At 39.4% G+C, this 121896-nt stretch overlaps 4 protein-coding genes across 4 annotated transcripts; 2 read left to right on the top strand and 2 right to left on the bottom strand.

Moving 5' to 3' along the window:
- Positions 1–7070: 7070 nt before the first annotated feature.
- GABPA (GA binding protein transcription factor subunit alpha) lies at positions 7071–27098 on the bottom strand. Its single transcript, XM_010214755.2, has 9 exons — positions 26977–27098; positions 23617–23761; positions 21968–22052; positions 15399–15644; positions 13864–14058; positions 13036–13092; positions 11780–11920; positions 10259–10451; positions 7071–7312 (listed from the first exon to the last, which is right to left on the bottom strand). The coding sequence occupies exons 1-9, from the start codon at positions 27051–27053 to the stop codon at positions 7084–7086; spliced, it is 1368 nt and encodes a 455-aa protein (XP_010213057.2). The 5' UTR covers positions 27054–27098; the 3' UTR covers positions 7071–7083.
- A 2676-nt stretch (positions 27099–29774) lies between these two features.
- ATP5PF (ATP synthase peripheral stalk subunit F6) lies at positions 29775–32635 on the top strand. Its single transcript, XM_088529799.1, has 3 exons — positions 29775–29974; positions 31516–31640; positions 32501–32635. The coding sequence occupies exons 1-3, from the start codon at positions 29805–29807 to the stop codon at positions 32527–32529; spliced, it is 324 nt and encodes a 107-aa protein (XP_088385925.1). The 5' UTR covers positions 29775–29804; the 3' UTR covers positions 32530–32635.
- An 861-nt stretch (positions 32636–33496) lies between these two features.
- On the bottom strand, positions 33497–62163 carry JAM2 (junctional adhesion molecule 2). The gene is made up of 10 exons (XM_088529806.1): positions 62018–62163; positions 44656–44721; positions 41549–41662; positions 40178–40330; positions 38954–39159; positions 38129–38231; positions 36314–36421; positions 35497–35512; positions 34658–34691; positions 33497–33689 (listed from the first exon to the last, which is right to left on the bottom strand). The coding sequence occupies exons 1-10, from the start codon at positions 62070–62072 to the stop codon at positions 33657–33659; spliced, it is 888 nt and encodes a 295-aa protein (XP_088385932.1). The 5' UTR covers positions 62073–62163; the 3' UTR covers positions 33497–33656.
- A 6449-nt stretch (positions 62164–68612) lies between these two features.
- Positions 68613–78188, top strand: MRPL39 (mitochondrial ribosomal protein L39). Its single transcript, XM_088529804.1, has 10 exons — positions 68613–68664; positions 69117–69323; positions 69679–69818; positions 70278–70377; positions 72093–72160; positions 73488–73600; positions 74757–74822; positions 75779–75932; positions 76750–76797; positions 78058–78188. The coding sequence occupies exons 1-10, from the start codon at positions 68613–68615 to the stop codon at positions 78148–78150; spliced, it is 1041 nt and encodes a 346-aa protein (XP_088385930.1). The 3' UTR covers positions 78151–78188.
- The last annotated feature ends 43708 nt before the right edge of the window (positions 78189–121896 follow it).

Raw genomic sequence — 121896 nt, 5'->3', positions numbered from 1 at the left:
TAAACTATCTGTCCAGGCTTTCATTTTAGTGCTGGTTGAAATAAAATTATGGCAAGTAGCTCAAGCAGTGGAAAACTGCAGGGAAAGTAGAGAGCATCCTACCACCCTGCTCTTCAGGAAGTGTCCCCTACAACCACCAGGCTGAATACAATTTAAAAATGGAACACAATTCTCCTATAGCTAGAGGCTTTGGAAAGGGAGGCTCTCAATGCTCCCTCTAAAACACTGCAGTAAAAAATGCTCTAACACCTCATTCTGCTTGCGAGCTCCCTCTGGGCCAAGGGGATTAGTCACACACTGGACACACCTGTTAGCTGATGTTTAAAATGATGGTCAAAGTTTAAGCAAACTGCTTTCTTTCCCAAAACCCTTCACTGAAGCCTAGGAAAATTAGAGAAAGAGATATTTCTAGGTGTGCATCGTAGAAAACGCGCATTCACGCGGTTACTCATCCATGCCCAAGGGCATAATCAATTTTTGGTTGTTTGAGTTAGCAGATAGCAGTGATATAATCAAGAGCTACTTTAATACCATCTGGTTTATTTACAGGCTTGCTAAGACAGGGATCCAGCAGGAGACAGGCTCTTGGCTCGCAGTGCAAGGCTGCTTCCTGCCAGCAGTCAGCACCAACAGCGCCTACTGCTTTGACAGCTGAATCGGGAGTTTCTTTGCTTCCTTGCTTTTTATTTTTCACAGTGATGATTTCTCAGTTTCTTTTTTTTTCCTCCCTTCATGCTTGCATTCACCTTCAGTCAATACCAGCGCTCAGCCTGTATCTCTTTTCAGGCTATTATGCAATGCTTTCATCCGCACAGTTGATATTTTTGAGGGGCTTTGCACCTCTCAGGAAAGAGATTTTATTTCTTCCCTCCAGTTTGATCTCTCTGGCCAGGTCTCTTCCTAAAATTCATGAATAAAAGCACTCCTTGGAGTAAGCTTTGTCTACTGCATGGTGAGGTCTAAAGAGCATAACACTATCTAACTAAGCACAGATGAGGGGAAAAAAGCACAAAAAAAAAAAAAAAAAGGGAAAGATACAACTTAAGCATTTATAGGTTCACATAGCGCTTTTCTGTTGTGTTGTTCCCTCCACGGATGGTCTTACTGCGCTCTATAAGCGCTTTTCATGGCTCTGGCAAGAACCTGTTGCCCTCCTTCTCCCTGCTGGCCTTCATATAGCTTCATTTTCATGTAGAAAAAAAGAAGTTATTTGCAGTTTAGTGTCAAAAATGATCTGTCTGTGTGGTACTGCACTCCATTTGGTGACTGCCTCCCTCAGAAGATCTGTCCTCCCCTTGGCGCAGTATTTCATGAGCAATGCACCTGACGAAGCCCGCTTCCCCAAACACACGAGGCCTTTCCCTTCAGTACCTGTGAATCAGCTCTCTGACATTTTCCCCATCTTTCCAGTTGAGATAAATCAAGGAACAGGCTGGTCTGGGAATGCAGTGTTTGCACAACGGCTGAATTGGACTTTATCTCCCTGCCCAGGCAAGATAATGTGGGAGCTCCCCATTACTCAGCTGCTGTGTTTCACAGAACTTGCAAAAATTTACTCTTTTAGAGCCTGTTAGAAGTGCCCTGGGTTGAGAAGTCATTGGAGGGGGACAGACACCCCTCACACACCTCTCCCCACAACAAAACCTACATTGCAAGTGCCACATAGTTGATCTCCCTTCCTTCTCACACAGCTCACAGCGGGTCTAGCAAATTACTCCTAAGGGCCACGTTCAGGCTCCTCTTAGAGCTTCTTGTTGGATAAAGTTCAAGTCATCTTATTGATCAGTTGACAGTTCCAGAGTTTGTTGGCCAAACTGTCTCCCTCAGTTGTTTTTCCATGGACAACAGCCAGAAAGGACTTGAGTTACAGGACGAATTTCATAGCCCTGGAGAACATCTTTAGCCTCCTTTTGACGATCCTCATTAGTGAATCTCAGTCCGGGCCCTTAGGAGACAGGTAGTTTATTTCTCTTTGGGAAGAGCTTCTGAAATTAAACATTATGGCATTCCACTTTCATGGAAAACGAAAAGAAGTTACATGTGACTTTGTTATTTTATGTCTTAATCCTGAACTTAAAGCAGAACTGCGTCCTATGGACATCTTACCACTTATTTATCCCTTGCATTTCCGTCCTTTAAGACCGAGTTTTTTCTGGAGCATAGCTTGCAGTTTACTCTCGCACAGACGCTTCTCACTGTCTTCTCTAGCTGAAGCTTTTTGCTAACCCAGGTCCCATGAAGCAGTTTCTGCAGACTCCTTGAAAATGGGATTTTCACAAATCTAAGCTTAATGGGAAGAGCAGGGAACAGTTACCTGACATTTTCACTGAAAAATAAGCAGCAGTTTATTCAGCGGTGTCTGTTTGCTTGCATTATAATTTAGAAAATTACTGCCTTTTGCCTTCTGATATGGAGACATTACACTTTGATTAGTTAATCCCAAAATGTAGCTCCTGTAAAATTAGAAATACAGTTCCTAAACACTAATATCTCCATTTAGGCTGAAATGCAAGTTGCAAAGGCAGGGAAGTACACGTCATACACGATGTGATCTGTTACTGATGGTGCTACTTATTTCTCGGCTATGGACTATCCCATTTAGATCATTAGCACTAAAAACCTGAAGGAATTAAGTAGAGAATTTTTTCCCCCACAAGTTTTCACACAGGAGCTGCCCTTAATGAAACAAGCATGTTTCAGTCCTGTTCAATTTATTCATCAATGACCTGGATGAAGGCACAGAGGGCTCCCTCAGCAAGTTTGCTGATGATACCAAACTGGGAGGAGTAGCTGATACCCCAGAGGGCTGAGCTGCCATCCAGAGGGACCTGGACAGACTGGAGAACTGGGTGGTGAAAAACCTCATGCAATTCAACAAGGCCAAGTGCAAGGTCCTGCACCTGGGGAGGAATAACCCCAGACACCAGTACAGGCTGGGGACCGACCTTCTGGAGAGCAGCTCTGCGGAGAAAGACCTGGGTGTCATGGTGGACGACAAGTTTACCATGAGGCAGCAGTGTACCCTCGAGGCCAAGAAGGCCAATGGGATCCTGGGGTGCGTTAAGAAGAGCATCTCCAGCAGGTCGAGGGAGGTGATCCTGCCCCTCTACTCAGCCCTGGTGAGGCCGCACCTGGAGTATTGTGTCCAGTTCTGGGCCTCACAGTACAAGAGGGATGTGGAGCTGCTGGAGAGAGTCCAGTGCAGGGCCACAAGGATGATCAGGGGCCTGGAACATCTGCCCTATGAGGAGAGGCTGAGGGAACTGGGCCTGTTCAGCCTGGAGAAGAGAAGGCTGAGAGGGGATCTAACTAGTGTCTATAATTACCTCAAGGGAGGCAGTGAGGAGGATGGTGCTGGCCTCTTTTCACTGGTGGCCACCGACAGAACTAGAGGCCACCAAACTGAAACACCTAAAGTTCCACAGGAACTTAAGAAATTTTTTCCTTACCAGTGAGGGTGACAGAGCCCTGGAACAGGCTGCCCAGAGAGGTTGTAGAGTCTCCTTCTCTGGAGATCTTCAAAACCCGCTTGGACGCAGTCCTGTGCCACGTGCTCTAGGTGACCCCATGTGTGCAGGGGGGTTGGACTAGATGATTTCTAGAGGTCCCTTCCAACCTTAACGATTCTACGATTTTGTTTTGTTTCTAAGCCCTTTTAGTAGTGGCAATCTGAAAGTGTCTACAAAAACTAGACCAAGTTTTTCTCTTAGTATCTTCTGTTCAACAGTTGTTTTACAATTCAAGAAGTTAGACAAGTCAAAAATGATAAAGTTTTACCTCTGCAATTTTACCTGGTTTTGATAACAAAGACAGCTGTTTACACAAGGAATCCAACTGGTTCCCATAAATAATAACCCTCCAGCTGCGTTCATTTTTCTTAAGCAATTACATTAATGAAGTTGCTTACAAATATAATCAATAATTATCTTCACATTTTCCCTTTCCCACCATAAACAGTTATGGTAGACCACCTACGAAAAGAACATAACTGAACGTTAAGCACAAAACATAATCGATTTCTCCATTCATCAACGTGAGACAAAAATAATTTATAGGAGGCATTATTTTGTTATACTGTGAAGTCAGTACTTTGAAGCACAGTTCTGAGATTCTAAGAATCTCTAATTCTAAGGTTCTAAAGAAAGCAGTTTTGGAGATGAAGCTCCAGTTTAAAAATAAAAACACACAGCCAAGCATTGAGACAAAGAAGATGCATCTTCAGAAAAAAGATAAATATTCTGCTTTCTTCCTGTGAACAGCCTGTGTTCTTAAAAGTAATAAAAATGAAGTGTATGCATTAATAAACATAAATGGTTTATGCTTGAAAGCAATGACAGACAGCTTTCTGAAAAATTAATAAATGAATAGGCATAAGCTGTATAACATTTTTATTTTACTATATTGACATTTTATGCACAAATATTTTATCAGAGTAAAAATAGAAAATAATTGTTTCATGTAAAATTACCAAAAAAATGCAAAACACAAAAGAAATACATAATTATTAGCAGAGTATAAGTGTCTTTATTTAAAGAGTAAAAAGTATGCAAAAATCCTTCTGTTTACAAAAAAATTGGGAATATTCTTTCTATGTTTTCCTTCTGGCAGCAACAGAACAGCTCTTGACAATATATTCTACATCTTTTATTTTTCTGAAGACATCAAGTTAGTCACAGATTTCTCCCTCAACTGCAGAAAACGTGACAGTAATTTTATATTGTGTGAAAGATTCTTTTGTTACTGAAGAGAACAAGATAGAAAAGCAGATGATCTCACAACAAAGAATTCAAAGAACTACCACAGCTACTGAAAAAATTGAAAATAATCATCAAATACATTTACAAATAAAGCATGATATTAGATTCCTCTCCCTTGTGGGCTTATGGTGTAAAGAAAATATTCAAGGGGATGAAGTAGTGATATTACCTTTACATTTTGCTGTTAGCTTATCCTACCAGAGCCCCTTCTGATTTGGAAAGCCTGTATTTTAAGATCTTTTCTTTCTGTGCTGTATTTGACTAAAAATGTTTTCATGAACTAAACATAACTAGCGACTTGCACTGGACCTTCTGCCTACCAGTGGAGTGGTGTCACATAACCAGTTGTTGCCACTGAACCAGCAGCTTCATTTTGCTCCTAGTAAGCAAATCTGCGTTTGTGTAAGTCACCTCAAACGCTCGGCAGCCGGTGGAGTCAGACTGCTGCAACAGCAACGGTGGGTTGAGGCTTGACCTCCTCTCACAGACGCACTGGCACCTTTTCCGCACGGCGTCAAAGATTTACATGGAAAAAAGAAGCATGCTCAGTAGATGGAGTGCTCTAGAGGCTCCAGAATGAAGACCATATTTAGAGTTAGTGAAAGAATCTAGCAGGAAAAAGTGTAATGGGTGGTGATGAAAAAGCGGAGTGCTGGAGAAGCACACGCGAGGTTTCTAGTCAACCAAAAATATCTGCAGGTGAACATCCCCCTCAAAACAAACTGCTCTGTCCTCAAAGTATCTTTAAAATAAAAATAAAGTATCTCTGTCCTATGACGGCAAGGATGACCATTCCTTTTTAGGTGAAGGGCAACAGCCCAGTGCTCCCACTACTCAGTATAATCGTATTTTATGGTTAGAGTCTCACTGTACAAGTACTTTTGATCTACATTTTAAAAGTACCTCAATCCCTCACAGAAAAGAAGGCTTTCCCTTATCCACTTGCATTTTAACTAATTGTCAACTGTTACCAGAGGGATTTTAAAAAATGTTATTTATAAAAGTTAGAAAATATGCACAGTGACATAACATTTACGCTATTTAAGAACACAAAGGAGCAAAAGCAAAAACACTCTTTTCAGACATCAAAAGAAAGAGTCTAATGGGCATCAGTACAGAAGCTCAGAAATTGCAGCCTGTTTTTTACTGCGTGTCTAAGTTTGCATGAAGCACTCTCAATATCAGTGTCTCTCAATTCAAAATACCTTCCAATTGTTTCTATGAAACCTCCAGAATTTAAACTGCACCTGGCTCTAGAGTATGCATTTGGTTTATAAGGCCTCAAACTCTGAAGTTCAGAGAGAAATTAACTTTAAATAAAAAATTACATATCTTCATACTCAAATGTCAGACTCTATAATAATTTGTAAGTCGAACTTCAGTTCTCTAAAACTTTTTTAACTTGCATTTTGTTTCTAAACAGGAAGAGACTGCTGACTGTGATTAACTTAAGTCTTCAGTTACTAAGGCTGACTACCACAGGTATAAGCACCTTGGCAAAGAGGGAATTAAAAAATCCCACCAGAATAACCTACTCTTTGGGCAAGGGGTATATTTTTGTAAGTTTTCAAATCACCCTGGCTTGGGATGGGATGGATTTTGTCTGGTTTTGTTTCATTTTATCCTTTTGTTAAATAGCTAGTATTAACAAAACAGGTTAAGTACTTGCCCTCATATATGCATATTATCTACATATAACCATGAAATACTCATAATTGGCTTCTCACCTAAGCCAGATTTAAACCTGGATCTCCTTCTTCAGCACTGATCTTCAGTTGGGTCAAGTTTTAGTTTCCTCTGCTTATACACACAGAAGTTATGGAGAACCTGATGCTTTGTGACGCTGACCGTGCCTTTCTCCCAACTCTGCCTGATTACACGAGAATAAGGAGCACGTTTAACTCTGAAAGCATCAAACCCATCTGGTAGTTCAGCAGAGAGCAAAAGAGTGGCAAGAATCGAATTCAGACAACCGATCGCCCTGCTTCCTGTAAGTACTTAATTTTTCTTAAAAGCACTGCAAAAATGACCTTGTAGAGCTATGGACACACAACACCGACCAGCTGAGCCCTCCTCGCCAATTCAAGATCGCCTACCACACAGACCCAGCCTCAAAGCTGCACAGGTTGTGGTAATCCCTTAACTTACACTGAAATATATGCTGTTAAAAGATCCAAATTCACAGCAGTCCCCTTTCTTGGTAGAAAATCATGCATCATACTGTACTGTCAAGAAAGAAAAGAAACTTCCAATTGCGGTAAAGGTAAGAGCAGCAAGTGCTGCACTCCTACACGAAGGCCTGCGGCTCCCCGTCCCGTCCTGGCGCTCAGTTGTCCTTCTCTGCCTGCAGGGAGGCCGTGGCCAGCGCCACGGCCGTGACGGGCTGCGCGATGCCGTGCAGCTGCATCTTGGCCAGCTTCTTCTGCTCGCACTCCGTGACCAGCCGGTTCAGCTCCGCCGCGCTGTACCCGATCAGGGTCTTCAGGTCACACACAAACTTGTACACAAACCTCTTGCCTTGCACTTTGCAGATCATGTCTCCATCGTAGTAATATCTGCAAAATGGGGGAGGAAAAATCAATGTAAGTTTTCAGCATCTGTAACTTCGATACGCGGTCGCTTGCCTAAGAACACGCCAAGGCCAAAAACTGATCTTTTCCTCATCAAGATTCTCATGTAATTTCATATATCAAGATAAGAAAATGTTGTCTTCCCCTTGTTGTTGTCATTTGCCTTCTTTACTCTTCTCCCTGCTTTTCCAAGAATAAAAAAAAAATCACGTAGATAACAGTTTGCAGATAAACTCTGTTCTCTATGCTACTGAAAACAATAGGAAGGGAACAATTGCTCTAAAGATAGTACAACTGTAAAAACACATTCTGCTTTCTCTTTTATGTACTTCAAGTACTGACACAACTACATCCTTTGCCTTTTAATTGCAAGTAAAGTGACTTTTCTTTACCTACAAATGCATTTTGTATTATGCTACTGGAAAGTTATCACACTTAACAGAGACACAGTAGAGATACAGCCTAGATGCTCAACTTCACTCCACAGACATTACAAATCCTTAGGTAATACTAATGAGAACAAACGTAGTTGGCATTTTACAGTTTTATTGTTCTTGTTTCACTGCAGGCACTAATAAAATGCGGATTACATTTCTCATTAAGAAAATGCAAGATGGACATAACTTGTATTTGATAATCATAGCAAGCTCGTGATAAATTTGGAAAAAAAAAAATCCTAATTTGTCTTCCTCAAAATCAACAGCTCAGAGCCAGTCCAGGAGCCAGTCCTCTGAAGGACCTGCTTGTAAAACAAAGAGGTTCCTTGCTCCAAGCTAGGTTAAATGGAAGGCTGGCTTTTGTCTCCTAGCTCTCGTGGAGAGTAAATAAGTAAGAACCTACCAAATTTCTTCAGACTCTTTGAAATCAGAAGTTCCCCTGGCAGAACACCTGGCCACGGGTGGGGACACCCGCTCTGCCCAGCACCCTGCCCTGCTCCCTGCCTCCTCGCTCCGCTCTTCCCACCTTCCCCTGCATCCCATTCTGCCTCCCCTTAGCTGCTACCCCTCTTCCATGCTGCACTTTCCCCACATCAGCCCCATTTCCAGACCTTCTTGTCACCTGCCCTGCCAACAAGCGACTTGCTGTGACCTGCTCTGCATCGTGTCCATCACATCTGGCCTCCCAGTGAAGCACAGACCCGTTTACAACGCTTACACCAACTCTATAACCTAGAGGGTTGGATCTTGCTCAATAATGTCAACTTTATTTTCTATATTAATCAAAAATTAACATAGTAACTTCAGAACATTGGGTGAAGAAACATCTACACTACTGTTCTTGTTTTGCTAAAAGTTTAGGTTGACAGCAGTGCTTTTCTCAGTAGTAGAAAGCGGCAATGAGTATCTCCTCAGACACTGAAGTGTTAGAAAATATGTCAATATTGATGCAGCTGCCAAAAGAGCACGACTTTGAAGAACGTGACTTCTGTGATTCTGTGACTAAAACATAAATGCAGAACTTCTAATAGAGATTTATGCAAATTACTGTGCAGGCATCTGTTTAGCACCCAGCGATCAGAATGTTACTCCTCAGTTCTTCAGCTGCCTTTGAAATCTTCTGCAGAGTTGTTGACAAAAACCAAGAGGACGTTACAAAGCCACTCACGCGATTTTGACGTTGCAGAGGTTTTGCACATGGCGCCTTCAGCAAACCCCTGCAGAGATGCAGCCAAACACAGCAATACGGGAATGGCTTCGCAGGCCCCCGGGCCGGGAAGCGGCGCTGGGGTCCGGCCCTGCAGCCCGATGGCCACGAGGCAGGAGAAGCCCTGGCCCTGGCGGGGCCCTCCCGCGCCCCCGTGGGAAGGAGGGATTGGATCGTCCCCCTCTCCTTGGCACTCACCTGAACAGAGCGTAATTCCTCTTGGAAAATAACATGAGCAGAACCGAGACCACTAAAACTAAAGCTTTTATCTCAGACTTAAGCTAGTATGCAAGTTTACTCCTATGAAAAGTTTTAAAACTGCTTAAATATTTGCAGCATGAGGTACTAAAAACCTGTCTTCCCAACCAATGAACAGAATAGATATAACCATATGAGAATAAGAAAGTTCAGTCTCTGAACGATTTCAGAGAACTTGGAAGAATTTCCAAATTCTTCCAGAGGCCAAAACATTCAGAAGAGAAGTCTAACATTCAGGTACTTGCATTTTGTTCCCCAGGCACGTCCTCTACATCGATGCGCATCTACACTGATAGCACAGTTTCCTTTTATCAAAGTATGAGAGCAAGATCACAGAATTAAGATGGTCTGAAACACTGCAAATTGTTCAAACAGAGAAGCTCACTATATGGGAATAACAACAACGGTTGAGACTTATCTGTTTATCAACCATATTTTGGAATTGAACATCTATACTGTGAGAATAACAGAGTAACTCAGTGAAAGTGTAAACTCAAATTTTGTTCTATATAGAGAAAAATGATACACATAGGGAAAAAATATTTAAATAATCACAGAAGAATGTCTTTGTTATACTGCAACAGAAGCCAGAGGTGCATACATAACCTGCAAAATATAAAACAAATCAGAGCATTCATACATTTCTGTTTCTTTCACCGCTAACAAAACATGTTCGGCACATTACTGAAAACATAAATGCTGAAGACACTGAATTTGCTCTTTTTTTTTTTTCTTTGAAAAAGGGACCTACACAAGTTACTCATGTTCATGATGTCACTAGTTCAAGTTCAATAACCTAAAATATATTTTGAAATATTCAATCATTATTGTATTATTCCCCTCACTTTTTAAAAATAGAGTTATTTCTAATGCTATTGAGATCAGATGAAGAAAGTAGCTTGAGAACTCTATTTAGTAAAGCTTTTACTAAAAAACATGCAAGTCTCACATTATGACAGCCAAAAATAAAATAGCCTGTTAGGTGGAAGCTAAACACTTCATACATGGTCAGTTTTCAAAGTTTCTTACCGCAGGGCCCGACTAAGCTTCTCATAGTTCATGGTGGGTTTGTTTTTGCGCTGTCCCCATTTCTGAGCAACCAGTTCAGGTTGATTCAGTTTAAACTCTCCTTCGTCACCAACCCAAGAAATACAGTCCCGAGCATCTTTGTCAGTAAGAAGCTCTAATAAAAACTGCCATAATTGGATCTGGCCATTGTTTCCTGTTGAAATAGGAATAAGATATCCATTTTAAGCAGTGCTTTTTATGTTCTCATCATGGCTAAAAATTCTCAGCTATCACATTAAACAAACTAGCACAGAATGTGCTCAGAAAAACAAACAACCCCTCCCCCAAAACCCTTGAGCTTACTTAATTATTCCTACTTTACAAATGAATCATATTTTTCAAGTTAATAAATATTGATTCAAAAAACCCAAGGAATATAGCAAATTAAGATTTCTCATATACTCATTTTAAACTTAAGAAGAAATCTATATAATGTTAAACATGATGATTCAGATGCATATCTACCACTGAAAGAGAACAGATTTAGTGAAAGCCAGTTATTCCTTTTCTGATATAAATACATATAATAATTTTTGTTTAAAATATATTAATCTGTAGGTTTCTACTTGCAGTACTAGTCATACCGAAAAATTCATTTTACAACATTGACCACATCACTAAAATTCCTTGTTTACTTGAGTAATTGAAGTTAAATACCTAAATTCTCAATGAGATGTACAGCAGACCCGACATTTGAAGGGAGAAACCTGTAACGTCTTTCCCATTGACACCAGTTCATAAAGTCTGGGCCAAACAACCTAATTTCAGCACCACAGACTTTATAAGAGAATTAAAAGGAAAAAGGGAAAAAAGTTGGGGGGGGGAGGTGGGCAGAGGAAGGGAATTAACACTACAGTTCACAGGAGAAGAGAGAACCTGAGGGGAAGTGACAGTGAGAAAGCAATGTAATAAGTTATTAATGAATCAAAGAGCATGTAGGAATAACAAGAACTCTGAAAATAACCTGCAAATTCAGTGTGCTGTTCTCCAGAAAGTGCATTAATTTAACAACAAAACAGGAATCTGAAACCTGCTAAATTCTGAGGATGCCAGCAGGAAAAGACAAAAAGGAAAAAGAAAGAAAAAGCAAGGCAGATGGAGTCAGCAGGATTCTGCAGCACACAGTTCCTCTTCCCACTGCCTGTGAACAAAAGTGGAAAGATGCTACGAGCTTGAGCGATGTGGTAGAGGGGCTTGAGAGGACAGACTGTTTAATGACAGGAAGAGATGGACAATTTCTGCATCTCATCTACTGTACAGCACTTGGGCCGCTGCCTCCACCCGCTGCAAGAAGCTGTGGGATGGCCTTAGTGTAGTGCTTAGGTGAGCCACCCACCTTGGCAGGTTTGCACGTGCCCGTGCTATGTTCTGTGAATTTCTTCTACAACCACCATACTCAAAGTGACAGATATGTGTCCTGCAAAACTGTAACTCAGATTAAGTGCCTACTATCTCTGCATTTTTAAATAATGGAGACAGTACCTGTTCTATTGCCAGGGGAACTTCTGTCTTCCCCAGAGATCCTCGGAGCTCTCTGTACTTTAGCTGCCTTTGCGCTGCTGTTGATTACTTTAATGGTGGTTGGGGTAGCAGGCTGTACAGATGCTGGAATAATTTGCACAGCTGTAAAGCAGAAAACATTGCAAAACATCAATTATAAATTGCTGGCAGAGAAACATCAGATGCACAGGCATATATTATTTATTATTTGTATTATCATAATATCTAGCTGTTTTTTTCCTTTGCTAAAGAAGAGACATGCAGTATTAATAAGTCACCATGCCAAGAATAATTTAAAGAGTTTTTACCTCTTAGAGTGGAAACAGTGGTTTTAAAGCTGTAGGAGATACTGAATTATAGGTAAGGCATTAGCTTCTGTCTATTTTCATGAGTATTACGCATTTCTGTGAAAGAAATCTCATGCCTGTATTTCAGCTTCAAGCTGTTCCCATACAATCTGTCCTAATGCTTTTCTTTTCTGTAGTCACTGAACAACCCTCCAAATCTGATATTCAAGCAGCAGTGAAATATCCTTCCACTGCAGTGGTGTCAGAGGTGGCCCATAAAGTCCACACTCTAAATGACTTTAGCTACACACATACCAAGGATGTAATAAATGGCTTATCTATACTGTACATAAGTTGCTTACAAAGCGATTCATTTTCTTAATGGATGATAATGTATGGCAACTAGAAGAATGAGTTGCTGGTAACTTGAAAACTTTCATGTACCAATTCTAAACAAGCCCTCTCTTCCACATCTCCTTTTATTTTCGGAGAATTTTTTTTTCCTCAACTCAAAACATTTTAAAATAGCTATTCATTAACCTAATGCATAACATTAAAAAAAGAAAGTCCTTGAGTTTAAGATATATATCCTAGAACTCTTTTGTAGAAATTAATACACATTCACTCACATATGAGCACACAAATAAATAAATAAATGTAAACATAGCAACTTCAGTTGTTGAGAACTAACAGTTTTCATCACAATTACATAGCAGAGGGGAAAACCTGTAATACAAAATGAAGATGACAAGCTTTCCTAGTCAGGTTATTTGGAATCTTTCAGCAAGGAACAAAATACCCCAAACACAAAGATTTTATTTAAAGCTTAAAATGCACTTCTCCCCACAAAAGCAAACTACTCTCTCTAGTGTGTTTGTAAATCTTCTATCATCAGTGTTGAAAACAAGGGTCCTGCTAACAATTAATTGTGTAAATCAACAAACTACTCACGCTGATCAATAGTTACAGTTGCTATTTCTCCAGAGTGCTCCTGGCTAGCCAACACATCTGAAAATTAAAAGAAAAAAAAAATGTTACATTTTTGTTCAACCCATAAACTTCAGGTCAGCTGAATACCTCTGTACTTCAGAGAAAGTTAAATAAGCTGAAGTGCGATAAATATTTGCAAGTGACAAGCACCACCCATTATTTTATGGCTAGAGATAACTAATATTTGTCATTTTTTAGAAATACATTTGTTGATGGTGAATTACAAAGCATCGTTTTGATTTTTAATCCTCTAAAATCTTTAGAGATATAATATAAATTAATAGCAAGACTCAAGATGGAAATTGTTTTTAGCCTGCCTAACTACAGCCAAGCAAAGTAGATCTAAAAGCGTATTTATAGACACCCAATGCATTACTCATCAGCTGTGCTGTACACAGTCTAAGGACTTCATTACATATGCTTAATACTATTCATATCTATTTAGACAGAGGTGTACATTAAACAACTGAAAAGTCAATATGTAATTAAAAAACTGTCAAAAAGAGAAGATGCACAAACTAAGGATCTTTATTAGAAGGAAAGACTGAGTCATAAGTCACTGTTTCCTCCCTATTAGTTATAAAATTTGATGAAAGATGGGCAAACAATGTTTAATATAAAGACAAGCTTCATAACAGCAGTCATTCTCACTAATATCTCCTGTACCTAGTGCCCTAATTTTTACTGCTAACATGAACTGGAACCTGTCACCCTGAAGAAGAAAGGAAAAAAGGAAAGCAAGGAGAAGGGTGGAGGGAGTAAAATCGGTCTCAGAAACATCTCCCGTACACTTCCGAAGCAGCTCCAAATGGCTCCAGAGAATCTCTCCCCGTGGGACTCTCTGGAAGAAGTCCTCCTGGCTGAGGCTGCAGAGCTCGCGCCCGGGGATGCTAAGCGCATTGAGGTCTATGTCAGTCATGCTGAACTCCTTCATCACCCACACCACCCAGTGCAGCACCTGGTCTGTCGACCACTGTATGGGATCTGCGGGAAAAGAAAGCAGAAATGCCAACGTGCCCGTTGCACACGTAGCTGCTCCTTGCTGGAGCTGGCAATGACAAGCAAAGGCAAGCGGCTGCCATCTCCCGGAGTTAACTTCCCAGGGATTTCTCACTGCATCCCAATACTGAACACAGTGGTGCCCCACTTCAGCACGAGTCCTTGCAATAGACAGTGCAGTGCACTTTTCGGGTATCAAGTGAGGCTTATGGTCACAGAGATCTTTGTCACAACAAGCGAGCATCATTTTCCTAGAAAATCTGCACTCCTGTGACAAAGACAACATTAAATGTCTAAAGCCACAAGTGTGTTTTTTTTTTTTTTTTTTTTTTTTTTTTTTTTTTAAGGCCAGGCAACAAAATTAGTAAAACTTATTCACAGTATCAAGGTCTTAATAATACAGGCTTAAATAATTTTCTTCTGCCCACAAGCTCACTCATTAATGCAAGATTTCAAGGATGAGTGGTAGGGTAAGACAACTCTGAATGCACTCTGCATCACATCCTTAACTAACAGACATGATAAAAGCTATTTTGGAAATGTTTGTCAATAACACAAAAGCATCAAAAAATCTTTAAAATCTTTAACTATCAGAAATAATGTGTAAACATTTTTAACCTATGACTTCACTGGCATATTTTTATAACTTCAAAATATCCCTTTGGCCGAATATACTTTGATTCTGCAAATCTGCTCATGTACTATAGCTTCATGTGCAGAACATAACTGTACATTTCAAAGAGTCACAAAAGCACAAATGCATAAGCTGAATATCATATAGGTCTAAAACTGGAATTGCAGCTCAATCTTCAACATAGAAAAAGTGCCTTTTAAGTGTAAGATAACAAGAAATGAGTAACCTGCTCAGTGCTAACAACACTAGCTCAAAAGAGATTATCGTTTACTTTACGTTAGGTAAAGATACAGGTATCTTTACATTCAGTTCTGAATCATGTTTTTCCACCGCATTTAAGCCAACATTTTGCATTCCATACAAAATCCCAATTTACAACGTACTTAACTTCCTGCAGCCTGTTGAGTACCTTGTTACGATATCTTTAGATTAGACTCCTTCCCTCCCCAACTCCTGATTGCTGTTCAAATAGTCACGAAGAAAATCAATTTCTAAAAACTCTTTAGCTCTCTCTTTTGCAGAAATACGTGCATTGCTTTCTCCCATACCACAAAACCCTTCTTGGAGGTACCAGAACACTTTGAATTGTAAATCCAATGTTAAGTTACAGTTTATTAAAAAAATGCTAACTTCCAAAGGAACAAAATAGCATCCCCTCCCTACCACACGCCCACAGTCACGTGCTAAGTACCGTAGGGAATTCCAAGGCGCTCCTGCTCCTTTCGATAGCCTTCCAGTGCTGCAGCCCATCGTGTCACTTGTTCAGAGGTCTCATCTGAAATCGTTGTTATATGTTTTGTTCCATCCAAGGTTATCACTTGAGCTTCTTCAACAAGGTGAGCTTCAGCCTCACCATGATGAGCATCTGGATCAATCACTACTTCCACAGTCTCCACAGGCTTCACAATCTCAAGGATGTTTAACTTGGGCTCTATCCCTAGGCACAGGAATACCAAAAGTTAAAGATAATGCAAAATGATAGATAAATGCTGTTTTAACTGACTGATTAAAACATGTTAGCAAACATTAGAGAGATATATGACAAAGGAACATCATCTAGTTTCTGCAAAGTGTCCATACTTACCACAGTACCAACTTTCAAGTACACCCTTTACAAATGAACGCAAAACTGTCCCTCTTCCCTTCCCCAGTCTTCTAGTTTTATTATAGATAGGTGATTCTTTCCACCTATATTGAACAAGATGCTCTGTATGCCCCTCTGCTGAACAAAAAAAACCCCTTGATCTTTAGAAAAAAAAACAGTGCACCAAGAGAAAAATAATAAAAAAACCTGCTTGCCTCTCTTCAATAAACAGGTGTTACTTTCAATCTTTACAGTATTTCTCCACTTTCTCTGGCATCTACACAGTCAGGTTAACACTGTTGTTCTGCAGGAGGCAGCATACTTAACAGCACACACTTGAGATCGATTTTACATTTAACTTTATTAGATATTTGTTTTGTGGTTTTATGTCAGTCCCTGAAGGCACCTTCCACCCCTGTTGCATACGCCTGTTGCTGCACTGTGCAGCAGGAAGAAAGCAGCCCATACTGACACTGATGCTCTAGAAAACCACAGAGGTGGTAGTGATGTACGAGGGCATTCTGCCCTACCTGCACCACAACCAGCCTGACTTTGCTTAGAAGGCTTTTCCAGACACGTGACAAACACCTCCTCTCTGTCACCTCCCCAGCAACAAAGCTGGTATAATACACTAAAAAGAAATAATTTCTTTCCATTTTTGTGCTCATATCATTTTCATTACAGTACCAAGAACAACTGTACTTCACCAGACCTCTGTCAAACATACAGGCACCTTCCCTCAACACCTCTGCTGAAAATCCTTGAAAAGAATGTGTCATCTTTGCTCAAAACCCAACCCCAACCTGCTGTGGTTGACACCACTTGAACAGGGTCAAGACAACTTCCAGAGATGCCTTCTAACCTCTGCTATTCTGTGAAAATCCATAAAAATCTTTAAATCCAACATGACTTTGAAAACCTTGACTTGACATTCATTTGGCAAGATTTGCAGGACATCACACCACCAAAACAGTTGCAGTTCGATACTTTGCATGGAACACTGCTTCACATCCCAGTTGTCCAATCTACATTGAAGTTTAGCACAAGGTTAGTTCTGGAGCTTATACTGCCATAAAAAGCTAAAAGCCCAATCTATTCACCTTTTAGGTGGAAAAAATAGAAGCAGCACTTTCATAAGAACAAATTAAGTTTTTTTTCATACAAGAACTCCTGTTGATTTTAAATGGATTCAACTGGAGAAAAATGACAAAGAGAATTTATTCAGCCTTGAACTTTCTACTTGCAAGACAAATGGAGAAAAAAAAAAAAAAAAAAAAAAGGAAAAACACAACCCTGGTACTACACCACCAGTGGTGGAAAAGCCACTATTTTGCCGTTATAGCTATTGTTTGGTGTTTAATTCTGGTCATGAATGTTTAGGTCCACTGTATTTCTCTCTCCTACAGTGTGTTTTTAGATTTGAAATCAACTAATGTGAGAAGATGTCAGTTAGAAAACACCAAGTGACTGCAAACACTGCGACTCAATAGAAAGTTTGTTCTTCTCATTGATCAGTTATCTCCTGTAGATGCAAAACAAATACAAAAAAAAAAAAAAAAGAAGAAAATATCACAGCACATCTGGAATCCATCCCATTCATGCCATTTTAATTCAGAAAGACAGAGATGTATTCCAAATAACCTTGAAACACAGCAGCCACCCTGCTACCATACAACCTTCCTGAACAAGAAATACAGACGAGCAGAGGCAAACTGTGGGCTAGTGCTCCCACTCACTTGGCTTCATTTCATATCAATGTTCGATGCGTCTGGCACAACAGCACACCAGCAAGCACAACATTACCAAAACTAACAAAAGAAATCAAAAGCAAGAGGAGCGCCATTTTTGATCTTCCAAAGATCTTGCACAACTTGACATCTTAGGAAACAATACCAAGCCAACAGAAATGAAGAGTTTTGGGGTTTTTTTTGTTTTTAATTAAACATGTAAGAGGACATGAACTTTTTTTTTTTTTTTTTTTTAATTACATTAACATCTGGGCTCCAGACCATACTCTGATTCTTTGTGCATTACACAAATAAAAACTCTATCCTTACCCAAGAATAGTTATTCTTCTTACCAAGAACCACAGAATCACAGACTGGTTGAGGTTGGAAGGCACCTCTAGAGATCATCTAGCCCAACCCCCCTGCTCCAGCAGGGACACCCAGAGCACGTGGCACAGGACTGCATCCAGGTGGGTTTGGAAGATCTCCAGAGAAGGAGACTCCACAACCTTTCTGGGCAGCCTGTGCCAGGGGAATCATGGAGAAAAGGAAAACAACAACAACAAAACAAAACAAAAACAAACAAACAAACAAAACCATCAAATAAGCTGGATCATAACGAAGCAGCTCCAACTCACTGCCTGCTTAGCCATGCTTCGGGGAAGCTGCCAAGAGGCCTCACAAATGTACGTCTCATTACTGGACCGAAGAAAAAGGTAAGGCAATGACTTCAGATATTTGCTACACATGAAGAGAATGAAAAGGTATTTAAGGGAGCAAAAGACTAAAGAGATGAAGGTATATACGATTATCAGAATGAGGCATAAATGGGCACTTTTCACCAACAATGTGCATATAGCTGATAAAAATCACATGGTATAGGACACACAATGTGCTGTCTGAAAGGAATGAAAATGTGCTCTCTGTAGCAAATTGTGGATAACAGTAGCAGCACTGAAGTAAACTAGCATCCAGTTTACCAGACATAATAGAATGGGCAAAATCAGGTCATCTTATTTTGGTCATCTGCTCATATCTCCACGGATCTATCATATTCTGGAAAACTTGACAATCACCCTGCTGAGAAGCACACTGCCTGTCCACTCTCTGATATGTGGCCAAACAGGTCTTATTTTTACAGGGTTCCCAATTCAGCACTTTTTCAAGTTCTAGATCAGTTCAAGTAAAAGTCTCCCTAAGTATACAAAAACCTTCTGGTTTTACCCTCTGAAATTTAAAAAGGGCATAATCTCTGCTCAAGAATTCTATTTCTTATTTAAAGAAATCCATTTGAAGTGCATTTGAAACATAGCTCCACATTCTGAACACTCTACCCCGAAGTGACAATCAAGTATGAGACTTCTAAGGCTCCCTATTATATTTACTACTGAAACAAAACATAAAAGGAGCATGCGATTTTGAAACAACTTATATCGACCTAGTTCTAATCCTGATTACCAGCCTGCAAATATTGGAGCGGCTCTGATCAGACATCGATGCAACAGAATTCAAACAAGAAGTTCTGCGTTCAGAGAGCAGAAAAAAATAAAAGGGACTGTATATGGTAATATGAAATTAAAGATGCGAAAATAGGTAAAGGCAACCAATAAGTGATTGACTAGAGGAACAAACAGACATAAGTATAAAGCACACAAGTAAGAACACTTGCACAAAACAGCAATTGTTTTTACTAGGCCATTAACTTATGAAGCAAAGATTGGTTTTAAATTCAGGTAAGAATAGATATGGGCAAACACTATAAGAGTTAAAGTTCTATTTTTTGATTCCCAAAGAATAAGCAAAGAAAGTAACCAGAAAATGCTTTTAGAAATAATTTGTTTGCTAAAGCTCCAAAACAACTCACTGTCTGTCAAATAACTACATGCCAAAACAACTGTGAATCTACTGCTTTATCCATAATGCAAACAAGGAGATCAAAGTGATGAGTCTCTGCAGAGGGATCAGCTTGTAAGTAAAAATCTTGCGAAGTAACAGTCTGCCACCTACCTCACTGCAGTGCTGGATTAAAATAAATTCACCGATTTAGCTGCATCTCGTCTCAAACTCCTACCTACTTTATAAGAAAATAGAGGACCACTTCTAGCCTTTGCCTGGAAACAAACGCTGTTTTTTGTTTCAGGTTACAGTCTAAAGATTCCAGGGAAATATTATGTTTCACGCAAGTCTCGAAGCAAGTTAGATTTTGTATCTTCTGCAGCTTTATTTCTGATGCTTTTCAGCCAAATGTTACAAATTTTCATATAAAGCTTTTATAAATTATTTCTCAATATAACTTTACAGCCATTCCCCTTGGCCAGCACACAAATTTGCGGAACTCCGTGTCTCAGTCTCACATGCATCAGAAGTACAAATAGGTCCAAAAAGGACAAAAAATGCAAGGCAACTGGCCATCAAGATTCCTAGATGCAGCCTCCAGCACAAGTCCCTTCACTGCAAATTGTCTGAAGCTAGAAAATATACTACAGAACACACTGATCTATGGGCACCCTGGTTTTGCTCTCTAAATACACAATAATGACCACAGCTAGAGACAGGACATTAGTCAAAACACACTTCTAATCTAAACCAATGTGGTCCAGTATGCTGATAAATCCTTCCTTTACATACTAAAAATTAAAGCCTAGATATTGAAAAAAAAAACAAAAACAAAAAACAAAACACTCCTTAGAAACCATATACAAATAAGGAGTTACACAGTTAAAACAGGACTCTAACTTCAGATGCCCATATCCAAAGAATATCTCCTGCTTCACCACTGCTTGACCCTGAGATCTCTGTAATTACCTACAGCACAGCTGGGCACACATGCTCAGAAATTCTCAGCAAAAATGGCTGATACTAAACTCTTGCCTTAGACAAGTAAGTGGAACTGCATCTATCCAGGAACATGTTAATCCTGTGGAAATGCTTTGGAAAGCATATGAGAAGTATCCTCATCACGGTTCCACATCTTGTAACAACAAGACAAAAAATGCCTTTTTAAAGGGACACTGCATTCAGAGTAACATGGTAGTGATCCATTTAATAGTTTATTTATATCTATGTCATTTGTTTTGTGATCTTCTGCCTTGCCACATTTCACTCAATTTGAAGTCACAATTCTTATGAGCTGCTTAAAGGTTCAGTATCAGTGCCTGAGAAATATCACTGAGGATTGCTCTGAAGTTATACAAAGGTATTAAGGTATTTAATATTTAGGTGCTTACTTTGAAGTGGAAGAAATAAAATAATTAATTAAATAAATAAATAAATAAAGGAGCTTTTTAGGCTACTTGGTCGTGCATCCCAGTTTTGCATTAAAAATTGAAAACATTGGAGAAAATGGAGGATATTATTGAAAGATCCTTATCATCACCTGCATCCTTCTGAAAATGGAAGTCTGAATGCTGCACATTACAAACTACTGGACAGGAATTAAGAGCAGTTGCATATGAGGAATTTAGAATTCCACTCAGTACTTGTTACTTGACAGGATTAAATGCAAATCTTTAGTCCTACTGAACACTGTTAATACAAAACATAAAGGCTTTCTCCAGCCTAATCTGTGCTGAAACCACAAGAAAAACAGATGTTCTTCCCAAATTTTGATAATATGCTTAGTTTACATTACTCAGAACAGAAAAATCAAAGATACTCTATTCCAATAGGAACTTGTTGCCACTGTTAATTTCAAGTGCTACCAACAGTAGCACTTATAGGTGTTTCCAGAGCCCAATACACACAGTTGCTCAATGAGTCCTTTCACATAGACATACGGAGGGGGCAAAGCAGATGAACGGGGCACAAAGCAATAAGCAGAGCTATTAAATGCTAAGCATTTGACAAGATGAAATCCTGGTGCTCCTGACACTGCAAACAAATAAAGACTATGTATCAACAAACACCTGCCCACCTGGTTGGTGCTCATCTGTCACACTGGTTTAGTCCAAATTTTCATCCAAGGAAAACAGGTAACAGCTGCTGAACCCAACCTTTCATACCAGTTTTCAGGTAGGGGTGTACAGGCTTTTAAGCCAGGTTTTCAGCAGTGCACAAGCTCACACTCCTCACCAAGACAGGACTGCCACACAGTTAAAATCTTTTGCCTGCCTAAACCCTTGGTCTGATGTGAAGAACTACCCATCCTTAATGAAAGGCTAATACTTTAGGCAACTACCACAATTTGACTCTCTTTTTTTTCCTTAACAGTGAAATTTATATGAAGTTATTGTAAGAGGAAAAAGACATTTTAGACAGCATCAGTTAATCATATATATTTAAATTACTACTACACATTACCTTGGAATACAATGGAAAAGACATTCTGAATGTATGTGACAGTTCAGTTATTTTCTTAGTATTACTACTAGAAAGAGCAGAGGATTTATTTTGATCACAATATTACTGTGCCTGTACAACAGACAAAATTAAACAAAATTAACTACTTACCTTGCCTAGATATTACTTGCACACTGAGTTGTACTGTTCCATCTGTTTTTACTCCTTGATCGAAGAGGCTGCGGTCTGGATCCAGCTTGATAAAAATCAAGAAAAAAAGAAAAAAAACACATTAGTCTCACAAACGCATTAGTTACAAGAAATATTTACTTTCCTTTGAAGTTTATAAATACTTAGTGTCTAGAACGAATTTTCTAAAGAAGGGTGCAAATATTTTGTAACTAAGTAGATATAGTACCCAACACCAAGAACTTCATCAGAATTTGATATTTGTCATCTTGTTCTGATTAAGATAGCATTTCACTTGCAGTGAAACAGTTTTTAGCCCAATTAGTATAGAAATGCCCAAAAGTATCATTACTTTGTGGGGGGGAAAAAAAAAAAAAAAAGAGATCCTATTTTCATTTTTTAACATTGCAATAAATATTCTTCTCTTAAAAGCAGTATTCTTCCTGTTGTTTCTTTGAACACAGATTAAATGGTTCTTCTGTTTAACACATGATGATGCCTGTAAAGAGTGTGACAAGGGTGAGGTGGAGGAGTAAAAGAAAGAAAACTCCACTGTGAGGAAACCAGCATCCTTGCTGCAATCCTTACAGCACATGCTAATATAATCCCAATTGGCTTTCAATCAGTCTCTCTCTTTTTTTTTTTTTTTTGGTAAGCATGTATTCGGAAAAATCCAGGACCTAAATCCAGGACCATCCTTTTTGCTTTGTTAAATGCTATTACATTGGTTGTGAGAGTTTACTGTAATACTAACTTTCTGAATATTTAGAATGAACTGCTATGCAATATGAGAGCAATTACAATGATAACACTAAGATAATTTCCCAGGTTTTGCTTCGCCAAAACTCACTACAAATCAGGCAGTTTCCCTATTAAGAACTTTAAATCTTTCTCACTATTATCCAAATCAGGAAAACGTCAATGTTGTGCTAAATACGCCACTGATTTTTCTGGCTCTCCAGAGAACTGTGAAGGACCAGTAAGCACAGTAGTACAATACAGAAGATTACCAAGCTTTTAACTATGGCAGCTCTTAAAACTTTAAATCAATTATCACAAATTTACTGAAATTAAACATCAATCAGGGAACTGCACACCACTTCTTTTAGGTTTTCATCTGTCCAAGAACACATCATTATGGAAAGTTTATTGTGCAATGCTTCACTATCTATACACCTGAAAACTATAAAACACAAACTTTCTTTATTCGGAGATTCAAAGCAAGAACAGACTCTGAGAAGTTCAAGCAGCAATAAATGATATGAGCTACCTTAAGAGTTTTTACTTAAATAATATTGTCATTGCCTTCATACTCCTGAAATGCAATGATATTTTTTACATGGAAGGGTGTTTTTGTGTTTGGGTTCTCCCTCCACTCTCCCCTGCATCTCCCATGAACCTCTTTGATCTCACATGATCCATGAAGTCTTCTGGTTTTAATTGTACTGAACTAGTACATACATATTAAATAGTAGAAGATGAGGAAGCTAACAGAATTATAGTCTTAATTAACTGCAACTTATATACCAAGTGAAGAAGGAGTTACATGAATGGAAGAAAGAGACTAGATTTGTAAAATGCTTCTTAAAAAAAAATCCTTGAAAATATTTTTCCACAATCATTCAATTTACCTGGATATCTTGCAGACAGATTTCATGTGCATCCAGGGAGCACTGCAGTCTGGGTTCCAGTAACTTCTTAAGATTTCCAACCGGCTCATTGATGTCAATAGCTTGACTCACAAACTCTGCTGTGGTGTAGGTCTGCTCAACAATGCTTGAACACCAAATGAACACAACAGATCATGAGCAGACAGCACTGACACCAGTCACTGCTTGGAGGCAACTGAATTCCCCCTCCACTGTGCTTACTTCTGCATCAAAGTGCACTGCTTCATGAAATGCATGCAGTTGAGCTCAAATAAAGGATGCCTTTATCCAGCAGTTACATCAGCAAGCAGTATAAGCAGTTGCTTATATATATACACTTACATATGTGCTTATATATACTAACTAAATTTCTATGTAACATGACAGTTGTGTTGGATAAAATTGGTGTTAAAGCTTTCTAGTTTCATTCAAAGCCCCTGCAGATTACAAAGATGTAGGGACAGGAGTCTCTTCAAACACTCCAGTATCACTTAAAACTTTGTATCTCACTGAAATAAGCTTTCATTAATTACTTACTCAAATGTTCTAATATTTATTATCTTGCCTAAACTAGAAATGATTTAGTGACTAATTATAAAGATTCAATACAGCTATCGGAACTTGGTGTAAAAATTAGACTAATTGTAAAAAAAGAGAAAAGCTGTACCTTTAATCCATATGGCATCATACATATCTGTTATGTTTTCTATTCATTCTAAAATGTTAGTATCTCCTCTTAGAATACAACCATATATTGTTAAGATGTGCTTTTTACTAAACATATTCAAGCCTTTTCCAGATTTTTACTGACATTCAGAGCTCCAGATGAATGCAGCATTTCTACCACTAGGTAAAATGCTGCACTTGCTCACTGTAACTTTGTACAGAGTCACAGAATGGCTGAGGTTGGAAGGGACCTGTAGGGATCATCTAGTCCAACCCCCTGCTCCAGCAGGGATACCTAGAGCATGTGGCACAGGGTGGCATCCGGGTGTGAAGATCTCCAGAGAAAGAGACTCCACAGCCTCTTGATTCCCAATTACCTACCCTTACTAGGCCCCTCCACAGCTGATCTGTTATGATTTTGGCTAACTTATACTACATTTGCATCATTTACAACCTCTACTGCCGCCTTGTCTTTTGCCACTGAACAGGCACAGACTGGCTTTCTAGCAGGTAACTGAAGAACAGACTAAGCAATTCACTAAGCAGAAAGCTTGGGACGGATCTGAAAACAGAAAATTCTCCAAGGTGAACATATCCACACACAGTAACCCTCTGAATACACCTTTCTCCTCCCTCCCTCCTGAAGTCTCTGTAGTTAGGCCAAACACTGCAGAATAACCTTTATTCAGCTCTGCAGTTTGCTTCCAAGATCAGGTTCTGGGACTGCAATAAGTGAGCCAGAGAGATTACTAAGAGTACACATAATCACCAGGAACACACAAGATTACCTGAAAGCTGGAGATTTTAGGACTAATACCTCACTTGGGCTTTTAGTCCCAAGGGAGTCTTTAAGTGCTGCATAATATTTTCATTAAGTGATTAAATTGATCTAGGTACTGTGGTGCTAGTGAAATCCTCAGCGAAGGAAGAAATGCACTGTATGAGATAAATTTTTTTGTGTGTTAAAAATAGAAAATTTTACACAGAAAAGAGGTAGAACATTTGAATAGGGAGTTTCTGTGACACTTGGAAAGACTTGTGGGGGTGTGGAAGACACTGCTAAAAGCAGAACCTCTTGAGAAAGCAATGGGATAAATTAAGACAAGAATAAAAACAACAGTGAACTCTGGCTCAAGAAAGTTCAAAGACAAAAACCCAAAAGCTGGGAGGGATTGGAACAATGGAGAAGTACAGTCAAAAGGCACAAGTGATGTCATTGTCTCTGTGCCAAAAGAAAAGGCTTAAACTGCTCTTCACTTTCGCATTTCAAATCCTTGCCAGCAAGATATTAATTTGTTTTGATGCAAGTTAAATGGGCTTCAGGAGAAGCCACACAGCTATTAACAAGGAGTAACCATTAGAGATGTGGAATACAGAGCAAGAGAAACATAGCAAAGCCACCTCCCAGCCCTGATGCAAGTGAAGGAGGGAGATTTTTCAAGTAACGAAACTAGTCACCTACTGAGTTAGTGACTGACCGATGAATGATGACTGCAGAGTAGGGAACAAAGTGGGGAGAAAATTCAGAATGCAGAAAAAATTGCAGAATAATCATCCACATCTTCTAACCAGTCAGCACGAACTTATGCATACAAGTGACAACCAGATGGAACTACAGCAACTTGCATTCTTGCAAGCGGCATGCTGGGCCTCTCCTGTATTAAAATGACTACAATAGTGGCAAGGGCATTCAGAAACCTCTATTTTATGGGATTCATATCCCAAGACCATTCATGAGAGATGGCCTCTTTCAGTTTACCCAGATTGAAACTAGAAAGTCAGTTAGTAAGAATTAAAAAAATACATAAGGAGTTCAGGACATAGAGAAACTTTAAATGGCTCAGAATCAGTTTACAAAACAAATTTTTAAAGAATTGGTCATCTACAACCTCAGCAATCTCTGCTGAATGTAGTAACTGCCTCTCTGAGTTTTCAAAAATAGTGTGAGATTTAGGAAGAAAGCATTAGGAATTAAAAAAAGATAGGTAAAGGTGAATAAGGCAGAGCAGATCAGACTTTGGTGACTACAGTTTTAATGGAGCTAATAATCTCCTGTATAGAGAGAATATCATTTCTACTGTACTGAAGAAAAAAAAAAAAAAAGACCTTGGGTAAGTAAGAATAAAACAACTGACTGGATAAGCTGAAAAGTTCATTTTGCTCACAGAAGAACATGGTGGAGCTGTAAGGTCCCAGCAAGTACATGTAGATACATTCCTATAGAAATTAAAAGTAGGGGAAAGAGAGCTATAAAGAAGGTAACAAATCAAGTGGTTGGGGAGTCAAGCAATTAAGATGAAGGCAGTGTCCTATATTGCCCTATACTGGCTACACCCCTACTTCAAGACAAGCATCATTTAATTAGATAAGGAGGAAATGTGGAACAGGGCCCACAAAACTGAGAATGTTGTTTCCACATTTTTTCAGCTTTCCTGACAGATAAAATCAAAGGCAGGAGTGTGGACGTAATACTGACCCAGTTGCTTTCGCTAAGATAGAGTTATTTTCTCCTACCTATAAAACACTTATACTTATTTCTTCACTATACTGCAGAAATAAATCTGAAAAACTGAACTTCATGTGTACAGTCATAAATTTGAAATCAATTAGGAAAATAAAAGACAAAACAACGAATGGTTACAACATAAAGACCCTCAAAACAAAGACAGTACATACCTTTCTTCCGTGCATTCTTGTTTCTCAGTTCCATCAATTTCTATTTCTATCAGCTCCTCTGCATCCCTCTTAGTCATGGCTAAAATGTCTTAAGAACACAGCTATGAACAGAAAAGAATTTTAGGAAGTTACAGTTAGGAAGTTACAGTGTCCCATCAGACTTTATATAACCAAGTAATTGGACAGTATTTTAACTCTAAGAATTCAGCTTAAAAGTATCTAAAGCTAATGCAGACTTCCAAAATCAGATGATGATACCTGTTCCTTAAATGAAGGGAAATTTGGGATTATAAACAGAAATAGAGCTTGTTTTACTTGGAGGCATTCATATTTATTGGATACAATTGAAATGAGTCAGCTACAAACTTTAATGGCAAAGAACTTTTGAAAGCTCTTTGAAAATGTTTAAATGTTGCTGTCTAGATTCTGGTACATATCATCCCCCTAGAAAGGCTGAACTTAAAAGCAGCATCTTACAAACAGCACTTGGAAGAGATGGGCTAATTTTTTGCTCCCTGGCACATTGTAAGTAACCATAAAAAGGGATATGCACAGAGGCACAATTCACTGATGACACAAGACTACTGACAAAACTGAAGATTCACAAAAAAACAAACAAACAAAAAAAACACACTCATGATCTTGAGTGAGTGACATGCAGGAGAAATTTAACAGTGGTAAATGCAGAGTGACACGCAGTGAGTAGCTATTGTAAGAACACAGTAATGCAAGTGTAGAGAACTAGGCAAGACTTTCTGGAGTTCCCTGTGGATGGGACTCTAAGTGGGCATGGGGCTTAGTGACTATTCACTCTATTAAGATACAATGGTTTGTCTTTTTAACCAATGAGTTTGTGGGCAAGACAGAGGAACACAAGAAAGCACCCATTAACGTGGTACTGTGTAAGCACTCCCACGCTTGCATCCTGCAGAGCCCTTTACCCTGCGGAGCCGGCAGGGCAGGCAGCAAGCAACAGAGAAAAGGAAAGGATGCTTCAATACAGGAAAAGTGCAAGAAAGGGAGATGACAGGAGTGGAAAAACGAAAAATCATATTGTGAAAACATGTAGAGTCACTGACATTCTGGAGAAGGCTAACAGGGAGGATTATTCACTCTATCTTGCACTTGAAATGAAAAAATCTTGACAACATGATCAGACAGCAAGTTTAAAACAAATATCAGTATGGCACACAGAGTCTAATGAAACTTGTTGCTACAGGATGCTGCAGAGACCCATGTGCAGGTGAATTCCCCAGGAGTTACTAAATAAAATGAACAGGGAGAACATCACCCCAAGTGTCAGCTCTCAGACTCTCCACAAGAAAGATGCCTGACTGGACCAAGCACAGCAGCTGTCTGAAACTAGCTAAATAAGTAAGTAATCACAAGCAATCACCAAACCCACAAGAACTAGCTCTGGCATTTGCTTTCTTCCTCAGAGCACTGAGGTCACACATTGACCTTATTAAGGTCAGTGCTCAAGCAGCCTGTAAGGAGCGTTATGCAGTGGCAAAACTGCACCAGCTGCATTTCTCTGGAGCAAAGCTGTGCTGGAACTGTGCGCATTAAAGCCTGACAGCTTCTCTTTCTTATTTGCTCCACCATACAGCCCCTGAGACTCACCCGGTGTCCAGCACAGACCATAACCACGAGACAAAGCAGGGACTTCCCCTACGGCACGAGCGGGCACGCGTTACCGGGGCCCTTCATGACAGCCCGCTGCTACGCCGGGATCTCCGCGCGCCTCCTCTCGCCGCCACCCCCCAGGCGCGCACCGAAGCCTCCGCTTTCCCCCCGGGACCGCACGGGTCTATCTGGGCAGCGGGCGCCCCCCTGCAGCGCCCGGACACTCGCGCCCCCCGCCCGGTCGCGCGGGGGGGACCGGGCCCCATGGCCCCTGCCCCGGCACCGCGGCGCAGGCCCCGGGAGGAGCGCAGGTCGCGGCACCTCGTAGCTGTTTGAACCCGAAACGGAAATGAGAAGCGCGGCGCCGCCAGAAACGGAAACAAAACACGGGCCGGGCCGCCGCGCCGCGCTCACCCGCTGCCGCCGCCGCCGCCTCCTGCGCGGCGCCGGGCCGGGCCCCGCGCACGGCCGCCCGGCTCCGCGCACTGCTCCGCTCCGCTGCCTCCCCGCGGGGTCGCCGCGCAGGGGGCCGCGAGGCCGCGCGCGGTCGGGACGGGCCCGGCGAGACGGGACGGGACTGGGCGGGAGGTGCGCGCCGCGGCCTCCCGCGCCGCCCGGGACTACAGCTCCCAGCAGCCCCCGCGCCGCGACGGACAACCAATCGGCGTCCCCCGGCGCCCGCCCTGCCCTTCCCCGCTTATGCCGCCTGTCCCGCCGGGCCGCTCACCCGGAAGCGCTTCGCCTCCTTCCGGCGGCGGCGGCGGCGGGACCCAGTGCTGCGCTCCGCCGTGCCCGGCGGGGGGCGCGGGGCGGCGCGGGGGAAGGGGGCGCGGGAGCTGCGCGGCCCCAGGGTGCTTTGCGCGCGGGGGGGCGGGGAGGGGAGCGGGGCTTCCCGGCGGGCTGTGCGCGCGGGGCGGGGCCGGCGGGAGGCGGCGGCACCAAGGTGACCGTGCGGGCCCTGCCGTCGTTGCTATTGTTATTACTGTTATTATTGTTGGTTTTGTTGTTATTAGTTAATTGAATCCGCCCCGTTGTCCGCACCGGTGGCGGCCCCTGCCCAGCGGCAGCGTGTCCGGCGGGGCTGCCCGAGGGCTCCTCGTGCGGGGGTTGAGTGTCCGGTCTGCTCTGAAGGGCGTTTGGGAACGTGCTCGGTCCGTGCTTTGCCATTTATTCCTTGTGTCTCTGTGCCCAGCGTGTTCACCATGATCCTGCAGCAGATCCTGCGTCTCTCCTCCGTGCTGCGCGCCGCCGTCTCCGTGCACTTGCGCAGGAATATCGGCCTCTCGGCTGTCGCCTTTAACAGGGCCAAGGAGCTCGACCCGGTACAGAAGCTGTTCTTGGACAAGATCCGGGAGTACAACACGAAGAGCAAGTGAGTAGATAGCGGTGTCCCCAAGCGAACGGGACACCCGTTTGTAGCTTTTCCCAGGCCTAGAAGAATTGCTGGCTGTGGCAAGCATCCAGATGCGTTAGTTGTGCAGCCTTGGCTCTGGATGCTGTGAGGCTTGCTCCTGCATCAGCGGGAGAGTCTCCGTTAACTGCCGGGGTCACCAAGCAGGAGACACGTGTTCTTTCAAAAAGGCATTTAGCTGTTTTCAGTATCACACTGATGAACTTGTCTCTCTCTACTGTACCTCCTACTGAGGTAAAGGAGAAAGAACAGTCTCTTGAGCCTATTTTCACTGGAGCAGCCTCTCTGTGAGTGCCTGTGTAAAGCTGTATAAAAGTGTTTTGACTAAATATTCCAGCCTTTAAAAACGAGTGAAGGTTGTCATGGTTGTTTGTCCTTCTTGGAGCAATGTGGCACTCTGATGCGGCTCTCACTGGGGACTCCGTGGACAGAACGGTACTAAAGCAGAACGTAGCCCGGTTTGGAAACAAAACAAGGAGCAAGGATGTGAATCTCTTGCACCCTCGAAAGCTGCTCAGAGCACCCCCTCAAAGGCTAGCCCGAACGTGGGGTGTTTCTTCGCTTGGTGCTGGCATACATTGCTGTCGAATGCATCGAGGGAGAAGGTAGCTGTGGCAGCGTTGCAAATGGAGAACGCAGCTCTTTTCCCTCTGGTTCAGAAGAAGCTGCCACGTTAACCAGTGCATTGGCTGTTCTGAAATAGGTTTCTGGCTTATGCGTGCTCATGCGCACAAAAGAGCAAGTCTTATTCAAAATAAGTTCAATTCCATTCATGTGGAATCATAAGCTCTTGTAGTGAACTACTTATCAGGAAGCTAAGGTTATAGACATTTCGTGTAATGCTCAGGTTGTTGAGGCTGAATGTGATAATATGAAGTAGCTGTCTTGGGAAGGATGGGAGCTGCCTGGAAGAAAACATGGATTTCCACAGCTTCGGAATAGCCTGCTCAGAGGAAGCGTGATTCCTGCCTCCTTGCCAGCCATAACTGGTACCAGGGCGGGTGCTGCACAGTATGACTAATCTGTAAAGTTACTGTCTTATGTTTGTATTTTAAGAAATTCCTGTCTGACTGTATCTCAATGCAAGGTGCCATTTTGCTTCATTTTCTTTTGTTGCTTTTTTGTTTAGTATTCAAATCATGTTATCTTTGCAAGAATAAAGTTAGTCAGGAATAGCAGCAGTTCAAATCACAATTTTGTGCAGAAAATCCACCTGGAACAAATGAAAAGTCCAGTCCAATCCTGGATACTTGTTTTATGTCTCAAATTGCTGCCCTGAGGGCTTAGATATTCATCAGTCCTTGCAGAAAGCCCTGGGAACATTGTTTATCTGTGTGGTAAACAGGCCTTATGGCATGCCTCATTTTGACTCTTGCGAACATTTTTGTTTGCTTTAGTTGTTTTTGGAAGTGATTTTTAATTCATAAATGGGTATGAGAATGTAAAACTTCCCTCTGACCTTTGAGAACTGAACTATTAACTGGAACTTTTTACTTTTTCAGACAGGCTGGGGGGCCTATTGATGTGGGCCCTGAGTTTCAGAAAGACATGAATGAATCCCTTGCTAGACTTCAGCGGATGTATGGTGAGGGAGATCTAACCAAGTTTCCAGAATTCAAATTTGAGGGTGAGTAAACACTCTTCCTTAACTTCTAAATACAAGTAAGGACATACATGTTCATTACCAAGTCCTCTAAGTTAATTTCTGTTTAGTTTTAATAAGGATAATAATCTCAGATAAAAAGCCACCAGTGAATATCCTTGTCAACATCCGACAGCCTTTTTCAATTAGGTATTAGTTAGCTGAATTAAGCATCAGAGTAGGTTATCATCTTAATTGCTCTGCACAGACCCCACAGAAACAACCCTCTGAGGCACCGCTCTTGCTTTTTTTTTATTCCCCAGAAGAGGTCAGCAACGTGTCACTTCAAAAGCCAGTTTTCTCAAGATTACAGTTTGCAAATTCTGTAAGCTCATCAGGAAAGCCAGTGATTAGTGGATGAACAGAACTTAACTTTCTCCTCATGAATACTTGTGATTAAATTATGTGAAATGGACTGTTTTCCAGTTAGCTGGAGGTCATGTAATGGATCTAACTTTGCATGTTTTGTATTATCTAGATTGATTGTGACATGTTTGTTCTGATATGTTTTTCTAGAATGCGAAGGGACTGAACCAAATCTGTCTGCCTTATAGGCAAAATTACCTACTTAAAGGCAGGGTTATTTCTTTAGTTCTTCAAGTTCTTCAGCTTCCCTAGTGCTGTGGCTTTGCCAACCATAAGTGACACCAGTGTTGGTATTACAAAGTATGCCGAATCTAGACAGTTATGTGACTGAGTGAGTGGAGTTGTACACTACAGCAACACCTCATTTTAGCTCCCCAGCTTAATTCTTTTCCTTTCAGTAGCATATGAATGGGGTGTTTGAGGCTGGAGTAAGAAGAAACTAATGTGGCTTTTCTTCTCTTTCCCTATCTTACCCTTAGAGCCCAACTTTGAAGAGACACCCAAGTGATTGCTGCAGGTTGTGAAATAGCAGTGTACTTCAGTGGAGGTGCTGAACATGACAATGGTTGTAACTCAATAAATGTGCTTCAGGTTGATTTCTGAAGTGTGAATAAGTTCTTAAGTGTATGGTGATTTTTGTCATCTATCATAGTCATCATGCTTCAGTAATTGAAAGAGTTCACTGAGAAACTGTTTTAGCAAGTTACTCTTTAGTACAGATACAAGGTTAACATGGATAATGAGGCACCTAGAGCAGTTTTGAAGTTACTTCTTTTCTTCATGATTACACTGGAAGAGTTTCTACAGAATGAATCTAAACCCTGCATCTGGGCCATAGGTTTGTGGAAGATCTGCAGAGCCAAATGTGTAAGTACAAACGCAGTCATTTTACACTTGGAGAAGCAACTAGAGTCTTAAGTTTGTGGGCTTTGCATTTCACTCACTGAACTCTTGCCACCAGCCTTTCAGGAACTATTTATTTGCAACACTTCAGCAGTCGAGGTCCAGATACCAGAGCTTGGTTTTGCTGGCATTTTTTCTGTACTTCATTACAGATGCAGTCTGCAGAAACACAGCTCTGTACTTCCTTGCAGCAGAGGCAGCTGCTATAGGCATTTCACATTAGACAATACTACAATACGGGAGCCTCAATTCCTGGAAGCTCTGTTCTATCAGAATAGCAAGGTAAAAGCTGCTTAAGTGCTCAAGTAGTAAGGGCTGGTTTTGTTGCCTTTAAAGCAACATCAAGGCACTAATAAAATGGGAGTTAGGATTGCAGGAGAGTTTGAACTCTTGACAGTTGGTGAAAGCACTTTCAGCAATGACTTTTAGAGAACTTCTTACTATTTGTATTTGGAAAGAGTGTCTCAAGCTGTAAAAATTAATCCAATATTGCTGAGTTGGTATATGAACAAAAAGAGGTCTTCAAACAAACTGATTTTTATAGTCTTTTTATTTCTAACTTTTAAGTTAAAAAAAAATGCAACTAATGCACTATGGGTTACTAAACAGTAGCAGTTTCTATTTTCAGTGTGTAATACATGGAAACTATTTACAGAATGGAAGTCAAAAGATCCCTTTAATATTTTGTATAACAAGTAGTCATTTGCTGTCCCTCACAGAGGCTGAAATCTTCTAAATAACAAAGGATTTGGTATGCTTGAAATCCTAAATCAAGTAAGAAAGGTGACGTAAGTAACATTTCCAAGACTGTACGCAGATTAACATTCATTGTACATTTCAGAGGAAACTAAGACATACAGGTCAAAAAGAGGAAGTTTGCCCGAAGCAGTGTCTGTATCAGTTAATATGTTTGCCTTTCTGGAAAGGGAAATTTGCAGAATTCACCTCTTGCACAGAAGAGAAGTGGGACTCTATTAAAACTATTAAAGAAGAAAAAAAAACTTGCACGGAACACTCGATGGAAAGCTGTTTAATGCTTTAGTTGCTGGAAGTGAAGCATTCACTAAATTGTGAGTTTAGAGTGAAGGGCTTCAGTTAAGATGAGCAAACCAGACACCATTCAGAGCTACTAGCCCATCTCAGTAATTTTCTTCTATGCATCTAGTATGCATAAGGAAGTAAACTTACGCTATATATTACATGTACTGTTTTCTAATTAAAGAATGGGTTGCCTTTCAGAGAGCTTTTCACATGGCCTTAAACCATAAATGTTCAAATTAGCTTGCTCCTAGCTGAAGTTTTAGTTAGAACTGCACTCGTACTGCACCATTTTGAAAAGCAGGAGCAGAGACCTACATAAGTCCCTTAAACTCTCTCAACCAGGAAGGGACAAGAGTTAGACTTCTGTACTCTGTATTCTTTTGCTTGCCCTGGTGGGATGATGGGAGACATCAAAAGGACAGGGAGATGCAGGAGGAGGAGGAGGACTAGGATGAGCAGGTAGAACATGTGGTCAGGGTGGTGAAGGCAGGTCTCAAATTGTGAAGTATATAACAAGGTGCTATAGTTGTGGGTACTTAAGGAGACTGAATCATAAGTCATAAATGAGGTATTCTTTGAGTACTGGTAGCATGTAAACTTGGGGGTAGGTAAACTTGTGTCTATAATGGTTTTGTAAAGGGGTTTTGAACAAGCTAAAACTTCTGAAACACTACTGAATACAAGATACTTGCCTTTTCACTTGTAGATTGATAGTTGGACTTCTTTCTGTTGATAGAACAGAATAGGAAGATAGGTTAAATAGCGACTTTGTGGTTTTAGTGTTAGCCTCTTGAGAAGTTTATGAATGTATTTGTCTTGATTGAGTTATAACTCCACTGAAAGCTTTTTATACAACTGTTACTGTCTCATGAACTGCCATCAAGTTACCTTCCCTGACTTGTCATTTCAAGGCTTGCAGTTATGCTGTCTAGTTCACAGATACTTCAAAATACTCTCAGTATCTGTTTTCACCTGCAGTTACCTGCAAGTGATATCATTAGCTTTAAAAACCCTCCTCCCAGCCTCTCACCTCAAAAGCAAGGCCAGCATTGAACACCACCTACAAGTTTAACCTTGTGTGAAAATACTAGAATAGACTGAAGAATTCTTAGTAGAAAGTCAGAGAAATCTAGAGAGGAGAGCTTTACATAAATGCATCTCAAAGAAGCAGACGAGGTGACCTTAAAGTCCTTCCCTAATCTTCACCCCCCCCCACCCCCACCAATGGTTTCCAAAATATTCTGCAGATACAGGCATGAGTTCAGTTTGGCCCTCAACATCTCCTGTCCTCAACTGGCCAACAAGGTGGTTAGTACAGATTTAGTAGTAATAATGTTTATTCATTCTCTGACCAGTACACCAGTTCTGATGAAGAACCCTGATCCTACACAGCAACAGTTTCAGTGTGAGGCCTGTAGAAGTACCATGTAAGAAAGACTTTAATGAAGAATCACAGTTACTAAATCATCAGAAGTGTAACTGAAGTTTACAGTAGCTGGCATAACACTTACATAAATATGAGGATACTTACTGGGAAGAGCTTTCCTCTGAAAAAAAAAAAAAAAAAAAAAAACCCAGTTATCACAAGAATAGGTTCCTTGGCTGATTTAACATTTTCTGAAGTATTTTCTCATGGCTTCTTCAGCTCTTTAGTTTCTAGAAACAGTTGCTGAATTGAGTTTCTCTGTGACAGTGAGTTTACCAGAAAAACTGTCTAGGTTGTTTTCAAAAATGATTTAAATTTAGTGCATGTGAGTTTTAACAACAACTCTGTTGGCCAGTCCCTCTCTGGCAATAGACTGTCTCGGACAGGGACATTTGGGCATCCCTCTTCGGGCTTGTGCTGAACCCTATAGGTGCTAATGTAAATGCTGTGGGGAAGTTGCTCTGTCAGCCACCTCCTGTGGTGCTCCTTAAACGCAGGTTTTCTCCACGTGTACTTTCACCATAACCCAGAAGAGGGAGACAGTAAGTTCACCTCAGCACAGCTGTTACAAGGTCACTGGTACTGCACAGTTAGAACAGCTAGAGGTTGCTTCTATGGTGCCTTTATTTGCAAACCCCTCAGACTAGGACAGAGAGGTGCTAGGAGGCTCTGCTCAGTGCTCCGCAGTGACTTAATGCCTGGTATCCTGAAACAACTGAACAACTGCACAAACATCACCACTCTTAATGCTTCTTCTGCATAGAAGTGGAAAAAATAAAATGTCTGCAGAATAAAGATAAAGCTTCAGTACTCCATATAGCTTTCGTACCACGGATTTAGGACTTTCATGAAAAGGAAAACATGTTAAAATCAGCAGAAATACAACCATTTTTTGACACAAGGAAAGATTAACTTTACTTACTTCCAAAGTAACCCTTTTTCTGGGCATAAAATACTCCAAGGCCACATAATGCTATTACCAGAGCCACAAATACCACAGCAGCAATGATACCACTTACATTAAGGTCATCTGTAATTATACAAAGAAAATCCAATTTTATAGACTGCAAAAGTTCCACTGGCTAGATATTCTCCATAATTGCTACAGGCACTATTTGTATTAATAGGGGAACTTTTGCCCAAGCTGTGTACATAAGTTGTGAACAATCAGATATTGATGAACAGTCTGAAAGCGCTTCTGCCATCACATTAACTTCCTTACTCCACGTCAAAAGCGGAGAAAGAATAAAAGATGTCAAGAGGTGCATACATCTTGTTTTGTCTTTCCCAAAGAAGAAATATTCAAGTCACATGCCTTTAAGAGCCAATATCTTGAATTCTTTAAAAAGTTAAAGTCTATTACAACATGTGTTTTCATAGAAAGGTAATCTGACTAAAATAATAGAAACAGCTGATGACAGTGTCAGGACATAATCCTGAAGAACTCTTCACACTGATGAGTTATGTAAAGTTGAATGCTTTTTATTTTTTTAAAATAAGGCTTTTACAATGCAACAGGCTAAGGCTACAAAATATTTTAGTCTGGATATCTGAAGTTGAAGTCGGTTCTGCTATTGAAAAGTCTAGCCATTTTTGTTTTAAAAGGTGGTGACTCATGCCCATTTCCTGATACAATGCACAAGACCTTCAGGCAGTCATCTATTTTCAGAAGAACATCAATAAGCAGAAATATTTCCCAAAGTTTTGTTATTTGACCAATTACTTATTTGAATCATAACTTCAAGCATACATTACCATATGGTTGGGGATTTTGCCTCAAAGCTTATCAATTTGTGTACCCTGGTTGAGAGCAGCTTAGGACTGCATGAGTATTTCTGCAGTAGAGAATTTTTAGCGTGCCTACTTGTTATATAAGCAAATAGCAAGACATGAAGCAGGAGTGCATTAAAAGCTTTGAGACAGTGATTTTCAACTACATTCTAAGAAAGCACTTGACAGCTGTTATATGGAATACCTTGACAGCAACATGTTTACAATATTAAGCCATTTTTGTTAGGATCTTTTAACAGCTTCAAGTATTTTTATTACACCTTTCTCCCCCCCCCCCCCCACAAATGGGCAAGAGCTAGTTTTTATTTTGCAGGAAACTCATACATTTGGCGTTACTACGAATTCTGCCTTTCCAGCCTCTGCTAAATTCTTCATTAACTAAGAAATATTACACTTTATCTACATTGTATTAGTAGGAGGAGGAGGCAGCTGGGTTTATGTGTGTTTTAAAGATGTTCCAATCTTTTCAGCTTTCCTCTGAAAGGTATGAATCATTATTTTCAATTAAAGCTAGAAAAGTGCTTCTGATCTGCAATACTAAAGTCTCTCAGGAGCTGATCTCCAAAGGAAGACTATTCATAAAGAAAGAAAGAAAAAACCCACCACATGGATGGGCAGATTATGCTGCACAGCTTTCTTAAAAGCACTCTGATAAGGGCCTGATATGGATACTACTATTGTATGAATTTCAGTGTTTTGCAACTTACTGCAGTAATTCAAAGGTGCTCAACTAACTGCTTTTCTGTAAAAGACACTGACTTCTATTTGTGCTTTAAAAAAGATGCTTGAAGTAGTCACCGTAACTAGGCACTCAAAAAAAGAATATTTGACTATGACATTTTGGGGGAGGAATAGTAAAAGGATATAATTCAATCTGGTATTAGCTTTCTAGTTGCATCATACAATAGAATCATTCCAATTGCAAGACTGTTTTGCTTTGACATACCCACTTGCATTCGCTTCACTGCGCATTTCTGAGCTAATCCAATCCCATTGGAAGCCTCGCAGAAATACTCTCCGGTGTCATTCCTTGTAACTGTGTTAAATAGCTGTTAAGACAGAGTCCAAACCCATTATTAGAATGGAACAAAATTCAAAATTTCCCTTTAGATAGAAATTGAAATGTCACAGTGTTTTTCTTTTTCTTCAAAATTTGAAAAAAATGACAAATCCTGATCTCAGTTTGACTTCATCGTGCACTTCCCTAATCACATTCCTTGGTCCTTATCTTCAACTACCGATGCATCTATAAGATCATCTTGTATATTTCAGCTAGATAGCTAGGAAGGGTATCTACAGCATGTTTCTTTTTCAGGAAATCAATATTTTTCCCAATAAAATGCATTGTCCCCCTCCAGCTTTAGAATCTTTGGTATCAAAAGATTTTGTTCATTTAACGAAAAATGAACTATTTCAGTATGTGTAAATTTTCCCATAGAAAAACAGACTATTTTTTAGAAATTGCACTTTGTATGAACTATTCCAATGAGAAGATGCTGAATTGCACCATTTACCAAATATTACTGCCATGCAAAGGAAGTGATCAGTTCCAGTATTTTTATATATATATATATATATATATATATATACATAAATAATCACATCTGATGTTTTTTTCCCCCTTTTCCCTCACATGTCTGGGACAGAGACTACCTTAGGTATGTGTTAGCATATGTTTCAGCATGACATTCATCTCAGATTAACACCACTGTGCATCCCTGCACTAAACATTAAAATGAGGCTTCTTAATAACTGGTTATTACTGTCTTACCAGTGTGCCTGACTTTTTATTCATGGTGTAAGTCACATTTGCTCCTCTCGCACCACCTGTTCCCGTCTTTTCCAGCAAGGCAACGCCATTTTTATACCACTGGTAGCTGGATGGAGGAGACCCCTCGTTTTCTTTACAGCTCAGCTCCACTACTGTTCCAGTCATTGCAGAGTTGGGTACCTCACAGATCGGAGTGGTTGGAGGAACTGCAGAATGAAAGGTACCCAGTCACATACATGCTGTCTATGTGACAACTGATGATCAGAAAAGCTCTCGAGTACACTTCCATGTGAATGAAGTGAGAGGGGCTCTGGAGAAGGGCTACTTCACGAGTCTTTTTCCTCCATAGCTTCCTGGGCAGTGTGTAATGAGCACAAATTATGTCCCCAGGTTTTGTTAGAGGATTCAGAGGAACTTAAGTCCGATTTTGCTATGGCTATTCTTACTTGTTTGTCCCTTACTTGTTTGTTTACCTGCAGGTACAGATAACCCTCTCTGCCACTCAGATGCAGGACTCCATTTCTTCTGCCGTAAAAATGAAGCTCTTTTCCAAATCTTTTTAAAATTATTATTATTATTTATTATCACAGAAGTGTAACTTTTCTTGGCTGACATTAATGAACCATGCAGATCTATTCACCTTGCAGTTCTAATCTTACACCTGGGACAGTGAAAAGGTATGCTTCTTATTCACCTCTCTCTCTCATTTCCCAAAGGTGACTTTTTTTTTAAAAAAAGGTACTGTCTCTCCTGTAAATAAAGGTCACAGCTGGCATTGCCTAGAGACTGCAGCAGTTTCTTCTGCTAAAACAGGATGAGACTGTAGCATCTTGGAATAAATTGCTGCTTAGAAACACTTGATAAACTGACTGTCGACAGATGCTGCTTTTCCAGTGCCAAACACCATGATCAGCATATCTAGATTCTTAGCAACTTGAATGACATCAGTTTTGTTAGAAATGATAATCTCATAATAATATACATTAGAATACTTACTAAGATTATACATCTGCAATATACACTTATATCCATAAAAAATAGTTCGTTAACATTTTCAAGCGCCCAAAAGTTCACATTCCTCAGTCCTGTATTTGCAATGTGAACTATGAGAGAGAGAAAGCAACCCAAAGAAACACACACTATAGGCAAAGAACCTTACTTTGAACACCTCCTGCCAGCCTTCCATTTCTTTACAGAAGCCCAAGTAGTAAAATTTGTTCCTACCCAACACTGTGAGCATAATAGTAGTCTCTCCCAAGCGTGCACCATGTTCACTTTTTGCACTAATTTCACAGCGGTAGGTCCCAGAATCCTTTCTGGTCACATTTCTGATATGGATTCCTGTATTTAGCATCTCTGCTCGGTCTTTAAGGTCACCTTTAAGAGAGAAAATAAAATAAGCCTTTTTTCCCCCCCCCCTGCCAAGAGCTGTTCTCCTCACCTTCCCCACCCACCTCCTCTCCACTCCTCTCTCCCCTCAACCAGAAACATCTGTCTCTTCATCTTGTTTTGAAACAGTCATTTATGACTTATTGTTCATTTGCTCAGTGGTAATTAACCATTACCAAGGGGCAATCTATCTAATTCCAACTCCAAGACAGTAAGAACCTTCCACAGACTGATCCACTTAATTCAAAAAGCTCAGCTCAAACTCTACATCTTTTATACAGTTTCTAGTTGGAAGATGGAACACTTTTTGCACACTTCAAGAAAACATGTAGAGCTGCAGACAAGTAGAAAAAAATAAAAAGGATCATTCTATGTTCAGAAAGATGGCAACCACTAATGTAAACCCCCTGCAGAATTCTGAGAGCAACCACAGCAAAATATTTACAATTTTAATGTAGCAAGAAAACTGGATAGATACAGCAACAAGAGTCATAAAAGCAATGAGGTTTTGTTTAGTCTGTAGCTTTTTGAGAGATTTCTTACATATATATATATAGAAACAGGAGTTCTAATTGCTATACAGGAATAGAACAAATCCCTCAGCAAAAACAGTGCATCTTGCTAGCTCCGCAAACTAACAAACACCTGGAGCTTTATTTTACCTCAAGCTTCATTTATTGTATACAAGGTACCAGAGACCCATGTTTTCCTCAGTACAAAACATAATGTTGAAGTCAATCATTTTAGGAGCATATAAATAGAAATTTTACTTCTAAAAAGAGTACAAGCAACTTAAAACATACTTCAGAATTTTTATTTTATGTATAAAAAAGTTGCTGCATTTTTCATTTCTAAGCCTCCAGCTCTACAGGTTCCTTCAGAAATCTCTTCATAGGATAGGAGTGCAAACTTTGCACTAGTTTCAGGCGTTTATGCTTCCATGCAATTTAGTTTTTGGAAAACTTTAAAAAGCATGCAGTGCTGTTTTTCTTGGCCTCAAGGCTTCTTATATTTAACTTCATTAAAGAGGTTAACTAACCATTGGGGAAGGGGGAGGCATTTCTTGCCTCACAGGGCAGTTATTCAGTCCCAAGAGTCAAAAACATTCGCATTCGCTTATTCTCCCCATCTTATTGCCCAGGAAGGGGCCACGATTCATATCAGAGATGACACATTAAGGCACAGTCCAAGTTTGCAGTACTCTACCTGTAAATTCACCATTGTAATAAACAAATGAGACTTCCCGGGACCGGATTTTCTTCCATTCTATTCTTAGACTCATCTCTTTCGAAAATTTGTGCTTGCAGCTAAGAATAGCCTCTAGGAGAAAAGAAAAAAAAAAAAGAAGAAAAAAGAGAGAGAGAGAGAAATTAAGATTCAGTAGTTTGCTACACATTCAGGCTCCATAAGCTTAATTATCCCTCTTCAAGAGGACTTGAGCAGCCAGCAAGAGCCAATTCCACTTCTCAAAGTGATGCAATCAGACCTTCTCCAGATTTACACATATGCAATGGGGAACAGAAATTACTAGTGTTCCCATATTTCAGTAGTCTTTGGATCAAACCTCAGGTGTTGGGGATGAGACATTTGCAGGTTTGGACGTGCAGAGATATCATCCTATTACCAGTGTCTTTTTTTTGGTTAGTTAGCAGACTACAACTAAAAGAAGAGTCTGAGCTCATTCCTGTCAGTATTTTGTGAATTATTATTCTGAATTTAGTAACAATAGTTTGACTAACATAAAACTTAATTACACCAATACAATGGTTAAATATACTGGTTACTACTGGTTCATACTGGCTATTTTGAAACATCATATACCTGTGCAGATCTGTACACTTGTCTTCACTGTCAATCATCCTTTCTTTAGGCTAGGAAGAACTGTGCCTACTATAGTTAAAGCACTGGAACCCATTGTAGGCAGTAGGATGATAGACCTGGTTATGCAAGTGACAACAGTAGTGAGACATCCACTAACACCTGAGGTTTTTAATAATTTTCAGGACAAAGTACAGCAACAGGGGTAAGACCAATTAGTGACCACTATTTTGTTGCCAAGAGATAAGAAGCAGTGTGAGAGCGGTTAGCGTTCCAAATTCCTACAGCATAAAAGGGCAGAGGTAGTAAAGCAGACCCCTTTCCAGTAGGCCTAGAAAAAAAATGGTGGGTTAATATAACATGACTGAGAACAGAAATCTTTTCTATGATTTGTGTTGGTTTTATTTTTCCAAACAAGGTGGAAGAAACCAGAACAATATGGGGCTTGCTACCTTTACACTGCCTATGCAACAGTAGGAGACGGAGTATCCTTGATTAAAGATCTTTTCATTTTTCATGATGTCAGCCTAGCTTTCAGGAGACGAACATCTACGCAATCTACATTAACCTGCGCCTGCGTTTCCAGTCTTGGCAAACAAGGCCAAGAGACGATTAAAAGCAACCAGCAGGTCTATCCATTCACCCTTTGAATCTGATTTTCTGCATCTGTTCTGTGGAGAAACAAAAGGCTTCAAAGGGACCAGGCTGGTAACCCTGGTGATGTTTTACACAGAAGAAATGTCCAGACTTGAAAGAAAAGTCAGGAGGGCGTTCTCTGCCAGAAACACTATCCGTGCACACACAGGCTGCTTTGCAAAACATGCTGCACACTCAGGAAACCCAGGGTTCCTGACTGCAGGTTGAGTGGATGGGTGGAGGCTTCCTGAATCTTAAGATTTGCTAAAGTTTCCTTTCCATTTTGTTTTTGTATCCTTCTAACAAAGAAAAACTATCACTCAATTTCAGCTTGCATTTGCTGCTGGTCTTGTGGCAGCTGGCCAAGTGGACAAACTGCTCTGAATTAAGGAGACATGGCTCAGGAGAAGTATTCTCAGCCTAGCAGGTCACCTCTGCCTTGAACAAGCCATCACCTTCTTGCATGCTGTGTTTGTTTGTTTGTTTTCAGGAAAATCTAGCACAGATGCCACTCCCATTAACTTTATCCAGAGAGAAGGAACAAATTGGAAGGAGGACACTCAGAACAGAAACAACATAATAAATCCCTCCTTGTTTATATTTCCCTTCTCCTCACTGAGCCTATTAATAAGAGAAAAAGCAGAAGCATTTTCCAGAGCAGGGTTACTTGATTTGCATTAAGGTGTGCTCAGAAGAAGCTATGCCTCAGCACAGGCTCTAGCAGGCCTGGAAAAAAAAACAATACAATGCCGTTATTTTTCTGCAAGGGCTCAGGAGAACTCTAGGGCCTCTGGGATCTTGGAGAGGTCTGCACAATGTTTACTTTGGATTAGCATCTGGTCTGGAGGCTATCATTTGATTAGCCCTACTAGGGTAACAGCAGTTGGAGAAAAGGAAAATGCTTTCCAGGTCAGCGGCATTTACTTGGAAAGCCAAGTCCATCCTTCAGCCTCTAGCATTCCTGTAGGTGCTGTTATAGGAAAAACAGGAGAAAACTCAGGGCACCTGAGCTATGTTAAACTAGCCTCTCTAGCATACAAACAGAAAATAAAGAACAAGCTATATGTCATACAACAGAGAAGCTAATCAAACTTTAATATTACCCAAAGAGCCTCTCTCTCCATTTGCTGTCCTCAGGTCTAAAGATATTCTCTTTTCTTCCCCCAAAGTGACAAGGATACTTTACAGGAGCCCAGATGACAGCAAAGGTGATTCATTATTGCCACAAAGCAACAAGGAGATCCTAGAGCTCAGCAAGCTGTTCCAGTTTCCCATCTCTCTCCATCAAACCAAATAAGGGAAAATGAAAAAATCAGCCTCACACACTCACATTCTACTAGCGCCTTTCTCACCCATTCAGCAAACATCCCAAATTTTCCTCCCCAACCCCTCTTAACTCCTCTAGCCCAATTATGAGGAAAATTCATGTGCGATTTACCCATGTATTAAAAATAAATGCTAAATTATAGCTACTGTTGGTGGTTGATTTACCACCACCTTGTTGGTGGTTCCTTTTTTATACTCTCACTTCTCTGACATATACTGTAATTAATACTTCCCCTGTCTAGCAGTTTCCAACATTTTGTGTGGAAGGAAACCTGACAGAAGTTAGAGTGGGGTATCAGACTGACAAACACGCACAGAATCAGAAAAAGGGAGTTGGAAGGTACCTCTGGGATCATCTAGTCCCGCCATAGGTCAAGGAATAGAAAACAGGGGAAAGACCAAGATTACAAGAAGATCCAACAGAGAAAGCAGAAGCAGAATGAGGAACATGACCATAATGTCTTCACTGCTTCTGTTTGGATAGTTTGCATGCATTATGCATATAGTTAAGAAAAGTTATGCCCATACTGTACCTTTAAACTCCTCTGCTTTTACGTTTTTGTTATCTGTTTCAATGGAAATTCCAGTCACTTTATGATCTGCAAGGGGATAAAAAAAAAAAAAGACGCAATTCAGCAACAAACACTATTACTGTCATAGGTACTTCAGCAATAATAATCAGTATTTTTCAGCTTCCTTTACACAGGACGGAATGGATGTTGTCTGGTAGAGACCGCACTGGACTGAGTCAGAACAACATGAGTGGCCATGTGGGCCATGTGGCCTTGAACAATTAATCTTTTCCTCTCCATGCCTTGGAGAAGAATAAGAAATTGTAAAGGGTGTCAGGAAATGCAAGAGAGAAAGACACATGTGATGAGTTCTATATAAGCAGTAAGTATTGTTTTACAACTGGGAAATGTTTCAATTTACTGTTTGTTATTTTCCATTGCATTCATATGGCAAAGTAGGCAACTAGTTAAAAACTTTGCTTCAGAACAACTGCCTTAGCACTGTACAGACACACGCACATGTTTTCTTTCAAGAGCATCTCAAGTTCCCGTGGGTCCCCTATACTAATTCTAAAGACACCACAGACATCAGCCTCATGGTCTGTCCCATCTGTCCCCATAAACCAACTGAACAATTGCTACTGAAGGGATGAAGGAGGGCCCCCAGTCAATATTCAGAAAGATAGCTTGCTGTAAGACAGTTTAATGTTCTTTTAATTGATACAAACTAGTCTTGCTTTATACCAAAGAGGCTACGTAATATAGCCATTTTTAACCTTTCATACAGACCCCTTTTCCATCCACACAAAATTAATATCTCTAACCACTGCCTAAGATGGGGGTGAGGGCGGGTTGCAAAAAAATTGACAGATTTGCATCCAGTCTTCTTGATCTGAAGACGTGGAAATTTAAACAAACAAGTAAACAATCAAACAAAAAGAACCACACACAAGCTCCTGCTTCCTAATATTTGTTTTGATTGCGAATTACTTCTGTTAAAGTATGTACCTCACTTATCACTTGAGTGAATCCATCCTGTCTTTCAGCTACAAGTTCTGACAGCTCTGAGTTTTCATGCTTTTTTAATCTGTATGATGATATGGACAAGTTATCTCTTAGTTTTCTGCTGAATGAAGATCATTCTGTGCTCTTCAAGCTTGTCACTGCAGAGGGACTTCTCCCAAGAGCTCTCATGGCCCTCCCACCCAAGCCCAAACTCCAAGTGGATGGACAGCACTGGCTTCTAGAAGGATACAGCTTCACATTGGTAACTTGAAGTATAATTTCCCATGAGCAGGTTACCGAAAAACCCAAATTCAAGCATGCAGTTGCCTGTTGTCTTTACCATGCTTTAATCATGCTGCCACATTTTTGTCACCAAGAAAATAGCTTCAGCAGAGAATGACAGTATAGAGGGAAATACGAAGCAAATACAATGATGCTACTTATGTTCCCTGGGAATACCAAAATAGCAAAGATAATTCAATCTCACTTAATGCTTTCAGATTTTTCTTCCACTCCGCTCCATAGAGAAAAGGGATTATTTTGAGTTTTTTGTTGTTGCTGTCTTCTTAACAAATAAAAAAAAATCTGCTGAAACCAGAAGAGTGAACCCCACCTCCTGCACTTCGAAGGGAGCAGTTATTAGTATTGTACATACAACAATCTCCATTTTTTATCTGAGTCTCCCTAAGCTTGCTTTTACATTTTATTCTAGGACTTTTTTTCTATTTTAATCTATTAAGCCCTATTTAGGTTTATGGGGAAAAACAGCCTTTTACTTTTATTTGAATCATGTTGTTTTGGGAACAAGAACAAACATTATCTATTGTTGTACAGAATGTATTTTTATCCACGGATATAGCATCTTCCTTCACATTTTTGTGATGGTAGTTGGAAAAGCATTTTTTTCCCCCCTGAGTTTCTGACAGTGGGTAATACTTATTTTTATTTAGGTAGGAAGCACTTTTTTAAAGGAACCAAGCGTGTGAGAAAGTTGCTGAAATGTCAAGGTTCTCGCTAACTGGACACCAAACAGCTCAAACATCTGCACTTTGCAGATATATTACATATATTTTTCCACAGACAGGAAAACCCTCCTCCTCCTTAATACAGAAGTCATGCTGCTTACTGTCATGTCCCAAGTGTCTGTAGTCCAAAATGTGCAATAAGAAATCATGTTTTGTGCCCTCTCAGGCAGGACTGGGGTACTTGCTTCTCACTACAGAGGGTGTCATGAAATCACTTTTTATGCTTTGTATTTGAAGCTTGCAACTGCAGCAGGTCTATGCCTGCCCCTCTGCATCACAGGAACTAAAGAGTGCCTGAAGAGCTTAGTGTGCAACATACTAAGTACAAATCATACCAGACGAATTCAGACTCAGATACCTAAAACTCCCCAACAAATCTCACATACAGGCTTTCCTTCGAGAAATAGAAGGGTCTGAATAGCAACTTCAGATGCTGTAGAGGCACCTGACATGTGAAACCACTAAATATCCTAATCAAGCAGAAAGCCAAAAGAATTATTTAAAGCTAGAAGACGTTTTCCTTAAAATGCCGTTCTAGAAATGCCTCTGCCAACTTTTCCCACTATGGGGCATAAGCTTTCGCTTTTCATTCACCATATAAAGCGCAGCAATGAATAGATAGCATGTTCCCCTACTATCTATTCATCAAATGCTTTTATAGGCAGAATGATAGACTGAAAAACTCTACTCGTATATGGTAGCAACTTTATCTATTCAGAAGTTAACCCAGAAAAATCCATGTTCTATCTGGAAATCACTAAAGCAGCTGTGAACTGATACTCTGGTGGCCTGAGCAATTATAAGGAAAAGCATATTAGTCAAATCAAAGGAAACAGCAATGCCTGCAGGAAGTGACATGAGAACAGAGTCCAAACAAAGTTGCGAGTACAAGAGAAAAAGGGAGTTTGGCTTTGCCAAGAACATCAGGTGGCCCAGACCAAAGTGGAGCAGAGATCTCAGAGGACAGCGCAGGGCTAGGAAACCAATGTCCTGAGAACAAAGCAAGAATCAGACAGTTCTCCTACCCAAGCTCCTGGGAATCAAACACACCATTGCTGCAAGCATCCTTCACACATTCACCAAGGTAAGTCATCGCGGGCATGCTTAGGTGCCGATATGAAGTTCTCAGCTGTAAAAATACCTGCCATTAGGTGCTCAAATGATGCCTAGGACCTTGCTGCAGTCACATCATCCTAAAACTTGTATCTTTTTTGGCTCTTCTGTTGCCCTTTTTTTTTTTTTTTTTCTCTCAAGAGAAGCATTCCACAGATGGCAGCCAGCGTCAGATAAACAGGCAAGTCATCTAACTTTGGACAGAAATCATCATATTCCTATATGTGAGTGACACTCCCAAAAGCCTAACTCCCCTTCTTCTCAGTAGTTCAAGCTATGGACATGACACCAACAGGCCACCGCCCTGCTCAGTGGTGGGGCTGGCACAATAGGCTGCGCTCCTCCAAAAGTTATCCACAAGATGTCAAACCCACCACTCTTGCCAGCCTCGTTGCAAACCGACTGGAGATGCAGGGAGACCTTGTCTGTTGGCTCTGCTTTGCTAACTCTAACCTCTGGCAGAGACATCAGGCTTACTGACCGTCTCCACTACCACCAGTGTCTCCGGAGAGTCTGACAGAGCCTGATTTGATATCTGAGGCTGGCAAGTTAGGCATCAAAATGTAGCCCAAAATAACTGCACCCAAGGGACAATAGTTTCATTAAGTAAATACAACATATACACAGCATTAACTTCTTCTAGTTCTTGTCCAAAGTTTGGAGTTTTAATCACACATCATGAGAAAATCAGTTCAACTTATGTCTTTCACTTAGTTGAGTTAAAGACTAATAATAGAACAGGATGCTGCTTTGGGCAGAGCTTATCTGAATGACAAAACAAAACAAAACCAATTCCACCTCCACAACAATCCACAAAAAAAAGAAAAAGAAAAAAAGAAAAAAAGAAAAAAAAAAGCACACCTTCAGCCACAGGAAACAGATAACAGCCGTTGAAGGAGGCCCATAGAGGCAAAATAAAGAGTCAGTTCAAACCCAGATGTGAAAAGCAAGGTTTTATTTTAATAGATGTTGGATGGCTGCACAGAACACACAATGAGAGCGAAAAGGCACATTTGGCTGGCAAGTTAAAAAAGGGCATACAGCAAGAGAGGAACTTAGGCAAGGGATGGCCAAGAAGCTTTTTATACAACAGCTTCCAACAACAGTTCTGTAGTGTTTTATAAACTGCCAGACTCGAACACAGCACCTTTTAGTCATTCAGACACTGGACTTTCAGACATTCAGAAATGGCAAAGAACAAGCCGGAGGAGCAACACCTTTACTAGAAATGTGACAAAGTCTAACTCCTAGTTTGAGCAGTGCCTTTTCCATCACCTTATTTGCCAATTATTTCATGAAAAAATAGGCAGTGCAACTCAGCTCGTGCACACTGATGTCCAACAACTTCTCCCATCCCTTCTTTCCCACAAGCCCTCACTGAACTCCTGACAAAATTCTTTTTTATACAGAAATGGCTAGGGGTTTTTTGAGTGTGGAAGGAGGGAAAAGCAGATAAATCCATTTTATTTCTCTTCTGTAAGAGCAGGTATTCTAGCTCTACTGCTGGGTAATCCCCCCCCACCTCAACCCCAAGACACTTTTCCTTCTTGCATCCAGGCTGGGACCTTGCCCGGTAGAATAACCTCCCACTCCATTTGCTCTCCTGACCAATGCTATGAATTTGAAACCGTTAAAAAGGACGGCATCCAGATGACGGGGTCATTAAAAATAAAATCTACTCTTTTATTAAAGAGCCTGGAATTAGGAGCGAAAGCTGTCAAACTTGAACCATTCATCTACAGATATCCAAGTGAGACAAAGCAATCACATTTTAGGATAACATGTCTGCAGCTGCCTGTCACAACAAAGCAAGGCACCAACCCAGCACGGTACTTTAGAGGAATTTCTCCCAACAGAACATATGACAAAAGTAGTAAATTCCTTGAGGGGAAAAAAAAAGATAAAAGGCATTGAGAACTGTATTTTCATCTACTGTGGTATTACTGAACTAGGAGAGAAGTAATTTTGCTAGAGAATGGCTAAAAGCAGATATTCTAGCTGTATTAAAAATCTGGTATTGGATGATCTGAGGAGCTCTCAGCCCCATGGTGGGGGGTGGGGGGGAGGGGGAGCAGAGGGGGAAGGGGCAAAGCATAAATATTCTCGTAAACTCTTCAGCCACAGGGAATACTACCAAAGAAGAAAGTCTTCATTTATTATGCCAATCTGCGAACAGTTTAATCTCAACTTTGTGCATGCTGTTTAATATGGTCTGTAAGGCTAACACGACATTTGATTTTGTTCTCATTTTTACTTTCCAGGTATTTTTTCCCTCAGTTTGAAGGTGAAGAATATTAAGATTATATGTAAAGTCATCCGCAGTAGTCTTAAGTTTAAGATCATGTTGATGATCCATTATAGAGTACAGTCCCAAGGATAGCTGGCCCTGGAAACACAACACTGTAAATGCTGGCAGAGGAGAAAGATGGAAATAGAAAGCAAGTGGCATGGGACAAGAAAGGAAGAAATTTAGGTCAGCCTTCCAAAGAAACGGAACTGCAGAGGAGTTCTGGATAGACAAAACATCCACCTGAGTGCTTTCAGCAACCCCTGCACTGGAAAATTGCCGCATTAAGAGATGTGGGAAATTCCAAACAACTAATATGCATTATTCATGGGATAAGCATTTTGTAAGTGTTTTGCAAACATTTACAAATATAAAATTCCATTCCCTTCAAAGTTCCTGCCCTTCTCTTTTCTACCCATACAACACAACAGAAGAAAGGAACAGCTTGAATTCACAGCTTTACAAAGGTTCAGTGTGCAGTGTAGACTTCTGGAGCTTTCTGGATTGTCTATCTGTTGGGAGAGGTTATTAAGCAAATAAATATTTATAGCTCTCACTTCTACAAGACTCTCAAGACTCTGCTACTCTTCCTGTCTCCATAGCAATGCAAGGGCAGCTGCTGAGAATGGGGAATGGAGTTTTAAACTAGTTGGGCTCTTACCAAAAAAAAAAAAAAAAAAAAAAAAAAAAAAACTATTTTCCATCACTCTCCCAATTCTGCTTAACAGTGGTTTCCATAGCTACTCAGCAGCGGAGCAAAGAAAGCTTGTAAGTGCAGTGAAAGCCTATAGTGGCTTCAACTGTTGCTTATGTTAAGCTGTATCAGGATCCTGAAGTCTTGTGTCTAGTATGAACATGTTTCAAAAGCCCATGTAGAGTCGGGGGGTAGAGGGCTCTCTTGTCATTGCTCTACCAATCACCTCCTATCACATGCTCCAGCAGGCATTTGAAGAAACACAATTTCCACTAATAGGAGTTAAAATTTCTGCAAAATACTTGCCTGTGCAAGCATCTACATGGAGTATCTTTGAATGCTTATCAAATGTAGAAAACAAAGCTACCCCCTCCAGAGCAGATTGGCATATTCTATGTAAGTCAGTAGTAGTGCATCAACTACACTTTACATGAACTGTAAATTTTTCCTAAAACATGAAAATAAAAAGAACATACACAACAAAAATTCTGCCTCACAATTCAAGGGAAGAGTTTCAAGTTAAATTTCCCAAATCTGAATAAGGCCTAAATGACTTTTGCCAAAACTGCTGAGAACTTTGAAAAGGGCACTTACTTTCTAACTGTGCCATTCAACCTTATTTAAAATTCCAGTAAATGCCATTTAGAGCTGCAGCTTCTGGCCATGCAATGAAGTTATTTAAGCTCTCTTATTGTAGGATTTCTAAACGTTAGAAAAAAAACAAAAAAAACAAAAAAAACCCATCAAGTCCCTACAACTTTACCTCACAGTAGGCAAATACTTTGTTTTAACCAAGGAATACCCCTTCTACAGTCAGTCCCACTCACTCAAATCAAAAATGCATTTCCTGAGCATACCCAGGCTCCCAACTTCATGGCAGCTCTTCCCCAGTAGGTCTTTTCAACCCTTTTTTGACATAAGCATTTCTGCACATTCACTGCAGAGGATGAATATGCAGAGGATGAGCTCTGGCCTCTGAATGTATACAAATATCTGACCAGAATCGTTCCTTGCAAGCAGACACCATCTAGCAGACAGGGTAGCTAATTAGACCAACTACCCCTAAGTGTGTCGTTTTCTCATAAACATGATAATCAAAATCAGGTCAATATTGTCAGGTGATGTCCCCCCCTGGAGAAGATGATCCATCTGTAACTTGTTTTTCTTGTCTCTGAAGCAAACATTGACCTAAAATGTATTTCTGTGCTAATATGATTGACCTAAAATATATTTCTGTGTTAATATGATTAAGAATAGCTCCTTGGGGAAAGTTCTTAAGAAGGCTTTGCACAGGCTTCCTTCCATTCAATTTCAGCTCCCTTGGGACAAGCCGTGTCTTCATTCTGGGTAGTATTCAAAGTAAGCGGGGGGAGTAGGTAGGGAAAACACTCAGCTAGAGATTTTTGCAGTGATTTATGAATTTCAAATTTTTGAAAATACACTTCCAATAACTAGGGGAAAGAGTCTGGTCTACTTGACTTTCTATTTGACTTTCTATTTGATTTGAACCATGGGACTGCTATTAGTGATGAGCATCCTATTAGTGATGAGCAGTGCTGAAATTAATATTTTAGTTTCCTCCAACTAGAGACCACATTCTTTTCTAATAAGAACTGGGAACAAGATGACCACTGCTCACTGGTCAAGAGAATTTGGCGAATCCTTCCTAATCAACTGCATGGAGATTGCCAAATTAGCTCATCCCATTTTCATCCACATTCCCTTACACTGCCAAGTGTGCTCAGGAGATACTTCTGGCAGGAGGAGACAGTCATATTTGACAGCTATTGCTTTTATTCTGCAGTTACACTGAATACATATGAGCAGCTTTAATTCTGCAGGCCTTTACTAAACATTTCAGTTCCTCAACATCAAATTCTATAGAGGCACCTTCTGATTTATTTCAACAAGATCAGAGACACCCCTTTGGTTCAGTTAAGGCTGCTAACTCTCAAAAGGAGCTGGAACAAGCAGATGTTTTGCAGGCTGAAAAAGAGAAGGGCGACTTTAAGAAATGTTCTGGAAGTTAAAGCCAAGAACAATAGGTCACAGTGTAACAGGTGCCAATTTTTCCTTAAAGGAGGTGGGGGGAGGAAGCTACAATCATCCTCACATTAAAAGCCACACACAAGCAAAACAACATATGGGTATTCAGATTAGAAAACACTTGGAAGAACAACACTGGAAAGTTACACAGGAAACAGGAATAAATAGAGTAACTCTGTGCTTTATTTTTTAATCAAGCATAAATGTCAAATCCGTGATGATCACGGATGTGTTAGGAGCCATATCCTCAGGAATATCTGTGTAAGGTTAGTAACAAATAGTAACTGCTGCCTTGCCTCAGAGGAAGGGAAGCTCAGTAAGCGAGCTAACAGTTTGCTGCTGCATGTAATAGGACCGGATGATCTTGTCAGAAGAAAACTCTAAGAAAGTACCCACTATTTCACACTCAAAAAAGCAAAGAAACAAGAGTTCATGAAAGCATTAGGACTCATATACCACATCGAGCTGTAGAATTCCAGCATTAACTGAACAGCATATGATGCACTGGATGATTTCTCAGTTTTTCAAGTGACTAACCCCACTCCCAGACCAAACGTATTTAAATTATTTATGCTTTTATGTATGTTGTACATACTATTTTAATAGTATACTTTTAAATAGGGTTACTAAGTATTTTTGCATACAAAGCACACACTGTTAACTTTATTTTACCATTGGTTATAATTTGCCTTTTTCACATTTTAGGCATCTTTTTAAACTTCGGACTGGCAGGAAAAATTCAGGTTCAAAGTTACTTTATTTGTTATGCACATTATCATGTAGATAAGTCCTGTTCATTATACATTCAGACAATAAAGTCTCAAAATAATGAAGCTACTGTTGGATTAGTACACAGGTATGTCCATGCATTTTGCAGGGCATCTACCTTGAGTTGAAGGGATAAAACCAAAATATTCTGTTTGTATTCAATCATCATTAGCTAATTCAGTTTCAGCAGAAAAGCAATTTCCTCCTTACCCCCTCTCAGTAATTAGCTGTGGTACAAGCACTTAACTAACCTTTGCTGGAGGCAGACATAACATTACTTCAGTAACTAACATAACTCCTGTCAGTAACTAACAGAAGCTCTATCCCCCACCTATTCTATTCCACCTCCATTGGAGTTGCTCTTCTGTTTTGTGGGGAGAGGAAAGAGAAGAAAGTATACATAAACAGATGGAATGGATTATTAATGAATAAGATTCAAATTCAACTTTGATGTCTATATCCTGGATAACTAAATTAATGAGAGTTACATTCAGAGTTCAGCAACAGTAAGCTGATTGTGAATGCTGACATATTCACAGCTTTCCAAAATAAAAATCTAAAAATAATAATAAGTTTTATTATACAGGTGTTAGGATCAATTATTTTACCAGTAGACAGACTACCTGCACTAGAGTTCTCCTATGACATTTTTATGTGGAAATACAAAGGGATTTTGGGGACCTTTTTGAAGGTCCAAAAAATTTATAAGAAAAGTAGACTTCTGTACAGTTTTGATGTTCACTAGAAACCTTAGCATTGCTTTAACTTGAGCAAAATGTTCTGTACCTGTTAATGCACTTGTATATACAAGAACTGGCCATCCTGCCTCTTTTTTTTTTTTTTTTATAACTTTTTTTTGAAAGCTTACTTTTTGAAAACTTTTTAAAAGAAGGTTTACATTCTTAGAGATATCAGTTCATTCTTCTCAAATAATAATAATAATAATAAATCCCTGACATCTGGGCAAAACTCCTGTAGCCACGTAGTCCCTTCCTTCTCCCCAGAAGAAGAAGAAAAAAAAAAATCAAAAAGGTGCTAGAGGTTTGAACACAGCTAAAAGGCATAAAACACAGCATAGAAAAGCAACTATGTTTTTTCAAAGACTTGAAAACTGAAGTAAAAATGCAATCAGAACATTAATGAAATAAGAAGTGCATAGAATATTCAAAAAAAGGTGAAGAGTGAAGCCAAAACTGTTTTCTGGTCAATGTCTCTATGCTGCCAATTCCCTCATCATAAACAGCTTTCCTAGACAACTTTTATCCTCTGGAACATTATTTACTAAAAGGCTCCAAAAACAAGTGATATAAAGTACAGTTAAATATACATTCAGCATTCTGGAAGTCCCCAGACTGAAATGCCATAATTTCAGTAACACTTAAACTGAACATATATAAAGAATATAATAACATTTACTTTCTATGCTTAATAAATTCTAGAAGACTTCTATATCAACTTGTGTTGTCAGAATTAAAATATGTCCAGGACATAGGTCTTCTCTAGAGAAAATAATAAAATAAAAAAATAAAATCATTTGACATATTAACAGAATTATGTGAAGGCCTTTCAAAGTGCAGGGTGAGTGGCAAAAGTGTACACTACCTTAGCCATAATCCCTGTTCCTTGCTGACTATACCTACTACCAGTATGGCATTCCGTACCATTACGGCATGTATCAGCTTACAGAGCTCTGCCTCTTCCACCAGACACTAACTTTGGTGTTTGCAGTGAACCTAAATTATGTGAATTTATTTGCTTTACTAGTCTCTACAGTACTAAAGAAAAAGCATCTTAATCTTGTGAGCCCTAACTACTACCTCTCTGTTCTAAGCTTTTTTTCAAATGTTGCTTTGGTCTACACCAGCACTGCTTTCATGCCCCTTGCAAGAGATCAGCACATTCAAGTGCAACAGTAAATCATAACACATGGGAAGATCCGTATATTAGTCAACAGAAGGCAACAGTAACATTGCAGGATACAAAGAACATTCAAATACTGTCCAAAACAAGTATCCCTCACTTTCAAAATATGAGTATTGACAGGAATGCTTAGACAGTTTGTTCAGAAGAGACCTTTGCCCTCCTGAGAGGACCTGACAACTTTCCATTTGAATAACAATAAATATTTTTATTGTACTTTTGAGTCCTGGGGAAAAAAGACAAGCCTTCCTCCCCACCCAAAAAGGACCCTGTGATAGTTCTTTTTCTAAAAGAAAAGCAAAACAATCTAAATAAATCCAGCAACAGAGTATACATTCATCACCTATGTTTCTTTCTGAAGAGTGCTAGGCAGATACCAGTGATGTCTTATTTTTGTATTCTAGTATTTTTGCTTTAGAGGTGATCCTCCTGTTTAACTACTCTACAGAGCAAGGTGATAGAAACATGCACAACAGAGTGAAGCACCCTGGGGTTCTGACCTCAGCCCCAAACTAGGAAACACTTACCTGGCAGCCAGTAGATCCTCCAGACCTTTATCCTACAGACATTACTGAAGCCTTCTCAAATATTGACTTATTGTAACATATTTTGAATTAGCAAGATACCCTTTGGTATTTAACTAAGTAATATTTAACTGAGTGTATTTAAAATGTCCTCAGCCACAGTCACCTGTTATGAAGAGACATATAGGTTTGCCTAGACTTAACTTGCATTCAACAGCCTCACATACCTTTTGTAAAGCACAGCTTGGCTTGCATTTGAAACAGAAGATCAGGTCAGGCTGTCAAGCACACCCAACACCGTAACACCAGTTAATTAGAGTTTCCAAAGCTTTGTAGTGCAAGACTGAGAACATTACAGTTGAATGAACTGACTAATATCCTGAACTTCTGTGCTTGAAGCCAGAGCCACATGGGCTCCCAGCCATCAGTGTCAACAGAGAGCTCTTGGGCCTAGTGAAGCCCATGCTTGGAGACTGTTCCTCATCCCAGCCATTCTGCACTTGCTGAAAAATTTTGGCTTTTACCTGGGAAGCAATCTACTAAACTCAGAAGTACGGCCTTTCGTTATTGCAGGAGTGTTCACCAGCTACAGTCTGAACAGCTATCCAGCTTACAAAGCCCTAAGATCCCCGTCAGCCAGTCTGAAACATATGGGATAAAACAAAAGCACAAACAGGAAACTAAGATTGTTTTAAGAGAGAATTTCTTGTCTTTGTGGTCGATTAGCTTAGAGATTGTGGAGAGGGGCAGATAATGCATATTTACTCATTTTTCCTCGGCATAGCTACTAAAGCTTCAGTTATGAACTAGGGCCAACCAGTGGTAGGCACTGTCTGTACACTGAAGTGGCATATTGCTGTCTAACTCATAATGTCTATTTACACTCTTGATTTCTGTGTGCTGGTTACTCATACTTTCACAGGAATCACAAGGACTTTCTTCAATCCAACAACCCAGCTGTCATCCACGTAAACAACTGCTTTACTACCCAATTTCTCCCAATTAATATTGGCTACTAACTCTCTGCACTTTGAATACAGTGCATAGTTCAAATAGGAAACCAAAAAGATTAATTTGAGTGACAGTCACTTCCAGAGAATGCACATTCTATCATTAGCTCCAACATTACCCTAGCAGTTTGCAAGAGGCTAATACTGCTACTTATTGTTAGTGTTACCTGGCACCAAGACAACCTTATGCAATACACTTTCCCTCTAATAGATTCTGCTTCCCTTTTTGCTTTGAACTGACATGCTCAACTCCTAAGAGATTAAGCCAAACAATGGCTTTCTAAGTATATCTAATGAAACCTGATACCTGTAGGCACTATTCTATTCTTTCCAAGTTAAAATTGATAATTCCTTGCCTTTTTAAGGACAATCATGATCAAGTGCTGCTGTTTTAAGTGTGAAATTTCCATCTTGAACTTACTCAAAACTACTAGGTTTGGATCTTTTAAAAACTAAGCATTCAAAAAGACTTATTAACCATTTTTCCTATAATGCTTTCCTCTGCAAGTTATCTTGGAGAAAACTGGATGTCTGACTTAATTCTTGTTAACTGGATTACACATCAGGCTTACTGTTGATATGATCCACATCTATAGCCATTTTATTATTTGATGCTGTTCAAAAAGGGTTATCTTCCCATTCTCTCCTCTCCAGAATGTCCTTCACCCTCCACCACGAAGGTTAAAGACAGACAAGTCAATGGGACCATATAATCATCCGCTAAGCTTACCTTCTGCCAGTTAGAAGTAATACTCAAATACAATACAATATATAAACAGTCAAATGCTCAGTGATATATTACAATCAGAAGTTACTAACTAGAGCCCTCACGAAAAATAGTGGCTTTGGAAGCACAGGTGAGGGCAGGCAGGCCCAAGTACTGGCAGTCACCCAAACGCTGCTCTAGCTTCACTTTCTCATTCTTTGTCTGACATACTCATTTCCCTGAACACTAGTATTTAGATGAGGGAAATGATTCATTTGTCTCAATTACAAGCCACCATGATATTTGCTTCAGTTTCCTGTGGTGAAATTAAAACATGTTATTATTATACCACATTGTGAGGAAGAAGTGACAGATTTTTTTTTCCTTCTCTGTAGAAGTGTTTGGTTAAAGTTCTTTGGGAAGTACTTAGGATGTAAAAGAACATGTCAATAAGTAGAAGTTTAAGCTAGTCTTAAGTTTACAGGTGGGATTTAAAAGAGGTTCCCCCATCTCCCTGGAAAAGCAAAGTGAACTAGCAGAAATAGAATTACTAGCAAATTCAGAAAGTTCGATTTAATTCAGGTAAGCGCAGCCTTCAGTTCCTGCATAAGTTTCCTTTAACCGTTCACCCAATTGCAAGTTGTCCACCAAAACAAAATGAAGTTGTAATCCACTCACTTTGCCAAATATAGGCAGTAGTTCCAAATAGTTCCACAAAGTTATTACACCAGGGAAGGAAGAAAACAAAAACAAACAACAACAAAAACAAAAAAACTCCACAACATATACATAGCAGTAAGTACATCACAGACATACATCCCAAAAGACCCCTTTCAGGATAAGATATAGGATGACTATAGGATGACAAACAAACAAAAAATAACTTAATGGGAACCTTAATTTAGTCATTCCATATGGCTCTGGAAATAGTTTGCGACAAAATAATTGAAACATGAGATACAGATTTTTATTATAACATAAAACTATTTATATTTTTACACAAACATTTCTCCCATATCTTCCTTTAAAGACAAATGCAATGTAAAAAATATTTAAGTATGACAATAAGACTTACCTCTTCAAAGAGAAACATTTGACAGCTAATTATAAGGAATTTATTATAAGCATAACTTCATTCAGAAAGTGTTCCAAGAAAAAGTTTTTTACGGTGATGATGGAATCAGTAAGTAGGTCATAATATAAACTGTTTAAATCCATTTTCAGAACTAATTAGTAGCTCCTGTGCCCCAAACCACTGACAATCCAAACCTACTCTCTGTATCTGTCAAGGGAGGCTTGCTCAATGCTACTATGGAGGATACGTGTTTATACCACCATCTTTCTTTAGTGAAGAAATAACACTATGATTTATCTCACATGAAGTTGTACAAACCTAACATTTTTATATTGTTTATACAAGAACATTCTCCTCCACTTTTTTTTTTTCTTTTAATTAAAAAAAAAAGAGTTTAATTCATTCCAAATGGTCCCTCTTGCTCTAACACTTCTAGTTCACCTTCTTTGTGACCAGTCCACATGTATATTTTTTCCCCCCAAGGAACATTCGGGGTTAGCCAATGTATTCAACCAAATTTGGTAGCTCTAAGCTACAAAAGATGGCAATCCCACAAGTTTTCAGACGGTGAACCGATAAGAAAAGAATCCAAAATTCTAGTACGTGCAAGTTCTTACTTAATCATTTGAGAATGTCATCAGCCAATTTCTGGCAGCTTGCATGTTGCTGCCATAAGGGTCTGTAATAGGAAATAGAGATATCATGCAGGAAATATTGGCAAAAGAAAGTCTAATACAATTCATTAAAATAGTCAATCAGGAGACATCATTCAGACTCAATTAGATCTGGTAATCATAGTGCTAGCTTTAATTCTCATTATTAATGCCAGATGTCCTATGATATAAACAAAGGATTGTTACAAAATTAAAGCCGAAAAAAAGACTTCAGAAGTCAGGAAACAGCAAAAGCAGGTCCTTCTCTTGCATACTTCCACTGGAAATAGAAAAAAAAAATGGGGGGGGGGGGAATTATTTGCTTGATGTGACAGCACATCATTTGCCTCCTATACACAGGAAACAGGGAGGACGATCAATCACCCTCAGTTTTAATTCTGCACATCCAGTAACAGACTGTGGGGCCAGTAACCTGACCTAAGGATGCTCCAAGGTCAGCCAGAGAACAGCTCTCTGCCTGCCCACAGCTTGGCAGCAAGAGGAGAGGGACAAAGTCCATGCTACAGAATAACGTGGCCTTTCCTAAGTAGAGTTCCTTTCAGAGTAACATGCCTAGGTCTAAGAGAAATAGTGTGGCTTATTGAAATGCCATGAAAGACCTGATTGACCTAAAAAAGGGCTTACTTCCCTCTAAAATAAAAGTGAAAGAAAAGCTTTAACCCAAAAAGAAAGTCCACTATTTCTGAGGGTTGTTCATATCCCCCTTAACAGGTACTCACTTAAAAACGATTGAAATTTCGCTTACTCATCACCACTTCGATGATACTGACCTACAAAGACCACCTCAGACTTTGGCAGCTAAAATATGCAGCAGTCCTCTACATCTACTCCACAACCTAATGTTCATGCTCTCCAGGTATCAACCACTCTTTCTCTTCCTCATTAGTTTCTTCCCATTCCCACTGCTGCTATAAATAGCCTGTTGGACCCATATAAGAAGTTCCTGAACTGCAAGCTGGATGCTCACACTGGTTATATTCCTGCTGTGAATACTCCGGCCCCAGAAGCAGCAGCAGAATTCCCAAAGCCCTTTCTACTGGGACTCCCTCTGGCTCTCCAAACAACCAGCACCCACACACCCTCCTACAAACCTGATCTTCACGCCACTTCTCAGCACCACTTTGTCCTCATCTGGCATTTGTTGGGATTGGAGACATGAAGAAAAAAAAAAAAAAAAAAAAAGGTTGGGTGGGGGAAGCAGGGGAGACTAAGTAATTTAGGAACCAGACTTCGATCTACTTTGTTGCCTTTGGACCACCCTCTATCGTCTCCACATTAGTCAAAATCAGCATTGCCAAAAGACACACCTACCCAGATGAGACAGCCAAGCAGCCTGAACATACTGAAATATGTCACCAAAACCACAGCAGCATTATCTGGACAGATGCACTCACACAGTTAACAACAAATAAAGGGATCAAAGCACATCACTTCTTTTTCCTGCTATTTTTCCTTTTTCCATGAAGGAGATTCCCCCCATCCATAAGATCCTGTATAAGTGAAGTGGAAAAGGGAAGGAGGGGACAAAAATCCAATAAAGCTACTAGAACACATGTGTCACTTCCAGTCTCTCTCCTCAGACTCATTCCTGCTCTGCAGCCAAGGCATTTCCACACCCACAGAAGTTCCTGCTGGATGAGGAAGCACGAAAGTTAAACTGTAAGAGCACTCAGCGTTGACACCATCCCACACCAGCAACGAGCAGAAGGTGCCCTTTCTAGCCTGCTCCCAGCAGGTCACAGCTCCATAGCAAGACTGTGCTGCATAGTTTCTTTCAAAGAATTATTTCCATATACAGCCTCCTTCCCAAAATACCAGGAAGACACAAGGAGCATCCGATATACTGCAAGAGGAGCTCAGTAAAGCATGACCTGCAAGTGACAGTCTTACTGCATGACTGCCACTGTTAGCACTGTATATTAATTCACTGCTTCTTCACAGCTACGTGACTTCATGGTTTATTTGTTTTTCCTCTCTTATTTTAACATCCTTTCTGAAAGAGCAAGTTTGACAACTTGTTTTCCCATTTTCCCCCTCCAGTTTGTTTTTTTTACTGAGTTAGAGCCATAAATCTATCAGAAACATGACCATGTCCCAGGGCGGCACCGTCCAACACTGGCAACAGAGAACGTGCTCCTGCTCCTTCCTTCTTTATGCTGCAAGAGCCGCCAAACCCGCCAGCTACACGACTCGCATCCCAAAGTTTGCATCCCTGCAGAAAGCTGCGAGCTTGTGCTTAAAGGCGGCCCAGCTTGAACAGGTTACATCAGCTATGCACAAGTAAAAAAAAAAGTAAAAATTAAAATAAATTAAAACCAAAGAGACACATGGAAGCAATCAGCACGGAGCTACACACACACACAGGGAAGCATTTGCTTTGCCTTCGCTGCCAGGGACGTGCTGCAGCTCCCGCCCCATGGGATGGAGGGGAAAACACTCCGAGAGGACAACAAAGTACATACGTATCCGTCCGTACAGGCGCGTACGCACGTATCGATGGATGTATATTCCCCGGGGAAGGGAGCGGGCAACTTACAGCGGAGCACCCCCAAGGAGCCGAGGAGAAGGAGGAGCAGGCGGCGACTCGCCATCTTCCCGGCAACAGCAGCTGCCCGCGGGCGCCGAGAGCGGCTCTAAGAGCGCGGGGCGCCGCCGGCAGCGCGGGGCGAGGCGCGGCGGGGGCGGCCTGGGGCCGCGGCGGCAACGGCGGCAGCCCCGCCTCGCTGCTGCCCGCCGCGCCCACCGCCCAGCCATTAGCCGTTAGCCGTTAGCCGTTAGCCGTTAGCGGCTCGGAGCCGTTAACGGCTCGCCCGTCGCGCGGTCCCGCGCCGCGGGAAACTTTGAGGGCGGCGGCGGCGGGCGGGTTTGTTCGCTTAAAGCGAAGAGGCGCGGGGAGGAAAGGGGATAGGGGTGGGCATGGTAAGAAATGGCTGTGCTGAACTTAATTCGAGCGATAATTCACGGGATGACTAGGAAAGCCCTTATAATGACAGCGGGCAGACCAGGAGGATAGAGAGATTCATCCTGAAGAGGAGCCAGCCCGGCCCGTTAGGCATGGGCAGGGCATTTAACAACAGTGCTCTGCCCATCACAGTAGATACTCGGCGCTAACTGCCCAGATATTTAGGTTGGTATACAGGGTTTGATTGGGATTTCATGTACATGACTCTTGTACCGTAGTAAATCCATTTAAATACTCTGGACTTATGTAAATGTGAAGTCAGAGGAAAACTGCTTGCTCACGGTTTTGTTGCTCAGGCAGGTACAGTGAGGAAGGACCTAGTGTACAAGGTTGTCTCTCCATTTGACAGGTTCTTTCACAGTTTCTTTCCACTCTCCTTTTATATTTCAGCAAAGGCTTGGTCACTGCATGCCTTATCTCCTTTTTACAATTGCAAGAAAAAGCAGGAATTAAATATGAATATGAATATTTTGAATGCATTTACAGAAATACTAGAAAGGCAGCTGTAATGCATATAGTTCATTCAATCTGCATTTCATTTTCTGTATGTACTTTGCTAAACAATAGTATTCTTAAAGATACTGCAAATGCTTTCTTACAAGAGTATAAGATTGCTAGCCTTATGCTTTTAATGGAAAATTAATGCTTTTACCTTAGAAAGAGTAAAAAGAATTTACATGAAACAGCACATAGAGACCAACATGGAAGAACTTGTTGAGATACTCCGTTATTCTGGAAGTGCTATCTACAGAGACTCTTTTTTAGAAGAATAAGAATAGTCTATAATTAGCATCTGCATGCAGAATGCAAATCAAGAATAGCTATCTTATTTTGTAATAGCTATTCTAGTCAAGTTCTTTCCATAGAAAAGCCTTTAAGGATTGTATGAAAGTGCAACAGGATTTCAAGACTTAGCTGCTTCTTAATAGCAGTAATTCAGAAGCCAAAAGATTACACTAAATACTTTGGATAATATTTTAGATAAATCTACAATTCATATGTAATTCTTTCTCCCTTTAATGAACAGCTTTATGCAAAAAAAAACAAAAACAAAAACAAAAACTTTATTTTTTGTTAATGATATGATGATAAAAATGAATACAGGAAATTAATATATTTCATACATTTCATATATCATTTCTTGACTTCTCGTTTTGTTTTGTGGTGAGAACAAATCATCCTACATCTTTTTTGCTGCACCTCATATGCTGATTTCTTGAATAACTTTGAGCTATATGGAAAATCAATACAACAGATTAGGCCTATTGTACTTGGTTACAAAGGTGTTATGATGCACATACTCAAACACATTGCAGATAGATATAACAGAAAGATAATTCTCTTTTCCTTAAATACACCTGTAGTATAAGGGGGAAGCTACAAGAGGAGAACTATCTGTTTACATCTTTCAAGTGCTAGTTCATTCTTATTTTCTGCCATGGATTACAAATTTAACAACAGGTAGCCCAGGAAAGTTGCTGATGAGTGAGAGGATTAACGAGAAAGATTTCTCATATGGAGCCACTGAGAAGAAAGGAAAAGATGAACAAAAAAGCATTCCTGAGTGTAACAGTATCTATTTATTTGTATTCGGAAGAGTAGGGCTGATTGTTACTGGGATATTTTTTTTAACTGGAAGCTATTTAAGCTTTGATCAAGAAGACATGTTTGAAAATGTTTTTTTCGTGTTTAGAGAAGAGGTAACATTTTTTTTTTTCATATCTCCAAAAGAGAAATGTTGCACTTGCAGCGATTGGGGATGCCGTTACGACTTGGTGCCATGGCCTGTGGGTCACATCCCCGCTGCACTTTTTCCAAGCACACAAACTGCTATCACATATGCTCTAGGAAGTGGCGGATACCGGAGGTGCGCTGCGGCAGCATCATAGTTCTGGTGCCGTATCCTGGGGACTGGGACGCCACAAGGGGATGGAAACTTATTTGTGAGATTGCCAACAGATTCTGTTTAATTAGCCACGCTAATCACACAAACATGTTACTTCCAGCCCCCCAAGCCTTGTGTCTGTAACTCACCAATCGCTACACTACATAATTTTTTGGGAAAGATTTAAAAAAAAAAAATCAAATGTCCTTTTTCTTTCACAAAACTGTTGCTGATGGCTGTTTAAGGCAGATGCAGTATGCCATAGATTAGCTGCATAATGAAATGGATTAGAGTGCTGTGATAGAACATTATGTTTCTATCAGACTGTCAAAATATTGCATATTTAATGTGGCAGCCAAACTAGAACCAGGAAAGCCAGAATATGTGAGGATAAAACAAGATAGCAGCAATAAAAATTATGTCTGTAGCTTTCTTCTGTGAATAAAGAACTGCCCTGAGATCTGTCATAGAATTTTATCTTTGACTTGCAGCATATTAATGCCTTTTTTATTTTTCAGATGGATTTACAAGATTGCTGCACTGAGCAGACAGCCCAGTAGCAATCAAAGGTGCATTTTTAAAAAGAAATCCACATAAGTGGTTGGCTTTGTAGAACATTTCCTGATCCAGCCTAAGCAAGAGTGGACAGTATGTCAGCCAAGATGATGATGATGATCCAGAATTATTTCACTGTATTGTTTAAAATACATTGCTGCTCCATCCTGGCATGAAGAATATGCCTCTTTCTGTGGAGTTATAAAGTGTATGGTCTTACTCCTGCTTTATAAGCAAGGGAATTGGTGCCTCTGGCTATGGATTACTACCATGGCTTCACTCGTGCACATGCCTCGGTATGAGGAGCTGCATTTTCGGCCAGACCAGTACAACGTGGATTATCTCGTAACGTGCACTCCAGCAGAGCTCTGCAACAGCTTTGCTCCTAGAAACTATTAACGAGAAATGAGCACAAATTGCAAGGCAAGGAGCAGGAACTTTTAAGCCAGTTTTGCTTTTGAAGGGAGTTTATCACCAAACTCAGAGCTGGCCTGGGAACCAGTCATGGTTCATCACTTACAAAGAAAGGTGGGCTCATGCCCTGTGGTGTCAGAACATGCAGTGGGTGGCTGCTGCTGCACAGGGCAACCCGCCATCTTCTGCACGTTACAACATCCATCGTTTTCCTGAAAGCCAAGTGGCTCTTCGAAGACTGGTACCTCGGCCTGTTTTTTTTTTTTTTTTCCTTCACTTCTTACCTGTCTCATCTCTTTCCCCATGACTTATCTACAAACATGCACAGTTTTGTGACACACTGGCAGCCCCTGGAGCTCTGCCAAATCCTGCCCAGAGTACTTTTCCATCAGAAGCCCTTTGTTTTTTGACACAGCTTCACTTTTCATCCAGATCAATAGCTTGGGGATTAAGGCAGGCCTGTAAGTCCCCTACAGGCTGCTGACAGGGGCATGTTTGGCAGCTGAAAATAATCTCCCCAGCTGGTCCTTGGCTTGGTCTGCCCCAATTCTAATGGATCCAGATTTTTTTTTCTCTCTTTCACACAGAAACCTTAAGTAAATATGCAGTAGAAAACAGAAAAAATGATTCTGCAGTTGTGAGCCAGATGTGGCATCATAAAACAAAAATATGCATAAAGATTGAATCTTTAAATTAACCCCGAACTTATGCCACTATTATCCTACTCTTTTCTTCCTTTGTTCAGAGGCTGTAGGAATGCCCTGGCTGGAATTTACAGATGCCTTTTGATTTCCACTGCGGGGTAGAGCTTCACAGCGCATCATTCCGTCAGCCATGGATTGCCACCCCCTTAGTGGGCATCAGGTCTCCGATGGCTTTGCATCTGCTTTGTGACTCCAGAGAGACACCAGGTAGGTTAAAGGAGGGACTAGCTGTGCTACCACTGTTTTCTGAAGAGTTAGCTGAAAAAAACACATATACTTGTACAAAGATTCAGGTATTAGGAAGTGGTGATTTAAAACAGAGTGAATGTAATAATAAAAATGCAGTATCAAATAAGATTTCACTCTTGTCATCGAAGACTTCTGAGTGAAGGACTAAGATTTGTTACTGTCTTCTCCATTTTGATCTTACCTTTTAATGGCTTTAAATATTCTATACTCTACATTGTGAACTTTTTGTTCTTTTTTAATTATTTAAAATAAAATGACTATGTGATATGGTGATCATTGACAATGTCATAAAATAGTTAATACACTTAGCATAGCTGAGCTATAACAGTATAAATAATAATAGCATCTTTGCACCTTTTGAGCACCTTTCATCTCTACGCTATAAAGTGTTTTCACATACAAGTATGTAGTCTACAGTATGCCTTCTCTGCTGAAAAGTAACAATATTTGTATTAAACTTTTTTTAAAAATAAGAAAGGATGATTGACTTGCTGAAATTCTTCATCTATCAAAGAACTTCATGAAGGACACGAATACCTGCAGTACTCATATATCTGGTTTTCTGGATCAGAGCCCAGGTGAATAAGGAAGCAAGTGTCAGGTACTGAACCAAGGGAAATCAGTCCTCCTGCTTCTCCATCTGGCTTCAAAAGAAGTGTTTTCATGGTGGAAAATTCTCTGTAATTGCATCTTGCATCTTGCATTAACAATTTTTTAATGTTAAATTAATAGAACATTTTTTTACATCCTTTAGCTCCTAAGGGCCCTAAATAAATGTAATTGCTTGACATTTGCATCCTTCATGGCTGCTATATCTTTGTCATTTGGAGGTCCAGCTGAATATTACCATCAACAAAGATGTAGAACATAAAACAAATATTGATTAAACACATTTTAACTGCTCAAGCAATAATTTTATTATTTAGGCGGTTCATATTTGGCTTAAATCTTTAGGGGAGGAAAGGTAGTTGAGAGGTTTTTAACTACAAATTGGAATTAGCAGTCTGGAGCTGGAGTAATAAAGGAAACTTGGCTGCTTTTGCAAAATGTTGCTCTCTCCCTGTTGTGCAGCCAGAGCATAGAGCAACTGAATAAAGATCATTTCAGCTAGGGGCTCTGCTGTAACTGTAAGTGGTGAAGGCTCAAGACTAAATATTTGCAATCGATACTACATAACAGTAGAACAAACATCTTAAACCCATTCAGAAACTCCAGTTAGCAATGCCTCTGTATGATCATGCGCGGAAAATCTCGCTGTCAAGAACTGCATGTCCAAAAAGAGACAGAAGAGTCCTAAAACTTAATTTGAATAAAGGGAGAGCCTACCAGGCATATCCCTGGGGGGGTCTCTCAAATTGTTGGAGGACACAGCCTCCTTTTATCCTAATTTCCCGATCAAGGGACGCCCTCTCCTTTTCCCCATCAGCCAAGCTACTCAGAAGTTGCAGCCTTCCCAGCCTGCCTACAGCAAACTCCTGCCTCTGGCCATCTGTTCTCACCTGAGGTCACCCGACTCCTTTGTCTCCCTTGCTGAAGAATGTGGGGGAATTCCCTTGTTTCCCTTATTCGTAAAGGCCCCCACCTGTTGGCAGATGCTCTTTTGTCCCACTCGCTCATGGCTCTGCTCCGCCTCCCTCCTCCCTTTGTCCTGCTCTTCAGCCAGACTGTGGGGGAACCCCTTATTGGTGAATACACAAACTTGAGCATTCCGCTCAGTCAGAATGTGCTTCCTGATTTCATCAGTAGTATTTTTTTCTAGGCGAGCTCTGAGATTGTGCATTTGACCTACAGATCCCTGAGTGATATAAACGAGATCTTCCAGCACGTGGTGATCCGTGATGATGTGGTCGACATCTTCCTGCTTGACGCTGCTGCTGCTCTTGTGCCGTTGCTCCCCACACCAGCAGAGCTGCTCCCTCCCCTGCCCGGCCTCTGTTTTATCTCAGCGAGACACAACTGACTGCCCCGCTCATCACCTCCCCAGCCCTCCAGCTGCCGGGGCACCGGCCTCTAGCCGAAGCAGATCTCCCGCTCAGCTCCCGCTTATAGCGCAGCTAGTGCTGAGCCCTCTTCGCTCACCGATGGCTACAGTGGGCGCAGGCCAGCAAGGCACAAACGGGCCACGCGAGCCCACGCCACTGACACACGCTCCAGGGACTTCCACAAGCGCTCACAGTCAGGCGCCTCTGTGTCGGAAGCCTCCTGCGCCCTTCCCAGCAAAGCCACCAGGCGGCCCCGCTCGCGGGCCCGGCGGCTGCTCCCGCACGGCGGCGCCCGCTCCCGCTCCCGCCGCGGCGGCCGAGGGCGGAGCGGCGGCGCCCCTTTCCGGCGGCGGCGGCAGCGCCGGCGCGGAGGAGGAAACATGGCTGCGCCCTGGGCCGCCCGCAGCCTGCGGGCCGGCCGACACGGCCGCCGTGAGTGCCGAGCGCGGCGAGGGCCGCCCTGCCCGCCCGCGCCCGCCGCCCTGCCCGCGCCGCGCTCCCTTCGCGCCCGGGCGCGCTGAAATGGCGGCAGCCGCGGCGCGGCCCTTGGCGCGGCCCTTGGCGCGGCCGGGGCTCCGGGCTGGGGCGGCCGCGGTGGGACCCGGGCCTGCGCAGCCGGGGAACGTACTTAAGCTTTCATTTATTTTATTTTATTCATTTGATTATTTTTATTTGTTTTTCCCCTGGGGTTCTCTGTGTAAACATGCCAGTGGCCGAGAAAGGGTTGGCTGGAGGAGCAGGGGGAAACACTCGCCTTTTTGACGCCTAGATAAGCGCTGTCCGGTCACGTTTTCCTTTCTGTGCACACGCAGCTGCTTCCTGTCTCACGAAGAGGCTTTGGGAACTCTTGCCTTGCTTGTTCTCATACCGTGTCTTTCACCTAGGGTTCGTCACCGCACCTGCTGCTTCTCGACTCACCTCGGATGAAATTATTCAGATGCGCAATGAGCTCTTCACCAAAGAGAAGGAGCGGCAGCTAGCTCTGCATCCACGCATTGAGAAAATTGAAGTGAAGTACGTCGGAAAATCTCACCCCGGCACTGTTTTTGTAATGAACAAAGCGCTGTCTACTCCGTACAACTGTGCCATGCGTAAGTGAGCTGAGGCTGTGCCCTTGGCAGAGCCATGCTGCCGAGCGTATCGTGTAAAGTACTATAACCAAACCTTAAATGCCAGCGGTGTTGTGATTTTGGTGACCGCACTAGGTGGTCAAAATGTTTATATTTGGTAGGTTAATAATACACCTGTATTAAAAACATCTGTAACCTAGTAGGAGCTCAGCTAATTTATAAAAATGTTTGTATTTTCTGTAATAGCTTATCTTCTCAGTCTTTTGCAGAAGTAAACTTCACAATTTGTTTTTAAATATTCAGGGGGCTATCCTACTGACTTTGAGGAATAATGTTTATAATTGTGTTTTTTGTTTTTTCTCTTCATTTTCTTTAGACTTAAGTGAATGGCATTGTAAGAAATCGGTACTAGCTCTTGTGGATGGCGAAGTCTGGGATATGTATAGACCCTTGACCAAGCCATGTGAAATTCAGTTCCTTACTTTCAAAGATCAAGATCCAGAGGAAGTAAACAAGGTAAGTCTGTGTCTTACACAATTACAGGTAACTGATTATGGTCATGAGGGCCTGTGTGCCTCTTTCACTTCCATGAAAGCCACTTCGGCTTCCCTGAGTTTTGTCATGAAGGTTTAGGTATTTTTAACCTAAATTGCATTGTACATCATGGTTAAAGATAATTGGATGAGGGTGTTGGGCTAGGTGGTGTGCAGAGACTCGTTTCAATTTATGATATTGTAAGATTTCAGATTTAAATATCTCTGGGGAAATATCTGCAGTTTTGGTTTGTGTTGGTTGTTTTAATTATTTCTAAATGGAAGTTTAAATTCTAAAGAATAAAATGGTTGAATGGACTGTTGAGCTTATGTCTAATTCTGTTAAATGTTGGTATTCTTTTGTAACAAATAGCTGATTTCTATCCGGTATGGGTTGTTGGCCTCTCAGTAATGAGTCTGTGTTCTGAAATTCCCTTTCCAGGCCTACTGGCGTTCCTGTGCCATGATCATGGCATGCGTGCTAAAGCGAGCTTTCAAAGATGAATACTCAGTGACTCTGATTAAAAGTCCAGAAGTACCAGGTGATACAAATATTTCATAATTTATAGTGTTCTCTTTTGCTGTGTTTCAACGTGTGTCTGGGAAGTAGTGTTACTAAACAAATCAGAGGCTTCGTCTCCAATGACAGAAGGGACTTAGCATAGATAAATCATGGAGTCATGGAATGATTGAGCTTGGAAGGGAGCTCTGGAGATCATCTAGTCCAACCCTCTGCTCAAGAACCTCCTCCTTTTTTCCCCACAACAAAGATGACGGGATGTTTGTCTTAGCCTTTAAATGTCATCAGTGTATTCAAGTAATCCAGAATTTATATTGGATTATGTTGTTAGGCTTTAAAGCATGTTGATTTAGTGACCTGTACATGAACAGGTAAGACATATGTCTGCTCTGAAGGGGCCTGTATGGACTGGAGAAACTATGGTAGCCTTTCTTCCTAAACTGTTTATTCAAATATTTATTCTGAAGCAGTGGATTTGCACTATGCTTTGAAGATGTCAGCGCCCTTACCCGGCCTGATATTATTAGGAGGGAGGACAGGATAAGATGTTCTCCAGTCCTAGATGCTCCACTGAAAGAGTAGTATCAGAAGAGTAGTGCAATATATCGTAGTTATTTAATTTACAGTAGCCATGTTGAATCTAGTTTTTTTGTCATGGTACAGAAAGGTTGTGGGAACTGAATTTCGGGGCACTTTTGACTTTGTAGGTTGTTAGCCGCTTTAGGGAGGCAGTCAATCCCTATGGGACCCTATCTATGGTGGAGTAACACGAGGAAGGCACCCTAGAAAATATGGTATCTTTCTGTGAAATTTGCCCTAGTAAATCTGCATAATTTTGTGAGCACCCGATTTACTAAAAATTGCTATATGTAACTCAAAGCTGGAAGCTTGCTGAAGTATAGATGGAGTTTTGCTCGTATGTGGTCTGATCTAAAACTACAAAAGCGAGAAGACAAACAGAGGAGAGATTATTTGACTGATAAAGCCTGACTCCTTACACACTGGATATATAAGTAGATTTTGGTAGATTGCTGGTCAGTTGATCACTAGTGGTGCCCTTTTAGTAGTTTCAGAATTTGGCTTGATTGTCTGGTGAGCACAGAGTACTTTGGTTCTACCAGGATTTGGAGTAATCTTGCATACTAAATTACATGATTTTAGTTAACATACAGGAGTAGTGTGAGTTTGCTGCGTTCATGAGCTTGATTTTTAAAATCACAATAACTGAATAAATACACATGAACAGAAAACAGAATAAGTAGATCTTATACTGCTTCAGGCACTTCAATTCCTGCTGCCTGTGTCATGAAAAAACATTTTATTTTATTCCTAATGTTGTTTAATGTCTCTAAGCAAAAATTTTTCTTTATAAACTTTATAACTGGACAGCGCAATTTTACTTTTAATGCATGTTGCACACAAAGGGAAAGATGTAAAAAGCTCTCAAAATGAGGTTTCAATTTTTCCCCCAGGTTTAAGAAATTGGGAAAATTTGGGGATACAGCACTTTTTTTAATGTGGATGTGTACTAGCATCATTAAAAATAATTTGACATAATTATTTTTCATGCAGTGAAATGAAAATGATACAATTTTAATCTGACATTTGATCACAGCTGAAAACTTAGATTGTTTTAATGGATTTTTTTTGTGCTCATCCTATTTCTCATTCATTTTCATATATTTAGAAGAATGTTTATAAATATTACAAACTATTTTTCCCTCTTTGTAATTACAGTGATCTCTGGAGCTTTCTGCTATGATGTGACTTTAGACAGTAGACTCAATGACTGGAAACCAACAAACGTAAGCACAATAACCTCTCCTTTGAAAAACTGTATAGCTTACGTCATTGTCAGATGTATTGTTGTTTATTTTTCTTTTTTTGTGGAGAACTTGTATTTTTTTTTTCTTGACAGGGAGTATATGCTTAAAAACACATTAAGCACAAAATAAATCACATCAGTGTTTTATTTTAGATCAGGAATATGCTTTGGTAGCTAATCTCCAGCACTTACTGTATGTGGCTCTCATTGCAGTGTGGTGTCGGAGCATGTAAACTGGATTCCTTTCAGATAAAATTCTTAGGGAGTGGAGCTAGAGTAGTTCTACCTGAAAATAAAATTCCAAGAACATGGTTAGTGTGGCTGTTGGGACCTCAGTGCCTTCTGTATTTATACAGATTTGCTCATCTTCAGTCATGCTTACTTGGTAATGTAGGTGCAGCCATAGGCATGTAACATTTATGTGAACATAACCCTGTGAAATTAAAAGTGTAATTTGTGTATTTGCAGCATGTTTCAGTGCTTTACTGCAAAATTAAATTATTAAGAGACTCTTGAGCACATTCAGTTGAAACACTCCTTTAATAGTTTGTATTTTATGCTCCTCAGTACATCTCACCCTCTACAACCTTTTAAGTCTTTTAACTGTTTAGTGGTCTGAGTGATGATGATTATTTTACTTTTCTGATGCCTATTCTTGTTCTCACATCCAAGCATCAGGAGAAATACGTGGCTAACAAAGCAATATTAATAAAATGCTGATTTTTTTTCTTCAATATGACCTTGTAGTTGAAGTAACTTAGTTTGAAATAATTTTGAAGTGACATTGCACATCTGCTACATAGCCTGTACTGATACTTTCTTATTTAGTGACAAATCAGAGTATGCAAAGCTTTTGTTTGTGGGCAAGACAGTCAGCTTCTATTTGTTAATTATTCACTCCTTCTTTCCTCTTTTTCCATCAGAAGAGAGGTAATTTCTCACAGAGTCTTGATTCCATTTATAAGCAGGATACAAAGTACTTAACAGAAGCAAGTTTGTGTGCATATATCAGGTTGGGAGAACATGAGGAGCTTAAGTTGAATGAATGTATGTTGAGTCTGGTGGGAAAACGCCTATTGATTTCACGGGGTACTAAATCAGTGCATGCAAATGGTGATCATCTTTAGCATCAGGTAGCTGATGATAGAACTAAAGCTCTTCATATTTGCGATATTCTTACATTTAGGATCTGCAATAGATGATTCTGACTGCTTTCAGTACTATCTGGTGTCTTCCTATACTTATCTATTAAGTGTGGCTGAGAAACAGTGGTGACAGTCTCTTTAAGTATAAATTCCTGTTTTTAGGACGACTTCTGTTCTCTTACAAGGGATGCCAATAAGCTAATTCATAAAGACCTCCCATTTGAAGCACTGCATGTTGAAGCAAAAGTAGCATGTGAAATGTTTCAGCATAACACGTAAGTGTCTGAGTTTGTTTTAGAAAGGCACTTAGAGATTCAATTTAATCTCTGTTGTTTCATATAAGTCAAAATAATGTGTGACAGATGAAGAAAGAAGATTCTTCTTCCACTGCTCTGAGCATGTTTCTCTTGTATTGGTTATACTGGCTGATCTCATCTTTCATTTTCTCTTTGAAGACCAACACTAGGCACCTATACCGGATGTAATGTCACAGGAAATGGAAAGTTAGTTTAATATGAAGCTTCAAGGTTTCATCAGTTCTGTGTTGGAGGAGCTCTGGGTGGTTAGACTCTGCATGCTACTTTACTGTTAGCTTTTGAAAGGCTTTCATATTCAAAGAAATGTAGAGTTTTCATTTTTTTGTAATTTTTCAAGTGAAGGTTTGGTGCCATACTGGAAGGGGCTGTTTGTCGATAAATGTTATTCAGCTCCACATGGGAGTAATGGTTGAAATTTCCTGGCCTTTGATATAGAAGGTCAGCTTAAGGCACTCTTTGTCCAGTCTTCTTAGCTGAAAGGTCACTTAAGCAGTATTTCAGTGTATTCTGGTGACTGGGAGAGATTGGGCAAAATGACTAATAGTGTATCATTTTGTGAACCAGAACAGAATTTTGTTTGACGTTGAATTTGTTGTGAAGTAATGAGCATTTTTAGATTCATAATCCAGGTATTTTTAATGTGACCTGCAGACTATCTGTTTGCTGTATTGGCTACTGGGCATTGACAGCAGCTGGGAGCCCAGCTCCTGGAAATGACTTTATGCACCGTGTGTGCAAAGAGCACAGAATGGTCTGTGCTATCTTGCAGACTGCCAGTTGTTTGGGATCACCCAATGTATAAAATCAGTTCAGGTGATCTGATCATACCTTCTAATCTTAATGTCTGACTTGAAAAATTGGTATCTTATTGGAAGTAATAAGTTACTTTTAGCTTTCTGAAGAAAACTACCTTGAGAGAGCATGGCCTTCCTGTGTATGTTTTATTCAAACGTCAATACACTTTGGAATATGAAATTAAGAATTTAAAACTGCTTCCAAGTTCACGTAAATGTGAACATGATTTTTAAAAAATGGTCCTGATATCTGTAAGTATTCTCACAAGAATTACGTATCAAAGATGAGAGTTTTTTTAATCTTTTTTTGTCTTGTTCAGATACAAAATGGAGATGATAAAACAGAAAGCTTCGCAGAACCCTGAAGGAATTGTAACATTACATAGGTGAGTAAAACTAAAGCTCCGTTTTGTAATGGTCTCCTGAAAGATACATTTATATTGCAAGTAATATCTGCAAGCAAGAATGGTAAGTTGATTTTGATAGTTTTTAAATTATCATTATATATTATAAATTTAATTTATAAAGTGCTAGGAAGTCTTACTACTTATAATGTTGTTTTTTAAACTCTAAATAAATGCCTAGAGCTTGCAATGTAAATGAAATATGAGCCAATTACTTGTTTAAAAATAAGTGCCAATATTGTTTGGTGGATTTTTTTTTGAAACAAAAATGCCAATCTTTACATAAAAGACAAGCTACTGTCCTGTAGCTTTGGAGGTGAGTATGGAATTGGGTCCTAAGATGCAGCCTAAGATGTAGAATTCTTAGGCTGGAGGTAAGAATCTTACAGTTGCAAATGAACGTAAGTACTTGCAGTGATGGCTTTTTAAATTTTAGAGCACTCTTAGGTCTGCTCTTCATACCTTCTTCCTCTCCTACCACTCTTTAGTTGTTGAGTAAAAAAGAAAGTAAATGGGCTTAACAGTTAATGCCTGGGAGAAGAGTATGTTCAAAAGATTCTTTTGTTATATATATCTTCCTTTTGTGTCTTTTTTTTTTTAAATTTTGTGACAATTCTACAAAACAAGACATGAGAAGGCCTGTGCAGGTGATAAACATTAGATTGCTGGAAATGTGTGATCTTGGTGACAAATCCTTCTCTGGCTTATGATAGAATTATGCCACTAGAAAGCTACCATCGCTTCAAAGGTTTGGATAAGCCTAGGATCTTGATAGGTGGTTTGGATTTTCTAAATTCATTTTAGAAAACAGTGCTTCTGCAGCAGAAACTAGAAATGATGAACTGATGAACTGGGATTGGTTTGGAAATTGTGGTGTTCTTTGGTTTATTTGTTTTATTTATTTATTTTTTTGATCTTATATATTTTGCCATCCCCAGGTTTGGAGATTTCGTAGATGTTAGCGAAGGCCCTCACATTCCGAGGACAAGTTTTTGTTACCAGTATGACATAACAGCAGCCCATAATCTTCAGACTGACCAACCTGAGTTGATAAGGAGGTTCCAGGGTGTATCCCTGCCCATTCATTTAAAGGTAACTAATCTATTTTCTCTCTCCCTCTGTGTGTATATATATAAAGATATTTATATATTTCTTCTAAAGAAAGGGCATTTGGCCTGTGTTCAGATCAGAGGTGATGTGCGCAGTAGTAGAAAATGAAGGCCAGGGATAGTGACAGCCTTGATTACTGGAGGTTAATTTTCCTGGGACTGTTTTGAATGTGAAATCAAAACTTCAAATGTGCATCAGATCCCAGTGTTGAAAATGTGGTTTTTGTTTTGTGCTGTGTAGATGTGTTTTGTTTTTAATTGCACCTGCCAGCTACTTTCCATGCCACTGTTTATTCAGAGTCAGAGGAAAAAGCAGAACTGAGTTTATACTCATGGTAAGTGATGTCACATCATTGCATTCTAGCAATAATCTGTGTGAACGTTGGCTTTGCAGAACTGTTGGTGGGAACAGGAGTGCATTTTCCTACCTCTGCTGACTTGTATGATTTGACCTACAGTAGGGGAATTTTCCAGGGACAAGTGGCCACTAGGTTCCTTGCTTCTGCTTCATGTTCCTTTCCTTATCCCTCCCTCACACCATTTGAATTCCCGTTTTTACTCTTCAGCAATTCCATAATATACAGGAAGTACATGTGATGAGCAGTGATTGAAGTCCTCTCTAATCCGCTAAAGTGACATGAGCAAGTCGGACATTTGGACAACAAGTTGTGGTTTCTGAATTAAGGATTGTTACTTTTTGTGCCATCATGCTTATATAAGTCAGTCAAAAACTATTTTATAGTAAAAACTTTTTTTTTTTTTTTGCCTATAGTAATATCACTCAATGTCTTTAAATACAGGCTCACCATACCGTGTGGCACAGATTGCTGGAAAGGTCTAAGAGACTGGTAAGTCTAATCAGTGGTGAAGTACAGCTTACCACATATGAATATTCAGTGTCATAGTGCAGAATTTGAATGAGTAGAGATGGATAATATCTCTACTAAACTAAGAATCCTAAACACAGGTAGCAGGTAAAGAAAAGTTGGATGCACATGATAATATCTTAACATGTTTAGTAATACCTTAATATCTTTCTAATGGGGGAACATACTTAAATTTTCTCATGTCTTTTGGTTATTAAAATGCATTTTACCGTTTAATAAAAGCATACACTGTTCAATTGAGTAATCTGTACTACTAAAAAAAAGAAAATTATATGACTGACTTTCCATCTATATATGAAGATATCTGCTTGTGAGAATCCCACATATTTTTTATAATTATTTAATGATAGCTTAAAGAGGCTCTTATAACTCATTAGAATTTCTCCTTTCATTTCTAGGATTAATATTGGCATAATGTATGTTTAAAAAAATATTTTTCTTGTTTTATTATGAACATGGAATAAGGAGAAAACAAAAAAAAATGGAATAATATATTTAAGCTTACCTAGACACCTGGATAAATTCCAGTAGACATTTTCTGACGCAGTTATAAGACCACAAGAAAACATGTTTTTTTAAAATAAATTAGGACTGAAATGATGAATCTAGGTGCAAGTTACTGGAGGTAAAAGGAAACTTTTACTAAACCAAATAGTTGCACCTCATTTTGATATTTCTTTTTCCAATTAAAACTTCCATGGAAAATAAGAAAACTTCCTGTCAACTTTAACCCATCATACAAGTAATGTTTCGAAAGTTGAAATAGTATCCTCCTAGCGAAGACTTACACTGATTCAATTAATGCAATATAGCCAGTTTGTAAAATAAGTGAAACTATAAAATACCTTTTACCACATATAACCAGAGACTCACTTTAATAGCATGGCAAAATGTAGGTGAACTTGGTAAGAATTAAATAACAAAATTCCAGAACCTTCACGTGAAATATTTTACTTGTGTGGCAACAGAAAGGTGAAAACACCTTGAAATTTTTCTTAAAATCAGTTAACTAAGGATGTGTTATGAGCCTGGTCTGAATGAACTTAACCAAAAAATAGCAAGAAGGTGCTTCAAATTCAGGTCAATTTGGGGGACAGTAATATACATTGTTATATAGGCTGTCCCTTCTTGCTAGAATGACAGTGTAAGGGGAGAATTTCCAAGATGAAAGGAGAATTAAATCGTGTTTAAAGAAATAACAAAATCAATGTGTTTCTGCAGGTCAGTGAAGAAAAATGCGTAGAAGCAGAAGAAGGCAGTACTGAAGGCAGTGCAAAAGATGCAGCTGAAGATGAAAAAACTGTATCAGTCTAAATTATCTTTAACCTGTAAATGTACATAATAAATTTTTTACATGACTTTTGTTGGTAATTCAGCTGACTTCTGTGGAGTTAAATTAAAGATAGGTACAAAGGTAATATCACACATTTCAGTCTATGTTCATTTGAATTTTTGGCCACTGTTACAAAAGCACTTTTTTTTTTTTTTTTTTTTTTTAAAGTGAGTAATGAATGCTTTATTTGTGGTAACTCACCTTCCAGTTACCTGGGCCCTTATCTTAACAGCAGTTGTGCATTTGTTGCACTCTGTGATTGCTGGTTTGACTTATAGACTGTAATTGAACTGGTAGCTGGTAGTGTCACCTCCTCTATCTTTGTATAATTTTAAGACATTTGTTTGGTCTTCCATGAAGTAAATACTGCTTTGCACTTTCTGACTGGTTATATGCATTTCTTGCTGGAGTTTCATAATGAAGTTCCAGCTTTGCTTTCTGTCACAGAAACTCGAGACAAAAAGAAAGCCCTTAAGAACCTGTAAGCCTTACAAAAGATTATTTTCTGATGGAATTAAAATTAGAGAATGTTAGTATCGTCTGTTCAGAAGACTCCTTTTCCTTCAGTAGAATGCAGAATAAATGCCATTGATACACTAGGATATACTAATGTTAAAAAGGATGATGAAATACAATTTTCCAGAATAGTGCCAGGACTATTGTCTATAACTTGCATTCCCAGTATAATATATATTAAATTATAACATTATTTTATATATCTATATTTTATATAGATATTTTTAAAAAGTATAGTGACTTCAGGTAATTTCTGTTAGTGTTTTGACATTCTCTATTTTCACCCCTGGCTCGTTAGAGCTTTTCTTACTAGACCAGAAGAAATTTTAGTGCTCTTTGAACTGCAAGTATTTTTACTCTTACTGTCTCTGCCATTAAGTACATCACTTGTTTCCTAATTGATACTGCAGTTTTGCAAGAACAACGTAAGAGTTCAAGTAAAATATATTAAGTAATGCAATCTTGCCTAGCTTAGTGAAATGGTGTACTCGTAACCAGGTAAGTAAATAAAAGCTAAATGTGTCAGAGCACCCAAGAAGGAATGCAAATGGCAAAAGTAGCTTTCAGTGACATTACAGAAGTCTGCTTAATATATGTGCTAAAATGTTTTGTCCTATAAGTTTCTCTAGTTGGGATGACTTTTAGCTACTCATATTTCCTTTCATCTGACTAAGTTTGAAGTCGGTTAGTAGTCTACTGGGAATCTATCCCAATCTATGGTATAGATTCCTATGGAACACAAGGAATCTTTAAGTATATTCCATATCCTCTTGGACTTTTATATTCAAAGAAATGATTTTTCCTTATTAATACCTCAGACAATGAGGATGTAACTTCAAGTTTTATAATAATATCAGATGCTTATTTTTTGAAAGTGAGGTACATTCACTTCTTCACTTGAAGAGTATGGACAGACATTCTTTGTATACAGAAGCTATAAATGACCTTTATACTGAACTTTAAATACTTGTATTTTAAACCTAACCTAATGCATTGGACTAGTTTCTTGTCTGTTACTGAAGAAGCAGACCACAGTGAAATTATGTAAGTGGGAACCTACCTGGCCAACAAATGCATTCGTCTTATCTGTCTTGCGATTTGGGAATAAAGTTCAGAAGCGTCAATCTTGAATCCTCTCACCAGAAGAGGAAGGGCAAACTCTTAGGAATTGTTTTAACCTTAACTACTGGGATTGCACGTAACAAAGCTCTTGTGCAGGACAGGGATAGCTTTTTTAATATGCAGTGTAGGAAAATTTGAAAAGAGTATAGCTGGGCTGAAAAATCCCCATTTAGTTTTGTATAGAAAGCCCCAGAAGCTTGTTACCATGCTTTGTTTCTGTCCTTTCTTCATTCCATTTCATCAACCAGTTTTGGAAGCTGCTGGTCTTTTTCAAACACCACATTTGGAAGCAGGAGCGGTATTGAGGGGTTTCATGAGAGTGTTCTTGCACATTTTGTGTGACCTGAGGCCTAGGGGTTGCTGGTGAGCTGTTACAAACACTTCAAAGATGCCCAAGGTTAAGTTTTAGGAGGTCAGCTGCAAATTTTAAAATTCAGATTGATGAGAAAGTGGTCTTCGTGAAGTTTGGTGCTCAGGCACTGTATATAAGATTATTTAATTAAAAATTGATATGTAGCATACGATAAATATCGTATTTGTAGAGGTAGGTGAAGACAAAATTTATCGTGTGCTTGTTATTGCCATCTTTTCACTCCTAAAAATTGCTTAGGAAGAAATCTTGTTATAACAAACTTGGACCTTAGTTAAAGCTGCACTATTGGGGGTGGGTTTGCATTCAGATACAACAACGATGTAATGTTTCCCATTAAGACATAACACTTGGCTATCAGATTGAAAAATATAATTTAAAACTTATTTAATTTTTAAGATGGAAAAATTGTAAATCACCAAGAGTGGATAAATTGTGTGACAAGACAAACAGTTGTCTTCCTTTGGCAGGAAGGACAAAAGGAGTTTCTTGCAACAAAATGGTTAGAAATAATTAGTTCAGTTACCACTTTCAACATTCTTGTTTATGAATGAAACATGCATGTTGCTTTCTGTAAGTTTTCAATGGCAACCTCATGGCAAATATGAAACTAGCCTGAAACAAAAATTTGATAGGAAAAAGTTGAATTTGGAGTTGAAATTGGTTTTGAATACTGAATCAAGTACAAATTTGATTTTTTTTTAATGTATTTATTTTTCCAAAAAAAAAATGGCTGAATTTTGATTACAGGGGAAGAAGGGGAGACTGTAGTCTTCCTTGTCACACATTTCAGTTGTAGCTCCATAGCTTTTTTCATTCAATTTATGCCTTTTTCTACCTTGGTTCCGCTTCTGAATTTCTTTCAAAAGAGGCAAAACCTTTCCAAAACACAGTTTTTGCTCTTAGCCTAGGACTACCATGTCCTTTTATTTATAGCTTTAATCAAAAAAGAGTTTTCATACCAACGTTAAAACTAAATGAGATTTTGGTTATAACCTATAGCACCAGAAGAGTTGAACTGGGTTGGTCCCAGCTGTACCTATGTTTTCTTTCCTGGAGTGAGAGTATCTTTCCAAAGAAATATTCTCTGCTCCATGTTCTTATGAGTTTTGGAGATGGCAAAGACAATCACCATCTAGTGTGACTTTTTTCATAATAGAAGCAATTACATTTCATAGAGTTATTTTTTCTTATCATGAAAAGGATTCTTCTCCCAAGGAAACTGCACATGTGCAAGTACTGAAAATCCTAAATCAACAGCAGACATTGCGTCCTTAATGACAGCAACCAGAATGAGGGAGCTTCCCTATTCCATTTTAACCTCTGGCAAGCAGTTACCTCTTATTGCTGTTTGGTGACTGATCTAACGTTATACCACTTAGTTCATCGCAATACGTTGTTGTATTTGAAGATGGTAAACTTGCTCGTACAGTTATATTCATTTTATTAAGCTTTTTAAGTAATCCAGACACAGGAACTCAGTGTCATAAAGGCATTTGATGGGAAGAATGGGTGGAGGACATTTCTTGAAGAATATCAACCATCTGAAAATGCTAATGCTGTCATGCTGTGGTCTTTCATCAGATTTAACCCCAGTCACGAACAGCATTAACATTTTTCAGAGTGCAATTTTTTTTTTCAATTTACTAATGTAATACACACATATTATATGCTCTCTATATATCATATATATATATCTTACAACTGGTTTCCTAGGGAGTCAGGGATGCAGAAAAAAAGATGTATATAATATAATTGCTGTATTTATATCTGCTATTTATTTCTTAAGTTACTTATACTGTACATTTAAGGAGAGAAAACATAAAGGAACATATAGATGCTTTTTATAGCAAGGCTATAAATCAGAATAGTGAATGGCAAGACCAACTTTCTTTCTTACAAATGTACCTTTTATTGGCATGTGCCTAGGTAGGTCAGAAATCAGTAAGTTATGCTGGGGACTAGCAAGGTTAGGGACACGTGAGAGATGCTGCAATATCTACAGGTCAATAATGCATAATTCACCATCACTGAGGATAGTACTTCAGCCCAGGCACACGATTCTGTTATTGATTAAAGCCTCTGGAATAAAAAATAAAAATCCCTTCTTGTTTTCAGGTTTGGGGCACTGAGCAGTTAAATGAGACTTCAATCAATAAGGATTCAAGGAAATACTGAATAACGTTTTCTTTCTGTGAGCACAATCAATTGACTTAATAAATGTGATCACTTAATTAATACTCCACTCTAATCTATACAGCTCATTTAAGTTGTGGAGATGACCTCAGTACTATCTCCTGAGTTCCACAGATATCTTAGTTTTAAAATCAGCTTTCCCTGTCAGGTGCCTGGGACTCTGCCGCATAGTGGAAGTCCATAAATGCTGCAACTGCATCAGGGCAGCTTGGGGCTTGCTGACAGTTCTCTGATAAACTCCCTAAGGAAGAGAAAAAGCAGCAGCGACCTGGGAGCCCGGGACTTCCCCACTGCTCGCCAAGGGGTCCAGGCACCATCATGACTTCACCGTCATGAGCTGGCACAGCTAAACTTTGCCTCAAATGCATAGTATAATCAAACTTTAGTGCATCGTTTGACCTTCATATCAAATTAGAAGATTTCAAGATTTCTACTGATTCTCCTCCTTCCTTCCACCACAATTTTCTCCCCACTTTGAGGTGTCCATGGACTCTAGTTGTTTACACCCCCAGGGAGCTGTGGAGTAGAAAACACTTAGACCTCTCGGCAATTCTGTCTGAGTGGAAAATCTGTATTAAGTGAGACTGTTTTATATGTGAGATTTTCACAGGGGAGGCCATTGATTCAAACATGTTTGTGGTTTCAGTGTGCTCTGTATTTATATCCTGTTATTAGGGGTTCACAGCCATACTACTCTGAACAGAAAGGTAGGGGTACGGATGCAACACAAATGTTAACCTTATTTCTTTTCATAAAAATGATAATTGCTCTTTTTACTTGTTTCTTTCCCCATCCCCCTATTGCGCTAAAGCTTCATAACTGAAGTATTCATTAAGCAGATTTAATTGTAGCATAAGACAGGAAATTTTGAAAAATGTGCAACTTTGAGAATTCAGTATCTCTCTGCTGTTTGCTTCTTACTTAAAATAGGTATAATAATACTTTCATGTCTCTTGGGTTTTTTGTGGCCCTTTACTAGGAGTCTGGAATGCACAAGTGATTTTAGAGTAAAGTACATATGTTTTCATGTTCTTCTAATGACCAATTAATAAATACCAGTGAAATCTTTGATGAATATTTTGTTATTTTTTCTCCTGTGTGTAACAAAGTTCTGTAGAAATGAACGGAATGCACAGTTATACATGCCACGTGTTTAATTCATCATTTTTGAAGAAATGACATATATGTATGAAACATAAAACAAGAAGTCCTGAGAAGCCATAAGACAAAATAAAAAGAGCAGCTGAGCTCAAAATATTGTAGGTTCTAAGTATTTACTTACATACAAAGCTGTTTCCCCCTCCCTTTTCCTGTGACTTTAAACCTAGCAAACATTTGAGTAAGCATGCCCATATGCAGAACAACCCTTCTTTTTACATGTAGAATGAAGGTTTTCCCAGCATCGTAATGACTGATTCATGATTTCTGCTCTCCTCCCACAACAGCAGTTTTTTCCATGTGAATTCTGGTAAGAGGCATCATACAGTGTTAATGCTAATATGTAGGAGTCAGTCAGAGGTAAAAACCCCTATCACGATTAGCATTAACATCATACAGCCCACAGAAGAGCTCCAGAGCCCGGGTATGAGCCATAAAGAACTGAAACCACCGTTTTTTCCCCTTCATTTACCTATTAAAAAAAGAGAAAGAGAAAAATGCATCTAACTGTGTCAGAAAGAGAACACATATCAGAAAAAAAAAGAGATTGTAGTTAAATACAAAAGAACATTCTGCTCTATATTTTAAAAAAGTCAAATCTACGATTATTTTAAAGATACTTTTACAAGAGAGTTAGAAAGCATTCACCATTCTTCTTCTCTAAAGAACTTTCCATTATTCTATTTATTGCTTTTGTCTTGTTTCTTTCTTTGACCTGAGCAGAATAGATATTGGAGGAGGAGGACTAGGACTTTCTCTGAAAAGAACATGTGATTGAGCAAAAATTACTTGGTTTTATTTTTACAAAAATCTACAAAATATCACAAGAGCCAACTGTTTAAAAGGATATAAGAACGAGAGCAGAGAAATAATTACAGTTTCACCAATATGCAGCATTTGTGATTAAGCAACAAATATCCCTTTGGATTCTGGTATTAGTGAGCAGAGAGAAAACCTCCCTAATGGATTCAATTTTCAGAAGGACCTGTATGTGGGGCCTTTCCTATATGCTCTTTCCAGTAGATTGTAAGGAGATTAATGACTATAATTTTCTGTGTATAAAACTGTCCATTATTTGTTAATCACTTCTTAGGACTAATCAGTCACTGATGCTTTGATTGAAAAATTAATAAGAGCTTGGAATCTTTTTGGCCCAAAGAGAATGTATTTATTAGTTTTATGTCTTCTTTCAGCCTATTATTAGCTCTCTTCTGAAAACAAACAGGAAAAACATAATTTTGGAAATTATATAAAGTATATCAAATATCTGCATAATGGGATAGAAGTTCACTGAATAGAAGGAAGATTAGCTATTCCTCATTAGTTAGCTGAACTTTTCCTTTTTTTTTTTTCCCCCCAACTTTCAGTTACTTACGTCAGTATTAAGGATGAATAGTTGAGGCAGTCATTCCAAGCAGGCCTTTTTAAACCTAGGTAATGCTGCAGTTAGTTCTCTGCTATATCTGCCTTTTTGAAATACATTTTTCTTTTCTTTTCTTTTCTTTTCTTTTCTTTTCTTTTCTTTTCTTTTCTTTTCTTTTCTTTTCTTTTCTTTTCTTTTCTTTTCTTTTCTTTTCTTTTCTTTTCTCTTTTCTTCTTTTTTTTTAAGTTTTAGCTTCTGGACTGAGTTTAGACAAGGCTGAATCTTGTTTGCTTTCTGCTTAATCTTTCAATTTTTTTTTCTTAAGTAACAATATAAGTTTTTAAAAAAGCAAAATGAAAAACAGCATGGGAAATGGGATATATGTACAAGACATAAGTTGGGGGATCTTTTTGTATGTAAATTTAAATAAACTTATGAACTTTTATAGCTTCCTCACTCTTAACTAACACATGTTCTAAGAGGAAGTTAAAATGTCATAGTAAGACTGTGATCTAATTTAGAGATTTTAGGGAAATTACCTTTCGTTTTGTGCCACCGTAAATGAAACCAGCCAAGTACATGTTTGTGATATGTGAGTGGCAAACAAAAATTCCAGGACGAATATAAAATTTTGCTAGGCAGAAATAAGTGGTCTAGAAATTTCCTAACCTCACATCTAAAATGATTCACAGCTCTATTAAGTGTTCACCCCAAACTCCTACTGAAGTCAGACACTGAAGTGTGTGATGCTGCATTTGCATTTGTGGACAATGAAGGGAAGAGTTTCTAAACCTCAGTGCTCCCAAATGTTGTGTGTGCATATGTTATACGTGCAGGGGGAAGCCAGGGAAGCAGGTCAGGGGAGGAGGATGGGGCATGCAAGGTATTCACTTCGGGGTTTCTGTTTTTCTGGAAAAAAAGCAACCAAATTAAATAACACTGTGAATAAATGACCAACCTGAATTCCAGGTGGACTGGCCCTGCTTTGAGCAGGGTTTGGATGTGGTGACCTCCAGGGGTTCCTCCTAGCCTAAATTATTCAGTGATCTAATTATTGCAATTGAATGTGTGTAAGTCTCTGACTTCCCTTGCTATTTTCCAGTGGCATACATTTTCTTGATACAAAATATCGGTTTTTCTATTTGGAACTCTACATTTGACTTAACTGAGCTTTGGATCTGGACTAGGCTATGTAGTAGGACAAAAGTTTCACCTAAAAAAGATACTGTGGCTTCTTAATCTACTACTATAGGAATATTTGTAGATAAATTTTGTGATGTTCCATGATCTCAAATGTATCTTTTGTTGTTACCATTTGCATCATGCTTCCCAAATACTAATTCTTACATCTTCTTAGGGCTTTTCGGGTCTTGTTGAGGAACAGGAATGTTTTATCTATGGTTTGTAGAAGTCATTTGTGGTTGATGACACTTTCCTCTTCAGTCTGCCCTCTACTGCCTACAGTTTTGGAGAAGGGATGTTTTTGAAACAGATCACTTCAGTGTATCTGCTAACCGCTTCGTAAGAGAAGCTGAGTGGGCACTTGCACATGCACAGTCCTGCAGTACTGTGGGAAGCAAGAGGCTTCAGGCAGCAATTTTTCTCTGCAGGTTCATTCCAGAGAGCCAGATCTCAGCAAAAGTTTTAAGTGGGCAGCCATAACCACCAACAAGCCTTTCGCTTTGGTGCTATTCCACTCCCACTGTCTAGGCCTTATGTAACGGAATAGTTTTGCTTAGGTTGGCATTCAAACATTTTAACTTTGTCTTAAAAAACTGCATGCTGTTTTGCTTTTATGTGCTACAGGGGAAAAAAAAGAATCATACTTTGTCAGGAAGTGGTGAGAAATGATGTGTTTCCCCTTGCTGAACCTTTGTAACAGCCTTTTGTACAGCTGTCTGATTTCCATTATATGAACAAATACATATATTGCTGCCTGCTCTTTCTCACAGCTCTAAAAATGTCACCTTGCCATAGTGGAAATGATGACCATCCACTCATGCAGTGAAATAAAATCCCCCATTACTTTCCTTGCAACTTTTAAAAACGAAAAGCTCGTAAGATCTGGTGTGATCTTCTCCCTCTTCCTCTTTCCAGCACACTCTCTTCCTGCAGTTAGCACAGAGCAACACACTTCTCCCTATCTCATCTGCTGATCTCTTTGATCATCAGCTTTCGCCACTCTTCTGCTTTTCTGTCTCTTCATCACCTCAGAAAGATAAGTGTATTTTAATTTCATTTTCAAGCTTCACCTTTGAATCCACTTTCCTTTCTGATGCCTCTACTAAAACTGTCCATATCTGAATTGATCTCTATGGCTAGATGTTCTACCCCTTGATTATTTTATCCATCTTTGATTATGGCTTCAAATATGGCTATAGTTGAAAATGTTGCCTTTTGTGAATGTCCTTTCCTACTTCTCCCAGTTGGCCAGCTCACCAGTTTTCTCCTCTTCCATCTCTGAGAGAATTTATAGTATTACTATGATGTCCTCTACTTTCAATATAACAAAGACTCACAGATCTGTCTTTACTTCTGAGCCTTCATTTAATCACTGATTTTGCCTATTCCTGACTTGTCCCTGTGGATTTCTTAACAATAGTGTTTGACTTAAGCCAAATTAACTGCAACACCTGTTTTTTCCTCCAGTGTCATCTCTGCTTCATTCATCCTCTGTCAGCGTCAAACTCTTAGCATCAACAATTTTGTCAGTAATATACAGAAATAATCTATTGCACCAGTGATGACCATCTCAGTAGCTTCCTTACTACACTTCATCTACTTCTCCTCACAGTTTTTCCAGGTGACCCTTCTTCAGATAACATTTTCACTTGATGGTTCCTTTCTCTTGTTTCAAATACTTCCTAAAGGTCAAATTCTGCTATGACAGCTTCAAGAAATGTGCTAGTGCTTACTGAAGAGCCTGTGAGGCAACTGGGATAAACTGAGAATTTGACCATAGGCAATAAAAACAGCAAGCATATACAAGATATTATTTCTGCTCCCACATACACGTGTATTTCATTTCTTTTCTGTCCTTGCAAATTCCTGAGTATGAGGCAGCATTTATCTCCGCTTCTGTTTCAGTATTAATCCAACTGATTGAGACCCTACTGAAATTTGTGATTTCAGAATATATATATATGTACATATAAGCTAATAACATTCTAGGGAATAATGCATAAAACAGCCTTTGCGATCTGTCTTCTAGAATATGTGAGAATAGACATCACATTCATAACTTTCTTTTTATCTCATGCATTTAAAAAAAAATTCTCTGAGTTACTGAGGCAATTAAAGTCTGCTCAAATATAGGTAGCTTGTTGCTCTCTAACCTAGGAGTTTCCTCCATCAGTGCAGTACAAATGGTTAAGCAAGTCCTCCAATATTTAGCCAATATTTGATTCCCTTCAGAAAGAGCACCACAAGTAGAGTACAACTTATCTATGGCATAGATTGGCATAGTTCAATGGCACATGGCATAGTTCTATGGCATATGGCATAGTTCAAATGCCACAAGTAAGGTATTCTCCAAAGAGAACAATGCAGAACTTTGTGTTTTGGAGAGCTACACCTAAGCTTGTTTAAGGTTGCACAAATCCTTCCACTACATAGTCCCATTTTCAGTAGGTAAATAGGAGGGAGGAAAGGCAGTCCGCCAAAGCCAGGAGTTTGCAGTGCTCACACACAGCTGCATATATTGCAGTCATGGCTGGGCAATGAGGCTGTGATAGACCCTGACCATTACACCTTGAAGTCAAATGATGGAAAGGCACTTGAACCTCAGGAGGCTTTGAAACAGCTCCAGTTGCCCCAGGTCTTTCAGCTCTGCATAAAAGCGAGTCAGAGCCTACGAACACACTCCCAGATTAATCACTACAAACTTCCTAAGGGCCTGATTCTTGAATAATACTTGAATAATCTTGGAGGTCTTGACAGAGCTCTGGTGAAAGGCAGACTGTGTGAACAGCTTTGCAGGGGACCTGGGCTGAGACTCACGTCATCCAGCTGTGGCTGTATAAAAAAGAGGTGTTCAGGGACCTGGGCTGAGACTCACGTCATCCAGCTGCGGCTGTATAAAAAAGAGGTGTTCAGCCTATGCTATCTGTGCATCTTCCCCTTATGATTAACAGAGGAATAGGTGGGCACGGGCAAAAAAGTGACAGACTTCACCTATTTTATACCTTTCTTAGAATGTGACTGATTGTCCCTTTTCAAAACTACAGTTTGGGATGCTATATGAGAGAGGCTTTTGAATGCCTTTTCCTCTACAGGCATGAAGAAATACTTTTTTTTTTTTTTTGTTACTAGTTGTGCATAGAAAATAAAACCACAATGAAATGTAGCAGTTTCAGAGATGATTTCCCCTCCAAAGGCAGAAATCTAATTTTGGTTGAAAAAAAGAATTTTCAGACTCTATATGCATTTTCAGAAGGACTGTAAGTCCTCTTTCTATATTCGTATGAAAAAGAGCAATATCTCAAAAAGTAAAAGTATTCTTTTTTAAACAATTTAAAAATATTGAATTCAAGTCTCTGACTTAACATACTGCAAGAGTACTGCATACTATCCAAAGATATGTATGTAGATAGAGAAATGTTTTCTCTGCTGAAATCTTGCCTCTAAAATAAAATATTTTCATTAGCTCTACTCGTATTGTCGACCAAGCAGCTGAAAAAAAACTGGAACAGTTTTAAGCTATTTTGTTAATTCTTCTGTAAACTAAAGTTTAATATATTTTAAAACTTAATGCAATAAATGATTAAGTTTAGCTACTGGATGTGAAATTTTAGTCCAGAGTCAATTTTTACAGCTAAATTAAACCTCAGAGTTTTCACCAGATAGGCATCAATGCTAAGCCTGGAGCAGCTGCTTTATCAGTACAGACATGCGTTTCAAAAAAGTTACAGACAGTTATGGTATGAGGTTTTTAAACATTTTCATTAAAAAAAAATAAATAAAAGCAAAGCATATCCAAATGACAGAAACCTAGTAGGTATATGTTAAAAAGCACATTTCTGGGTTCCTTATCTGTGTAATGAGGACAAGACCTGGTCCCATGTCCAAAATTATCTGCACATCCAAAAATTAGTTAAGTTAAATTACTCTGTGCAAACAGCTATGTTTCCTCCTTTCAAAATCTCTCTGGAAAGCTATAGGCAAGAGAATATCTGCATCTTAGTCATAAATCTCTCTGAACTACACAGCTGAAACATTGTAGAATGGAGATTCTTTATAACATGGTCTTCTAAATTATCTATCTCAAAATAAATTTAAAAATGGATGAGCACAGCCATTAGAAAACATCGTATACCCCCATGCCCTCTTAGATGCACCTCTCCTAGGTGTGCTGCGCTCTAAGTTACATGAGGTGAAGCCATCCGCAGAAGTGAATGCGAGGACAGCAAGGGGACTGGGTTGGTGTTCGCTTGGTACTGATTATCTGGATGCAATTCTGGATTGTGGAAGGTGGTTTTTGGTCAGGAAGCCTCTCTGAAAATTGCTCTATGTGTATAAATGTCTGAGGCTTAGCCTGTCTGACTCCTTAGGCCCCCTTCCCAGGGCCCCTTCCCATGGCCTGCTCCTGCAACATCTGATCTCATTAAAAAAAAAAAAAAGCACACACAAAAATGCACAAACCAGCCAAAGAACCAAACTGAAAAACCTACCTGCTGTAAGGCAGTTCCTTTACACAGAGATGCAAGCAAAACCAATGCAGCAAGAAGGCCACAGACTTCCTTTGTTCCATCTCACATGTTAACCATGATCACCGAGGGTTTTTTTTTTTTTTTTTTTTCTTCTAGAGAGAGAGAGAGAGAGAAAGAGAAAGGGAGAGAGAGAAATAAAGCAAATAAAAAACAATCAAAAAAGTAACTAACTGAGGCAGCCGCAGCTGCCATAGAGGTCTGTTGGTCTGGCTGATCGCCTGATTTCCCTGCAGCACGAGTTAGGTAAGGAAAGTCTGCTCCAAACAACTTGAGACCCTTTATAAGTCATGAAGGTGACTCATAACTAACCGACTTGCCCTGCTTTTAGTAAACCCCCTGCTTTCCTTTTCTTAGAACTTGAAAAAAAAAGAGAGAAAAAGCGAGGAAAACAGAAAACTCCAATCAAAGAGAGGATTTTTTTTTTATAAAAACACCATGTACTTTCCTTCCCTCAGATAGCTTGGCATCAGCTTTTGCATTGAGTAATTGTAATAAATGCAAATGATTGCTTGGTGGCGAAGGTACACTTAAGCAAGCTAGGGGTATGCCTTGTGGGACAGAGAGAGCTCATGGCACGTGTCGTCAGAGATCTAACTGGAGAGGGAGTTCACTGTGGTAAGCTGTTTCTTACCATCCAGAGCTGTCCTGCATGGAATTCTCTTGTTATAATTAAGGCTGGCATATCCTGGTGGAAATAAAAATACATCATGGAGATGGATAAACTTCTTTTTGTTCTCAAAACATGTGCACAGACATCTGAGAGCTGTAGCTGGAATAGTTGCAAGCCTCTAGAGCAAGAGGCAAGTCCTAGCCAAATTTCGGAGTCTATGGAAGACTATAGAACAGAGGACTGCATTACCCTGCTGTTAAAAACATATGGCATTTTTTAACATTCTTGAAAGACTACTGCAGAAGATTTGAAAGATCTCTTGATATGAATGTACAGGAGCTATAACTTTAATTCAATTCTTAGGACATATTCCCAGAAAAATCCAGTCTATGTGAATTTCCAGCAACTGAATTCCTGAGGTGCGGCTGCTACCTGCTGATTTCGCTCAGACAGTGAGTGTCGTGTGGCCTCCCAATACGACTTTTTCACCACTAATAGAATGGAACAGGATTCCTTCTCCCTCATATTTTTAACATCTAGTGACATTTTCCAAAAATATCTTCTTTACAGAACTCTTCAAGATTGCTGAAGGATAATAGCTCAGTGTGCCAACTGCTGAGGTGTAGGAAAAGTAAAAATTTTTGACAAATGTAGTCTTATATACGCTGGTCTTCTCTTTGGTTTGGGCACGTAAACAGAAATGCCTTTGCTTTCAATTCCGTAGAGCGGATGAGTTTTAGGTACTTCTCCTCGAATCCTGTACTCGCTTGATTGCCTCATGCCTCGTTAAAAAATGGGGGATTCTGGCTCCCAGGGCGGCAGAGACAACGCTGACACACCAGCAGCAGCAGCTCTGAGAAGCACGAGCAGCCCTAGGACCCTCGGTCAGTAGAACATGAGCTCCAAGGTGCCTGGCCTTGGACCAGCTGGGTCCTGCTGCAGGACAGGGATGGACCAGGCCATGAGGAGGCATCTGGATGGGTGATGAGAGGACAGCTCTCCCCTCCCAGTGGAGAATGGTTCATGTTGATCAGAAGGGGCCTGGACTTCTCATGGTGCCCAGGAAATGGGAAAGCAACCGAGCAACTTTTGCCGCTCCCAGTCCTGTGTTAAAAGGGGCTTTGCCTACTTGGCCTTCGTGAGTGGGTGCAGGGCCAAAACTTTCAAGGGGAAGAAGTGGGAGGTCCCAGTTCAGTGAGCTTAAATGATGGGATTTTCCTAGTCCAGCCTGACTATAACACTCCACCCCCCCCCCCTTTTTTTTCCCAAGCTCTATTTTCAACATTCATTTTTATTTGATTTCAGGAGACATTTGAAATTTACATTCCTAAAGAGGTGAGCCTTAAGCAATGTCACTGCATATGTGTATGTCTGTATGCATGTGTCTGTCAATCTCCTCTCTAATCACTTGTGAAATCATGGATCAATTTGAATGCACATTGATAGAGGAATATTTCAAGGAAATGAATCTCCTACAAATTTTATGAAAACACATGAGCAGACTATTAAAGGTCCCATTGTGGAAAGGATTATAGTGAGACAGCTCCTCTTAGACATTTGCAGAACTTATCTGGGAACTCAATTACAAATCCACAGGCAACTGTATTTGGCTTATTCTGCTGCTCACAAAATGACTTGGCTTATAGGGAATTACATTAAATGAGTAAAGGAGTCTATGGCTCTATGATAGGGAATTTCATTAAGTGAATAAAAGCATCACTGAGTTCATCAGCTAGTATAGGATTTTGGAGTGAGGAGCAAATAAAGTCCTCAAATAATCAAGAACAGTAATGTGTGTATAATTTAGCAGGAAAGTTTTCTAATGTTGTGGATGGTTAGAGTAACCTAACTAAGACTGTGTGCATCTGTGTTTGAAGGCAGGCAGCCAGTCAGCATCAAATGCCCCGGTAGACCTGGTGGCATGTGTGTGGTACCGTGGCACAGGCCTGTAGTCCTGGAGAGGTTTAACCTTTTTAGAATATTTCAAGGTTTCTGAACACAATTTAGGAGGATACACCGAGAGACACAAAGCAAAAAAAAAAAAAAAAAAAAAAAAAAAAAAAAAAAAAAACACCTGGCTAAGATGTCTAAAGGTTTTCAATATTTTTCAATACATTAAAAATATTTCACTCTCTAAAAAGTATGTCATATATTATAAAAGTTTTCGACTCTTTCTAATGGACCAGCATACAGAAAATGGAAATTTCCTAACTGACATTTGTAAAGACGGACACGTTTCCTGCCTTCTGTGATGTCCTTTGTGAGATACAATTGACCAACAGAGGGCAATATATTCATACAAGCCATAGCTTTTGGTCCAAACTTTATGGAAATGTCTGGCTGAGAGTTTTCCTTTTGAGCTCAATATGTCACTGGTGAGTGGCATCCTAGATGATATTCTCACTTGAGATATTGGTTAAAACTCCACATTCTACCGATCTGAGACAGAAACAGACCACAGTTTGGTCTCTATTAGAAAATAAAAATGGTGGAAACACCAGATGTATTTAGAATTGTTTAATGACAGACGTATTATCTTCAATTAGAGCTGTTACTGTTCACAAGTAACTATTGGGATTTAAGTTATGGGCCACTGAAAAATGTAATGACAATCCTGATATGGCAAACTTCTCTTTTACATACTTGTAATTTTCTTCAGAATTCCCAGAATGATCATCTTCAACTTTTTGAAATAAACTGTATTTTAACTAAGGAGTTTTCTGAGCAGAAAGTTTCCAAAGCTAAAATTAGGCTTTTTAATAAAAGCTGATTGTAAACTTCTATTCTGAGTACACTTATAGTACTTCTATGGAAACCGTGCTGTTATTGTAGAAGACATTTTTGAACAAATTGACAAATTTCAGTTATCAAAAACTATTCTATTTTCTGAACAAAATCTGAACTATTCTTCAGATTTTGTCACACTGCCAGAAGAGTCTGTAATCATAGTTGGAGATGGATATTTGAAGTTTCCCAGGCTATCTCCTGAAGTTCGCCTTCTGTATTGATAATAGCCTATGGCACTTCAGCTTGTGCAGTCCTGAGTTTTAATGACAATCGAGTCACCTTTAAGGGGAAAGAGTCTCTTGCGGGCACCAAAATTTTGACTAAGTTATTCTTTCATGATACAGAAATCCTCCTGGCAAGCCACAGTGGAGCCAGAAAACAATTGCTCCGATCTGTTTTCCTTTTCTGATCCAAAGCTCATGAGTCTTCAATGCAGCTTTAAACACTGGTAAACATTGCCTTCCCTGTAAGGAGGTGCGGGAGAAAGGGCTGAGCTACTTGTCATCCTTCCCAACTTGTGTGTTAACGTTGACAGTGAGAGCCCCGAAGGAACTGCCGAGGGAATGGGATGCACACCTTGGAAAGCTGTGAGGGAAAAGCTAGAGGTCGGATGCTGAACACAGACCCCAGGTCTCCTTTACTAAAGGCTCCAGAAGGAGTGACTGAGCAAGCTGCTGAAAAAGCTCCATCCTGGGGGACAAGGTTCCTGCCACTTCTTTAAGGAAAAGAAATGACATGGTCCTAGAAAGCAATGAAAACCATAACAACCAGTTAGAAGGACTTCAGTTCTGAAAGGGAATGGATGCTGTTGTGAGCTTCTGGGATTATATTTACATAGCAGAATGGGATCTGCTTCTAAAATACCCATTTTATTCCTTCCTGGATAAATCTGGGTGTGACTGAAGAAAAACCACCCATGATGACAAGTTATTGAACATGACTGCTAACTGCTCGGAGTTATAGCCAATATCAAAGAATAAAGTTTGGATTTGTAGCCTAATACCATTTCTTATAATGTCACTCTCAAATTATATTTGCAACTCCTGTACTTTCTTTGTCAGACGTTTGTGCCTTGGTATAGAATTTATTCCCAGATTTGGGAGTTATTTTACCGTAGAGCAGCCTGTGTGTTTTATTCTCTTTATCATCCATGCTTTGTCCACTTAGCTGCTAGGCAGAAAGGCAATAAAAAGTAAACCAGAAATTATTTTGGTAGATGGAATTTCCTATCCCATAACTCACTCCCCCAGTACGTCCCAGCACAGGGCACCCAGAGGACCAGTCTCCATTGGGTTTTGGAGTGGGAGAGGGAGTCCACATGGACCCTCCACTGTTCCAGCCCTACACTTGCCAGGCTTTATTTGCCTGGACAGATAAATGTTGGCAGGTGGGGATGGTGCTGAGATGCAGCTAAAGTTCCCTCCTGCATCAGCGCATATAGGCAAGGCTCAGTCTGTGCCAAACAGCAGCAAAGGTGTGAGGGGAGGGGAGTGCTTAACGAGTAACAAAATAAAATAGTTTGTTTAGATAAAATGGATATCACCAAAGTATTTTTGATTTTAAGCAAAGTAATGGTTTTCAAGTAAAATTAGGTAATTAAAATAGATGAAATGTCTGTTGATGCTGTTGTCACTCGTTAATTTTAGTAATTTTTAGTAATTCCATTAGAATCTGTTTCTGAATCATACCACCTGTAGCTCTCCTGAGCTACAATTACTGGTTGTGTACCATTTCTTTTATCTTTCTGCATCCTCATATTTTTTCCCTGGTAATAAACAGTGATGCTCTCCAGATATTTCAGGAAACTGAAAGTGGGCCCTTTATCCTTTACCATTTTTAATATTTTTTTATGACAGGGATTTGACAGGGATCAGTTTATTCTCTGTCAGGTGAGTACTATTTAACTAAAGAAACCCTTTGCTTTCTAGGAGCTTTCAAGTTAAGTGATGTGATATAGCTCCAGTAGTTGCATTAGCAAAGGGTATCCATTGTTTAAAATGCAACTGTTTAAGTTAATAATGATAGAAATGTGGTTGGTCTATGTTTTAAAGAGCTCATTAAAGACAATTTAAAGACTGCGTGTAACCTAATAAAGGAAAGCATTGTGTTTCTGCCTTTTTTTTTTTTTTCTTTTCTCCTCAGCCTTAGCAGAAATGGGCTAAAGGGTCTCCAATAGCTCTGGTTTGGAAAATGACCTTCCCACATCCCTTTGCTGACATCACACATCCTTCAGGTGCCTCAGAGGGGACCGGAAATAAGTTAGCAAAGAGTCTCGACTTAAATCTAAAAGAGATATTTCTCCTCTCTTCCCAACCCCGCTGTCGCACTTGCACTTTCACAGAGAAGGGGAAAAGAAATCAGAGAAGTGAAGGAAGCTCTGCCACGACTTTCAGTGCTGCAGAACCTACTGCTGCCAACAGGGTGAATGCTCTGTTTCCACACGTGGCAACCAGGCCCTGCCTGCGGGTCATTTGAGGACTACCCTGTTCCTTATCATAAGCACCCCGGATAAGCAGGGCAGCGATTGTACGATTTTTATACACGTTTCAGGGGGGAAAAAAAAAGTGCCCACAAAGCACAGAGAAAATTTCACATTTCAAAGTTTTCGGTCTTTATTTCTTTATGATAAATCAGAAGCACATTTTTGGGGAATCAGAAGAGCATTTGTGCAGACTATTTATCACTTAGGGTGAAGAAATTGTCTCACTTTGGAATTTTTATTTCGGAGGGTGGTAAATGCTTTTTTCTATATAAGCCAGTGAAGTGAGGAAAAACAAACTGTTTTTCTTAGGTCTTATGGCAAAGGTCTCTTTCTTAGGTCATTCCCAAGATAAATAATTTTAATTATGATGTTGGATTAAGGGAGAGCTAACTTAAACTATATGATTTATGATTAAAAATGATGATTATGATTAAAAAACTAAACTGGCATGCTAAGGATGCATGGGGGCATATCCTAAGCAAGAAAGTGGAAGCAGAATAACAGTAAGAGGCTGCCGGTCAGGATGTAGTACGGAGTATCATGTAAATGAAAGGCAAGCTTAACATGACATTTCCTCACAAGAGAAGAATTGGCAGTATTTTGTTGTCTTGTACTGAATGAAGAGCTGTTTGCAGCTATTTGTGAGTAGCCACTTGAAGATCATAAGTTTGTTCACAAAAATGTGCCCTGTTTTGCTTTTGAAGATTGTTTGCATGCTCTCCCTTTCTGAGTTGCATCTGCAGATCTGTTAAATGTTTTTGCTTAATCATTTCACAGTATAGTCAGAGGGAGGGAGATGGGGCAGCCTTGTAGCCTGTGGCCTCTTCCAGCCTGGTCTTACTCTATGGCTCTTACTGCTGAGTTCTGCTTGTGATAGAATATTATACCAGTAAGAGTTCTATTTGCGAAAAATTCAAAATTTTGAGATAGGAGGTAAGCATTTCTGTTAAATTGGTGTGCATTTGGAGCTTAGAATCAGAGTTTCAGATTTCTGCTCAACTCTTTCTATGGGTTAAGCTGAAGGTCTCTATGCCATCTTGCTCATTTTGGACTGCAAAGTAAATATTATTCACATAAAATACTAGGATATTTTTTGAAGTGAAAGTTTTGAAAAGCCATTATTTGCAATGCATTAAGAATTACTAAGAATTCCACTGTGCAATCCTTACTAGATTTCCAGACTTTCTCTTTGTCTTGATGGCTATTGAGGTTTAGGTAAGTATTATGAAGCTGTGTGGCCTTATTCAATGCTGCTGCAGTTTATGTCATCCTGACAATCTAGCAAGGGTTTTCAGCAAGAGCTAAATCAGAAATCTCTACCACATATTGAAAATTAAGAATTGGATCCGAGCTCATGGCATAGCTCTGTTTCAGCAACCTGTGTTGTCCAATCAAGAGGAAAAACAAATACATATTGCCTAGGCTGAGACAGTATGCTAACACTTAGAATGGAAAAAATATTTTGCAAGTGTTAGAAAAAGCAGCACTCCAAAGAACAGCCACTCATGAAATGTCCGCAAATAGCTTTACCATATCCACAAAAACCTTAATAAGTAAACAATGTATTCCTAAAGAAAAAGCCTGCCACCAACCATGGCTTTTCTCCATTCAGACTTTGTTCTAGGTCCTGCAGGACTCCTAGTGCATAAATATGTCCTGTGTTGAATGGGTTAATGCATCTTATTTGCCTCGTTTGTACTCACAGGAAAGCTACTTAGGCCGATTTCCTGTAACATCGAGAGCTGTATCACAACTTGAAACATTCAGCTGACAGCTTTATGGCAAGAAGTGGAAGTTGCCGCTCCGAGAGAGCGTGCTTCAGAGAGGATCTCGTGGGTGGGGAATTTTCACGAGCTACACACAGCTTCAGAAATTTCTGAAGAAGTCAGTCGCCAATCAGTGATCTGTGTTTCTGTAAAGTACATGGGATTTTGTGCCTTTTTTCCTCAGTGTGATGCATATTGTCTTCCCAGAATTCACCTAATGACAACACCGATTGTTACTACAGGGACCTGGGACTAAAAAAAGAGAAAAGATTGCCTGCTAATAAGCATCTATGGTATTCATGTCACAGAGACACAGAAGGAGATGTGTTGAAAGAAAAAGTACGTGTTTGGGTGTCTTTTAAGCTCTTTTATGTGGGTTAGTTCCTAGGAAAAGTGATTAATTTTATAAATGTAGCTCTGCTAAACATACTGCAGACACGATTACAAGATTGCTTTTTCTCTTTCAATGTTAATAAACTTTATTAAAGGCATCAGCAACAGGAGCAAGAGTAACAACAATATTAACAACTTTTTTAGTGTAACTCACTTATTGAATGGAAATCATTAAAAATTATTACTAATTAAAATCACTGGCTATTCAACAAATGCTTGAAGACATAAGTAAAACAGAAGTGACCCATAAATAAAATGAGTGGAGAGTGCTGGGTTCAGCAATGTGACGCACCTCTGAGAAATGACTTCAGGCCATATAGGAACACCCTTGAAAAGCAGATGTAGCTCCTCAGCTAGAGGAGATCTTGCTGTGACCAAGCCTTGGTTGCCAATGTATCGGTTGCAAGGAAGGCTATGTATTTATATGTGTTTGTATATATGTGAACATTTTGGTGCCACAAGGAGCTCCGGGGCGCCCACCTTTAACATTCCGTAAGCGGCGAAGAGGGGGAAGCCTTGAGGGGGATGAGGCTTGTTACCAGCAGCAGGTTGTTTGGAGAAAGCCACCAGTAATTGTGCGCCTAAAGACTGTGCTGTCGAGTCACATCCCGCATAGCCTTGAAAGCAGTGGCTGCGGTCTTTAATGGGGCCAGTTGAGTCATGGCCCCAACTGATTTCTCCTCAGCTGGAGGACAACCCCTCTTTTTCAGAGGGGAGCAGTGCAATTGTCTCCTGAGAAAAAGCTACAAGCGCGGCTGTAATGAGGTGTTCTGTACTTAAAGAAGGCCACAGTAGTAGCTCAGGATACCTCATGGTTTTCCTCAGGGAAGCAGAGCCTCCTCACAGGTCCAGGTTGGTTAGGCTGCATGGGATTGCAGTTGTGGTGGTGAGCTGTAGGATCTGGACCATTTCTTCCCACGGAGCTGGAAAAAAAAAATGCTAAAACTACCCCAAACCAGAGTGTGGCTCCACAGCAACAGCATGAAGAAAGAAGCAGCATTGCACCGAATAATCTGCCCAGCAGCATGTCAATGTGGGAGCCTGTACCCTCATCTACACAGAAACATCACCAAGAGCCAAGAGTGAACCCACTGCAATTTCAAGCTTGTTCACGTGGCCAGTGCAGGCACATGAGGGCTCTCGTGTGAAGCAAAGCTGGCTGTGCGGCTTGAAGAGCAGCCTGCCCAAAGTGGTTGGAGACCCGGGGAGTCTTCCAGCTCCTCATGTAAGGACGGTCCCAGGGCCAGGCAGGCTGCAGGCAGAAAAGTGGATCCCCTGGAAGTCCCCGGCCACTGGGGACGTTGGGAAACCCCGCCAGGGACTTCCTCGCTCTGAAGAGTACAACGTGGGAGCCAGAGAAGCTCCGGCTTCAGGAGAAGCTCCGAAGAGAGAGGCGAGACCTCACATGAAGTTGTCCACGACTGAGAGCCCAACCCTGCAGACCCTCCAGAGCTGCCCAGTTTTCACCAAGGCATCCTAAAAGTCTTTAACTTACTTTAACTTTAACTTACTTCAACTCTTTAACTTACTTTAGTGCTATAATTTTTCTGCAGCTGCTAGTAGGGCAGTTTAACACTGAGGCGATGCTGATGAGAGGGATGTGGTACTCCAGAGTGGAGAGCCTTAGAGCTCCCAGCAGAGAGATGAGTTGACAGGAAACCAGGGGAAATGCCACTTGCTTTTGGTGAAAGTCTTTTGAAATAGAAATGTAAGATTCGAATGTAAGATTCAATAGAAATGTAAGATTCAAGATTCAATGAGATTCAAGGTTGTCACAGAAAAAAAAAAAAAAAAGGCACCATGGTATAGCATTTGCTACTGATTCTAAATGATGTCTCTAGGTGCAAAGACCCAAAGCCAGAAGCAAAATGTCAGCACACTCATGTAGGTGGCAAAATGTGTTTCCCTGTTCCTTCATGTGCTCTGCAATCTAGGATCATTCTTGTAGTGTGGATGCAGTGGAAAAGCTTGAGACTTGCTGTAGGTATGGCTGAGCAAGGATGCTAGTGGGATCCCTTGTTTCCAGGGTCTGAAGAATTGTTTTAATCTCTCTGCAGAAGGAGGATGACAGTGAAGTCCCTGTATAAAGTAGTGTCCGAAATATCTAATACTTTCATGCCCAACACATACATATCATACCCTCTTTTCCTAGGGACATAGCTTCACATGTGAAACTTCGAATTTCTGAAGTGACTCATGAAGTGAATGTAGGCTCTATTTATGCTTCTTTCACCTTATTAACGAAGAATGCCAAACCACTGAACGTTAGGAAGCATTCCTACTTCATTTCTTAGAAGTTTTGCTGTTCCCCTTTCTAATGAAGTCTGCCGTTATAGTCGTGTGTCAAGAATGATTCATTTGACACAAGATAAGTCTATGCCTAACTTTGTGTGCTTTCAGTTATTCATAAACTCATTCTGGTTTTAGATTTTATTTATTTCCTGGATAAGGATGCATGCTCATTTATTTACAGAAAAACAATTATACCACATAGATTTTCATGCTTAACATTTGTCACTTGTGCACTTGGGTGGTTTAACTTAGATAAAAACAGACATTGAAACAAGAATTCTAAAACATTACTGATACATATATCAAGATACATATATCTTTATCTTCTGTATATCACAGGTGGATGGATTTATCTTATGCTTTCTCTGTCCTAATTTTACTCATTTAAGTAATTGTCTTTTTTATAGTAGCTTGTTTGTCTGCTGCTGCTAGTGGCAATCTACCAGTTTTCCAGATATTTGCCATCATAGACTTATGGACTTTGGAAAATCCTGAGAGTTGTATGAGGTATGTGCAGGTATAACTTTGAAAACTGAGACTGAGAAGGTTTGGATGCAGTGGAAAAGCTTGAGACTTGCTGCATGTGTGACTGAGCAAGAATGTTAGTGAGGTCCCTCGTTTCCAGGGTCTGAAGAATTGTTTTAATCTCTCTGCAGAAAGAGGATGATGGTGAAGTCCCTGTGGGCTTAAATGAGAACATTTTTGGACCTGTGACATGGGATTTATCTCATGTAGGTTAGACTTCCACAATACAAATATCTGTGTTTGTGCTACTTGCCCTGGATTTTCTCTAAGGTCAGTGGGAAGGAAGAGACTTTTATTATTTCTGGCCTATTGTAGATTTCTACTGCAGAGAGAGATGATTTTTGCCCTAGAAGACCTACTTATCTCCATGACTATACAGGAAATCTATACATTCAGCTCAGATGCTTATTCTAGACATTTTATTCAGGTGAATCCTATTCATAATGCCTGGGGCAAGTCAAAGCATAACCAGAAAAGCAGTGAAGTGTACTAATTTCAGCATCCTCCTCAAGCAGGATATAACAGCTATATTGGTTGAGATCCAGCCAGCGAGTGCAGATTAATAATATAAGCAACATGGACAAAATTGCAAAGTTTTGTGGATTTGCTTTAAATGATTTAGGTTGGGTATTTAATTTTAAAATTACAGCTTATTACTTAACATGCGATATTGCAGATGAGCACTTGAATTTACTATGACATGATCCAAATACACCCTTAAGATTTCATGCCTTTAAAAGAAGTCTTCTCAAGAGAAAACAGCTGAAATCCATTCATCAAATTTAATAAATGGGATTTATCAAGTTGCAGTTTTGTTTATGATTGTTGCAGATATATCATTTCAGTAAATGTATGTGTAATGATCTGTTTTTTCCAAAAGCTGTAAATAAGAAGAGAGGCTGGACATCTCCTGGCACTGTTAGGGCACTCTTGGCAGGCAGAGACTGCAGCTAATGGGTAAGTTTCTTATTTATGGAGTGCAATATCATAAATATATATGTTGATCTAAATGCCAAAGCTTGTGTTATACACAGAAGTCCAAATGTTGATAACCATATTTGAATTCTTAAAAGCTTGTCATCTTCATATGGTGTAATCAGATCTGACTAAAGCTAGTGAAGATTTGCTTCCTATTTGTTCACCTCCCTCTTACAGGAAAGCTGCCGACTAAACTGTTGCTGACTGTTGCATAAACACAGACATATTGCTCTGAATGCAAGGAATACTGTATTTTATGCTCTGACATGGAGAGTAGAGTTGCCTCTAGCACATCCTTGGCCCAGAGTGCTGTGCCATGAATGGAGTCGCCTTCCTTGAATGTCACTAGCATTGTACATTCCCCAAAAAGTCTTTTGTTTCCCTCTTTGAAATGGGAAATTGCACATCAATTAGTCAGATTTTTTTTCAGAACAGGACTGTGTGGTGACCACAACACTTGCAATGTGAAACAAGATTACTGTAATCTGACTTTCTTCTGAGACTTGCATATGCAGAGGGCAGAGGAAAGTAATTGTTTTCGAAAAAGGTCTAACCTGATTTCAAAAAACACTTGAGGAGTGGGGTCATCAAACAGGGCTTAGTGAGGTAAAAGGATTTGACATCTGTGCTCAATGCAAATGGAAAATATTTCTTTCCAGTTAGTTTTCCCTTGGCTTTGCTAATATTTGGGAAGCTCCGTTCCTCCAAGATATACTAAGTAAATTAATCTGTGAACTAATCCTGGTGTAATATGTAACTGAAAAATACAAAAATAAAGCTTTCTGGGTGGTGAATATACTATCTTTTTTTTTTTTTAATCGGTATGAGTGTTACATCTTTTCAGTTGGAGCAGATTTGCTTAAAAAGTAATAAAATAAAAAGTGGATTCTATAATAACACCTGGAATCTATAGTTAGATGGAGCTGATATTACTGGAGCCAGTATTTTTGGAGGATGTACTGCAGTGTTAATAACAAACCTCACTGAATAGATTCTGAGGTATGGTTGATTATTCAAACACATCTTACTTAATGCTTTCTGTTTTTAACATTGAAGCCCATAGGGCATCTACAATAAAAATAGTAAGCATTTATTTTGTTTGAATATTTTTGATGATAAAATTAATGAACGTTTGCTGGAGGTAATTCAGGACTTTATTCATGTTGGTCTCATATCTCTAATGTTTTTAGACAACGCTCCCATTTGCTTCAGTGGGAGCTGTCTTCAGTGTACAAATACAGAAAATTCCTACTCATTCTAAGAATAAAGCAATATATATTATTTGACATATATGTATTTGGAAGAGATACATGTACCTTCTCAGGCATATTGTGAAAACTTAATATTAAATTTAATTAAAAGTCTTATGTAAAAGTCTTTTTGAAATCTTTCTATGACTTTTGCTTATTTTCTGTTAGCCTATGACTCAACAGCTAGATGAGTGATTTAGAAACAGATTTCTCTGAAGTAGACTTTTTTTTTTTAATTAATCTTGACACTCAGGTAATATCTTTTATTCAAAATTGAAGATTAGGTCCCAGAAAGAGACAAACTATTTTGAATTGAAAAGGATATGGAGTCTTACACAAATGTCCCCCCTCCATGTTTCCGTTCAAGAAATGAATCTGATTTTTGCAGTGGTCTGCAGTCATTTTGAGCTCAAAATTTCATTAAACGAGCTGGTGTGGGTTTGTCTGATATATCTCTTGGGAACGTTACAAGAAAGATCTAAAATATTTTCTCATTTTTATACCTCCATTTTGAAACTTCATTGACTCAAATGAAGTTACTTGGGGTTCTCACCCACCACAGGAGAAAAGCAAGCTCCTAAAAAGGATTTCTGCTTTCAGAAAGGATAAAGTGATTGCTTCCCTTGATTTTAACTGGGTCTGTAGGCCCATGATATTTTATCATGTTGATTTGCAGCCTCTAAATCAATACTGATCTAAATTCATATTTTGGCACAAGAAATCTATTATTTAAGATTTTTTTTGATAAAGTAATTGCTATAATCATATTTGACTTAGAGCAGACTTAGTTTTTCTAACATAATACCCATTTTGCTTCTGTCAGATTTGCAGGAGTGTTCACGATGGTTTAACTAAAGGAATTTTTAAAGTATATGTCTTGCTACTAACTGGGCAGTTTTGCATGTAGGCAAATTTTAAGGCATGACTAGAAACCTAAACCTTGAGTATTTCCTGGCAGAATGTGAATGGTGGTGTACACAGAGTGAGTAAGTGAGGCTCCGCAACCAACATGTTTAATGTGTTGGAAGAGAATACAACCAACCTATTCCCTTTTTTTGTGATACACTGAGCATAGTGAAAGTAGTGATACTCACCTGCCTGTGTTCTGACTTATAATGTAATTTTATTTCAGCTAGGTGATCTTAAGTTCCTCAAATACTCTTCAAATTCTCTTAATACATATCCAGATATGGTTTAAGAGCATATCCAGATAAAATGCAAGGTACTTCATCAACATTCAGAGTTTGTACAGTACCCCTTACCATGGTGTTGTCCGTGGTCTGCATCTTACTTTCATTCCCTGTACACTAGCAGAATCCTACCTCTTTCTTTGACACGTGGTTTGGTGAGCTTCGGAAACTGTTGTCCTAACTGCAATACTATAGAAATACTCATAATAATAGTTAACTTCAAGTGAAATGTAATTCTGATAAAGCTAAGAAGGCCACTCAAAAGTTTGATATGGCATATACTTACATCTGTTTGAAAAATCAGAGTCTGAAGTTCTGTGGGATTTATGGAATTCATTGCGGTGCACAGGAGAAGACCATCAAATAATTTTTTTACATCTCTTGTAACATACAATTGATAAATGCCAATATCTAAAAGGCATGTAGATCTCATTTTTGGCCTGATACCTACATTTTAATGAGTCCCTTTTTGATATTTCAGGGCCATGAAATCATAGCTGAATAGAGGAGGTGATAGTCACAGGACAACCATTATTGTCTCTGGATAATGCTTTAAATTTTCTGATAATTCCAGCTATTTCTTGTTTCCCAGAATATTTTACTGTTATCAGAATTCCCAGGGATATTTTACTGTCCAATGCCTGTGAGTACAGTTCAGTGGTCATGATGACTCACTGTACTTTCTCCCTCTTTCATCTCTTGATATTTGTGTATGTTAATTTTTTGTGTACCTTTAGACTTCCCCAACTAAAGAAAAAAAGTGACAATTTTACCACCAGAACGCAGGCAGCAATTTTCAGATAATTATTTATTTGATAAGTTTAAAAATATAAATGTATCCCTTCTCTTTTACCCCAGTCTTAAAGTTATGATGAAATAAAATGACTTAGGGTTGCAAATTAGGGTTGTATCTCAAAACAGAACACCACTTCCGTAATCTTATACCCAAGCTGCCTGAAACCTAATATGTCTGATATTAGCCATGGCACACTGGATCACTACTGCCGTTCATCCTGGCAATTCTCAGTTGATTTTGCACAGTTAAGGGGGATTCCCACTGAGCAAGGGTAATTCTGAAAGAGTGAAGGCAAGTGGGTATATACATCTCAGAGTATTTTTGATCTTAGCCCTTTTGTGCAGATCACTTATCATCCTACATGTGCTTCTGCTGATATAGTCACTCTGCTCCTTGCTCATGTTTCCTCCCCTCAAATCTGCAGGGGTTGCTGCATAATGCACTGCGCGTTGGAGAAAGGAAGAAGGCCAAGACCAATCCCTGGAAGCAATTTCCTCTGGCTCCTTACTCATTACAATAGCATGTGATTGTTTCCCAGCTCCTTCTGCTCATAACATCATCTTTTCCCTCTGTGATTCTTTCTTTCCACTCCTTCACTCCAGCTCTTGACTCATATTATGCCCACTTCTCACTTTTACTGTTACCTCATGCATTATGTCACTGGATTATGTCACTCTCAGCTCAGACTCCTATTTGTTACCTCCGTCATCACCATTTACTTCTTTTCTAGCCATTCATCCAGCTCCCCAGCTGTTACACCTTCATGTTTGTTTTTGTTAATCATTATTTACCTCTGCCCACAACTTGTTTCCTTCTCTTTTTTGAACAAAAGTACTTGTCTTCTGTGGCATTCACCGCTCAACTCTCTCTCTCAAAAAAAAACAACTTCTGAATTTCCCATTCAATTATTATTTCTACGATTCTCTTAATACGGATTCTTTTTCAGACATCATATCTTACTTTTGGGGGTGGGGGGAGTCCATCTTGCTGTGTCAGCCACTATAACTCTAGTTTCAAAATACATAGTTTTACTTAATGTTGAGAAATGCTTTGAAAACTTCTGCCTGTCCTTGAGCTCATACTCTCATTATAGATGATCCCAATGTCTGTATATCTGTCTGATATGCTAGTGTTCTGTCATGTCTTATCATATCTTTTTTTTTTCTCAAACTTCCCCAGATCTGTAGATAGCCATGTAAAAGACTTCTCTGTTACTGTTAGTGTCCTCTTCCTAGGTCCTTTCTCCACTCTCCAGGCGGGGTCCCTCAGGGGTCAGTCCTTAGTCCAGTCCTGTTCAATTTATTCATCAATGACCTGGATGAAGGCACAGAGTGCTCCCTCAGCAAGTTTGCTGATGATACCAAACTGGGAGGAGTAGCTGATACCCCAGAGGGCTGCGCTGCCATCCAGAGGGACCTGGACAGACTGGACAACTGGGCGGTGAAAAAACTCATGAAATTCAACAAGGGCAAGTGCAAGGTCCTGCACCTGGGGAGGAATAACCGCAGACACCAGTACAGGCTGGGGACTGACCTTCTGGAGAGCAGCTCTGCGGAGAAAGGCCTGGATGCCATGGTGGATGACAAGTTGACCATGAGGCAGCAGTGTGCTCTTGTGGCCAAGAAGGCCAATGGGATCCTGGGGTGCATTAAGAAGAGCGTCTCCAGCAGGTCGAGGGAGGTGATCCTGCCCCTCTACTCAGCCCAGGGGAGGCCACATCTGGAGTATTGTGTCCAGTTCTGGGCTCCACAGTACAAGAAGGATGTGGAGCTTCTGGAGAGAGTCCAGTGCAGGGCCACAAGGATGATCAGGGGCCTGGAACATCTGCCCTATGAGGAGAGGCTGAGGGAGCTGGGCCTGTTCAGCCTGGAGAAGAGAAGGCTGAGAGGGAATCTAATCAGTGTCTATAAGCACCTCAAGGGAGGGAGTGAAGAGGATGGTGCTGGCCTCTTTTCACTGGTGGCCACCGACAGAACTAGAGGAAACGGGCAGAAACTGAAGCATCAAAAGTTCCGCAGGAACTTAATGGAAAATTTCTTAATAGTGAGGGTGACCTGTGGCACAGGCTGCCCAGAGAGGTTGTGGAGTCTCCTTCTTTGGAGATCTTCAAAACCCGCTTGGACGCAGTCCTGTGCCACGTGCTCTAGGTGACCCTGCGTGTGCAGGCGGGTTGGACTAGATGACCTCTAGAGGTCCCTTCTAACCTTAAGCATTCTATGATTCTATGATTCTATGATATCCTGTATCTCCTATATCCTTTCTCCCTATCTCCCTAACTTCCCTCCCTTATTTCCATGCCTTTATCTCTCAGCATAAGATTTTATCAGATTAACCCTGAGACTTGACTCCATATGCTTACTTGACTCCATATGCTTACTTCCTCTATCCTTGCTCTCTTATGCTGCTGACCATCTTTAAAGGAAATCCTCCAGTGTAGTCTGCTCCCTCATCTGTCAGCTCTTTCATCTTCCATTTACTGGATTTCCTGCTTACAGCTAGCACTTACATGCAAGCCTTCATTGTTTTATACATTTTCTCTCATTCCATCTTTTCATTTTTTTTTTCTACTCAAACTTTCCTTCTTTAGAAAGAAAATAGGCAAGACTCTCTATGATCTCATCTTTTTTGTCTTCTCCACTCAGTATTTCATTGACTATGAAGCTCTGGAGATTTGGCTTCTGAAGAATTTTCATCATTACTTCAGGATTCAATAATCAGGCATGAATGCTACAGAAGTCACATGAAGGAGAGCAACAGAAAGGGAAAGGAAAATAATATTGTTTAAAGCAACCTTTGTGACTGCTATTCTGAGTGCTTCCAAGATGATGGAGCTGTTTTTTGAAGGCTATGATAGCTAAGACATTAGCTCTAAAAACTCTCAACTCATTAGCTTTTTCTCTAGAATTAAAGAAAGTGTGCGTCTCTTAAAAGAGGATCAGGCCAAATTTCATTTGAAAGTGTGTATCTGAACAGTAGATGAGTTTGAAGGTGTGTGCTAGAGTTTTGGTCTCATGATAAACCAAGGTGGGGATCTGGGTGAGCTGAAGCATGCTGGAGCACAGTTTCATACTTTTTCTTTGTGTCTGCTTTTCCTCCAAAAAAACCTTGCATCTCATCAAGTACAGATGGAACACCTTGAGTAACTCTGTACGGGAAGCTGTCAGAATATACATAGTGAAGAGGATGTTTGCCCTGGGAAGGTATTACAGATGCTCATTTCAGCTCAGCCCGTGCTTCAAAGCCACTAATCCAACCTGAAAATTGATATTTGTTAATGCTGTTTCAGTTTACAGAAGTGCTGAAGAAAAGCATCAAGTTTTCCAGTTTGTCTCAATAAATGTTTAACTTTAATTCTTCTAGAGCAGAGATAGGCATGGTAGCTTCTCTGCTGAGAATGAAAGGGCTAGCACAACAATTTATTGAATGTTCCTAACTTTCAAAGGTCATTTATAGAGGAAATAATAGTAGGACTACAATTAGTAATGTTAAAGATTAAAAAACAAAACCAAAACTCCAACCATTTTGCATAGAAAAAAATATCTAAAAGCATGACATCTTGCAGATATGTTTAACCTATTCACCTATTCAGCCGGAGAAAAGGGTTATGGGAACAAGTATATGCTTCCTTATGTACATTGTTTTCATTCACCAGAGGTAGAAGTGATCCAGTGAACTTGATGAATATGATAGAGAACAAGACTTATTTCCCTTAACCTGAAATCTTGAAGTGTCCTGGGAGACAGTGGCTGAGATACTTCCAAATACTGCTGCTAGATCTGCCAAAACTGCCTGTGTTGGGAAAGAGTCAACTGGGAACTGGTTAATACAGAAATGGCTTACTGTGTTGTTCTTGTGGGAATAAGCACAATTCCCTGGCATTGTTTTGTGGTTACTGACCTTCATTGTGCATTGCTTTTGTCTTTGTGGCCTGTAAGGCTTAGGGAAGTGTTGTTGTATGGTCTGCAACAAAATGTCTATAGATTAACTATATTAAGGTCATCACTCACTCCTCTTTCAGCTGAAAGAGGAGCTGATGGAAGAGAAGAGCAATGAGAACAACAGGTGTGCCCTATAGCTGTGCTTGTGGTTGGTTATCACCAGCAGAAGCAGTCGCTCACAGGAAAGCAGAGTTTGGTTCCCTGTGAAATGATGAGAGGTGTTGGAGAATCAAATCTACCTGTTGCCACCTCCCCAAAGCCTGGAAGAGCCTGAGACTTACCAGTGTGAGGGTTGGATCAGTGCATGTCCACAGAAAGAAAAACATGACAATGGGAACTGAGGACAACTCTCCTTCCTCACTCCACAGCTGGTAGCTGCTGGGATTGTACCTTGGCCTGGGGGGGCATTGGAAGCACGGTTTGGTGGGAGAAATGGGAAAGAGGGTCCCAGATTTAAGTTACCCAAATTGTCCTTGGAAGCTGGGCAATGGTTGGGATGAGACCAAAGATTCTAGAAGGGGGAGAGTGACTAATGAGAAACATCTTGCAGTGTGTCCAACAGATTTGATACAAGCAATACATAGGTTACTTCTGAGGGAATGAGCAGCTAAGAGCTACAAAAAACATGTTAAGATTTATCAAATCATATTGGCCCAGTGGAATTCCTCGCCAGAGAGGAATTTTCTTTTTGTTAGAGAACAAGTTGATGTGGTCTCAAAGGCATTGGCAGTTATCTCTGTAAGCTTGTAGAAGGCAGGGGAGGCTCAAGATGTCTGCAAGAGGGAAAGCATTCTGTCTGCCTTCATAAAACATGAAAAAGAGCACCTGGGGAATTGGAATTCTTCATTTGTCTTTTATTATCCAAAATACTGAGACAAACAATGAAGCAGACAATTTATAAGCATCTTGAAGAAAACAGGAGATAATTCACACCACATACAGATTCACCAAAAACAAATGGGGGAACGTGCCTTTTTGCTAGGAAAAAACAAAATGATTTGATATCTTAATATGGATAACACTTTTAATGATTTCTCACATGACTTTGTAATAAGGAAACTGGAGAAAATGTTCTAGACAAAACTGCTATACCTTGCTGGAATACTGTTCTTATAAAATATTAATCAGTGATCCATCGTAAGAGAAGGACATACTGAGTGGGGTTTTATAACACTACTATTCACTGTTTTCCTTAGTGTTCATGAGGATGTAATAGAGACTGTGGCTCTTAAATTCCACTTGGTACACTAGAGGATAGAATTGCACTTTAAAGTGCTCCTGGTAAACTTGAGAAGCAATCTGGAGAAGAAGGAATGGAATACAATAAAGACAAATGGCAGGCAGTGCTCTGAAGTAAGGTGTCTGGTGTATTTAGCATGGAGGAGCCCTCACCCAGTGCAAGACTTGCAGAAGATAGCATTAGCAGCTAGTCACAATATTGAAAAACATAAAAGACTAACTGAAAGAGGAAAAATAGTCTGTTCTCTATATCTTTGATAGATAGGACAAGATGTAATGGACTCAAATCAAAACTAGACAGATTTAGGTAAGTTATCTTGGTTAAAAAAAAAAAAAAAAAAAAAAAACCTCCCCTCCCCCAAAATAAGTTATAAAAGAACAGATCTTTTCCAGCAGGGCATGAACCTTAGGCATAACCTTATGGATAGTCATAATCAGAGATTTTTAAGAACAGTTTTAGGAATGATATAGGAATAATGATTCAACCTCTGAGTCAGACAAACGGACTAGATGATTTCTTTAACTCCTATGCTCTCCTAGTTGCTATGGTTCTCTGATATATATTTTTTTTTAGAGAAGGCAAAATTTACTCCTACAAGCATTAGCCTTTTACTCAAGAACTGTATTTTATGCTTCCTGAGAGTGTTTCTTTGGTTGGGAATGGTCATGTTTCTATTTTGATATAATTAGGGACAATCACATTAACTGCAGTCTGGCACAGATTAACCAATTATGACTCACAGTTCCCATCTCATGAAGGATGAAGAGAGTGTTCTGGGATCCACTAATTACTGGAAAGGTAATATTTAGAGCACAAACAACTAACAGAGTCAGAAAAGTAATAACTTCTGTTTTGATAAGCAGTGAATATATGTAACTCTGACCTACCTATTCAAAGTGTGAACCTCATAAGTGTTATTTTTGTTTATTTCGTTTTGATAATACAATTCTGATCTCTTTTTTTATCTATGGCATATCTATAACCAGAGTCCTGAGGTATTGCACAGAATAAAATGGGCAAATAAGGTCAGATCAAATAATCGGCATAAAAATATTAACAGAGAGAGAGGATGTATTTTAGATTATAAAATTTCCTATCATGTTAGGCATTTAAAAAATGCTTTTCTCTACAAATGACATCAGCTTGGAAATAACCTATAGGTTCTCTGGATATAAGATATTAGCACACACTTCTGGTAGTAGTACTAACCAGATTTTTCACTTCTGTTATGCCTAGACTCGACAGTACAGACAAAGTGAAAATGAAACTATTTGAAATAGATGGCAAAATAGCAGTTTACATATTAGGAAGAGACTCAAAGTCTAAATTAAAATAATACACATTAAATTCCTGGGGGAAAATGAAAAAAAAATGCAGCTACAGATTCAGGAATGTAGCTGTATTGTAAATTTTAATATAATAATTTCCAAGGTTTTTAAACTTAGAAATATGTATTTTTTTTCTCTTTAAGTCTTGTTTATGCCGAAAGTAAATTAATGTACACTGAAATCTAGTAAAAATATAATGTTTATACAGTACCGTTATTTTTGAAAAATGGTTGGAGAAAGTGAGACCTGAAATTCTAAAAAAACTAACTATACCCAAATGTTCCCTACCCTCTTCAGTCTTGGAAAATATTACTGTAGTTGTTTTCCTCCTCTCTATAATTTTGGTTTGCACTTTCAACCCCTTGAGTGGAAAAGAAACTATGAATACTCATGTGAATTGAAGAAAAATATTGGAACTTTAATATTTTAAAAATATTGTAGCTTTAATATTTCTCCCTTAAAAAGAACAAGTAAACATGGAAGAGTTAAAGAAATATCATGTATTTCTATGACAAACATATATAATAACATTTATCAGGAAAAAAATTTGGAATACATGGATTTTTAGGTACATATCTATAACAAAACACTGATTTGTGCTCAACAATTGAAATTTTGATCATCCAGGAATGCCTAAAAACACAGAATTAAAAAGGATCTGGCATTTGCAAGAGCCTTGCCTCCAGAGAAATCTGGTATCACACTGTTCAATCCATTTATAATAATGACTTGCAAACAGCTTTTGATACTGCACAAAGAATGGGCTTATAAAATATGTTGTAACAATACAATACAGAAGCAGAAGCAAGGTTCAGGGAACCTGATCACTGAAGAAGAGATAGAAGAATGGAAAGTTCTGGTCACCAAGGAAATTTATTATTTTTTCTCAACTGTAGGTGCCTAATAGTGAAGGCTGGTTGCTCTGAGTGAGACTTATTTTACCTAATTTGGTTATGACAGAATCACAGAATGGTTGAGGTTGGAAGGGACCCCTAGAGATCACCTTGTCTTACCCCTTTGCTCAAGCAGGGACACCTAAAACATGTGGCACAGGGTGGCATCCAGGCGGGTTTTGAAGATCTCCAGAGGAGACTCCACAGCCTCTCTGGGCAGCCTGTTCCAGGGCTCTGTCACCCTCACAGCAAAGAAATTCTTCCTCATATGGAGATGGAACTTCCTGTGTTTTAATTAATACCCATTACCCCTTGTTCTGTTGCTGGCCACCATGGAGAAGAGTTTGGTTCCATCATCTTTACATTCTTCCCTCAGATATTTGTACATATCTGGAGATTTTCTCTAAATCATGCCGAAAGAATGATCCTGTCAGCTGTTGATTCCACTTTGCGTACTTATCAACCTCTTTTAAGGTGGGATTAATTGCTTGCTGGTGATTACTGTCTGCATTTAGTCTAGAGGACCCTAGATGACTGGTTTAGACTATAAATCATTCTGCAAAAGACAAATTTAGGTTTGTGCTCTGCTACCATAGAAAACTTACTATCTACAAATACTCAGTGCAGGTTTTGGATTGGCCTCACTGAACCTCTTTTCCTTCTGATTATTTTTTAGGAGAATGAAGAAAGAAATTTGGTTGTACCATCAAATTCCATTCAGTAACATGAGGAAGACAGCAAGCTATGTTTGAGGAACTTACCTTGTAAGAGCGGACAGGGATATCACATAACTACACTTCTTCAGTACAAATGGTTGAAGAACACTTGTGAAGGATATAGTAAGGACACTTGCATCTGCAAAATGGACTCTCACAAGATCCTACTGGGTGTTTCCAAGGATCTTGTATCTCATATAATATGGAGTGAGCAAATAGCTTCCCATATGATGGTTACATGTTCAACTAGTTGGGAAGGATTACCTTCCGTTTTAGTCCAAAGGCTAAAATAAAAGGCAAGAGCTCACAATTGGTAGTGAAAGATTTTGACTTCTACCAACCCTTTTTATGACCATCTCACTTCATCCAAAGGCATTCTACTCATCCTTGCAAAGGGAATCTATATGTTTAGCTCGGGTTCTGAGGTATGCTTATTCTAGATTCAGGTGAATCCTATTCATAGTGCCTAGGGCAAGTCAAACTTTAACCAGAAAAGCCTGATGAAGTTATTTCACAGTCACTCAGTATATTCCCTCATCCTCAGAGTTTTCTTTCCCTGGTGAGCAAAATGGCCTCAGTCTTCCCTAGACCAGCACCCCAGCTACCCAGCTTTGCATACATTTCCTCTCTTTTTCTCCCTAGCATTCTACAAATTGCAAGCAGCTGCCCCATTTTTTTTTTCTCCATGGTCATTGCCTTGTAAATCCATCTCTAATTCCCTGAGTTTGGTGGCCATCTTCCCTAACAGCCCCAACCACAGTGTCCATATTCTCTACAAACAAAGTACCAGGGACCAAGGATTTGTGTATTGCTCTGTCCTTAAACCACTAGTGCTTTTCACCTGTACTTGTTACTGGCAATTGTGAAAATGCAATTAGCTAAATTGTTTTAAAAACATGTTGTGCATAGAGATCCCTTGCAGAAATGCATGTATTGGCACATCTCCATACACTGGAGAAGAATAACTTTGTAGACTCTGGACAAAGTTGCTAGGAAATACAAAATCCTTTACTGAAGAATCATACTAAAGGTTGCCAAGAGAACTGTCCACAGACCATCATTATAAAAAAAAAAAAAAAAAGGCAGAAAATTTCTCTTCTTTGCCTGTGAAGAATGAAAGGATTACTGGATCACTATCATTTTCTTAGGAAACTCCTTTCCCAGTATTACTATATACCACTTTTTGTTCAGTCATCTTCCTAACTTTTTAAAAATTATTATTTTTGTGAATAAGTGGTTGTGAGTGTAGTCAATTGTATTCATGCACAAGACGTAGCATCTTAACTTACAGTGCTTCGGTCTGAACATTTTCCTTTGGATTGTAGGGCTAGATTAATTTTGGAGATGAATATTTCTGGTTAGGATCCAACTGTTCTCTTTAACATTTGGTTAAAGTGTATTGGTGTAGGAAGGATTTCCCCTGTAGTTATTAGTAATTTGAAAAAAAGAAAAAGGTGTCTGAACCACAGAAGGAGCCTTTATTAAAATTTCATTTTAAATGCTAAACAGTCTGTACAACAAGTGAGTAATGACTTAATCATAAGGAAAGTATCACTGAAAGGCAGCTTGGCAAGCTGGATTGAAGCCAATTGATCTGCCAAAGACAAGAACACCACAAATATTTTTGATATATGAAAGACTATTTTTGGACTTGACAGTCTTTTGCCTTTTTCATAAGATGATGGAAATTCATTCTCTGAAAATCAGCTTCTAGTGTTATTAATGCATAAAAATGCCCTTCACCACGAAGCTGCAGGCTTTCCTGTTACTCAACATAGGTACAGACATAACAACACAAATTTGTGCTTTGTGCCGTTCTTGTGCACTTATCTCTGGATCTCATCGGGATTGTTTTTGTCTGCTGAAACAGACAATACATTTGTGATGTTTTCTATGAAAATAAAACCATTCACTTTGATTACTGGTTCACTGATGTTTGTAATCTAGCCCGCAAACATGAGAGATGGAAGGGAGCAAAAAATACAAAATGAGATTAAGTGATTTATTTGAAACTTTTATGGTTACCATATGTTACCAATAAGCTATATTTGCTAGTTCGCCTCATTCTAGAGTTGAAGAAGGAAAAGAGGTTCCTGTTCAATGTGATATGACTGTATGAATAGGTTGACTGCTGAAAAACAGTAAAATTCTTCTGTACTTATGATCCACTCAGTAACTAGACTGAGTAGGATCAATTAAAATTTAAATACCAAAGAATGTATCTGTTTTGTTGAAAAAAAAGAAAGGAAAATAAAAAAAGAAAAGGGACAAAATCAAGCTCCCCCAAGTTAAGTGATGTCAAAATTATGGTTTTCTGTACATGTGCAAACTTACTGCTGATCGAATTAAGTATGCATATGTTTTTGAGGTACTTTGTTTCTCATGGCTCCCAAATGATGTCTACTCAGTGAGAGGCTATTCAATATATTTTATTAATATATTTTATTTAATATTTACTCTAATTGTCCTTTTCCAAAGGCAGCATATTAACTTCTATGGTATTCACTATCACTTCAGCAGTGATGAATTTATCTACTTAATACTATAACTCTAGAGATGTGAGAGATATTCACTTATTTTCACAGAGGGGAAACTAAGGCAAAGATTGATTTAGGTGTAAAAATATATTCCAGGTTTGAATGCCTACTTCAAGATGCCTGGAGTTTGAAGCTTTTTATCAGAAATCATACTATTTTGGGCAATTTTCAGGTTGAAGGTTTAACTTTCACTGACCTGAATTTCCTCTGGGAACACTCAGCTCTGACCTAACCCCCCAAGCATTGTCTCAAGTCAAGCATTTTATGAGAAACTCATAATTAGTAACCACGTAAAATATTTTAGAAGCTTTTCTGCTTAGCTGATGAGAAAATGCTGACAGAGGCAGGGATAAACTGCAATTTGGCAAAACAGATTTCACCTGTCTTACTCAGAGGACCATCATGTCTCCTCTGCCTTTCAGTTTATGCCCCACAGTGTGAGTAACAATTGAAACAAAAGTGTTATGGACATCTGCCTCTTTCACTTCAAATCTCTGAGTCATTCCCAGAGACAATTCATATTATATAGTGAGAGAGGTAGAAATCCGTATAGCATGTGGTCGTACAATCAAACCTATTGCAATGCACTTAAGCAGGGGTGTGGAATTAAGATGACAGATCCCACCTTAATCCTCACATTTCTTAAAGTATTTAGTTTTATGACAGTCATTTAAAGACTATACATAATTTCCACGTTATTAAAGCACAGTTCAAATAAGGAAAAGAGAGGAAATTGGACCCTGTAGCACCACATATGTATCAGCAGGGTTTCTATCCTTAAATCAACAACTCAAACCTCTGACATTTGGGCTGAAAGGAGTTGGTAATAAAGACACTCATTTTCTGTGTGGACTGGAAGTGAAGTGGCATTGAACTTTTAGTTGGCCAGTGAGTTTCACCCAAAGTCCATAATACCACAGAAGTTCAGTCCTGGAAACCTGGAGTCTCTGATAGGGAGCGTAGTTCTGTTTTAATGCATATTATTCCTTCTGGATTTTTCATTTTACCAATGTTAGGAATTTTGTGTCATGTGTCAGTCTACTTTCATCTTGTTCCTAGGCTGATAGTTCTTTGAGGTGAGCACCACCTTTCTATCTGGTGTAGATGGTACATAGCTACATATACTGGCTATAGCATGGGTTCCTCCACGCTGCAACAGGTCTGATTAACACATATATCCACACTGCGTTCAAATAATTAGGCTTGGTCTTCTACTAATAAAGTGTGTTTCAATTCCAGCTGGGAATTTCTGATGCTAGACTTGTTTAAAAGTGTTAAAAATATTTTGTTATACTGAAGACATTAACTTACTCTCACAAGAAATTTCAAAAATTCTGCAATAATTTATGAAAAAAATGGTCAAGTAGAGACAGAAAAGATTTCAGTTAGAAAACAAATTTCAGAAAGACTGACTAAAAGCACACCAAACTGAAGGTGAGACCCGAGAAGTCTCACCTTCAGTTAACATTTTGCTAAATATCAAATACTTTAGGTGAGTTATTCTTTAAATAGCTGAAGATATCTGCTATTATGTGTATTAATATTTTTGAACAACAATTAACTTCAAAACTGTACCTGCTTCTGAAAATTATCAGCAAGTGCAATTAATAGTTTAACAGGATTAATATCAGGATTCAACATTTTCTAGCTGATCTAGCTATTTCACAGTCAGAAAGGGCTTAACAAAAAAAAAAGTTTGTACTTATCTCTCCCAACTTCAGAATCATTAAGCAACAGACAGTATCCAATATATATAGCCATAGTATCCTTACAGCCAAACTGGTGAAATACGGATTGGGTAGGTAGACTATACGAAAGGCAGAAAACTGGCTGAACCTCCAGGGTCAAAATGTTGTGATCAACAACAGTAAGTCCAACTGGTGGCCAACTAGAAGTAGCAGAGTCGATATAGTTAATGCTGAGGCAAATGCTACTTAATGTCCTTATTGGAGATTCACTTAGATCTACTAGGATCCACCTGAAGGATGGGACAGAGAGCTCCCACAGTGATTTCATGGGTGGTACCCATTTTGAGGGAGCATTCAATATGCTGGATGGCAGGACTGCTCTCCAGAGGGGACTTCAGCAGGCTGGAAGGTTCCCTCTCTCAGGACCTGCCTGGAATGGAGCCTTCTGAGATTAAAAAAGGGCAAATGAAGAGGCGTGGAACAGAACAACCCAATGCAGGAGAACAAGCTGGGGCTCAGGTCTGAGAAACAGCCCTCCAGGAAAAGGAATCCAGGGAGTCTAGATGGTCACAAGCTGAGCAAGAGACAGCAGTGCGCTGGCCAGCCAGCTGGCTGTGCTGTATTAGCAAGAATGTATCTTCCAGGCCAAAGGAATTGACTATTCCTCTCTCTTCAGCATTTGTTGGTCCAAATCTGGAGTATTGTGTCCAGTTTGGGGCTTTCCCGGACACAAAAGACATGGACCTGCTGGAGGAAATTCAGGAGAGGGCTGGTGCACATGGTAAGGCTGAGAGAGATGAGTTTGTTCTGTGTTGAAAAGAGAAGGCTGGCATGGGGATTTCTATTGATACCTAATAGGAGGATAGAGTCAGACTCTTCTTTCAGTTGCACAATGCAAGGATGAGAGATAAAAGATACAAATTGCAACATGGGAAATTCCATTTAGATCTTTGGATTTTTTTTTTTAATTTCTCAGCAAGGGTATTCAAATGTTGAAGCAAGTTCCTCAAAGAGGTTGTGAAATGACCCTCCTTGGAGGTACTCATAAGTTAGCTGAACAACCTGCCATCAGTTTGCTCAGCTTTGAACAGTGTGTTGGGCCAGATGATCTCCAGAGGTCTCTTCCAAGCTATAAAATCAGTTAATTCTGGAAACAAACAAACAAACAAACAATAACAATCCCACAACTCTTTTCAGGAGAAAGACACAGACTTTACATTAAGACCTATCAATGGACCAATGGTTTTCGACTTATATTCTGTGGTGACCAGATGTGGGTAGTGAGAGTTACAAATGACATAAACAGGCTCATGATTGCAAGACAAGGCATTAGGGGTGAAGAGTAAGATGCATTCACATACTGAATGACTCCTAGTATAAGGAAGACTTTATTTATTTATTTATTTATTTATTTATTTATTTATTTATTTATTTTTATTTATTTCCTGGGATAGCACACCTATGATTTACAGTTCTCTCTTTAGAGTTCTCTTTAAAAGTGAGAAAAGCTTCCCAGTCCCAGGCCGTTGTTTAATGATACTGTTGGTGGAGTGGGATTCTCTGATTGCGTTTTTTCAATAAGGTAAGTCAGTATAGTCCTAGTGCAGGACTGCTTTGACTGATGGTAGAGTGTTCCTGTCCAAAGTCCAGAAATTAAACTGGTTCCTTATTTCCATCATAACCTTTAATCACAATTATGTATGAGATTTTACCACAATTGCTACCAACTTGTGACATTTTTCACCCAATGATTTTCAATGAATTAGCAGCAACTTTCTCTCAGTGAACAGCTGAAATTTCCCTACATGGTAAAAAATGTTGGAAAGTTATATTCTCCTAAAGATGCTGATTCAACCTTATATCTCAAAATGATTGTTGTTGCATGTGACATATAGTTTTCGTAATGCATAAGAAAGATGGCAAGAGGAATAAAGCTGAGTGACTCCAACAATGGCCTAATACGCAAGTGCCTCCAATGCAAATTAAGCGTATTTAATACATTATCATGCAACAGCCCTGAGGGGAAACATTTTACTTCTCCTGCACAGTAGGAGTTTTGGAAATAGAGGGATATGCCTTCCTCACAGAGTACAATCTGTTAAAATCCCATGTCAAAGCCTGTGTTTAAGAAAATAATTCAAGGACTGAGAACCTGACCACACATTGCTTTTTTTCCTACTTTCTTTTGGTTTTGAGAAGGCTGTTATCACTATAGAATTGGTGACAGATGCTCTCCATAAACAAGTGTCTTATGTAGTCAGACTTGAAGGTGGGTCTGGACAGAGAAATATTGCTAGTTTTTGTGATGAGCTGAAGGAATTCAGCAATTTCTGATCATTGTCATTGATCAGTTAGTGGCTTTTGATTAGCATTATAAAAAATCTACTGCAAGCCACTTTTTTTTTGGCCATAGTAAAAAAAAAAAAAAAAAAAAAAACAGAATCTGCAGAGTTGAAATTTTCAGTGCCCAAGTTTCAATTCCACTGCAATGATTTGCCTTCCACTTGGGAAGACTGAAGCTCAGCATCTCATTTCAAATTGAATCTATCTGAACAGAAACACGATGATAGTTTAAAGTCGGGTCATGTTTTCTGAGCTGATGTGCTACCTCCTGGAAGCTGCAGTTGTGGGTGAGGAAATCTTATGCTTTGATGGTCGAGAAGAGAGGAAAGTGAATTGCATGAGGTTGACCATATTCTTTGTCTACTGACATCTTTAGGTCCAATTTAGAAACACAGATATTGAAATGCATGCCTCCAAAATGGTGCTTGTAATTAAATATATTTGCATATCGATACAGGCATAAATTTATTATACATATATTTACACAAATATGTATTTTTTTCTCTATGAAAACATGACTGGAGCTTAGAGGAGGATAAGAGATATCCATACATTAAAAAAGTCTTTCTCTTTTCAGCTGTTTTGTCCTGGTACAGGCTGCTTTTAATCCACAGCACTTTGTTGACTTTGTAGACTTTCTCTGAAAAATGCATTATTAGAAGGGCTGTGTCATAAGTAGGGACTAGCAGAATTGATATCAAAACTTAGTTTAAGTGTATAAATAAATGAGCTAATGTTCATGTGATTGTATGCAAAAGAGCCACAAGATGGCAGAAGCACTACATGCCAGTTTCTTTTCACAGCATTTCCATTCTTGTTTTCCTACTTTCCTTGTATTCCTTTGCTATTTGAATAGTTTTGCTCATTTTAAAAGCCAATTCAGTTCAACAGCAAGTCACTTTAAGGGTTTTAGGTCCCTTATTATGGATGCCAGAATCCAGAGTAAATGCAATAGCAACATTAAAAACTAGGGTGTTGTACTAGAGGAAGAATGAACCGCTTTTAACATCAAATTCCATAATCATTTCCATATTTAGAAAACAAAATGCATTTACATTGCATTTTCAGCTGTTTAGGGAAAGATTTTTTTTCTTATTTGGTAAAGTTCGTAATGTTAAAAGTACTAGATTGGTAAAACCCTCCCAGTCTGTTCTTTGCATTAGAATTCTGAATAAAACTTAAACAGCCCTTTAACCAAGTTAATGAGAGAGGACCATAATTCATGTGGTACTGAATGAATGTATGCTAGGCACATCATGTTCACGCTTAGAGGTAGTACAGCTATAGAAGGCTGAATGTGACTTGGCAGACATGAGTAATTTTTGAATGTTTCAGCTAAGAAAATGAGTACAGAAAAAAAATCCACAAAAATACTCTTTGCAGATACTATATCTAGCACATCTGCAGATACTATATCTAGCAAATCTGGGCTTTGAAGAAAGGATGAAATTTTTTAAAAAAGGATGTCCTGAGCCTAACATTTTTTACTGCCCCTCGGAAATGGGTTCAAATTTGACCATATGATAAGTCTTGAAGACAATT

Source organism: Tinamus guttatus, unplaced genomic scaffold, assembly GCF_059628265.1.
Source record: "Tinamus guttatus ecotype Peru unplaced genomic scaffold, ASM5962826v1 Tinamus_guttatus_pri_ptg000347l, whole genome shotgun sequence".
Lineage (NCBI taxonomy): Eukaryota > Metazoa > Chordata > Aves > Tinamiformes > Tinamidae > Tinamus > Tinamus guttatus.
The sequence above is the reverse complement of the archived record's forward strand: the minus strand, read 5'-3'. Positions and strand labels throughout refer to the sequence as shown.

Coding starts and splice junctions, on each gene's coding strand:
- ATP5PF (XM_088529799.1), top strand. CDS start 29,805: ATGATCCTGCAGCAGATCCTGCGTCTCTCCTCCGTGCTGCGCGCCGCC. Junction 29,975..31,515: donor GAGTACAACACGAAGAGCAA/GTGAGTAGATAG, acceptor TTACTTTTTCAG/ACAGGCTGGGGGGCCTATTG. Junction 31,641..32,500: donor TCCAGAATTCAAATTTGAGG/GTGAGTAAACAC, acceptor TCTTACCCTTAG/AGCCCAACTTTGAAGAGACA.
- MRPL39 (XM_088529804.1), top strand. CDS start 68,613: ATGGCTGCGCCCTGGGCCGCCCGCAGCCTGCGGGCCGGCCGACACGGC. Junction 68,665..69,116: donor GGCCGGCCGACACGGCCGCC/GTGAGTGCCGAG, acceptor TCTTTCACCTAG/GGTTCGTCACCGCACCTGCT. Junction 76,798..78,057: donor TGGAAAGGTCTAAGAGACTG/GTAAGTCTAATC, acceptor GTGTTTCTGCAG/GTCAGTGAAGAAAAATGCGT.
- GABPA (XM_010214755.2), bottom strand. CDS start 27,053: ATGACTAAGAGGGATGCAGAGGAGCTGATAGAAATAGAAATTGATGGA. Junction 23,762..26,976: donor CAAGAATGCACGGAAGAAAG/GTATGTACTGTC, acceptor TTGGTGTTCAAG/CATTGTTGAGCAGACCTACA. Junction 13,093..13,863: donor TTTGGAGCTGCTTCGGAAGT/GTACGGGAGATG, acceptor TTTAATTTTCAG/ATGTGTTGGCTAGCCAGGAG.
- JAM2 (XM_088529806.1), bottom strand. CDS start 62,072: ATGGCGAGTCGCCGCCTGCTCCTCCTTCTCCTCGGCTCCTTGGGGGTG. Junction 44,722..62,017: donor CTCCTTGGGGGTGCTCCGCT/GTAAGTTGCCCG, acceptor ATCCCCTTGCAG/ATCATAAAGTGACTGGAATT. Junction 36,422..38,128: donor AGTGAAGCGAATGCAAGTGG/GTATGTCAAAGC, acceptor GTATAATTACAG/ATGACCTTAATGTAAGTGGT.